The sequence below is a fragment of the Maylandia zebra genome, linkage group LG3, assembly GCF_041146795.1.
Source record: "Maylandia zebra isolate NMK-2024a linkage group LG3, Mzebra_GT3a, whole genome shotgun sequence".
In the NCBI taxonomy this organism is placed as follows: domain Eukaryota; kingdom Metazoa; phylum Chordata; class Actinopteri; order Cichliformes; family Cichlidae; genus Maylandia; species Maylandia zebra.
Genome location: NC_135169.1, coordinates 38,773,309 through 38,898,016, shown reverse-complemented (window position 1 = coordinate 38,898,016; position 124,708 = coordinate 38,773,309). Strand labels below are relative to the sequence as shown.

General features: G+C 40.1%; 4 protein-coding genes, 2 long non-coding RNA genes and 1 pseudogene across 6 annotated transcripts; all 7 read left to right on the top strand.

Annotated features, from left to right (window-relative positions):
• The first annotated feature begins 25,567 nt into the window (after positions 1 to 25,567).
• LOC101472656 (uncharacterized) lies at positions 25,568 to 27,243 on the top strand. The gene is made up of 3 exons (XR_191278.3): positions 25,568 to 25,605; positions 26,816 to 26,864; positions 26,948 to 27,243. It is a non-coding gene; the product is annotated as an uncharacterized LOC101472656 (long non-coding RNA).
• A 1,081-nt stretch (positions 27,244 to 28,324) lies between these two features.
• On the top strand, positions 28,325 to 33,656 carry LOC112430856 (uncharacterized). The gene is made up of 6 exons (XM_076882241.1): positions 28,325 to 28,357; positions 28,404 to 29,542; positions 31,164 to 31,351; positions 31,839 to 31,872; positions 31,993 to 33,503; positions 33,598 to 33,656. The coding sequence occupies exons 1-5, from the start codon at positions 28,325 to 28,327 to the stop codon at positions 33,386 to 33,388; spliced, it is 2,790 nt and encodes a 929-aa protein (XP_076738356.1). The 3' UTR covers positions 33,389 to 33,503; positions 33,598 to 33,656.
• On the top strand, positions 33,654 to 34,738 carry LOC112436676 (uncharacterized). The gene is made up of 3 exons (XR_013096915.1): positions 33,654 to 33,909; positions 34,008 to 34,582; positions 34,677 to 34,738. It is a non-coding gene; the product is annotated as an uncharacterized LOC112436676 (long non-coding RNA).
• A 13,209-nt stretch (positions 34,739 to 47,947) lies between these two features.
• LOC101473038 (uncharacterized) lies at positions 47,948 to 52,696 on the top strand. Its single transcript, XM_076881832.1, has 11 exons — positions 47,948 to 48,072; positions 48,616 to 48,676; positions 48,769 to 49,032; positions 49,132 to 49,338; positions 49,441 to 49,778; positions 50,255 to 50,316; positions 50,409 to 50,557; positions 50,654 to 50,991; positions 51,501 to 51,562; positions 51,681 to 51,829; positions 51,921 to 52,696. Exons 2-11 carry the CDS (start codon positions 48,634 to 48,636, stop codon positions 52,007 to 52,009), a joined length of 1,701 nt encoding a protein of 566 aa, XP_076737947.1. The 5' UTR covers positions 47,948 to 48,072; positions 48,616 to 48,633; the 3' UTR covers positions 52,010 to 52,696.
• A 4,115-nt stretch (positions 52,697 to 56,811) lies between these two features.
• On the top strand, positions 56,812 to 63,144 carry LOC101473338 (uncharacterized). The gene is made up of 8 exons (XM_076882240.1): positions 56,812 to 58,431; positions 60,031 to 60,095; positions 60,186 to 60,334; positions 60,439 to 60,626; positions 60,793 to 60,854; positions 61,009 to 61,196; positions 61,316 to 61,684; positions 61,775 to 63,144. Exons 1-8 carry the CDS (start codon positions 56,812 to 56,814, stop codon positions 61,858 to 61,860), a joined length of 2,727 nt encoding a protein of 908 aa, XP_076738355.1. The 3' UTR covers positions 61,861 to 63,144.
• A 798-nt stretch (positions 63,145 to 63,942) lies between these two features.
• On the top strand, positions 63,943 to 96,226 carry LOC143416738 (uncharacterized; annotated as a pseudogene).
• On the top strand, positions 96,204 to 101,351 carry LOC101477290 (uncharacterized). The gene is made up of 7 exons (XM_014409550.2): positions 96,204 to 96,771; positions 96,860 to 96,924; positions 97,037 to 97,227; positions 98,792 to 99,063; positions 100,418 to 100,479; positions 100,562 to 100,707; positions 100,811 to 101,351. Exons 1-7 carry the CDS (start codon positions 96,241 to 96,243, stop codon positions 100,894 to 100,896), a joined length of 1,353 nt encoding a protein of 450 aa, XP_014265036.2. The 5' UTR covers positions 96,204 to 96,240; the 3' UTR covers positions 100,897 to 101,351.
• The last annotated feature ends 23,357 nt before the right edge of the window (positions 101,352 to 124,708 follow it).

Below are 124,708 nucleotides of genomic sequence, written 5' to 3'. Positions count from 1 at the left end.
AAGATAGCCACTTGTGCATCTGGTTTTCATAACTACTGTGAAAGAACAAAGAAATGAGTGATTTCCAAGGAATGATTTAATTTTAAAATCTATACATTAAATTCCATTCAATTTTATTCATGCCGTCACGGTGGGAAGGAAAAACTTCCATTTAACAAGAAGAACGCCCCGGGATAACCAGTCTCAGGCAGGGCAGCCATCTGCCACTACTGGCTAGAGATGTGAGGAGGGAGAGAGGACAAAAGACACTCATATATTTTACACAGTAATCATGATTTACTGCTATTGAAAAGATAGCAGTAAAAAGAAAGTAGTTACAATTGAGGAGTTCACTTGAATAGAATGCATAAAGAACCTCACTTAGGTGAAATGTGAACTCAAAAATGCAGCTTTATTGCTGAGAAAGGAAAAGGGATACAAAACTGGGAAAAATAACATGAACACAGCACGGGGGACACAGCTGACACAAATTAACATGACACCACAGGGAAAGCAAAACAAGATACGTGAAACATGGAAATACGAGACAATAAAACAGGAAACTGGGGAATGTGACACAGGAGTGGAGGAGAGGCAGACGAGAGGGAGTGAAGCAACACAAAGGAGCATGAGGGAGAGAGAGAGAAGAGACGAGTTAGACATGACGGACTGGGAAAACTGGATAAAAATGGAATAAACCGGAAAGGGAAAACAAGGCACAAGAACTCAGACAAACACACAAACAGAGACGCACAGAGGGAGACGCAGAGGGAATAAAATAATCAAGGAACTAAACAGGGACCATAAGAAACTCAAAACAGGATAACCAAACACTATAATATACTAGGCAAATAAACTTAAGACAAGCAAAGAGAACATATACATAGGTCATAATACAAAATTACCAAAAAACAGGAACGCTAGGTCAAATGACCCAGGACCATGACACACTCTCATTTTTGTTAAACATCTTTGTTTATACACCTTTCTACATTCAATTATTAGTTATTATTAATCTCTGGCTCTCTTCATCTTTGTCCTGTCTTCCTCCCAATATTCTTAAGATTCTGGTTCTGACTTTTAGAGGTCTTCATGGACAAGCACCACCTTACAATCAATATATATATATATATATATATATATATATATATATATATATATATATATATATATATTTATTTATTTATTAGGGGTGCAACGATATTCGTATCGATATTGAACCGTTCGATACAGTGCTTTCGGTTCGGTACGCATATGTATCGAACAATACAACATTTGTAATTTATTTTATCAACTTTCCTTCTGACGATGCTGTCTGTGTGGAGCGCTCAGTGAATCTGCGTTCGACTACTCCGCCTAGGCTGCACTGTCGAGCGCAGATCCACTGAGCGCTCAACACAGACAGCATAGTCAGAAGGAAGAGCGCAGGGCAAGCTAGTGAGACAGAAATTAAGCTCTCCTTGCAACATGGCAAATTGAACCTCATTCAGATCTGGCGTTTGGAATTATTTTGGTTTTCATGTGACGTATGTCCCTGAAGGTAAGCAGTCATGGACCAAAGTAAAACAGTATGTTGGATGTGCCATGCAATGCTCAATTACATGGGTGGGAACTAGTGTGTTAGTGCAGTTAGCTCGTTAACGTGTTGGCCGTCTAGCCCCATGCACGGGGCGATCAGGGGTAGCTCGTTAACGGAGATTTGCCGTGTTGTGGCGTTAAGGTCATTTCAACGAGATTAACCTGAAAGCACTAGTGGGAACACAACGAATATGACTGCACATTTACATCATCCTAGTGCAAAAACAACAAGCATGCATGCTACAAACTTTACCCGAGTCATTTGGACAGCCGTTAGCACATGATTCTCCTTATGGGGACCTGATATGTTTAATATGCTGCTGAGAATATAGCCCAGAAGAAGCGTATAGTATAGCTTTTATTTTGGAAAGAGCCATTTCTCTGTAATAAACTCTCTTTTCCAAAGATGAGTGATTGCTCAATCAGATACAGGGCTCGCAATATCGCTAGCCCGATGTCCCAGGGCTAGCGATTTTTCCAGTTGGGCTACCAAAATCTATCTCTGCCCTGCCCGTCGGGCTATTGTAGGAAAAATATATGTCAATGCTTTTGCATTCTTTCGGAAATGTAGCTGGGTAATTATGTCATTGGCATCGGTGAGCCACTGTCCATATGTGACATATTGAAGTCGCGTTTGAATTTGCGCTTGTTTTTTGCTTTCACTTTGCAATCGCGCGAACTGTGTATAGAGAGCGACAGCACTGATTGGTGAGTGATGATAATTTGCGCACCAATTCCTCTGACATCGTCTTATCAATCGTTAGCTTACTATGCAAACATGACAAGTGAAATCTCCCGCAGCTTAAACATGTAAGAGGATGCAGAGAATCGCTGAGCTTATGTGAGTGCGTGTGTAAAAGCAGCAGGATATATATTTTAGTTCTGCTGAGCCAAATAAGACAGGTCAGGGTGAAGAAGTGACAGCCAAAGAAAAGCTTACCACAATACGGAAAAGTTATGACTAGGGATGGGTATCGTTTAGGTTTTATCTGATACCGGTGCCAAATCGGTACTTTTGAAACGGTGCCGGTGCTCAAACGGTGCTCAAACCGGTGCTTAAAGAATGGAGAACACAAAATTGGTCCAAAAACCTCTCATGTTCAGCTGTTTTTTGTAAAAAGATAACAATGTTAGCCTTTTCTGCAGCTATAGGGCATATATGGTATCACTCTTGGCTGGAAGCAGTGCTTAAACAATGGAAAAAACACGAACTTTGTCCAAAAACCTCTCATGTTTAACTGTTTTCCACTTTTTCTTTGGTCATTTTAGCCTTTTTGGCCAGGGTGAAGGGAGTATCTGCCATCAAACAAGAAGACAGCTGCATGTAGCTACGACGGTGTTTGCTAGTTCACCTTACATGCATTAATGTAATAACGTGGTTAGCCTACTCAACGTAAATTACACACGAACAACATTTAGCTACTCACGCAGAAAAGAACGGCTGCTGCTGCCATCATCATCCGTCATCATTTCTGCTACACTGGCAGGGCTAGGGGCCAGGACTCTCCTCTTCGTGTTTTTGGAGGATGTTGCATAACAGGCAACCCACCCACAGTAGATGCGCTCGGTGTGAGGTCTCGCAGCAAGCTATCAAATACGGCGCATTTCTGGGCTTTTAAAAAAAACGCTATGCGTCGCCAGGTGTTTCATCGGATTTGAGGTGTTACCTCCTTTGCACAGTATCACAGTATCAGCTTAAAGCACTTGTTGCTGCTGAGTTTGCATATTTTGCTGTGAAGTACAGCCAGACTTTTGACCGCTTCGGCTTGGACATTTTTAATCTGTAGCTCTGCTCTAAAAGAACGTACGTACCTGGGCCCGCCTACTATTCTCGGAAACGTAAAAATTATTGGCTAGAAGTGTATCACAGCTCAGGAAAAAAAAAGCACCGAAATAAAGCACCGAAATGTGCGCTGCTTTTCGGTCTGGTTACTACCGTTTATGTCAGAACACACCGGTACCCATCCCTAGTTATGACAAATCAGACTATAAGGCAAAAAGAAAGTGCAGCTTTATGGTTTCATGGACAAAATAATTTCTGTGGCTGCGATATGATGAGCTAAATAACCAGGGCTGCACATAAGTGGTCCGCAGGTGCGTATTCTCTGTCAAAATAAAAAACACGCACAAGGGTTAGGGTTAAATTTAAAAACTGTACTTTTGAGTTAAAATATATATTTATAATTTTAATAAATGAAAAATATCGAACCGTGACACCAAAGTATCGAACCGAATCGTGAATTTTGTGTATCGTTGCACCCCTAATATATATATATATATATATATCTCATGGCATGGCAGCACAAGAACAAGTTCTGAGTACAAGATCCATTGAGGCTGGGGTCTATTACACCAGGCAAGACCCCAGGTGCAGGCTGTGTAAAGATGCCCCAGAGACAATCCAGCACATAACAGCAGGGTGCAAGATGCTAGCAGGCAAGGCATACATGGAACGCCATAACCAAGTGGCCGGCATAGTGTACAGGAACATCTGTGCCGAGTATAACCTGGAAGTCCCGAGGTCAAAATGGGAGATGACCCCAAGGGTGGTGGAGAATGACCGAGCTGAGATCCTGTGGGACTTCCAGATACAGACGGACAAAATGGTGGTGGCTAACCAACCGGACATAGTGGTGGTAGACAAACAGAAGAAGGCGGCCGTAGTGATCGATGTAGCGGTTCCGAATGACAGCAATATCAGGAAGAAGGACTGGGTATGAAAAAGGGACTTTGTTCCCACTGAAAGAAGAGGTAGTTTAGTCTATGATGCAAATGTTGAATGTTGAACTATAAATGTAAAGGCCTTTACACGCTAAGTGTGTTGCCAAAAAATGAGATGACATTCCAAATTTTTTAGATGCAAACAGAAAACACAAGGCATAAGGAGCAAAGCCTCGCCTTGCTTAGCCTTGATAGCATGAACCCTGATTTGAGCTATGTTTATTTACCTGTTTAACTCTGAATTCTTATCCATGAATGAAGTCATTTTAAGCATCTGATCCACTGAAAGAGTAATATCAACTGAGAGCTTGAATACTCATGTGCATTTTTCTACAGAAACTGAACACGGCTGGAAGATGTTTTAATCCAAATAGGAGCAGTTCACTTGCTGTGTGTGGCATGCAGATGTCATCTAGGGAAGGACGGATGTTGTTTTGCTGTGCTGTATTTTAATGTGAAGTGTACTTATTTATATTTTTATATTGCATGTACTGGTTATATTTTGTGCAGTGTTTTATTTAGATTGCATGTTTTGGTTATACCGTCAAATTGTCCTGGAGAGACTCCGCCTTTCCCCATTTTTACTAATTGGACACACCTGAGAGGAAAGGCAGTGTAATTTACAGAGTGCTGAGTGACACATAAGAGGGTTGGAGCTTGGCGTTCGAGGAGGACGGACAGCACCAGCGACGCGGAGCGAACAGGCGGACGGCAGTAGCAACGAGAGCCCAGCTTGTGCACTGCGGGAGAGCAGAGGCGGCGAGACAGCTGGTGCCGATTTGCAGTTTTAAAGAAGCGGCGGGCGGAGTTGAGAGCTCTGCCCACCCGGGGTAAGTCTTCGACTTATCCCCTTTTATTGAATGAAAATTGCCGAAAAGAATAGTGACTGCTGCTCCCTCCCTTTCTTCAGCGTACCAGGACGCGGAATGCGGGGAGGAAGGCGAGGACTCTGCTGGGTTTCCCTTTTACATCACTTCGCTGGACTTTTTTAGTTCTTTGTGACTTTTATATCGTGGCGGATGCCACTGGACTTTTAATGTTGTGTTTTATTGATTTTTATTGTGTTACCCCTTGGCCAAGGTTGTTTTAATTCATTTTACATTTTTAACTATTTAAATATAATAAATTATATTTTAATTATACAGATTTTATTCGTGTGCTTTCCCTTGGCGGCTCCACTGCTCTGTCCGTTTGGAGGAAGGTTTCCTTCCTTTAAAAAAAAAGACACTGTGGAAATAAAATCACTTTTGCTCCGTTACACATAGCCACAGGTTCCACACCCCATCCCCTGCCAGTTCTTCCTCAAACTTCTCTACCATTATAAGCGCACACTCCTTGAACTAACAGTCCCAGCACTTTGATGGTGGCATGTAAAATACTTCTGTAATACTTCTGGTATGAATGATGGTAACTAATGACTGACAAGAGGAATCAGAGAGACATTGTTGTCTGTGGGAGAATTCACAACAAGTGATGAATTTAAAATTATATAGCATTCATTAAGCTCTGGGGGAAGCCAAAGAGACTCATCATACCTGCTAAATTCAAGATTAAATAATAAGCAACAAATCATTACGGTAGCTGTGGTATTTGTGAAACTTTGGGCCCCCTAAACAGTAGTTAGTAATCACAAATTTGACAAATATTACTGTTTATAATAATAATGGATTGGATTTATATAGCGCTTTTCAAGGCACCCAAAGCGCTTTACAATGCCACTATTCATTCACTCTCACATTCACACACTGGTGAAGGCAAACTACAGTTGTAGCAGCCTCATGCATGATTTAACAATATTCCCCCACCTTTGCTTCCATATTATTTCAAATTCCAGATACATTCCACAGAGTATGCATTTTGGCTATATGCTGATATGATCAGTTTAATTTGATCACATTTATTTACCCCTTATTTAATGAGGGATAAAAAAAAAATCTATAGTCAAGAATATACATATTTGTGGAGGCGTCATGACATAAATAGCAGAATATATATGCCTTTTAAAACCAAGGGTAAGCATCTTTGAGCCTTGCTTCACTGATCCCCAGTCCAGTCCTATAAACTGTTACTGTACTTTAACTGAGTTGCAGTATTGTATATATTGACAGAGCTTTTTGACCATAAAGTACTTCAAAGTTAAATATTAACATTGCTCAAACATGGAGAAGAACTAAGAGTTACTCGCTAAAGAAAAACGTTGGGAACAAAATCAGCTGAAACATTAAGTGAGCTTAATATTGCTAGGACATCCTTGCATAATTTGATAATGCGAAAGGCTGAAAGAGATGTCCTTTTTGCCAGAAAACGTCTTTTTGAATCAGCTAATAAGCCTAACCGCTTTCTGGCTTGTCTTGCATGGAATACTCCATCAAGTTCTTTTATCACAGCTATTGTGGATGTGAATGGTGAAAGGCAAGTAGGAAACAGTCAGATTAATAAGTGCTTTAGAGCAGCGGTCCCCAACCCCCGGGCCTCGGACCAGTACCGGTCCGTGAGTCGTTTGGTACCGGGCTGCGAGAGTTGAGGCTCAGGTGTGAAATGTATGGTTTTCAGGGTTTTTATCGGTTTTCAGCGTTATTTTGTTATCGTTTTTATCGTTAACTTGGTTTTCCTGGGTCTTTTCAGGTGTGTTATCAATAAATCTCCTTTTTTTCGGTACCGGTACTAGTTTTATTTTGTTGTATTTATCCGTGACACCTTAAGGCCGGTCCGTGAAAATAATGTCGGGCAAAAAAGGTTGGAGACCACTGCTTTAGAGAATTCTATACAAATTTATACCAGTCTGAGATGGACATAACAAGGCTTAACTCAGGCTTTTTCCTAAATGACTTAGTATTCCCTCAGCTCTCTGAAGATCAGGTTAGCCTGCTGGAGTCACCCATAACATTGATGGAGGTGGATAAAGCTATAGCTGCACTCCAGTCAGGGAAATGTCCTGGGGCAGATGGCTTCCCAGTAGAATTTTTTAAGGTAATGAAAGTGAAGTTAAATAGTTTATTATTAAGGGTTTTTAATAAAGCATTTGAAGAATCGAAACTCCCAGAATCTATGTACCAGGCTAATATAACATTGATAGCTAAAAAAGATAAAAATCCGGAGTCATGCTCATCTTACAGGCCTATTAGCCTTCTTGGTGTTGATAATAAAATACTTTCAAAGACACTGGCTCTTAGGCTAGAAAAAGTAATGTGCTCTATTGTGGATGTTGACCAGACAGGTTTTATTAAGGGGGGGAATTCTTATAACAATACTCGACGCCAATGTTCCCTCTAAATTTTCATGTGTCTGAGCGAACCCACAAACTCCCTGAGTGGTCCCTTGGACCACTGTGAGCAACAGCAGACGTGTGCACTTTGGGCACGCCAACATCGAATCCATCCAAGTTACATGGTTTATTAAAATAATCAAATTACAGCATTTACATTTATGTTAGACTACTTTTAATTAAGTGCTTTAGCCCACATACAATGAAAATTTAAAAAAAAATCTTGTTCATGAACTGTGTAGTATGTTAACACTATTGGAAGTAAAAATAACTTGAACTCCAATTTTGTAAACACAACTTTCTTTCTTTTTATAAAGCTCTGACTTGTATTATGAGTCTGTGGTCTGGGAGAGAGTCCTGTAACTCTCTGTCTGCAAAATACAGTATATAATGATACAATGCTGGGCAATTAATTATATAGTTACTTCTTCAAAAAAGTAACTATATAATTACTTATGCAAGAGTTATGCAAAAAAACCAAAGTTTTTTGCAGCTGTTTACCAAAAAATGCAGCCAAGGCGTTTTTTAAAATAAGCATTTCAAACTACTTACAGAACAATCAGGTGTTCTGCATCAAATTTGATGCCACATAAATTATTTGTGCCACTCCAAAAAATAATTTCTGTCCATGTAACAGTGCGGCCCTTAGCAGCTGGAAACACAGTGAGATGGACCAAGGCAAGTGTAGTGAGAAAGAGTTTGGTGCAGTGAGATGAGTACCTGCTTTCAGTACCAGAAGGGCCAGGTTCGAATCCTGCTCAGGGCAAGTGTAGTGGAACAAAAAAAAGCATTTATTTGCTATACAGCTGTCCTTACAACAATTAATTTGTCAAGCTTCTTCACAGCACAAAAATCCACACTCTAATGACAACTGGCAGCCTTAAATATGTGCAGCTGTCACAGACTTAACCATTATTCCACTCAGGTAAATTCTTAAATCCCAACCTTCCACCACAGTATACAATATATCAATAAGAATAAATAAATACATAAATACATTTTCACATTTACATATTAATAAATATTTCACACTTTAATGATACACCAAACCCAATATTATAAAAACCCAGAAACCCAAGCACAAAAAGATTCACCACACTCTCTTTACCAATGGTCTCTCCCGGAACCTTTAAATGGTGTCTGGACCCCCGGGGAAACATTTGCCCAAACACCTTGAAGAGGACACAGGCAAGAAAGGTGAGTAATCATTATCTTACAAACACCTATTTGCACCACTTTTATCCCTAGATTTCACACACAAATTTGCATTAGTTTTCCTTACTGGTAAACCTTGATCACAACCACCATTCTTCTCTCCTGACAGACAACCACCACATTCCTTGATGAGGAGCAGCTGTGCCGGATCTGAAATAAGGCTACCAACTGATTTTAAAATTCCCAATAAATAGTCAATAAATATTTAAACTTCTTGTGTGTGCAAATCCAAAGTGCCATGCTAAATAAAGTGCTTGATAAGGTGCTTTTAATAAAGTGAAAGGTGTGCTCTAAAGTGCTATACAGATAATATAAATAAATATAGTAAGGGAGTCCTCTTCCTTACAGTCCACTATGAGATAAAGGAGAACATCACAAGCCTGATACCTGCAGGCCTGACAACAGGAGATGTATCACTCAATGAATGCGGCAATATTAATGATAATACTTAAATGTACAGAAATATACAGTTGGTTTAAATAATAATGGATTGCATTCATATAGTGCTTTATGAGACCATCAAAGTGCTTTACAATTCCACTTTATAATTCCCCTCTGGCCATCACCAGTAGATGGTAGGTGAAGTGTCTTGCCCATGGACACAACGACCGAGAGTGTCCGAGCCGTGGCTCGAACCAGCAACCTTCTGATTACAAGGCAAACTGCCAACTTTTGAGCCACGATCGCCCTAAATAACAATAATAATATGTCTGTGAAGGTTCTGAGTCATCCAGGTCATCGTAGTCAAAGGAGCTTGCAAAGAAAAGCGTCTGGACTTCTTTAAGTTGCTTGAAGACATTTCACCTCTCATCCGAGAAGCTTCTTCAGTTCTAAGGTCAAATGGTGGAGAGTCCCAGATATAAACCTAGTGGGAGTAACCCCCCACAGAGGGACAAAAGGACCCCCTGATGATCCTCTAATCGCCTGAGCCAAGGTGTGAAACTGGGTGTGGGTCCCAATCAGCCAGAGTTTCGGGTGTGTTCATTGTGAAACCTGGCCCCACCTTATCATGCGAATTCCTGAGGTCAGATGGCCCAGGATGTGAGTGGGCGTTAAGGCGTCTGGGAAGGGATCTCAAAACTGGATTATAGATGGCAGAGAGTTGGTGTCGTAAACCCCCGCCTCTGTTCAAAGATGGTCGCTCACAGTGGACATAGATGGCTTCTTTCACTCTTTCAAACCATCTGCCCTCTCTGTCCAAAATGTGAACATTGGCATCCTCCAAAGAGTGTCCTTTATCCTTAAGATGCAGATGGACTGCTGAGTCTTGTCCTGTGGAGGTGGCTCTTCTGTGTTGTGCCATGCGCTTGTGAAGTGGCTGTTTGGTCTCTCCAATGTAGAGGTCTGGGCATTCCTCGCTGCACTGTACAGCATACGCCACATTGTTAAGTCTGTGTTTTGGCGTTTTGTCTTTCGGGTGAACCAGTTTTTGTCTGAGCGTGTTGCTGGGTCTGAAATACACCGGGATGTCATGCTTGGAGAAAACTCTCCTGAGTTTTTCTGATACACCGGCTACATAGGGGATGACAATGTTGTTGCGTCTGTCCTTCTTATCCTCCCTTGCTGGTGTCTGGTCTTCTTTTCTGTGCCTCTTTGCTGACTTTAAGAACGCCCATTTAGGATAGCCGCATGTTTTGAGTGCTTCCTTTACATGTGTGTGTTCCTTCTTTTTTCCTTCAGGCTTAGAGGGAACATGTTCTGCCCGGTGGTGTAGGGTCCTAATTACTCCAAGTTTGTGTTCCAAAGGGTGATGGGAGTCAAAGAGGAGGTACTGGTCCGTGTGTGTGGGCTTCCAGTAAACTTCGATGTTGAGTTTTCCGTTCTCTTCAATGTGCACAGTGCTGTCCAGGAAAGGCAAACAGTTGTCCTTTGTGTCTTCCCTGGTGAACTTGATGTTTTTATCCACAGCGTTAATGTGCGCAGTGAAGGATTCCACTTCTTGTGTCTTGATTTTGACCCAGGTGTCATCCACATATCTGTACCAGTGGCTGGGTGCTCTTTCAAAGGAAGAGTACCCAGCCACCAGACAACAATAATAATAATAATTATTATTTGATGTAAAAAAAGTTTATACGAATCATTTTATATATTTTTCCATAGCATTACATTTGAATTTAACAGTTCAATCTTTCAAATAATGGACAAATATTTGTGAAATTATGATGCATTTGTGAATGTATTTTAACAATCTAAATATGCATATGTACAGACAGATACTTTTAAAAAAACAAGAAAATTATGTTTTATTACATTTACAGTGATTTTATGTTAATTTACATTTGACATGTTAAATCACAGTCTATTTATGTGAATTTAATGATATTCTAGAACAGTGGTTTTTAACCTGGGTTCGATCGAACCCTAGGGGTTCGGTGAGTCTGTCTCGGGGGTTCGGCAGAGCTTCCACCGTGACAGGCACGGCTCATTTTGTGCACCAATAAAAAACATATCTATGTCTTGAATTTGAAAAAAATCATATTTTATTTTTCACTAAAGAGGGGTTCAGTGAATGCGCATATGAAACTGGTGGAGTTCGGTACCTCCAACAAGGTTAAGAACTACTGTTCTAGAAGAACAGTACAAAACTGTAAAATACACAGTAAAATACTTTTATATCATGATTTTTTTTTTTTTTACAGTGTGGAACAGTCGAGACAATTGCAGCTAGCACATCATAGGACACCAGGCAGAATTCTTTGTGTGATCTCGTGCACGAGGGAGATGACCGAGATGAGCGCTACCGCTCGAACCCCAGTCACTCTCAGTCAGCGCCCCGTAGCACTGCTCTTTATTGTGGTTACATGAATATGCATAGTCTCATTAACATATGACATCTCAAAAGGAATATACGTGAACAAAGAGTACCAGTCTGTGTATGTATATGTATGTATGTATGTGTGTGTGTGTGTGTGTGTGTGGGGGGGGGGGGGTTATGTGTGTATGTGGGTCAAGATATGACCCTGTGATTGCCTCCTTAAAAAAACGGTGCCAGGAGTCCAGCGGTCCACCTAAAGAAAGGGCTCTTGTACTCAAACAGATACACAGTAGGTGTCCTCCCATACTATATAGGCAAGGCAAGTTTATTTATATATAGCACAATTCAACAAGGTGATTCAAAGTGCTTTACAGAGACATTAAAAAACAAAAACAAATAAAAAGCATGATTTAAAATTGATTAAAAAAACCTTTTTGAAATTTAAGCTTAAAAGTGTGGATTTGGTGTTTTATTCAAATGCAGCTGAGAACAGGTAAGTCTTCAACCTGGGTTTAAATAAACTGTGTGAAACTGAGTGTTTCAGCTGATCTGAGGCTTTCTGAGAGTTTGTTCCAGATATATGGAGCATAAAACCTGAATGCAGCTTCTCCATGTCGGGTTCTGACTCTGGGAACTGATAAAAAACCGGATCCAGATGACCTGAGGGATCTGGAAGGTTCATACTGGGTCAGGAGGTCACTGATGTATTTTGGTCCTAAACCACTCAGTGCTTTATAGACCAGCATCAGAACTTTAAAGTCTATCCTCTGACGGACAGACAGCCAGTGTAAAGACCTCAGAGCTGGACTGATGTGGTCCACTTTTTTGGTCTTAGTGAGACCTTAGTGAGAGTTCTGAATGAGCTGTAGTTGTCTGACTGATTTTTTAGGTAGACCTGTAAAGATGCTGTTACAGTAGTCAAGCCTACTAAAGATGAATGCATGGACTAGTTTTTCCAGGTCCTGTTGAGACATCAGATCTTTTATCCTTGAAATATTCTTGAGGTGATAGTAAGCTGATTTTGTTATTGTCTTAATGCGTTTTTCTAAGTTTAGGTCTGCATCCATCACTACACCCAAATTTCTCACCTGGTTTGTGGTTTTTAGGTGTATAGATTGAAGTTCTCTGGTGACCTGTAATTGTTTTTCTTTGGCACCAAAGACTATTACTTCAGTTTTGTTTTTGTTTAGCTGGAGAAAATTGTGGCACAACCAATCATTAATTTCCTCAATGCATTTACCAAGAGCCTGTACAGGGCCTTGGTCTCCTGGTGACATTGTGATATATATTTGTGTGTCATCTGCATAGCTGTGGTAGTTTATTTTGTTGTTCTTTATAATCTGTGAAAGTGGGAGCATCTAAATGTTAAACAGAAGGGGTCCCAAGATGGAACCTTGGGGAACTCCACATGTGATACTTGTCTGCTCAGATGTGAAGTTACCTATTGATACAAAGTATTTCCTGTTTTCTACGTATGTTTTGAACCAGTTTAGTACAGTTCCTGAAAGACCTGCCCAGTTCTCCAGTCGTTTGAGTAATATGTTGTGGTCAGCTGTATCAAATGCTGCACTGAGATCCAGTAAAACTAAGACTGACATTGTTCCACTGTCTGTATTCAGACATATGTCATTAAACACTTTGGTCAGAGAGGTTTCAGTGCTGTGGTTCTGTCTAAAACCTGACTGGAAGGCACCGTAGCAGTTATTCTGTTTTAAGAAGTAACTGAGCTGTTGAGAAACTGCTTTTTCAATGATCTTACTTAAAAATGGGAGATTTGAGATCGGCCTGTAGTTGTTTATTTGTGTCTTGTCAAGATTGTCCTTTTTCAGTATAGGTTTGATTACAGCAGTTTTTAGTGGTTCTGGAAACACACCTGACATTAAAGAAAAGTTGACGATCTGTAACAGGTCTGACTCCAAAGTCTTTGAGACCTTTTTGAAAAAACTTGTTGGCAGGACATCTAAACAGCAGGAGGAGGAGTTCAGTTGACCTAAGATGTCCTCCAGGTCTTTGCTGTTAATAGGGTAAAACCGTTTGATGGTGTTTAAACAGTTTTTCGGTGGACACAGTACATATCCTGAATCTGCTGTTGATGTACCAATTGCTTGTCTAATCTTTTGGATTTTTTCTGTGAAGAATTTGGCAAAGTCATTGCAGGCCATGGTCGAATGAAGTTCAGCTGCCACTGACACAGGAGGGTTTGTTAGCCTGTCAACTGTAGAAAATAAGACCCGAGCATTATGGCTGTTTTTGGTGATGATGTCAGAGAAGTAGGACCTTCTTGCACTCCTCAGCTGTAAATTATAATTGCGAAGTTTCTCTTTATAAATGTCATAATGAACCTGGAGGTTTGTTTTTCTCTATCTGCGCTCAGCTTTCCTACACTGTCTTTTTTCATTTTTCACTAGTGTGGAGTTTCTCCATGGAGACTTTTTTCTTCCAGAGATAACCTTCACCTTAATGGGAGCAATAGTGTCCATAACATTTAACATTTTAGCATTGAAGATATTGATGAGCTCATTGACTGAACCTCTGGACAGGTCAGGTGTTAATGGAAGACCTGGTTAAAGATCTCACTACAGTATTCAGTTATACACAGTTTTGTGATCACTGCTGTTGATATATTTGTGTGGGCTGAGATTTTACTTTCAAAGAAAACACAGTAATGATCAGACAGGCCCACATCAGACACAGTAACCTTTGAAATGCTCAGGCCCTTGGAAATCAGTAGGTCAAGAGTGTGTCCTCTATTATGTGTGGCCTCTGTTACATGCTGAGTCAGCTCAAAATTGCCCAGAGTGTTACTCAGGTCTTTAGTCCCTTTGCCCTGAGGGTTGTCCACATGGATGTTAAAATCCCCAACAATAATTACACAGTCGAAATCAACACAGATCACAGACAGCAGTTCACTGAGGTCATTAAAAAAGTCTGTGCAGTGTTTGGGAGGCCTGTAAACATTAAGAAACACAACTTTGGATGGGGCCTTCAGCTGTAAAGCCACATATTCAAAAGACTGAAAACTTCCAGGAGATAGCTGCTTACATTGAAATGATTCATTAAATAAGACAGCAACCCCCCCTCCTCTCCTGCTCACCCTGGCCTCACTGATAAAACTGTAGTTAGGAGGGGTCGTCTCGATGAGAACAGCTCCACTGTTACTTTGGTCCAACCAAGTTTCAGTTAAAAACATAAAATCAAGGCTGTGCTCAGTGATTAAATCATTAATTAAAAATGTTTTCCCAGCTAAAGATCTAGGGCAGCACGGTGGCACGGTGGTTAGCACTGTTGCCGCACAGCAAGAAGGTCCTGAGTTCAATTCCAACATCAGGCCGGGGTCTTTCTGTGTGGAGTTTGCATGTTCTCCCCGTGTCTGCGTGGGTTCCCTCCGGGTACTCTGGCTTCCTCCCACCGTCCAAAGACATGCAGCTTGTGGGGATAGGTTAATTGGCTAACCCAAATTGTCACTAGGTGTGAATGTGCAAATGAATGTGAGTGCGAATGGTTGTTTGTCCCTGTGTGTTAGCCTTGCGACAGACTGGCGACCTGTCCAGGGTGTACCCCGCCTCTCGCCCTATGACAGCTGGGATAGGCTCCAGCGCCCCCCGCGACCCTGAAAAGGATAAGCGGAAGTGAATGGATGGATGGACAGCTAAAGATCTAACGTTTAATAAAGCCAGCTTAAGTGTTTTAGAGGTATTATTTGTCCCCTCGTGTTTGGGAGCAGTCTGTGGCACACAAGGTATGTTTACTATGTTTAAAGGTCTTTTAGAGTGCAGCTCTCTGTTTTTTGACCAGGCCACATGTCTCCTTCTGTCACCTAAAAGTACAGAAATTTTAAAACCTTCTAGTAAACAGGGTCCCAGCTTCTCCTGGGAAAAGTCACCACTGCCATAATCACACATCAGACTGCGGAGACAGAGCATGAAGGTGGTAAGGAGGAACTAAGGGGGGCGAGGCTGGGCAATGTGACTTCGATTGCTCTGTTGAGGATGGGGCTCGATGGCAAACCTTTGGCTGCTCGGGTGGGGGGTTTATGGGGGACAAAAAGGGATTGGGCCGGGGGGGAGATCTGATCCCAGCATTGACCCGCTCCATCATCTTCTCAGTGAATTTCAGGTGTGGGGAGGAGGGAGAAAGGGAGGTGGAGGAGGGTGATGGCCTGTCAGGGGTTTGGGGGACTGGGGAAGATCGTGGTCCCTTGTCCTGGTCCTGGTCCTGGTCGTTGGTGTTGTTGAGAGAGTTGGAGGCAAATAGGGAACCCTCTTCTTGCCTCAGATGTCTCTCCTTTCTGAGGCTCTTCCCGGGTGGGGGCAGATGAGGCTCCTCCTCAAGGTTTCTGCAGGGCTTTGTCTGTTCTTGGAGTACTGTTTGTTCCTCTTTATGAGATAACTCCTCATTTATCTCAGTCTTGGCACCAAGCACAGATGGATGACGTATGGAATAAAACAAGTTGGAGGTGAACAGTTTCACCCCTGACTTGTTAAAATTAAATCATTTGCTTTAAACAGATGCCTGCGTTCCCAAAAAATATTAAAATTGTTTATGAAAAATTGAGTGGTCAGTACATGCTGATATAAGGCATTTATTCAGTGCAAACAACCTGCTGAATCTCTCGTCTCCTCCTCTGACGGGCGGTACAGGTCCACTGATGAATACAGCTGCATTCAGAGAGTTTACAGTATTTAATAATCCAGTAAAGTCCCGTCTCAGAACCTCCGACTGTTGTTTGGACACATTGTTTGATCCTGTATGCAGAACAATGTTTGTCACAGTTGGATATTCATCTGCAATTTGAAGAATTCTCTCCTTCAGGTTGTTGACCATATCCTTAGGAAAGCAGAGGACTTTAGTGTTCTTACCGCACATCCTTTGTACATCCTTTACAGCAGAGTCACCCACAATCAGAGTTTCAGGCAGAGCCTTTAGCTTTCCCTGTGGCCTTTTACTTTTCAACAGATATTCAGACCTTACTTTGCTACTTTTAGATGGATGGTTGTCCGATATTTATTTATTTATTTATTTTTTTGTTTCACACATGGTACAGCAGTAATGCATTCCCATACACAACCTTCCTTTCAATTAAAGTAACACTGTTTCCATGCATGAAAAGGAGCAGGAAGAAGAATAAATTCTTATTGATACCTGCCCCCTATCTGTGGTAATACAAGTAGGCAACCAAAATTACACTATGACAATTTTCTGCACATAACAAAACAAAACAAAGCAAACAGAACAATATACTCAACAATGAACAATACCACTAAGTATCAAACTAAAAGGACCATTTTTCTACAATTAAATTCTATTCTTTTCAACTTCTTCATCTTGGTTTATCATTTTATTCTTATAGCAGATTTTAAATTGAGAAACATTTATACAACACTTAAGATGATCACTGAGAGAATTCCAGTTTCTAATGCCTATGACTGTTGGACACATTTGCCTTTGTGTGGTTCGAGCAAACCGGTGCTTAAAATAAAACTTCCTTCTGCCATCCCCATTCTCTGAACACAATACAAATAAACTTTGTAACTTAAGAGGTAGTGTTTTAATTTTTGCCCTAAACATAATAGTTAAAGTCTGTAATTTCACTATGTCTTCTAGTTTTAACAATTTAGATTTTATAAACAAACTATTAGTATGTTCTCTATATTTAACATTATGCATAATTCGAAGCGCTCTCTTCTGTAATAAATATAATGGTTTCATATTAGTCACGTATGTATTCCCCCATACTTCAACACAATAGCTCAGATAGGGTAGAAACAATGAAAAATATAATATTCTCATTGTCTTGTAATCTAATATATGTCTAACATTACCCAGGATATAAATACTTTTAGCCAACTTTTTTTTAACATGTTCAATATGTGATTTCCATGTTAACTTGTCGTCCACTATTACACCCAGAAAACGGAATTCTGTCACTCTTTCAATTAATACTCCCTGTACAGATAATGCTATCTCTTCCTCCTTTACACGGTTTCCGAATATCATAAACTTTGTTTTTTCCAGATTCAGTGATAACTCATTTACATCAAACCATTTTTTAATTTTTTTCATTTCAATAACCATAATTTTAGCCAATTCTTTCAAGTTCTCTCCGGAACAATAAAAATTTGTATCGTCTGCAAACAAAACAAAATTCAACATTTTTGACACATCACAAATGTCATTTATATATAAATTAAAACGTTTTGGTCCTAAAACAGAACCTTGAGGGACCCCACATTCTATTTTCATTCTATCAGATGAATTGCCTAAACACTGCACATACTGAAACCTATTACCGGTATCTAAATAGCTGCTTAACCAGTTCAATACTATTCCTCTCAAACCATAAGTTCTTAACTTAGAAATCAAGATGGAGTGTTGCAGAGTGTCAAAAGCTTTTCTTAAATCAATGAATACCCCTATAGTATATTTATTATGATGTGTTGCTGATGAAATGTCTTCAATAGTATTCATTAATGCTATTGCTGTTGATCTGTTCCGTCGAAATCCGTACTGACTTTCGCTTAACAGTTGATGTTTTTCAATGAAACTATCAAATCTTTGTGCAAAGAGTTTTTCAAGCACTTTAGAAAACTGTGATAGCAATGATATTGGTCTATAATTATTAAAACTATGTCTGTCTCCCGATTTATAAAGAGGGATAACTTTTGCCACTTTCATTCGGTCAGGAAATACACCCGAATAAAATGAGAGATTAAAAATATAACAGAGAGGTCTGGTTATACAATCCAAGGTCTTTTTTACAATGACCATGTCTAACCCATCACAGTCAGTGGATGTCTTGTTTTTAGATTCTGCTACAATAGCTATGATTTCTTTTTCAGTGATTTCCCCTAAAAACATAGACCGTACCACTCTGCTGTCTCCTTTCCATTCCGAATCATCCTGTTTTCTAACTAAGTTTGCCAGGTTAGGCCCAATATTTACAAAAAAAGAATTAAATTCATTTACCACTTCATTCATATCACGTACGACCTTATTTTTCTTATTAAAGTAAGTAGGTACATTTAAAGATGTATTTTTTATTACCCAATACGTTTTTTAAGATATTCCACGTACCCTTAACATTATTTTTGTTTTTGTAAAATAATTTATTATAATACTCTTTCTTAGCCTTTCTGATAATTAATACTAACTTATTTTTATAATCTTTATATTTCATTTCAGCAGGCTTTGTTCTAAGTTTTATATAATCTCTATACAATTTATTTTTCTTTTTACATGCATTTTCTAGTCCTTTTGTCATCCATGGTTTACCAGTAGTTTTCTTTTTCTTTTGCTTATATAATACCAGTGGACAGTGATTTTCATACAAAACCAAATAAGTATTTAAGAATGCCTCGTATGCAGCATTAACGTCATTTACATAAACCTCATTCCAATCTTCTTTCATAAGATCTTGCCTGAACTCATTTATTGCATCATCATTTCTAATTCTTATATATCTGTCCACACACACTTCCTCCTTTTGTGTCATTTTATAATCTAAAGTAACAAAAACAGGTAAATGATCACTTATGTCATTTATGACAAGTCCACTTATAATGTTGCTTTCCAAGCAATTAATGAAAATGTGATCGATTAAAGTAGCTGACTTTTCAGTTATTCTACTAGGTTTAGTAATCAGAGGGTAAAACCCTCTTCCAAATAATAACTCAAAAAAATCTGATGATGCCTTATGATTGGACATTTAAAAAAAATCAATATTATAATCACCGCAAATACATAATGTCTTATTTCCCTTTACCTTGTTCAATAAATCTTCTACTACATCTGTGAATGTTTGTATCAGTGTCCCAGGCCTTCTATACATACAAGTAACAATTATATTACTCTTTCTTTCCCTTTCTATTTCTACTGTCACACACTCCATTAAATCATCAATAGCCACAGACATATATTCAACCTGTTTACATTTCAAATCACTATCAACAAAAAGTGCCACACCTCCTGCCTTCTTATTAGATCTATTTATATGATGTAATTCATACCCATCAATGTGAAAGTCCCAACCCCTTTCCTCATCTATCCATGTTTCTGATAGTGCTATCACTTTAAACTTGCCTTTCAGACTATTCAAAAAATCATAGATCAGAACAAAACTTTTATAGAGACTTCTACAGTTGAAATGAATTAATGAAAATGTATTGCCTAGGTCAACATTATCCCTAAATTGATTCTCAGTATAATACTCGCATGTAACATTAATTGCATTAAGCACATTCCTTTCTGGATCGATATTATTTTCAAAATCATGTAATTTGTAATCCGAATCTTCAGTCATTGTGATTGAGTATTCTTTGAATGTCTGTTATCCTTATGACATACCCAAGTATTTCACAACATATTTTGAAAAACCACTCATAGCTATACAGTTCTTTCCGATCCATACATAACTGCGGCTCAGATCTATATCTCGTCTTCGCACATAATTGTAACACCGTCGGTCCCAGTTCCATATCCACCTGCAGCTTCACAGTAATACTCTTCCAGTCTACTGTCTCATACCTTGCCATTTCCCCCCTCCTACAGTCAGAAATAGTGTCTTTCATTGAATAAGTTCGGCTAGTTGTTAGCAAACACATCATAACAGACCTTCTGCCGTCTGACCGCAACAGTGTAATCATCCCCCGTAGTTGTCCAAATCATGAAGATCCAGGGTCCCTTTATAGTGGAGCAAATCTGTTCTGCAGTTTCACATTCAGTGGTTTTGAGGTTTGTTGTTAACCTTCCTATTCACGGTTGTCCAGTCCTGTTTCCTCTCGTATACAGGGGTAGAAGAGCTTCTCTGTCTCGTAGGAAGTGAAGGCCAGTCGGTTTCAGAGATTTCAGCTCGCTGTGCTCTGCCCGTGATACGTCCTCCCCCTTCCAGGAGACATGATTTATGTCTTGGTTTTGCACCAAGACAGTCCAAGGGGGGATTATCACTTGAGGATTTATAATAATGCACAGAGTCTACTTTCTTGGTCATGTTATCTGTGCTCCTTAGCTGTGTACTAGCTTGCTCATCGCCATTTTTTTGAATCAAAGGCAAGGTTGTTTCATTTCCACACAGTCCATTTACCTCCACGTTTACTTCTAAGCGATGAATTTTTGTCTCCAGTACTACAATCTTCTGCAGGAGGCTGTGGTAGTCATCTGTGGAGAGGGAAGGCATCTTGTTGCTAGTTAGCCTAGTGGTTAGCACCTTTCCAGGCTATTGAGGCTGTTTGGTGCCCAGACGATGTAATCAGGCTTCAGCTGTGTGTAGGCCACAGACACAGGGAGCGCTGACGATAAGGTAACTATAAAAATGTTGCTGTTTCTGTTAAGAACACTTTAGTCCTAGTCCTAGATAGTCAGTCCTTTAGGCTGGGAGGAGGTGCTGGCCGTCAGACTGGGGTCTGGGATGCGGGGCCTCCCTGCTACTGCAGATAAGGAGGTGGTCCGCTTGCCTCCACCCCAGAGAGAAGGGTTACATCTCCTGGGTATAGCTGCGGCTTGCCCCTCTGAGGGCGGGGATACCTGGACCTGGGATATAGAGTATGTTTGGGGAGTGCGACTGTCTGTGCAGTGTCTATTTGTGTCTGTCTACACGTTGGGTGAGTGCCGAGTATTTGGTTGTGCATATGGGGTGGGAATGCACGTCTGTGTCCGCGTGTGCCTGTTCGTCTGTGTCTATATGTCAGGTTGGGTCTTAGACTCAACCTCTCTGGGTACATCTCAGGCCCTCTAAAGTACGGAGGCCTATCTCCCCTCACCACACTCCCTGCCGGTGGCTGATGCCCTCAGACGTTGGTGTGTTGGTGGTCCTTGTCGTCTGGGGCTGGGCGCTCATGTATGTACCAGCTCACTCCTGGCGCCTGTGGCCCGGCTGGGCTCCTTCCGGGGGGTGGGATGCCCTCAGGCCTCTGGCCTCTGGGCCTGAAGCTCGGTCCTCTCTGGCACAGCTGGCTTCCGGCAGAGCTCGCGGGCACGCCACTGCAACCCCCTCTGGCCTCTGCTCCGTAGCTGCCGGGTGACCTCTCCTTTGGGGCTCTACTCAGCTCTTCCCAGGAGGGTGGCACGGTTCCCCCCCCTTTGGTGGTCCTCCTCGGGTCCTTGTACTCTGGGGCCTCTGGATATCTGGGGCCTGGATCTCCTCCATACCTGCTTCATACCCTGGTGGACGGGGCTATGGCTCCCAATACTCCCTAGCAGATCGTTACATGGAGAAACCTTTGGAATACAAGCATGCTGATCCACACAGGTATGCACACAGGTGTACACACGGGTGTTCACAGACGCAGACTACACCTTTCTTGGCTGCTGCCTCAAAGCACATTGTGCGCTGTCTATCTTGCGTGCTGCACAATATCGTTTATTATTTAGTATCTACTGATATCTACTGCTAGCTAGTTTATTGTGATGGTGCTGTTTTTTTATTATGTTGCTCTTTTTTTTGTTTGCTTTCTCTTCAGTTTTTTTTTCTTTTTTTATTATGTTGCTCTTTGTTGTTTGCTTTCTCTTCTGTTTTTTTTCTCCATACAGGTGATCCAGGTGTTTTGTTTGTTTTTCTTTTTCTTTTTCTTTCTTCCCCCCATTTCTCACCGTCTCTTCTCCCCTTTGGTTTTCTTTCTCTCCCTCTCTTTCTTTCATTCTTTCTCCCTGTCCTATCCCCCAGTCATGTCTGTCCCATTTGTAGCAACAGAATATAAAATAAATTCATAATTATAATAAAGGTCAATCAAATGGACAAAAAAAAAAAAAAGAACACTTTAGTCCTAATGATCTATAAGTGTCCAGAAGCTATCGCAGGTAAGCTCATATGGGGAAAATATCAGCATGAAAATCAATAAAAATCAACAAAAGAAGCAAAGCATTTAAAGAGCAAAGAGAGGAAGCGTCCACACTCACAAAACGGGGACGAGCAAAAAATAGAACGAGAAGGTACGACCTCTCTTGGACATTTGTTGTATGCCAGAACACTCTGGAAAGCACACAGAGTGCAGACTACTAAGGATGAGACATTCTATCAATATACAATCGATTATATATTTCTAAGCATTATTGATTATATGTTTCTAAGTACAAATGACAACCATAAAATATCACTATAACATGTGTAGTGATTTATTGAAAGATGTACAAACCTAAAAAGAAATACAGTATATGAGGCAAAAAGATGTACATTGAGCTTGAAAATCAATGTCTGGTATGACAACAACAGAACCTAAATTTCTCTTAGCCGAGTTTTCCGGAAATTTCATTAAGTAGTCTTTAAGTCGTCTTTAGGAATTTTTCTTGAGGTATTTTTCTTGAGATTTTTCTTGAGATATATACAATGGCAAATATAAATTGCGATAAATGTCGAGCCTTTCATTAACAGATTATGAATGAAAATTAAAATATAAGCATCTTGATGACAGACTTAGCAACACAAGTTAACATTGATATAGGTTTATAGAAAAAAGGAATAACAATTTGTTAGTGGCAATTAGTTCAGCCACTGATTTTGTCTAATCCTGATTATTGCCCAGTATGGCCTGGTGGTACAATGGAACAGATTAAGAAATTGCAAATGGTACAAAACAGAGCAGCATGAATGAACTAATATTGTCAGAATGCATACATGTCTTAATTGGTTGATTGTAAAATACAGATTGATTTATTCTTTGTATTTATTAGAAATATTATTATTACAAAGAGTCCAGTCATTTTGTATAAAAAAATAGATTTCAGTATAGATAGATATGAATACTCTACAAGAAGATTTTTATTATCCAAAGCAAGAACCAGTTAAATCAATGAACAGTTTTGTACAGGTCTGTGGAAGAATGGAGCTTACCAAAACAGATAATACAAGATTCCAGTTAAACTGGCTTACAAAAACCCCTTAAAAATATATTTATTTTGTTTCACTTTTGACAACTGTTAAAAATGACAACATGAATTTGAAATATTGTTTGTGTGGCTGTAGTAATGATTTGGTTTTATTTCATAAAACAACAAACCTAATAAACAAAATTTCCATGGTTCTGGTTCATTATGACTCAGCATTTTCAGTTTCTTGATATTTTGATATTATTCTATATGATTTATGCTCTGATTCTCTAGTTGTGCTGTTTTGATTACTACTATTTTATGTTTCAGTTCAATTCTGGTTAAGAGTTTAGTTAGGTAGAGTTAGGTTTTGTTCTTGTGCCCTTGTGTTTAGTGCAGGTTTAGTTCAGTGTCAAGTCTGTGCTTGTCATGTTTCCTGTTTTACTTTGAAAGCCTGTCTCGTTTCAGTGTGTCTAGTTTTGTTTCCCTTGTCTCGTTAGCTCTAATTTCTCCCAGCTGTGTTTCCCTCCTGTCTCCAATTCCCTGCTTACTCCACTGTGTATTTAAGCCCTGCGTTTGCCTTTGCCCTTTATCGTATTGTGCTCTCATTTTGCTGTGTGGTCTTGTTATGGTCCTGGTTGTTTTTTCTAGTTTTTGTTTCTCCAGTCCAGTCAAGTCTAGTTTCGTGTTTGAGGTTTTGTTTTTCTTTTGTGAAATACATTCTTATGTAGGGTGATTTCCAGCAATAAATCTGTGTTTTGAGTTTAAGTCCTGTCTCCAAGAGTCCTGCATTTTGGGTCCACCTCCCTTCTGCCTGCCACACAGCACTCTACATGAAAAATAAACAAAATGTTAAACAATTATGTTAAATAAGGTGCCTAGGATGAATTCTATGATTTCCTGAGCTGAACTGACAGCAGAGTAACAAACACACCGAGAAAGATCAGAATGTAACAGGAGGGTTCAAACTAATAGGGGATGGAAAACAGGGGTACTAACCAGAACCAAGTGAAGCTAGAACTGGGAAAAGCAAGATCCATCCATCCATCCATCCATCCATCCATCCATCCATTCGCTTCCGCTTATCCTTTTCAGGGTCGCGGGGGGCGCTGGAACCTATCCCAGCTGTCATAGGGCGAAAGGCGGGGTACATCCTGGACAGGTCGCCAGTCTGTCGCAGGGCTAACACATAGGGACAGACAACCATTCACACTCACATTCACACCTAGTGGCAATTTGGATTATCCAATTAACCTATCCCCACAAGCTGCATGTCTTTGGACGGTGGGAGGAAGCCGGAGTACCCGGAGGGAACCCACGCAAACACTATAGACTGTCATTTTAGTCTATAGTAAGGTGAATGCCAGGCAATGTGTTGCATTGTAATATATCCAATATATATATATATATATATATATATATATATATATATATATATATATATATATATAAAAATCCTGTTTTGTGTATATAAATGTGATACTATTGTCATCAAATGAAAATGGTATGATGCTTTTATAGGGTGTTCTAGGTGCATAAAATACCTATAGCTCTACATAATGAAGATGCCATCATGTCTGATATGAATAGGAACCTTCCAGGGATAAGATGTAGCTGTTTGAGAGACTTAGATGTTCAGCTCCCAAGGAGGTGAACATGAAGAGAAACAGACAAACATAAAGACAGGGATTTTGTGCATTTCTGGTTTCATTTTTGGCCAGTAGATCTCACATTGATAGTCAGTGGATTGTTTAAAAAGATAACATTGCAATGTGTACTGAATGCATTTTGAAAATACTTGTCTACTGTTCCAAGGTGAAAGCCAAAGATGAAGTTACAAGATAGATATCATCTGCTTGTCTGCTTGTCTTTAATTTAATGAAGCATTCTGTTAAAGATTTGTGGAAATATATACGGTTAACCTCAGAAGTCTTGTTATATATTTTATGCCTTTTCGGATTATTGAGCCAAAATATTTTAATTCAAAGGATCAGAGGTCAGTCTGTGAAAGACATAATGTTATGACATCTGATTAGTTCACGTCAGTGGAAAGGTGACTAACAACGCTGCTGACTGGCTCATGAACCTGACTTAATGCTGTTCGGGAATGTTAAAATTTTTTTTTTTTAATCTTTTCATCTTCAACTGCTGGTTCAAAACGTTTCAATAGAATTGTGCGTACACATCACATACTTGTGAAGCAAATATATAACACCTGAACAAACGGTTGGCAACAGAAGAGATCAGAAAGGCACAGGGGAGGCATAATAAGGATTCTAAGAATTACAGCCCTGGGGTAAGGACATTTTTATGTCTATGATCTATATGTAATGAGTTTGTGCTAGGCATTTTGATTTGAAATTGATTGTGCATTAGTTATTGTCATTTATTTTCATTTATTACATTTAACCTAAAATAATAATGGAAAAAAAGTTCTATTGTGATTTGGGTTTTTTTTTTTTTTTTTTTTACATACAAGCTCACTGCAGGTAGTGTTTTTAAACTTAAACCAAGCCTTAAAAATTTACTTCACTGGCTCCTAATAATGATCTAAATAGTACCTTGTAAAAGTTTAAAAAAATTGCATGATTATTATTTCCAGTTTGTATGACATAGTATATACTACAAAATATATAATATTATTAGAAAAAACAATTTAAATTAACAACAAGTTAAATTAATAAACTGAAGTTGCTTTGTTTTCTGTTATATCACAACTTTTAGAATATAGATTTGTTTTCTGGTCACAAATTTCTGAATTAGAAACTTTCCAACCTTCTTTTTGTGTCCCAGAACACATATTTTCATCAGCCCAGTCTCACTTTAATATCCATGTACACATCCTGATGCATTCTCAATCATCCAGGACAGTAAATCTCCAAAAGTCAGTCATTATGCAAATGTACTGTTTATAAGATTGGGGAAACCTGCAGTCAGCTGAAACTGAAGAAGTCACTTGGATGAGTGACGAAACGTTTCTCCCACAAAACGCTATGTCCAGATGAACAGAATCAACTTTTGGAGATCCATGTACACAATTTTCCACTTTTGGGGGTTGCAGGGGTTAGTGGAGGCAGTGCGTAACAGACAACTACTTCTTATGTAGGCAGATTTATCTAGGAGTATAAATGACTTTGTTACTGTCAAATAATAAATAAATAAATAAAATTTGTTCCATTTTCTTTAATATTCTAAAAATGCCAAAGACAATTTGACTTATGCCTATCCACCTGAGTCCATTTCAGGTGAATGGTGTTTGAGATCATGTCAAAACCTATGAAATTATGAATGCAGAAAAGTACTATCAGATTTTGATCAATCACGCAATACCATCTGCAAAGTGTCTGATTGGCAACAGTTTAATTTTTCACCGTGACACTGATCCCAAACATGCATTGGCAAAGTGCCTGGAAAGAGAAAAATAAACAGCAAGTCCATGAATACACACTTATCAATAATAACAACTTGCAATTTATAACAAATATGCACATTGTCAAATATTTCAGGCCACAATGAGTGCTGGTCGAGGCTTGACTGTTTTGTTAACCATTTTGGGTAAGTAACTGAATACATTACAAAAAATCATAATACAGGTCTCAGAAAGAGGAAAAACGAAATGTTATTGTCCATATGCTCAGTTGCTGTTGCAAAAGCAGAAACTATGGCAACGACAACAGAAACTACGGCAACGACAACAGAAACTGCGGCTCCAACAACTGGTTCAACTGCAGTAACAACAACAGAAACTGCGGCAACAACAACAACAACAGAAACTGCGGCTACAACAACTGGTTCAACTGCATCAATAACAACAGAAACTGCGGCAACAACAACTGGTTCAACTGCAATAACAACAACAGAAACTGCGGCAACAACAACAGAATCTGCAGCAACAACAACAACTGGTTCAACAACACCTGCTTCAACTGCGGCAACAACAACAACTGGTTCAACTGCGGCAGCAACAACAGAAACTGCGGCAACAACAACAACAACAGAAACTGCGGCTACAACAACTGGTTCAACTGCATCAATAACAACAGAAACTGCGGCTCCAACAACTGGTTCAACTGCAGTAACAACAACAGAAACTGCGGCAACAACAACAACAACAGAAACTGCGGCTACAACAACTGGTTCAACTGCATCAATAACAACAGAAACTGCGGCAACAACAACTGGTTCAACTGCAATAACAACAACAGAAACTGCGGCAACAACAACAGAATCTGCAGCAACAATAACAACTGGTTCAACAACACCTGCTTCAACTGCGGCAACAACAACAACTGGTTCAACTGCGGCAGCAACAACAGAAACTGCGGCAACAACAACAACAACAGAAACTGCGGCTACAACAACTGGTTCAACTGCATCAATAACAACAGAAACTGCGGCAACAACAACTGGTTCAACTGCAATAACAACAACAGAAACTGCGGCAACAACAACAGAATCTGCAGCAACAACAACAACTGGTTCAACAACACCTGCTTCAACTGCGGCAACAACAACAACTGGTTCAACTGCGGCAGCAACAACAGAAACTGCGGCAACAACAACAGAATCTGCAGCAACAACAACTGGTTCAACAACACCTGCTTCAACTGCGGCAACGACAACTGGTTCAACTGCAGCAACAACAACAGAAACTGCGGCAACAATAACTGGTTCAACTGCCCCAACAGTAACAGAAACTGCGTCTACAACAACTGGTTCAACTGCATCAATAACAACAGAAACTGCGGCAACAACAACTGGTTCAACTGCAGCAACAGCAACAGAAGCTGCAGCAACAACAACTGGTTCAACAACACCTGCTTCAACAGCAGCAACAACAACTGGTTCAACTGCGGCAGTAACAACACCTGGTTCAACTGCGGCAACAACAACAACTGGTTCAACAACAGTAACAACAACTGGTTCAACTGCAACAACAACACCTGGTTCAACAACAACACCTGGATCAATAACAGCAACAACAACTGGTTCAACAGCAGCAACAATAACACCTAATGCAACAACAACACCTGGATCAACAACAACTGGTTCAACTGCAGAAACGACAACAGAATCTGTGGCAACAACAACAAGTGGTTCAACAATAGTAACAACAACTGGTTCAACTGCGTCAACAACACCAGAAACCGGATCATCAAGAACACCTGGATCAACAACAACTGGTTCAACTGCGGCAACGACAACAGAAACTGCGGCAACAACAACAACTGGTTCAACTGCATCAACAACAATACCAGAAACTGTATCAACAAAAACACCTGGTTCAGCGACAACTGGTTCAACAGCAGCAACAACAACACCTGGTTCAACAAAAACACCTGGATCAACAACAACTGGTTCAACTGCAGCAACACCAACAGAATCTGCGGCAACAACAACTGGGTCAACAGCGGCAACAACAACACCTGGTTCAACAGCAGCAGCAACAACACCTGGTTCAACAACAACACCTGGATCAACAACAACTGGTTCAACAGCGGCAACAACAACACCTGGTTCAACAACAACAACTGGATCAACAACAACTGGTTCAACTCCAAAAAACACAACACTTGTTTCAACAACAACTGGTTCAACACCAGCAACAACAACTGGTTCAACAACAGTAACAACAACTGGTTCAACTGCGGCAACAACAACACCTGCTTCAATAACAACACCTGGATCAACAACTACTGTTTCAACTGCGGAAACGACAACACAATCTGCGGCAACAACAACAAATGGTTCAACAACAGTAACAACAACTGGTTCAATTGCGGCAACAACATCGCCTGTTTCAACAACAACTGGTTCAACTGCTTCAACAACAACGCCTGTTTCAAAAACAACTGGTTCAACAGCAGCAACAACAACTGGTTCAACAACAGCAAAAACAACTGGTTCAACTGCGGCAACAACGCCTGGTTCAACAACAACTGGTTCAACTCCAACAAACACAACACTTGTTTCAACAACAACTGGTTCAACACCAGCAACAACAACTGGTTCAACAACAGTAACAACAACTGGTTCAACAGCGGCAACAACAACACCTGTTTCAACGACAACTGGTTCAACACCAGCAACAACAACACCTGCTTCAATAACAACACCTGGATTAACAACTACTGTTTCAACTGCGGCAACGACAACACAATCTGCGGCAACAACAACAAATGGTTCAACACCAGCAACAACAACTGGTTCAACAGCAGCAGTAACAACAAATGGTTCAACTGTGGCAACAACAGAAAAAACGACGATGACGACGACGACGACGACGACGACGACGACAACAACAACAACAACAACAACAACAACAACAACAACAGCAGCAGCAGTGGCGGTAGTTCGTACACCAGTTGTTGTTCTTGCAGCAGTTTTGGTTAAACCCTTTGTGCCTCAACTCAAAGATAAAACTAGTCCAGAATTTATAGCACTTGCGACAGAAGTGGTAGTAGTGGTGAGTAAAATACTGAGATTCATTTTGAAGTGTTGTTAAGATTCCAGCTGATTTGAATTAATTAATTAATTTCTACTTCTTTGCTCCACACAGTATGAAGTCATCTATAGAGCTCGATATGGTTTGCTTTTCAGCCGTGTTATTGTCATAGCATTCAGGTAAGATTTTTACTTTTGTTCATTTATGACAACACTAATCTTATTAACAGTAATTGCAAATAATTAATGTTAATTTAACATATTTCATTAAGAATTGAGTGTTTTCTTCTTCTTTTTCTTTAGACAAGCTGGGACCAGAACACGAGCATCTGATACTGAAGCAGAAGTGCAGGTTGTGTTTAACAACACAATAACACCTGCACAAATCCCAGAAGCTGAAGCTGTTCAACAAACCTTAGTTGAAGCGGTGTCTAACCCCAACAACACTTTCAACATCAGTATCAATCCAGCATCTGTCGTAGCAACCCAAATAAACAGTGAGTAAACAGAAATCACACATGTGATTCCCAAAGGATTTTTTTTTTAAACAAAGCAATATAGCTATTCATATTTAATATATCACATTCAATTTGATATAGTTTGATATATAGTCTGTGTAGTTATTTATTTCATCATTCTCAGAGAATGATGAAATAAACATAATTATTTAATGTGCTAAACAGCAGAAAGAGTACTTTAAATTAGATTTACCAATGTATAGAAACAAGAGAGCATCATGAAAAATGACTTTGTTTTTAACTGCTTTTTTCTTCCTCTTTGTTTTCTACACCTGTAACAACTGCAACTGCTGAGCCAGTTTTTACAAAGCTGTTGCGGTTCGCATCGGTTGGAGAGACATTTACAGCTGACTTGCTGATCTCATCATCTCCAGCATTTAAAAATAGATCATCACTGATAGTGACAACAGTAAGTTTTCTCTCTTGAAGTCAAAAAGTGGTTAAATGCATGCATTCACTTTAGCATATGGACTCACATATCTTTGATTGTTTGTGTTTCTGCAGCTTGAACCGATCTACAATAAAACATTTTCTTCATACAACTCAATGGAAGTGACTGGATTCCGGTAATTTATTTTTTGTTTGATGACTACATATAATACATAATACACAAAGAATTAATGCAAGTAAAACAATATTTGGCTTGATTTTGCAGAAATGGATCCATCATCACTGACATCTACATTCAGTTTGCATCTACATCAGCGCCAAATAACACTGACATTGAAAATGTTCTGATCAATGCAGCTCCAAACATAACAGCCTTCAACATTACCAATGTTGTTGTCAGTGACCCAGGTAAGCGCTATTTAATATTATCACATTTTAATTCATATTATCTCAGAACTGTTTGTTAAAGCAACACTTTGTTTCCTTTTCTTGGCATTTACAGTGGCTTCAACTACAACAACAATGACTGCACCTACAAACGCAACCACAGCAAACCTTACAAACACCACACCAGGAACAAATACAACTACAGTGTCTACAACAGCTTCAAGTACACCTGTGAACGCTACAACACCAATCATCACTACCCCAACAAACGCAACCACAGTTTCTCCTACAACCACTACAACTGTAACAACTACAATTGTTGAGGCTGTTACAACAAAGCAGTTGCAGTTCAGAGATGTTGGAGCAACATTTACACCTGACTTAGAGAACTCATCATCTTCAGCATTTACAGAAAGAGCCAGACAGACAGTGTTAACAGTAAGTTTTGCTGTTGAAGTCAAGCAATATTTAAATGTTTGCACTCACTTATGCATACACACTCAAAGATCAGTGATTGTGTGTGTTTCTGCAGCTCGAACCTTTCTACAAGACAACATTTCCTTCATTCCGCTCAATGAGAGTGATCAGATTCAGGCAATTTATTTTTTACATACTGATGCAATATACCAAATGTTTTATGATAGTTATAAATATTTGCGATAACTGAATGCAAGTAAACAATGTTTTCTATTTTGCAGAAATGGATCCATCATCAGTGACGTTGATATTGACTTTGCATCTATATCAGTGCCTAATAACACTGAGATTGCAAATGTTTTGATCAATGCAGCTCCAAACATAACGACCTTCAACATTAGCACAGAGTCTGTTATTGTCAGTGACCCAGGTAAGCACTATTTAATATTATCATATTTTTTTAATTCATAATATCTCAGAACTGTTTTGTTCAAGCAACACCTCTTTTCATTTTTTGGCATTTACAGTGGTTTTACCTACAACTGTGAGCACTACAACACCAATGATGACTACCTCTACAAACGCAACCATAGCAAATCTAACAAACACCACACCAGGAACAAATACAAGTACAGTGTCTACAACAGCTTCAACTACACCTGTGAATGCTACAACACCAATGATGACTACCCCTACAAATGCAACCATAGCAAATCTTACAAACACCACACCAGGAACAAATACAACTACAGTGTCTACAACAGCTTCAACTACACCTGTGAATGCTATAACACCAATGATGACTACCCCTACAAACGCAACCACAGCAAATCTTACAAACACCACACCAGGAACAAATACAACTACAGTGTCTACAACAGCTTCAACAACACCTGTGAATGCTACAACACCAATGATGACTACCCCTACAAACGCAACCATAGCAAATCTAACAAACACCACACCAGGAACAAATACAAGTACAGTGTCTACAACAGCTTCAACTACACCTGTGAATGCTACAACACCAATGATGACTACCCCTACAAATGCAACCATAGCAAATCTTACAAACACCACACCAGGAACAAATACAACTACAGTGTCTACAACAGCTTCAACTACACCTGTGAATGCTATAACACCAATGATGACTACCCCTACAAACGCAACCACAGCAAATCTTACAAACACCACACCAGGAACAAATACAACTACAGTGTCTACAACAGCTTCAACAACACCTGTGAATGCTACAACACCAATGATGACTACCCCTACAAACGCAACCATAGCAAATCTTACAAACACCACACCAGGAACAAATACAACTACAGTGTCTACAACAGCTTCAACTACACCTGTGAATGCTACAACACCAATGATGACTACCCCTACAAACGCAACCATAGCAAATCTTACAAACACCACACCAGGAACAAATACAACTACAGTGTCTACAACAGCTTCAACTACACCTGTGAATGCTACAACACCAATGATGACTACCCCTACAAATGCAACCATAGCAAATCTTACAAACACCACACCAGGAACAAATACAACTACAGTGTCTACAACAGCTTCAACTACACCTGTGAATGCTATAACACCAATGATGACTACCCCTACAAACGCAACCACAGCAAATCTTACAAACACCACACCAGGAACAAATACAACTACAGTGTCTACAACAGCTTCAACAACACCTGTGAATGCTACAACACCAATGATGACTACCCCTACAAACGCAACCATAGCAAATCTTACAAACACCACACCAGGAACAAATACAACTACAGTGTCTACAACAGCTTCAACTACACCTGTGAATGCTACAACACCAATCATCACTACCCCAACAAACGCATCCACAGTTACTCCTACAACCACTACAACTGTAACAACTACAACTATTGAGGCTGTTACAACAAAGCAGTTGCAGTTCAGAGATGTTGGAGCAACATTTACACCTGACTTAGAGAACTCATCATCTTCAGCATTTACAGAAAGAGCCAGACAGACAGTGTTAACAGTAAGTTTTGCTGTTGAAGTCAAGCAATATTTAAATGTTTACACTCACTTATGCATACACACTCAAAGATCAGTGATTGTGTGTGTTTCTGCAGCTCGAACCTTTCTACAAGACATTTCCTTCATTCCGCTCAATGAGAGTGATCAGATTCAGGCAATTTATTTTTTACATACTGATGCAATATACCAAATGTTTTATGATAGTTATAAATATTTGCGATAACTGAATGCAAGTAAACAATGTTTTCTATTTTGCAGAAATGGATCCATCATCAGTGACGTTGATATTGACTTTGCATCTATATCAGTGCCTAATAACACTGAGATTGAAAATGTTTTGATCAATGCAGTTTCAAACATAACGACCTTCAACATTAGCACAGAGTCTGTTATTGTCAGTGACCCAGGTAAGCACTATTTAATATTATCATATTTTTTAATTCATAATATCTCAGAACTGTTTTGTTCAAGCAACACCTCTTTTCATTTTTTTTGGCATTTACAGTGGTTTTACCTACAACTGTGAGCACTACAACACCAATGATGACTACCCCTACAAACGCAACCATAGCAAATCTTACAAACACCACACCAGGAACAAATACAACTACAGTGTCTACAACAGCTTCAACTACACCTGTGAATGCTACAACACCAATGATGACTACCCCTACAAATGCAACCATAGCAAATCTTACAAACACCACACCAGGAACAAATACAACTACAGTGTCTACAACAGCTTCAACTACACCTGTGAATGCTACAACACCAATGATGACTACCCCTACAAATGCAACCATAGCAAATCTTACAAACACCACACCAGGAACAAATACAACTACAGTGTCTACAACAGCTTCAACTACACCTGTGAATGCTACAACACCAATCATCACTACCCCAACAAACGCATCCACAGTTACTCCTACAACCACTACAACTGTAAGAACTACAACTATTGAGGCTGTTACAACAAAGCAGTTGCAGTTCAGAGATGTTGGAGCAACATTTACACCTGACTTAGAGAACTCATCATCTTCAGCATTTACAGAAAGAGCCAGACAGACAGTGTTAACAGTAAGTTTTGCTGTTGAAGTCAAGCAATATTTAAATGTTTACACTCACTTATGCATACACACTCAAAGATCAGTGATTGTGTGTGTTTCTGCAGCTCGAACCTTTCTACAAGACAACATTTCCTTCATTCCGCTCAATGAGAGTGATCAGATTCAGGCAATTTATTTTTTACATACTGATGCAATATACCAAATGTTTTATGATAGTTATAAATATTTGCGATAACTGAATGCAAGTAAACAATGTTTTCTATTTTGCAGAAATGGATCCATCATCAGTGACGTTAATATTGACTTTGCATCTATATCAGTGCCTAATAACACTGAGATTGAAAATGTTTTGATCAATGCAGTTTCAAACATAACGACCTTCAACATTAGCAAAGAGTCTGTTATTGTCAGTGACCCAGGTAAGCAATATTTGATATTCTCATATTTTAAAATTCATAATATCCCAGAACTGTTTGTTCAAGCAACACTTCCTTAACTACAGCGACTCCTACAACCACTTTGACTGCAACAACTACAACTACAGCGACTCCTACAACCACTTTGACTGCAACAACTACAACTACAGCGACTCCTACAACCACTACAACTGCAGCAACTACAACTGCAGCAACTGCAACTACAGCAACTCCCACAACCACTAAAGCTGTAACAACTACAACTGCTGAGCCAGTACAAAAAAAGGCAGTGCAATTCAGATCTGTTAATGGGATATTTATAACTGACTTGCTGACATCATCATCCACAGCTTTTAAAGAACGAGCTTCACTGATAGAGACAGCAGTAAGTTTTCTTCTAGTAGTTAAATAATACTTAAGTGTATGTATTGTGAATAATTGCAGAGTATATACTTATATTGTCATATAACAGTATTTTGATACCATTAAAAAAATGTATGGCCATCTTTTCTATCCATACATTTATGAATCCCCTCCTAAAGTCAACAATTTCTCCATTGTTTATAAGATTATACAAATTGAGATAAACAAAAATGATATACACTATATGCAATAAACTATATATCAAAAACATTTCCACCATGATATAAACTGAACTAAAATTCCACAGTAAATACTGTGTTTCTATTTTTTTCCAACTCATTGCCATGCTTTTGCAAGTGTTTAAAGAAAAAAGATAAAACATAAAGGTGACCTGTAACCTGTATTATGCTAGCCATTCAAGAAATGGGTAGCTGGGTGACCAGAACCCCCCCAAACACTATTATGTATATATGTTGCACTATGATATTACATAGTCCTAATAATATGTCCCAATTGACATTGGAGTAAAGAAGCACAATCCCAAAAAGCAAAGCATACATACTTACAGTGTGTTTACTCATTTTTCTGCAGCTTAAACCTTTCTACCTGGCCAGATTTCCTTCATTCCGCTCCATCAATGTGACTGCATTCAGGTAAATTGTTTATGGTATATAATTTTACAAATATTTCAAGTAAATAAAGGAAACAAAACTAAGTTTTCGGTTTTTCCTTTCACAGTAAGGGATCCATTATCAATAACATGGACATTGGATTTGCAATGTCACTGGTCCCTAATGCAAAAGAGATTGCACAAGTTTTGATTGATGCAGCCAAGATAACACCCTTCGACATTGATATCAGTTCTATTCTTGTGGACGGCATATGTAAGATATATTTAATTCAATCATGTCAAACATATTACTATATTACAGAACAGTTTCTGAAAGAAATGCCTTTTTTTCTTTTTCTCAACATTTACAAAAGTGTCACATGGAGTGAGCCACAAGATCAGTCTCCTCACTGCTTCCTGTATGGTGCTGCTGTCATGGCTCCTGTCAGGCCAGCAATAACATCTGCGCTGATGCTCTTGTGAAATAACTTGAGGAAATGTCTCCTGTGACTGGGTATGAAAAAGGACTTTGTTCCAACTGAAAATCCACGAGGAGCTTCTGATGAAGAGCAATCATACCATGATTTAGAAGTAGCTAAAACTGAAATTAACCTTTATGTTATCTATCAATATAAACTTTAACATAATTTCCAACAAAGGTGTCATTGGTTGTCAATTTATAATGTAAGTCCTGTGATAAAGTCATACTGTAAGTTATTAATATCAATGAGATCAAGTTTTAATCCATGAAGCATCTCCTCAGCTTCTGACTCTGAGAGTGAAAAAAAATGAAAGTGATAATCAGGAAATCATCACCTCACCTGGCATTCATGAAATATAAGATGTCTGAAAATGTCCTCTTTGGTCACCTTTACCAGTCAATATTTAAATATATTTCTTGTATATATTGTATTCTATTATTGTATGTATTCTGTTTGTATTGTATTGGATAATTATGGTAAAAATTCTAAGTGATCCTGATACACACATTTAAAATTATTTAAAGAACTGTCCCTATAAAAATAATATAATATTAATATCACCTTTTTCTTTCTGAAGCAGGTTCTTCACAAGTCTATCATGATAAACTAAAGAAGCTTCAATTAAAGACATTGAACAAACCCTGCCTATCTTGATTTTTAAATATACTACTCTAATCAACTACTCTAATTTTTCTTTTCAAAAAATTGATTAGGAAATACTATCATAGCACTCTTAAGACCCCTTCATAGATTTTTGATACAAGTAAAACTAAATCTAATTCTAATAATTCTCTTTTAATTTTAGGTTTACACATTGAATTAGAAGTATTTTTTTGGTGAAAGAATATGGACCTCAGTCTAAAAAACGACCTCTACATATTTTATTTTTCAACCAACATTTTTCAGCATTTTTAATGAGTTCAGTGAGGTAAGTGACATGATATTTTGAGAGCTGTATTAGACCTATACATGTTCAAAAGAGACATTGATCTTGGGCTGAATTTGGATCAAATTACACCAAACAAACACAGCTGAATTTTCATCTACTGGTGTGATGTGATGGTACTGCAGCTTCCTCGCACAAATGCTAGTTTAATTCTAATCTAATCTAAATTCAGGTTTATGTGCCTATCTGTCCACAGTGTACTCCATTTCGGTGGAGATAGGCTCCAGCCGAACTGATGACAATAGCATTAAGAAAACCTTCTAACCTGACCTTGCTGCTTCTTTTTTTTTTACAACACACAATATCTCCACACTCAAATACTGAAATTGCACATAATTTTGCATCCTTTTTAAATTTTTTATTTTCTACAAAGCAACAACAGCACGGGACAAGGACATGCAACAAGGATGGAAAAACAGAAAACACACACATATATACAAAAATATGTACCTGTGCATACAAGGATGCAAAATTATACACTGTCACAAACATATACAAACAGCCATCCATACATGAGAAACAGAAATGAAATGAATGTATGGATACAAATCTCTTGTGTATAGTTGCTTAACTATTGACTGTAAATGAAAGTAAGTAATTTAAGCCAATATTATTAAAAAGCAGATAGGGAATTTGTTAGGAGAATATAAGGACTTCTTAAGGTGGGATAGTCCAAGTCAAGAATTATGTTAGTCTAAGTAAAGCAGTTGGTGACTTCAAAATTGGATAACCCATCATAATTTTTCCATAAACTGTGGTTTGCCAGCTCTGAGTTACCCCCAAACCTTATCTGAGGGAACCAGCTCACAGCATTACCACCATAAAAACACCCTTCAGACAATGGGAAGGTGGCCTGTTTATTTGTTGTATGTGATTGACATAATTAAATAATAACTAATTAGTAATAACTGTGTAATTACTGTAAAATCTAATATTGTGTTTAATTAAAAATATTAAGTAGGCTGAAGTCAATTTTTAATCAATTTGTTATTAGAACTCAATTTAAGTAAGTTACCAGTACTTTTTATGCAAAAACGCTGATCAACTCAATTTATTTGAGTTGTCTTAACTTAGAAAAACTAAGTAAGCCTGAAGTTTTGCTTCTCAGTGCGGAAGGATGAAAGATGTTTTTTGAAAATGCCCCGTCACTACCGTCCTCCTCCCTATCATGGATCAGTCCGCATGTTCATGGTGCCAGCACTTTTTTCTGGAATATGTTGAGCAAACCTGGAAAAGCGTCAGCTCAAGATATTATTGTTGTCATTGCTGTGGATCTTTACCTGATACACTGACTTGGTGAGTAAATGTTTACTCTTATTCAAACAGATTTTTTGGCTTCTCTTAGTTTAGCACCAGGTTTATAATCTTGCTAGCTTGTTAGTGTTAGCCTAGCGTTGCTGCTGCCGCTGGGCTCATGTTACTGAAAAATTAACACCAACGCCTTAAAAACCTTATATAAAAATATAACTGTGAAATTTTCTGTTGATTGTTTGAAATAAAGAAGTGAGATAAGAGCCCTGACAAAATTTTTCGGGAGGTGCAGCCGTTAGGGGTGGGGTGTATTTTCAAACCATAGCCAGTGTTGGGGAGTAACGGAATGCACGATCTGATATCGTCGTGCTGGTGTTGTTCCCAGATCATCATACTAAATGTTGTTCCACACACACACATTCTCACACACACACACACATTCTCACATACACACACACATTCTCACATGCATACAGATGTTTACACATACACACACATAGTGCCTTGTCTTAGAACCATTTGGGGGGTTTTATGGTGGGCGTTGCTTTGCTGTGACGTGTATTGTGTGAACTGTTTTCCCAATAAAAGGCAGCAAGCGAGGCCGTCGTTGGGGTTATTGCGGTAGGATTCAGAGTGCTTTCTGAGACACCGGCTGGGGCCTCCCTTGCTAGCTAGTAAAAGATGTTCGTCTTGCTTTTGTCGTTAACGAGAATAAGTTTCTGAACCAGCGGGGCTTGTGGAAACACAGACCTAACAAAATGAGTATTCAAAAAGGGGATGTTACTCAGCAATGTATTAGCAAGTTCAGCATCATCAAAATTCGGGGCATATACATTTACCAACAAAATCTTTTTCTGCATTAGAGTACCAGCAACAATGATGTATCTACCATTCCTATCAGTGATAACAAAGAGAATTGAACTTTCTTATTAATGAGAATGGCCACTCCTCTAGCTTTTCAATTAAAATTTGAGTGAAAGAGCTGACCCACCCAAGGGCAATATAACCTATAACGATCTTTAATGCGAAGATGAGTCTCCTGTAAAAATGCTATATCAGAATTTTGATGTTTCAAGTGAGTGAAAACCTTAGATCACTTAACAGGGTTACCCATACCTCTAATATTCCAACTAATAAATCTAAGAGGCATGCTTAACTAGGGATGGGTATCGTTTAGGTTTTATCCGATACCAGTACCAAACCGGTACTTTTGAAACGGTGCCGGTGCTTAAAGAATGGAGAACACAAAATTGGTCCAAAAACCTCTCATGTTCAGCTGCTTTTTTTTTGTAAAAAGATAACAATGTTAACCTTTTCTGCAGCTATAGGGGATATGTGGCATCACTCTTGGCTGGAAGCAGTGCTTAAACAATGGAAAAAATAAACTTTGTCCAAAAACCTCTCATATTTAGCTGTTTTCCACTTTTTCTTTGGTCATTTTAGCCTTTTTGGCCAGGGTGAAGGGAGCATTTGCCATCAAACAAGAGGACAGCCGCATGTAGCTATGATGATGTTTGCTAGTTCACCTTACATGCAATAATTTAATAACGAGGTTAGCCTACTCAACGTAAATTACACACGAACAACATTAAGCTACTCACGCAGAGAATAACTGCTGCTGCTGCCATCATCATCCGTCATCATTTCTGCTACACTGGCAGGGCTAGGGGCCAGGACTCTACTCTTCGTGTTTTTGGGGGATGTTGCTAACTCCGGGTCAGATAACAGGCAACCCACCCGCAGTAGATGTGCATGGTGTGAGGTCTCGCTGCAAGCTATCAAATATGGCGCATTTCTCAGCTTTTAACAAAATGCTATACGTCGCCAGGTGTTTCATCAGATTCGAGGAGTTACCTCCTTTGCACAGTATCACCTTAAAGCACTTGTTGCAGGCTGCTGAGTTTGCATCTTTTGCTGTGAAGTACAGCCAGACTTTGACCGCTTCGGCTTTGGGCATTTTTAATCTGTAGCTCTGCTCTAAAAGAACGTACGTACCTGGGCCCACCTACTACGCTCACAAACGTAGAATGATTGGCTGGAATCCAAAGTGTATGACATCTCAGGAAAAAAAAAAAGCACCGAAATGTGCGCTGCTTTTTGGTCTGGTTACTACTGTTTATGCCAGAACCGGTGCCATTATGGCACCGGATACCGGTACCCATCCCTATGCTTGACCCAACAATGCTGGGGTGTATATTGCCATTAGCCATTCATAAAGAAGAATAAATAAACAAAACACAACAACAACTAAAATGCCAGTGGCCGTAAAGAGCCGAAAAGAGACAGCCCCCCCCAATAACCCTGGAAACAAATACACCCTAGGTTGTTATGTGTGGCTGTGTGCAGACAGGAATAGGACCCAAGGTGCAGACTCCGGAGACAGTCGTGAACTCAAAACAGCTTTAATGTAAAACTCAAAATATAACATAACTGGGAAAAAAAAATCAAAATAAACTTAAACCAGAGGACTGACAGAACACACAGCCAAATAAATGGTAGATCGCGACACAGAGAAACACAGGGCTTAAATACACAGAGGAAGAAATCAGGGAATGGGTAACAGGAGGGAAACACAGCTGGGGAAAATCAGGCCTAACGAGACAAGGGGAAGCAAACCAGACACATTAACATCAGACATGGACTTTCAAAGTAAAACAGGAAACCTATAACACAGACTGAACAAAAGACACAGACTCACATGCAGGCACTACAACAGAGGGAACAGAGACGTGGGACCAGGGCAGACACAGACACTGACTGGACACGGGGATATAGCAACTAAGGATACACAGAGACATGAACTAGACAAGGGATACAGCTGACAGGGGAGACAGAGCAACTAGAGAAGACAGAGACATAAACCATAAGACAGAACTCAAAGAAACCAAAAACTAGAAATTATAAATAATATAATAAACTCAAATACCCTGGGTCAACGACCCAGGCATCCTAACAACACCCCCTCCTAAAGGGCTGGCTCCCAAACAAGGGGCCAGAAACAAACAAAAAAAAAAGTGCAAACACCGGAGCCCGGAATGCAACAGAACAAAAAACAGGCTCACGACAAGGGCAGGCGGCCAGGAAAAATTGTTCACAAAAAGTTCAGGGGGCCGGCCTGGAGGCTGAGGCACAACAGTCCAAACCCGGGCAGGTCAGGTGGGCGGCCCAGAGGCTGACGGCCCAAAAGCCCAGAAAACAGTTCAGGGGGCCGGGCAGGCGGGAGGCACCGGCGGCGACGGAGCAGGTCAGGAGGCCGGCCGGGCGGGAGGCACCGGCGTAGTTCAGGGGGCCGTCCATGACGGCAACAACGTCCAGGACGAGCAGGCCAGACAGGACGTGCAGGCCGGACGGGACGTGCAGGCCCGAGCAGGACGAGCAGGCCGGACGGAACGAGCAGGCCGAGCAGGCCCAGACGGCATGGGGACCTCAGGTGCAGACGAAGCTGAACACTCGGAGGCTAGACCGGGCGGAGCTGCAGAGGCTGAGGCTGGACCAGGCGGAGCTGCAGAGGCTGGACCAGGCGGAGCTGCAGAGGCTGGACCAGGCGGGGCTGCAGAGGCTGGACCAGGCGGAGCTGCAGAGGCTGCAGGCGGTGGAGCCGGTGGTGGCTGAATGGCCTCGCCAGAACCATCAGCAGACACTGGGATGTGCTGGCTGGGTCGTCCCGGACCCCCAGCTGACGAGGCAAGAGGCTGAACGGGCCCCTCGGACCCTCCAGCGAAGACAGAAGGCTGAACGGGCCCCTTGGACCCTCCAGCGAAGACAAGAGGCTGAACGGGCCCCTCGGACCCTCCAGCGGAGATAGGAGGCTGAACGGGCCCCTCGGACCCTCCAGCAAAGACAGGAGACGGCTGGAGCGGTTCCTCGGACCCTCCAGCGGGAACAGACGGCTGAAGCGGTCCCTCGGACCCTCCAGCGGAGGCAGGAGGCTGGACGGGCCCCTCGGACGCTCCAGCGGAGGCAGGTTGCTGGACGGATGACCGAGGAGAGGAGCGACGGTGGCGTCGCTTCCTTCTAGACGAGGGACCGGGAACCGGTGGAGAAATGGAGACCTCCTCCTCATCCTCCGACCACACAGCCGCCAGGAAAAAGGCAGGCGAATGGACAGGCGAACAAGGTCCCGGCTGGTGTGGGGAAGGAGAGGAAGCCTGCAGTGGCGATGAGGCAGAGTGTGCGTTGTCCTGGGGCGGCGGTGGGGAAGATGTAGTGAGTGAGAGAGCAAGCTCACCAGCCCTGACTTGCTCTCTCCAGGCAGTTATGGTGTTCCCCAACTCAGTGTCCTTAGCAAACTGGCTAAGCCAGGGGTTATATTGAATAATGGCCTCCACCGCACTCAGCCCAACTGCCATGGTCCTTAAATCCGGGGACTGGGCGATGCGGTCGAGCAGGCTCACCATCCGCTCCATCTCAGTGTTGTACTCCGAGGAAAAAGAGTCTGCGGGGTCCATGTTCTGGTCGCGATCTTCTGTTATGTGTGGCTGTGTGCAGACAGGAATAGGACCCAAGGTGCAGACTCCGGAGACAGTTGTGAACTCAAAACAGCTTTAATGTAAACCTCAAAATATAACATAACTGGGGGGGGAAAAAAAAATCAAAATAAACTTAAACCAGAGGACTGCCAGAACACACAGCTAGGTAAACAGTAGATCACAACACAGACACAGAGAAACACAGGGCTTAAATACACAGAGGGAGCAATCAGGGAATGGGTAACAGGAGGGAAACACAGCTGGGGAAAATCAGGCCTAACGAGACAAGGGGAAGCAAACCAGACACATTAACATCAGACATGGACTTTCAAAGTAAAACAGGAAACCCATAACACAGACTGAACAAAAGACACAGACTCACATGCAGGCACTACAACAGAGGGAACAGAGACGTGGGACCAGGGCAGACACAGACACTGACTGGACACGGGGATATAGCAACTAAGGATACACAGAGACATGAACTAGACAAGGGATACAGCTGACAGGGGAGACAGAGCAACTAGAGAAGACAGAGACATAAACCATAAGACAGAACTCAAAGAAACCAAAGACTAGAAATTATAAATAATATAATAAACTCAAAAACCCTGGGTCAACGACCCGGGCATCCTAACACAGGTCTCCACAGAACAGAACAAAGGAGAAAGCAGTGTACCCCAAAGTAGCAAAAATGATTCACCAAAGTGACTGGACTAACTGGAGCCTGAATAAAAGTAAAAACAAGAGAGAAAAACACTCCCGCCACCTTCCCTACTGTATAACAGTGTGCGCACAACAATAAACATGTACAAAACAAAACAAAACACCCCCGTTGTTGCTGAACATTTAACAAAAAACAACTACAACAGAAGTGCATAAAAAAACAAAACAAAACGAGTCCTGTGCAAATCAATGCAGTAAGCTTAGAAAATATTGTGCTGGACTGATCCGAAGTACATGAGTATAACATAGGATTTAGTCTCATTATATAACAATGAAAATAAAATGAAACAGCAGACCAACAGTACAATAACTAGCGCAACGCCCTAAAAAAATGATGCACAGGAAGCGTTAAACCTAACGAGAGCGTAAACCCTTAGTAGCATTACAGTACCAAACTGAATGGCTATTGAAGCTCACCCAGAGATCAAAGTTTTGACATAATTACTGGCTTCCTCCGCTGAAACAAAGTCCTTCTCAACACCCTTATGTGTGATGAGAAGTCGCACTAGATGAAACAGGCCATACCGAACACCTTCAATGCCATGGAATTGCTGCCTGACCGTGTTGAATGCAGCACAAGCCCGTGCTACCATAGCAGTATAGTCGGGGAAGACTGAGATGGTCAGGTCTCCAACTTTAATCTGTCGGCGTTCTCTAGCATGTCGTAAAATGTCAACACAGTCAGTGTGGTAATGAAGCCTGCATACAATGGCTCGTGGACGGTCGCCAGGCTTAGGTCTGGGTTGGAGGTTCCTGTGGGACCGATCCAAAAGTACCTTCTTCCCCAGATCAAATGCTTCCTTTAGCAAGGAGGCTACGGCAGCATTGGTGCATGTGTCAGGGCCCTCCGGCACTCCCACTATCCTAACATTGTTACACTGCGTCCTAGACTCCAACTCTTCACATTTATTTTCCAGCTTGGCTACGTTAGCTGGGAGGCCCTTCATAGTGTTTTTCATCTCAGCTATATTATCAGAGCAAACAGTAACCGCGTGCTCCATCTCCCTGACCGTACCTTTTAGCTTGGACACGGTAGCGTCATTAGAAGTTTTATCGATTGCCAGCTGTGCTTGCTGGTAAAACTTAATGGTAGACAAAGCATCACCAAGAGTAACCTGAAGTTCTTTTTAAAAAATATTGGTGATATCTTTCCTCAGCGAAGCCAGCAACTCGACCTTGAGAGCTTCAATATCAGGATTAGCTTGGCACAAGGGGGGCTTTACAGGAGACAACGGCTCACTCGAGGATGTGGATGTGGTTTGCAAACTAGACCTTAGTGATGTTTGAATAGTACTGCGAGTTTTAATATTTTTTGCTGCCATTTTACGCAGGCCCAAGTAAAACTTCTCAACACAACAAACTACAGACTAAAACAGGACTAGGATTATGCAAGAATGAATAACAATTTAATCAAAGTTGACGGGAGTTCCCAAACTCGTGTCCTAGTCCATCAAAGCTCAACCGGAAGTCCCAGACACGGAATTTAATCTTAACAAACAACGTACTGTTGACTTGACCGAGAAACATGAATACAAAACAAAAGGCAAAAATGAACAGAGGCAAAACTAAAATTAAAATCTAAACTGGGAAAAGCTAGACAACTATGACAAAAGACATGAATATGATTTTGAGCAGGAGTATGAGAGTAACTATGACAATAACCTCACACAAAAGATCATCTTCTTTGGACACTAGCATTTCTCTTGAACTTTTGATTTGGACTGTCATTTTTATTTTCTTGTCTTGTTTGAGTGGTGCGACACAAACAACCTGCTGCTTAACACCGAGAAGACTAAGGAACTCATCGTGGACTGCCCAGAGCATTGCCGGAACACCACTTCCTGCCATAAAGGACATCTACAGGAAGCGGTGTCTGAAAAGGGCTGGGAAAATCATCAAAGACCCCAGTCTCCCATCACATGGACTCTTCACCCTCCTGCCCTCTGGGAGGCGCTACAGGAGCCTAAGACCACCAGGTACCGGAACAGCTTCTTCCCCACAGATGTCAGACTCCTGAACTCTGCCTCCTGACATCTGACCCACGTTAAACTCATGGACTGGACATACACACACCCACAACCACCTACACACACACACAATGGACAACTGTACCCTCAAACACAAAATAATAACATGGACTGAACCACCACTCACAACCACTAGCACTTTATATAGCCTCTGTAGAAATTATCCACATATCTCACTTATCTTAACTGCTACTGTATAGCTCTGTGTAAATAATCATTCTCTACATACAATAATTTTTAATCCCACAACTGTTTATAACCTGCATAGTTCACATTTCTGTATAACTGTATATCTCAGATTTCTTTTTTTAAATTTCATATTCTGCATAGTTTTTTTTTCATATTTATATCCTGGTCATAGCCTGTACATAGCTTGTACTCACTACAGCCTGTACATACTTATAGTTATAGAATATTCATAACATACTTCATACCGTGTACATTATAACATACCATAATAGACTCATTTCTGTAATATACTTACATATCTGTAATATCTCTAATATATATTGTAATATATCTCTATCATGGCTAAAGCACTTCTGGATGGATGCAAACTGCATTTCATTGCCCTGTACCTGTAACATGTGCAATGACAATAAAGTTGAATTCTATTTTAATTCTATTCTATTCTATTGTTTTCCTGTTCTGTTCTGTTCTGGGGTTTTTTTGGTTTTTTTTGTGTGTGTTTTTTAGTTTTAGTTTTTGTCTTTCTTTTCGTGCTTAGATATCATTGCTTCCTTTGTCTGGTGTGATTTTATGTCTTAAAATCTTATAAATAAACATAAAAAAAAGAATAGTACATGAATGTGACATTATATTAATACAGAAAAATACAAAAAATAAAAAACAACAGAAAACGGTGGGTCACAGACCCAGCCCCTGACAGAATGTGCAAGTGAGTGTGCAATTGATCCAATCTGAGATGATCCGTGAGTTCAACAGGGAGGCAGGCAGGTGAGAATGTAAGTCGAGACCTTACCAGAGCTATGGCTGAGATTGGGCAGGTAGGTCAAGCGACCGGGTTGAAAGGAACTGTGCACTCGTGGAGAGAATGTCAGTGGATAAAACTAGAGACAAGAGAAAGCAAGGTGAGTCTAAGCACAAAGATAGCAAAATACATGAATCGCCTGATGCTAACGCTGGTTAGCTGACGTTCTGGTGAAAGGTAGTTGTCAAAGCTGGATTTAAATGCTGCTGCGTTAATCAGCTCCAGGTGCAGCTCACGAGAGAGAACAAGGACAGCTCTGCACAGAGGAGGAGACATGACACACAGTGGAAAAACCCTGCCACTCCCACGGACCATAACAGGTGACATTCTTAGGAATAGTAAGAGCTGTACAGAGAAAATAAGTAGGTAGACCTTGCACAGATGATAAGCTGACTGAGATATAGAGTTACAGGTACACTGGCATCCAGCAGCTCAAAAAGTGTGAAAGGCGACCTGTAATTTGACTTCAAAAGTGTCTAACTGAGGTGCAGTACCAAATAGTATGCAGGTAAATGTCAGGCATGTTTGGAGTACACAATATACATTTGTTTGATTCACAAACAAATGGAACATCTAAAGTGTAGTCTCCACATCGCCACACGTGGCATTAGTTTTCCACATGTGGCGTCATCTTTTTAAAGTAAATGGCACACCCACCACTGAAATAATAAAATACTACAAGACAAAAAACAAAACAAAACTAATGCACAGTAAACAAGGAGCAAAGAAGGAAAAACCCAAAGGAAACAAAGAAAAAGAAAAGACCAGGTTTGATGTGAATGTCAGTAGACAGTGGGCGTAGCAGAACCACATGAATGTAATGGAAGGAGTAACAAGTTTTGCAGCTTTGCTCCCATAGTGGATTTCAAATCAAAATTCAATTTATGATAGATGTTTACACTCGTCTGTGTGAAAAAGAAAATCACACAATCAAAGAGCAGAACCTGCTCTAACAGATTGAGTTTGAAGAATTGCAGCCCTGCCTGTTCAACCGCTAAGCTAATGACATCTGGTTAAGTCATGTGAAAGGAATGAACCACAGAACTCTGGATTGGCAATGAATCAGTTATTCAGGAAGTAAATGCTTTTGTTTCATATTTCACTGACGTGTCATAAGCTCAGAGGAACAGATATAAAACCTGAATAAATTAGTGGCATCATACAAGAACAGGGAGCAGTCACCCGAAGCAGTTGCTTTCACATTAGACCATTGCTCAGGGTAAGTGCATTGCTTCATATATAGTCCATATACAGGGAGTTCAAGTGTTTCTAATTGTATCTATAAAACAGATTATTGCTATTTATTTATGTTATTTTTGCTCATGATTTTTTCTTTTCTTTTCTTTTTTATGAAATGCAGTTTAAGAAATTGTTTAGTTTTTTTTTTTGTTCTAGTCATGCTACAGAAAAACAGAACCAGTATCTTTAATAGTATTTTAAAAGTGAATAATTATCAGTAACAGGATTAGATTTCATAATCAGGGCAAATAAGTGTAGTGTTATAGTTAATGATAGCAGTTGAGGGTTTTGGTGATGTTAATTCTTTCTTTTTAGCATTGACCAACATAGTCCAAAACAGCAGCACAAATTAGTTTTGATTTTCGAAAAGCAAACTGAATTGCAAATAGCCTAAATAAGGAAAAGGTTAACATGTGCTTAAAACTAATATAAATATATCTATAGATTTGAAAGTACATTAATATGTTTGTTGTTTTGTTGTTGTTTATTGCTGTGTAAATACTTGTACTGTCAAATACTACAGGTTCAAGAGCCAGCCACAATGGGTAACAAACAAATCTTTAAAGCTTTATTGACATTTATAGGTAAGTTACTCCTTTATTAAAAAATAAAATAAAATACAAATACAAAAGAAAGCTTTATAAAAAGCCTTTATTGTTGTGATTTTTGCATACAGTGGTAATAAAGCTTGTGAGCACAGCAGTTACTGCCACAACAACTGGAGTTCCAACAACATCTGGAAATTCGACTACTAGCACTACAACACCAATGATGACTGCATCTACAAACACAAACACAGCAAATGTTACAAACACCACACCTACAACAAACACATCTGCGGTGCCTACAACAGTTTCAACTACACCTGTAAACACTGCAACACCAATGATGACTGCACCTACAAACACAACGACTCCTACAACCACCACACCTGTAATCAGTAAGCAATATTTCATGTTATTGTTCTTGAAAGTCACAATATCTTAACACTGTTTGTTCAAACAGGCTTGTTTTCTTTTTCTTTTTTTGGCATTTACAGTGGTTTCAAACACAACTGTGAGCGCTACAACACCAATGATGACTACAGTTACAAACACAATCACAGCAAATGTTACAAACACCACACCTACAACAAACACATCTGCGGTGCCTACAACAGTTTCAACTACACCTGTAAACACTGCAACACCAATGATGACTGCACCTACAAACACAACGACTCCTACAACAACCACACCTTTAATCAGTAAGCAATATTTCATGTTATTGTTCTTGAAAGTCACAATACCTTAACACTGTTTGTTCAAATAGGCTTGTTTTTTTGTTGTTGTTTTTTTGGCACTTACAGTGGTTTCAAACACAACTGTGAGTGCTACAACACCAATGATGACTACAGTTACAAACACAATCACAGCAAATGTTACAAACATCACACCTATAACAAACACATCTGCGGTGCCTACAACAGCTTCAACTACACCTGTAAACACTGCAACACCAATGATGACTGCACCTACAAACACAAACACAACGACTCCTACAACCACCACACCTGTAACAACTACAACAGCTGAACCAGTAACAGGACTATTGTTGACATTCACCTCAAATGAAAACTTCACACCAGCCTTGGCGGATTCTAACTCTCCACAATTTGCAAGTCGAAGCACGCTTGTAGAGACAGCTGTAAGTATCCTTTTGAAGTTTCATACCCAAACATATGCATGCACATACACACATAACTTTAAAAAAAAAGTAATTTTAGTGTGACATTACATGTACCTCTATATGATTGCATAGAGTAAGCAAGAGACAATTGGAATTATTCACATGATTACAGCAGTATAAACAAATGTGCATGCACATATAACTTTGTATTACTGGATCATGTTTTAAATTTGAATGCTTTTGAAAAGTCCTGCAAATTGGTATGCTTTTATTAGCATTTCTGTGTTGTTGAGTTTTTTCAAAGATTAAAAATATTTAGTTAAAAAAGAAACAGATTCAATATGTAACCAAAGAAACTGAAATTCTATGAATTGTAAACAAACTTGGCAAATGACTTATTGCAGCGTAAATGCAATGTTTGCTTTGGAAAATAAAGAAGCACAAACCCTAAAAATATAGCACATATATTCCGAGATTATTTTGTTTTTCTGCAGCTTACACCTTTTTACAAGGCAACATTTAAATCATTCCGGTCACTGAGAGTGACTTCATTCAGGTAATTCCCTTTTTATATACAGATTAATTTTTAACAGTATGTGTCATACAGTAATGAAAATAAAACAATATTTTTGGTTATTCATTTTGCAGGAGTGGATCAATTATCAGTGACATAAGGATTGAGTTTGGATCTTCAGCTGTGCCGAATACAACTGATATTGCAAATGTTTTGATCAATTCAGCCTCAAATATAACAGCCTTCAACATTACCACAAACTCTGTGGTTGTCCGTGAAATAGGTAAGCAATATTTCATGTTATTATACTTTAAACTCACAATATCTTAAAACTTTTTGTTAAACCATCGGCTTGTTTTCTTTTCTTGGCATTTAACAGTAGCTTCAACTACAACTGTGAGCGCTACAACACCAATGATGACTGCAGTTACAAATGCAATCACAGCAAATGTTACAAACACCACACCTATTACAAATACATCTGCGGTGCCTACAACAGCTTCAACTACACCTGTAAACACTGCAACGACAATGAATACTACAAACACAACCACAACCACAACGACTCCTACAACCACTACACCTGTAACAATTACAACAGCTGAGCCAGTAACAGAAGTAAAGCTTACATTCACCTCAAATGAAACATTCACACAAGACTTGGCGAATTCTACATCTACAGCATTTAGAAATCGAAGCATGCTCATAGAAACAACAGTAAGTATCCATCTTAAAATGTCATACCCAAACATATGCATATTATTAAAAAAAAGAAAACACGAGCTATTATAGTATTGCAGTATATGTGCATAATGATAGATTTCTTTGTATTTTTCATCTTCTTTACAAATATTTAGAATTTTCTTTTGAAATACAAGTGTAGTAAATTTCCCATCATAGTTTGGAACCTGATTGGATAGTGAAAATTAGAAAAATTTGCATGATCTTCACAGTAAAAACAAATGTGCAAACAAATTTAATTTTCTATGTTAAAAAATGTGAGTGCTTCTGACAAGTCCTGTCTGCTTTTATCAGTAAAATGAAAAGGGAAATGGATTCAATATGTGACCAACGAAATGGAAATTGTATGAACAGTTGATAAAATTATATATTATTGCATAAAGTTACATATTGCATTATAATTCAGTGTTTGTTTTGGAAAATAAATAAATGCAAAACCTAACAATATAGCACATGTATTCAGAGAATATTTTGTGTTTTTGCAGCTTACACCGTTTTATATACAACGATTGAACTCATTCCGGTCACTGACAGTGACTTTATTCAGGTAATTCCTGTTTTATATACGGATGGAAATTTACAAATGCAACAATAATAACAACAACAATAATAATATTAATACAATTATGAAAATAACACAATATTTTTATTTATTCATTTTGCAGAAGTGGATCAATTATCAATGAAATGAACATTGGATTTCCATCTTCAGGGGTCCCTAATATAACTGACATTGGAATTGTTTTAATCAATGCTGCCTCAAACATAACAGCCTTCAACATTGACCCTACCAGTGTTGTTGTCAATGGCACAAGTAAGCAATTTTTAATGCAATCATATTAAAAAGGAATTGCAATATCTTAGAACCATTTGTTAAAGACTTTTCTCCCCCTTCCCATTTACAGAGGTAAATAGCGGAGTGATCCACAAGAGCAGTCTACTCACTGCATCCTGTATGGTGCTGCTGTCATGGCTCATGTCAGGCCACCAATAACATGTCCTGATGCTCTTGTGGAATTCCTTTTGGAAATGTCTGCTGTGATTGGCTATGAAAAAGGGACGTTGTTCACATTGAAAATCCAAGAGGACCTTCTGGTAAAGTGCAAAGAATGGCTTCGCAAGAATTAGATACTAAATTGGGTAACACACACAATAATAATGAAGCATATTTTTAAAAATGCATCTACTTCATCATGATTGCATATTTAAGTAGGAGATGGAATCCCATCTATGATGGGAATAACTTTATCCACTGAAAGGGTAATGTGTGTAACGTGTGTCATTAATGAGTAATACCCTATGAAATCGGGAGAAGAATTTGTGATATGTAATCGTCACACTCCTCGTCACCGCACTGCTCCTCCATCAAATGGACAGTTTGACTGACTGTGGCATTCCTGAAACATAAGCTATGTGAATAACGCCCTGTATGATTACCCAATCATGTTTCATATGTTTAAATCGTGTGATAGTGTGTGCAACTTTGCATTTATTTTGTATAATTATAATACAGCATAGTAATAATAAAAAATACAAGTAGGTTACGCAAATTAGGAATAAAAAACCCCCAAAATGTATAGACTACATCAATGTAATAATTCCTTTTTCCTTCTAAAGAAAAAATCTGTCATGATATACTGAAACTGGTTGCATTAAACAAATTGAAGATTTATACAGAGAATTGAGCTCTGTTTCTCTTTATTTAAACTCTACTCAGTACTGTCAGTGTTGTTCAGGATGATAAAGATAAAACATACACCCAAAAGTATTCAGACATGTAATGCTGCTTTGTAGATTACTATTGATTATTGACTTCAGGGCCTTCTATTAGTTGCCTTAAATCGCTTAGTTAAGGGCAACTGTAGAGCAAAAACAAGCACAAACACAAGGCTATCTTTTTTTGGATGGGGCAAGAAGACCACTCATGATATCAAGTGAACTGCAGAGGTATGTTGTAAAAAAGCAAAAAAGGGAAGATTAGTAACTGAGAACAGAGAACTTCGCTCTACAGCGAGGGGGTCAGAAACAGTCATTTTCATTTTATGATGATATGTATATATATTTTTTCCCATTTTTTAAGAGAGAAATGGGACATCTAAATCATGATCAAACTAAAGAAAAGTCAAGAAATGGCATGAAAGACCACTGAAGAGATCAATATGATTTAAAAATTAAACATGCAGATAAACTTAAAGTGTACTTTTTAATGGTGGGAGACAAGTAGTACCAGCAGTATGAAGTCCTTGAGGCAAAAACAACAAGGAACCCAAATGGCATGGGAACACACAAAGGTAACAAACAGACACCTTCATAAACACATAGCACAAAGACAAGGCCCTGACTAAACTGTGTTTCATTACTCTAATTATCCTTCAGTCCCACTGAGAACTCATTAGGGAAATAAATAACAAACTAAAATAGTAAATAAATTACTGGAACACCACAAACTTAACACCAGAGAATAGACTTGAGCAAATCCCTGCATGTGAAGTGCCGTGGCAGGTAGGATTGGACCCAAATGCAGGACACAGCATGGACAGGAATAACTCAAAAGATTCCCTGAAAAACCTTCAGTTAGTCCAAAATGCTGCATTGAGACTACTGACAGTGACTAGAAAGAGAGAGCATATTTCACTGATTCTGGCTTCTTTCACTGGGTCATTGTTAAATCCAGACATGAATTTAAAATTCTTTTTCCTCACATACATCTTAAATAATCACTCGCTATATTATCTTAAAGTCCTCATAGTACCATATCACTCCATTAGAGCACTCTCAGACTGCTGGCTTACTTGTGGTAAGTTATTTAAAATTAGAATGGAAGGCAGAGCCCGGCCTCTCTTCTGTGGTACTAACCCCAAGTTTGGATTAGAGAGAGTGAGGGAGAGAGACACCCTCTACTTTTAAGGTTGGGCTTAAAACTTTCCTTTTTGATAAAGCACATTGTTACAGCTGGATCAGGGGACCCTTCCATTATTTACAATGCTATAGGCCTAGGCTGCTGGGTTTCCCATGATGCACTTTCCTTCTTTTACTTGGTATGTATTTATACAGCTCTTTGCATCTAATTTCTTTGCATTAGTTAATATTAGCCTCTGGCTCTGTACCACAGTGTGTCTTTGTTCTGTGTCACTCCCCTCACCCCCAACTGGTCATGGTAGAGGAGGTTTCTTCCTGTTAAAAGAGGGTTTTTGCTTCCCACTTCCCACCAAGACCTTGCTCACAGGGGGTTTGATTGTTGGAATTTTTGCTGTATTACTGTAGGGTCTGCCTTACAACATGAAGCTCCTTTAAGCTTGAATTAAAATTGTATTGAATGGAATCACTCTTGATCTACTGATCTATTGTGGTGAAAAGAGAGCTGAATGTAAAAGTGACGCTGATGATTTAGTGGTCAGTCTCTGTTCCTACCTTCATCTATACTGATGAGCGCTGGTTGGTGACCAAAAGAATGAGATTGGAAAAACAAGTGGCAGAAATTAGTTCCTTTCTTTTAATGGCTGAGCTCTCCCTAAGAGATGTGGTGAAGACCTAGGCCATTCGAAAAGGCCTAAGACTAGAGAGGTTGTTCCTCTCATCAAAAGGAGCCGTATGAGGTGGTTCAGGCATCTGATTAGGATGCCTCCTAGGTGAGGTCTTCTGGGGACGTCCTACCAAGAGAAGGCACCAGGCAGATTCAGGACTCACAAGAACATCTTTGGGGTCCCCCCCCCACCCCAGATAAGCTGGAAGAGGTTGCTGGGGTGAGGGAAATCTGAGCTTTTCTTCTCAGACTGCTAGTCCTGCCACCCGAACACTGATAACTGGCAAAAAATGGATGGATGGCACTTTGGATCTTTGGATCACTTTGAATCTTTATGCCTCTTACCAGATCAAAGCCTACTGACCTCATTCTTAAGTGGTTTTCTTAAGTCTCCACGAATGAACAAAATCATAAGGTTTACCATTGATATCGCCATGATGTTTGGCCTTAGGTCCTCAGTACTCTTGGGGGCTGCCAATGGCCTGGTTGTCCTGGATACATCTCTGTCTACCCCTGGCTTCTGGGGAGCTTCTTGTGGTTATTGTGTGGTTATTGTGGCTTTCCACCGTCATTTTCAGGTGCACACACATACACCTTTACTCTAAGATGACAATTGATGACTCCACCATTTGTAAGTGTTAGTGATGTATTTTACAGTAACAAAGTTGTGGTAGTTTCTAGTAGTTCAAGACATTATTAGCTAATAAAACATCATCTGTACACAAATATATATGTTAATCCATTTTTGAAAAAGTGGTTCCAGTCACTGTCACAACAACGTCACTGACACCAACTGCCAATTGCACTATGACAACAACTGCTGCCCCTTCAAAACCAGCATCAGTAACTGTGAGAGCTATGACCGCCAATACAATGACAACAGAAAAAACTATTCAAACAACAACTGCAGTAACTGTGACACCTGCTGCTACAACTAATACTTCAGCAACAACTGTACTTGAACCGGCAAATTTTGTGACTACTATGGCACAAGCTTCTACAGCAACCACCATGATGTTATACACACCTACAACAACAATAGTGGAAAATGCAACAAATGCAACACTTCCTTCTTCCTTCTTCTAGTGCAGAAACAACAATCACTGTGAGAACGACAACAACTATCGAAGCACATATATCTGCTCCTTATATGAATATTACGAGTTCATCTGCTTATATTACTATTAAACATGGTTCAATGCAGTTTGCCTTTGTTTTGAAAATGTAAAATGTAAATTGTGATGCTGGTGAAGCAGTTAGTTGTAGTTCTAACATATTACAGTCCTTTTTCTTATGTGATGAACAAAAGATTTAAATTGCACAGTATTTTAAAATTGCTCATTGAAACAAACTTCCTTGAAACGTAATCCAACATTGAAATTGAATTTTAGCAAGCTTCACTACCTGTTGACCCGAAATGGATTCAGTATTTAAATAGATTTGCATGACTTACAAATAACTACTTTGAATAACAGCTCAAGGTTAGAATTATTTATATTTATTATCACTAACAAAGAAGTTCTTTTGTGATACAAAGTTCACCACTGACTCATAGAACAAAAGAAGGGTGTATGGTAATGGACAAAGCCAATATATATTGACAGGCAGTATATTTGTTCTTCATTAAGGTCCTTCAGCTTTTCGATTCAACATATCCATGTGGACTGTTGCATAAGGTAAAAGGGTTGCAATATAGACATATCATAGATAAACATCAGATGCGAATCAGTAACTTTTCAATATATATTCTCATTTCAGGTAAGTAAATTTCTTATTATTTCACATATTTAAGAAAATTACTTATTTAGAGTTGGGCCGCAATCTAGAAACTCCCAAATTTTGCTCTCTTTGCATGAGATTATCAACTGATATTGATGTTTCTATGATACAACTTATATATATTCATATATGTGCAATCCAGCATGAAAGTTTTTGTGTTCTTCGTTTTTGTGATCAAGGATTTCATGTTAAAAGGATTTTATGTGATCTCCTGAGAATAAATGAGCAGCCAGTTTATTAGTATTTATTTTATTTAAATAAATACATTATGTGAGTTATAGATTAAAATTTGATGTGTTGAATTGTTTTCACATGGTGAATAAATGTACTGTTTAATTTTACAGGTTAAATGGAAAGCAGAATGATTGTTAAATGGTTTATATCTATGTTCTTGATTTTAATGGGTAAGATGGCGGCATATACAAACATAGCAACAATCATTCCTGTGATATTCCTGTGATTTTTCATTTACATCTAACACCTATACAGGAACAATGTCCATTTTTACGCCAATGACAATTACAGGAGCTGCAACCACAACCACAGAAGCTCCAACAACAACAGCTTCAACTATCACTGCAGCACCAACAACAACTATAACAGCAGCTCCAACAACAACATCTGCTCCCACAACTACCACCACAGCTACAACTACCACAGTAGTGCCCACAACAACATCTGCTCCAACAACTACCACAGCAGCTCCAACAACAACATCTCCTTCCACAACTACCACCACAGCTACAACTACCACAGTAGGGCCCACAACAACATCTGCTCCAACAACTGCCACAGCAGCTCCAACAACAACATCCGCTCCCACAACTACCGCCACAGCTACAACTACCACAGTAGTACCAACAACAACGTCTGCTCCCACAACTACCACCACAGCTACAACTACCACAGTAGTACCCACAACAACATCTGCTCCAACAACTACCACAGCAGCTCCAACAACAACATCTCCTTCCACAACTACCACCACAGCTACAACTACCACAGTAGTGCCCACAACAACATCTGCTCCAACAACTACCACAGCAGCTCCAACAACAACATCCGCTCCCACAACTACCGCCACAGCTACAACTACCACAGTAGTACCCACAACAACATCTGCTCCAACAACTAACACAGCAGCTCCAACAACAAAATCCGCTCCCACAACTACCGTCACAGCTACAACTACCACAGCAGCTCCAACAACAACATCCGCTCCCACAACTACCGCCACAGCTACAACTACCACAGTAGTGCCCACAACAACATCTGCTCCAACAACTGCCACAGCAGCTCCAACAACAACATCCGCTCCCACAACTACCGCCACAGCTACAACTACCACAGTAGTACCAACAACAACGTCTGCTCCCACAACTACCACCACAGCTACAACTACCACAGTAGTGCCCACAACAACAACTGCTCCAACAACTGCCACAGCAGCTCCAACAACAACATCCGCTCCCACAACTACCGCCACAGCTAAAACTACCACAGTAGTGCCCACAACAACATCTGCTCCAACAACTACCACAGCAGCTCCAACAACAACATCCGCTCCCACAACTACCGCCACAGCTACAACTACCACAGTAGTACCAACAACAACGTCTGCTCCCACAACTACCACAGCAGCTCCAACAACAACATCCGCTTCCACAACTACCGCCACAGCTACAACTACCACAGTAGTGCCCACAACAACATCTGCTCCAACAACTACCACAGCAGCTCCAACAACAACATCCGCTCCCACAACTACCGCCACAGCTACAACTACCACAGTAGTACCAACAACAACATCTGCTCCCACAACTACCACCACAGCTACAACTACTATAGTAGTACCCACAACAACATCTGCTCCAACAACTACCACAGCAGTTCCAACAAATACCACAGCACCTCCAACAACCGCTCTAAGTAGTCCCACACCTGCTCTAACTAACACAACAACAGGAAAAACAACCACATCTGCAGCCACAACCACCGGACCTCTGACAATTAGATATGTTGTTTTCAGATCCATTCAAAGCAATTTTACAGCAGACTTGTTGAATTCATCATCTGAAGTTTTTCAAACTCGATCTTCATCAATAAAGGTGCAGGTAAGTCTTTCTTTTCCCCAAGAATCTATAAAGTTAGTGTACAAGAGTTTATCTGATCATTAAGGTAATGCAAATATTCAAATACATATTTCTTCTCATTTTTTTCACGTGAAGGTGGTAAAAAATTACAACTTAATTTATATAGAATAAGTGCAAAGTCTTAGGAAAAAATGCAAAAATTCCCATGAGAACTAAGTGCCAGGACAACTGTCCTGAATGAATGAATGAATTAGAATTTCAAACTACAGCTACATGACAAATTGATGCAAGGCATCAGGCCACTATATGGTGCTAAAAGTACTTCAATATGCTTTTGAACTGATTGTTCACTGCATTTTTTAAAGGCACATGCAGCTCCAGCAGAAACGTGTTTTAAGTACTTCAAACACAGCTCTCACTGTCAGCTCACACTGAACAAAATTCCCTAATTCATGAGGGTTCACTAAAGGAAGAACAATGCAGAATGGACTTCTAAGCATTTGTCATTGACGTTGAAGGCAAAGTCGTGTTCTTATCTAATAGAAAGAAGAAAGAATTCTGTTTAAAGAATATAGTTTACATTTTTTTTAAACCCTAAATACTCAGACAAGTACAAGAATTTGACTGATTAAGAGCAGGAACAAGTCAAGAGGAGAACTTTTGCTACCAAGGTTATAAAACTTGGAAAACCTTTTTGCCAAGCTTTACACATCCAGGGATGGATAATTCATCCAGCGGTGTTTAGCTCATTTACCTACAGTCTTTTTTACTTGAAGTCAGTATTATTGCTGGATTTTTTTTCTCCTCTCAAAGGAGACAAGCTCTTAAACTTTGTTAAGAGTGGCCTTAAGGCTTGTTCTCACTGAATATGTCTTCATATTTGAACAAAGATTTTCAGTGATGAAGTTTAATGAATCCAGATACAGATTCTCTTTCACTCACCTGTCTACTGTCTTTCGCATCTTCACCTCATGTATTGAACCTGAGTTTATAGCACTTATTCCACCAAACACACTAAATTTATCTCACCGAATAAGGAAGAATCACTGCAAAACTGCACGCAGTAATTTAACTACTTAAATTTAAAATGGTCGCTTGGTGGTAAGCACTGTTATTTCACGGCAAAAAGGTCCTGAGTTTGAATCTTGGGTCTTTCTGTGTGGAAATTGCATGTTTTCTCCATTTTAACATGAGTTTTCTCCAGGTGCTCTGGCATCCTCCCACAGAAAGACATGTTAGTGCAATTAGATTAACTGGTGATTCTTAATTGCCCATACTGTGCATCTTGAAATGATTCACAGCACTTGACTTGTTCCATTTTATTTGTCATTTTACGGCCTTATTCCAAAATGGATTATATTCATTTTCACCTCAAAATTCTACACACATTACAAAACTTTATTGACAGTCTTTGCCATGACATTTGTGAATATGAGCGTGAATGGTTGTCAGTCTCTGTCTGTGTTAGCTCTGTGATCTACCAGAGCTACTCTCTGTAAGGGTCAAGACCTCAGCTTTTTCCTTTAAATAATCTTCTGTTAATGTATTTTAACATATAATATATATCACGTACACAAACAGATAAATGTGATTTTAAGAAAATCTGCTTTGTGTCTGTAGATTGAACCTGCTTACAAAAACTCGTTCCCTTCTTCCTTTGTCTCCTTGGCTGTTGTGAGCTTCAGGTAATTTCAGTATTTTGACATATACTGTTAAGAGCACTGACCTAATGCCCTAAATATTCAAAACTATCCTTTTTGTCTCTGCATTTACAGGCAAGGATCAGTCATCAACACCATAGAACTTAAGTTTGTAAACTCATCTGCTCCAAATTACACTGAAATTAGAAATGTTTTGATCAGTACAGCATCAAACGTGACAGGCTTTGACATCGAAAGGGCCTCCATCACTGTCAGTGCCACATGTGAGTAACATTTTGTGATGTTTGATCAAAAAGTCTCAAAGTTTTTAGAAGGACTTAGTTAAATGTTTTATGTCCATTTTGTCCTCATTTTAAATCTACCACAGTGATCCCAACAACAAACACAACAACATCAGGGACTACAGCTACTCCAACAACTATCACAATTACAAAAGCTCCGACTGCACCTGTCCAAGTTTTTCTGTTTCTACAGTTCCTTGAACCATATGTACCTGAACTCACAGACCCCACCAGCAGTGTATATCAAGATCGCAAAATACGAGTTGAAGAGACGGTGAGTAATATTTCAACTTAATATATCTTTTAATGACTGACACTTTATCTAGAGAACAAATCTGAAATCATACATTTTATTTCATTTGAATAGGCATTTTTAGACAATGTAATTTTTAAGTTGTTTCACCATGTTTAAATTTTCTTTTTGTGTTAATTTTTTGCAGTGTGATAGAATCTACAAATCAAAATTTATTTTCTTCATCCGTGCCATTGTCATTCGGTTCAGGTAAAACATGTTTTTAACAGTGATTAAGTTACTTTCCTCTAAATTATTATTTTAATTTAATTTTGAATGTTAAAAGTGCCATGCACCATAGTTAAACCGTTCAATAATCTGCAATCATTATCTAACATCTGACTCACTTTGTTTCATGGCACAGTCTTGTTAGAGTCCAAACACGAGTGGATAGAACTGAGACACAGGTGGAGCTTGTGTTCAATCAAACAGCACCCAATGCACAAGTCCCAAATAATACTACTATTATTCAAACTATGAAAAAGGCTATTAACAGTTCCAGCAGCAATTTCAGTATTGCCATAGTTCCTGACACTATATCAGTAACTTCTGGTGAGTATTTGAAAATGTAACCAAAAGTTATTTTGACATTCATGAAGGATAAAGATAATAGTTTAGGTTGTACATAGATATATATTAATCTATTTTTGATAAATATTTTATTGTTCCAGTCAGTGTTACACCTGCTACACCAACTCCTAATTGCACTATGACATCAACTGCTACCCCTTCAAAACCAGCATCAATAACTGTGACAACTACGACCATAATTTCTACAACAACAGAAAAAACTATTCAAACAACAACTGCAGTGACCGTGAAATCTGCTACAACTAATACTTCAGCAACAACAGTACTTGAACCAGCCACTTTTGTGGCTACTATGGCACAGGTTCCTACAGCAACCACCATGGTGTCATACACATCTACAACAACAATAGTGGAAAGTGCAAGACTTCCTTCTTCAGCAGCTACTGCAGAAACAACAATCACTGTGAGAACGACAACAACTATTGAAGCACGTATATCTGGAAACACATGTAAGATAGACTAATTGAAATGATAAGTGTTACATTTAAATCAGCTAAATCAGCTAAGATTTTCTCATTGCTTTTTCTCTTCATTTCCAGCTTCAGGAGGATTGAGCCACAAGACAAGTCTCTACACTGCTTCCTGCCTCATGTTGTTGACATGGCTATTTGCAAACCATCAATAGCTAATTTACATTTGAAATACAAGTGCAGGAAAACAATTACATTTATTCCATTGTTATCAAAAATGCAGCATCCTTGAATGGCTTAACTGTTGCGTGAAACATCATGAAAATCTAGCCTTGCATTAACAGACACAGTGGTATATCTGGGGGGCATTTCTGTCTTTTATTCCCGTATTTTAAAATTACCATTACCTATGTTTAAGTGCAGTTCGTCTTTGTTTTGGAAAATGTAAACTGTGATGCTTATGAAACAGACAGTTGTTACTCTAACTAATAAAAGTCCTTCTCTCATTTGATGAACCAAAAGATGATTTAAATTAGACAGCATTCAAAAACGTCGTTATTTTCACCATAAATGCTTAGTTACAGTATATTAAAATTAATGGAGAGTTTTCCCCCAACTGATGTATTAAAAGCTACCATGGGATGACTCTTACGGCACACAAAAATGAAATTTCCTGCTCCTCACTTCATAGAAAAATAATCACCAAAGCAATGGAGGTCTTATCTTTGTAAATTCACGTCTGACAAGTTGTTATCATAGCATAGTGATATTTGACTCCTGTCTGGGCCTTGACTCCCATGTAAAATCTTTGTGTCGTTCCTGTTTCTATCATTTAAGAAACATCTTTAAACTGCGACATGTGGTCTATTCAGCTGAACTGGAAAAACTCATTCATGCATTTGTGTCATCACGCTTAGATTAATGTAAGTCCCTGTTTACTACCTTGGATATCTCTCTCTCGCCTCCAGGCAATACAAAACGCAGCAGCCAGACAAACTCGTTCTATCAAGCGTGTTCACATTACTCCGGTCTTATATTCTTTACATTGGCTTCCAATAGAGTTTAGAATTCGCTTTAAAATTCTTGTTTTAACATACAGAGCACTAAATGGCCAGGCCCCAGATTATTTATCCAAGCTTCTTAAAAAAATAAAGTAAAATAAAAATAAAAATACACTGCTGCTCGTCATCTCCGCTCACAGACTCAGTCTGTTGGTTGTTCCCCGTACACGAATGAAGACAAAAGGGGACAGAGCCTTTCAGTCTGTTGCACCAAGGCTGTGGAATAGTTTACCGCTACAATTATGTTTGCTTGACTCTGTGGATTGTTTTAAAAAGCAGTTAAAAACATTTATGTTCAAACAAGCCTTTTGCTGATCTATGTATTTTATATTCTTTACATTCTTTACATTTGATCTTTTACATTGTGTATAATGTCTATTGATTGTATTGTTTATTTTAATATTTGTGTACAGCACTTTGTGACTGCCTGTCTGTGAAAAGCGCTTAATAAATAAACTTTACTTACTTACTACTTACTTACATAGTATGACTGCTTTTAATGTCGCTCTTTTAATGATCTGTTAATGCATATAATTTACATGTGTGTGTTCACTTGTCTATACTAAATGTCAATTCAATAATGAGGGCTCATCATAATGAACTGAACATTGTTTATTGATAAACAGGTTTTCCACCAATATTTAAATTGCTAAATCAGACAAATATCTTTAAAGTGCAATGTCGCGGGCTCCTTCTCCTAAACTTCCTCCGAACAAATACAGGCGTAGTCGGAAAGCATTCAGTGTGGATAATTTATTTATTTTGCCGGCCTCCCAGGTGCACAAAAAGTTATTTACAAAGAAATAGAACTGACTTAAGTCAGCACAAACAAATATCTATATACAAAACACAGTCTGCATGTTACCCTCTCTGTAACAGCTCACTGGAAAGAAAGCAAAAGCAACAGGTGGGCCCTGACCGCCTTCTCTTATACCCCATAGCCCCTCCCACTAGGCGTAATAGTCATCTCTTTATTATTATCAAACCGTCTTTCCCCCTCAGCTTATTTCCTGCTGTAGTCCTACAATACATATATGTATATACAGACATTTATGGCCACTTCCCGGCAGCCTACAGTGTTTCACAATAACACCAAACAAACCAAAAGAATAATGCAGTTCACGTGACTCTTCAAGCGCGCGCGAACCCACTATTTAAACCCCGGAACCCCATACCATCGGCTTGCATAACCCCCGTATAATTCGGCGATCATAGCGAGTCTCCGCGACCGGCTTTATGGAAGGTAAGTGGGAAAATACGTTGGCCACCTTCTGCGCTGCTCAAACTATACCTCTCACCCCTTTTTGTTTATCTGCCCGGTCGCCGAAAAGCCGCGCAGCCCCGGTAATTGTAAAAACTAATGGTGGTGGTGCGTGTATGCGCCCAGATCAGCTGGGACGGGGTGACTCCGTCACATGCAACCTAACTTTGATTTTGGGTTTTACATGCATTACTACCTGTTTTAGATACATTTACATCATAAGAAATTAATGCTTTGAAAAACAGCTCTTGCTGTGTGCGCTGCCTGTTTGAAGAATGTGCAAGAATTTCAGTCTCTAGATGTGCAAAGCTGGTAGAGACATACCCTAAAAGACTGGCAGCTGTAATTGCAGCAAAAGGTGGTTCTACAAAGTATTGACTCAGGGGGCTGAATAATTACACACACCCCACTTTGCAGTTATTTATTTGTAAAAAAATGTTTGGAATCATGTATGATTTTCATTCCACTTCTCACGTGTACACCACTTTGTATTGGTCTTTCACGTGGAATTCCAATAAAATTGATTCATGTTTGTGGCTGTAATGTGACAAAATGTGGAAACGTTCAAAGGGGCTGAATACTTTTGCAAGCCACTGTATTGTTTATTATGACTGTGGTTTTACGTGGCCTATCAACACAATTTAAAAACTGGTTATATCACCTTGTTGCTTTGTCATCTTAAAGTGGCCGTGTGATTGGCTTACCACAACTACTTTATTCTTCCTCAGTCAAAGGGCATCACTCATGCGATTGTTTTGCACGCTTAGCTTCAGGTGTTGTGCCAAAAAGTGATTGTTTGCCAGAAAGTGATTGCCGCCCGAGGGAGCCCACGCACCTGCTTAAAGCTGTAGCCCCCAGATTACTTACAGCTACTTCCATGCAACTCATACAAGATGCGGTAAACTGACGACAGCTTCAACCGTCTGTTTGTTGAAAAATAGTAACGCGACCATACCGCATTTTGTTGTTAGTAACGGTAACTGCGTTGTAACGATAGAAATAGTAATTAGTTAGATTATTTGTTACTGAAAAAAGTAACGCCATTACTTGTAACGCTGTTATTCCCATCACTGCACAGGGCTAATGCAGAGAGGCACTCACATTCACAATTATGGGTAATTTAGAATCACCAGTTAACCTAACCACGCTAAAAGCATGTCTTTGGATGGTGGGAGGAAGCCAGAGAACTCATGCAACCACCGGGAGAACATGCAAACTCCACAGAGAAAGGCCTCGGCTAGTTGATGGAGTCAAACCCCTCAAGTTCCTTCTTGCTGTGTGACAACAGTGCAAACCACTGCACCACATAGCTGTCAATCCATACTTAAAAAAGAATAGGAAAGCTGTGATTACTAGGCTTGATAAAGAATTATTTTTACATTTTTGTCCTTGTGCCATAGCGTGCACATGGCTTTTTCGCCTCTTATAACCCCAGTGATTCTCCTGTGGTTTGAAACCTCTATTTTCTTGTGATATTGCGAGTCCAGGAAACTCACCACTCTTGCTAGATATTATCACATCATCTCAACAAGAATAAATTAAATTTCATGTAGATCCTACATGATATAATTACGTTTACCACAAAAACATAAAATTATTTTGTTCAAATTACAAGTTAGACTCTTGTAAATGTAACAACCACGCAATTTCACTTTTTTGAGTGTTGTGTACCACGATAAAATCACACTTCCTGCACAGCTCTCTCTCGCTCTCTCCACCCCCATCTGCCTCTGGATCAAGGACTTCCTGACAAATAGACCACAGTCTGTCAGACTCGGCCCCCACCGGTCCAGCACCATCACACTCAGCACCGGGTCTCCACAAGGATGTGTTTTGAGTCCCCTCCTGTTTACGCTCTACACATCTGACTGCTCCCCTACCCATCTCTCAAACACCATCATAAAGTTTGCGGATGACACCACAGTGGTTGGACTCATCTCAAGGGGGGATGAGTCGGACTACAGAGATGAGGTCAACAGACTGACTGAGTGGTGTTCAGTTAACAACCTCCAACTGAACACCACGAAAACTAAAGAACTTATCTTGGACTTCAGGAAGGGCAGAGCAGACCCGGCCCCACTTTACATTTACGGGAGCTGTGTGGAGAGGGTACACTCCATGAGGTTTCTGGGCGTGCAGATATCTGATGACCTCTCCTGGACTGCAAATACTACAGCGGTGGTTAAAAAGGCCCAGCAGCGTCTCCACTTTCTGAGAGTGCTCAGGAGGAACAACCTGGAGGAGAGGCTGCTGGTGACATTTTACAGAGCCACCATAGAGAGCATCCTAACGTACAGCATAACAACATGGTATGCAGGGTGCTCAGCTGCGGACAGGAAAGTACTGCAGAGGGTCATCAACACAGCCCAGAAGATCACTGGCTGCTCTCTGCCCAGCCTGGAGGTCACTGCAAACTCTCGGTACCTCAGCAGAGCTGGCAATATCATTAAGGACCACTCTCACCCCAGCAATCAACTGTTTGAACTATTACCATCAGGCCGACGGTACAGGTCACATAAAACCAGGACAAACAGATTCAGGGATAGCTTCTTTCCCAGAGCTATCACCGTAGTAAATAAGCACAAAAACAATTGAACATGCTTAGCTATACCATACCGTCACTGCCATTACATTATGCTGCTATTCATACTGTCATTATATTAATGCTGCTATCCTGTATATATTGTACATACTATTGTTTGAGTACTTACGATTGTTTTTTTGTACTTTTTATATTTTACATTTATATTTATTATTGAAACTTGCACCAAGGGAGTGGCACTCCAATTTCGTTGTACTCTGTACAATGACAATAAAGGCTATTCTATTCTATTCTATTCTATTCTATTCTATTCTCCCATTGTACTTCAAGAACAGTTTCCCATCTCAAATCTCTGTTTTCTGCATTATTTGCTTGCTTTATACCCACCAGTCTACCGTTGTGTACAGTGCTGTCTGCCGCTGTTTTTTTCGTTTTTTGTTTTTTCAAAAATTACCTGCGACAAGAAAGCCTCACTTCTGCTGTTCAATACCGATGAAATTTAAACTTTTTAAAATTATACCAAATTGCAAAATGCTTAGCTGTGTCTCTAATAAAACCTCTGTAAGATTGCTCTGCTTCACTTCAGCAGTATCAGATAATGTTCATATGTTGATTCATGGTTTTCTTCAGTTTTTGATCTACTGCAGAATATTCTTAAGGGGTTATCTGCTATAAAAAGCCAGGCCTTCATGTTTTTCAGTGTTTTATTCTCAGTCACTTTGAGACAAAGGTACCTGCTGTGATGCTGCCACCTCTGATGAAGTCTCACAACTGTCAGTACTGATAAATGATCAGAATTATAATATTTCTGAAATTTCCCCGATTCAAATTGAATCGAATCGAATTGGGACTTTGTGAATTGGAATTGAATTGATTATAGAAATCAATGATGATACCCAGCCCTGTGGACATTTATTTTCAGGTACATTCAAGTGCTGATACTTACATCATTTAATTTCTGAATATATAACTTTTTACTTGAAGTGCTTGAATAGTTTCTCCCACACTAAAAACACTAATGATAAAATTATTTTAAGATTACCTAATAAGACTTATTCAGGACAGATAATCACTTATTTTACTTTTCTAACAGTCCTTCACAAAGAGGGAACAGTCTGTCTATTCTCCTCATCTCTCAGCTGGTGCTGGCTCTTCCTCCTCATCTTCCTCACACACTGCTGAGTTTGTCCTGGTGCATCATTGATTGATTGATTGAAGCCTTTACTGAATCCTATGGAGATGAAGGCCATTGGTTGATTATGGGTTTGCGCAGTCTCCTGATCTCCAGTGCATAATTTGGATAAAACAATGAAGTGGATAGCCTCAGTGAAATAATTAATAATGGTTAGCACTGTGGTATTAACTAAGTAGGGTAGCAGCCCAGTGACAAAATCCATCCATCCCAAAGTCAATGGAATAATCACCAACACTTCTTCCCTGTAGGAGACTAAAATGCTGTGAGCATCAGCATCAGGATGAGATTCTTTATCAAAAACATTTTTACTTGTTAATGAAATCAGCATAAGTCAAACTACAATTTCTATTTATCATTTATTTATTTTGAACCAGTTTTAAAGCTCTGCCCCGAAGTAGGTTGACAATATGTGCTATCTTGGCATGATCTGACAAATATGTATCAGAGAGCTGTTTAAAAACTAAACAAGCACTGGGTTAAAACACACCGGCTTCATTCAGCTCACTCTGGAACACTTCAGGGACAGAAAGAAGTTGTTCCTGTTGCTCAGCTTCAGTGGGTGGTAGAGGACACAGGGCGAGATTATCCCGTGGCTCCAAAGGTGAAATTATTGTGGGTGAGGGTTTAGTTTGTGATCGCAAAGCTTGCAGCATCCTTCCTATTTCAGCCACTTGTTGTGGTGTTAGGTTGCAATTACTGGTTCAGGTTCAAGAGATTTACTTGCTGCTTTAAGCTCAATATGTGAACTATTACTTAAAATAGATTAGTAAGAGCTTTAAAACTATGTTATCAATGTTCTTTAGCTTAATGATTGTTTACAGGAACAATCCCTGCTAGTTCCTATAAACACCAATCTTGTGTATGGTTTTATATTGTATAAATAAAGTGACAAAAGCTGACTAAATAACTATATAAACCACAGCCGGTGCAAGTCACTTGCTGCTGATTCATCCCTGCATATGACCTTTTAACAAAGGCTGCTTAGTATTAACAGGACAAAAGGGCTTTCAGCTTGTTTGTTCAGGCCTTTATGTAATTAAAGCTTTTATTTACATTGTTTGGTAGTTACTTTTCTTAGGTAAGCACAACTGATGAAATTTAAAGGAATTTTTAGTGTGGAGCCACCTAAAGTCTTGTGACGCCCAGCCCCGCAGGTACTGTAGGTTTTTCATTCTGATGCATCTGATGTTGAAACCACATTTTAAAGAAAGTGTAAAGTAAAATTGGTTTTAAAAATCTGTGTATGTGCACTTATTTACTGGAAGTTTGTAGTGGCAAGGTGCAGACCAGGTTACCGTGTAAAAGCAGAAACCTAAACAGCCAGGATTTTCCACGAAATAGTCCAAAATGTGGCTAATTAGACAGAAACCTCCACTAGGTGTCAGTGACGCCTTCCACTACAGCCAACAATAACAAGGAAGAGTATTGGCCTTGGGAATCGCCTTAAGGAAAAACAATGAGCTGTTGTATGCAACCCCTTTTATACCTTTAAAAAGGTGAAGAAAAGTCTTTGAAAACTCTGATTTCTTTGTAGAGCCAATTTATTGATTAAGAAGACTAAGAAGAAGAATGTGTCTTCTAGAGTTCATTTTAAAATCCTCATGTTTGTTTTTAAATGCCTTCACAGTCTTGACCCGCCTTACGTCTCTGAGCTTCTTCATCCCCACACACCCTGTTGGTCTCTCAGGTCAGCTGACCAGCTGCTCCTGGAGGTACCGAGATCCAGGAGGAAACTCACAGGGGACAGGGCCTTCTCTATCGTGGCTCCTAAATTATGGAATAATCTCACCTTGCACGTTAGAGAGGCCCCTTCACTGTCCACTTTTAAATCACGTCTTTCACCCACTTTTATTCTTTGGCTTTTAATCTCAGTGAGACTTGGTTTCTCTTTTAATTGAAGTAGTTATTTAATTAATTATTTTAGTTTTCTTTTATTTGTTTTTTATTCATATCACATGTAATTTTATTTTACATTTCCAACGTACAGCACTTTGTGTCAGCTGTGGTTGTTTTAAAGTGCTTTATATATAAAGGTGATGATGATGACGAAGAAGCATTTACAGTCATGGTAAATATCAAGTACACTCTCTTCATATTCTAAAGCTTTATTTATCCTGATCATTAGCAGGTCTTAAAATTAGCTTTAAAAAGGCATGTAAAGAGGCATTATTTATTTAAGAAAGGCTAAGCAAAAATGCAGAAGCATTGTGTGAAAAACTAAGTCCAGTCTTACGGAATTAAAAGAGTAAGTGGCAGCCATAACCATCACGTTATCAAATGCACTTGATTAACTGATAATAAGTAAGTGTGACTACCTCTATTAAGAGAGCAATTTGTGGGTTTTACTGGTTTGGAGTATTCAGGTGTGTGTTAATGCAATACCAAAGAAAGAAAAACATCAGCTGTGTAGAGAAGCAAGTCTCGCTGCTCATGAATGAATAATGAATAATCCCAAAGACAGAGAATGCTCAGAGAAACTGCCACAAGCCAGGAGCTACACGCTAGACTCTAGGCTTCAGTTAATTCAGTGTTGCCAGTAATAGTTGATTTAAAATCCAGTAATCCAGGTAAAGTTTGTTTATTTGTGAATCAAAATCAAAAGCACTGTACAATAAGCATGTGGTTACCAAATGTTTTATTTTCCTTCACTGCCACCATCTGAATTGCAAAAGAACATTACACAATATTTGTGGCAAACTGACAACAATGGGCTTTTTGTCCTGAACCGCAGCTGAACCGATAACAATAAAAGAGGAGCTTCTGGAACTTGAAGTTTTCAGGGTGGGGCCACCGTCTTGCTCTTAAAAGCAGACAGTTAGGGTGAAAATTAACAACAGGCCAAAAACCCCCCAAAAAACCAATTATAACCCAGCCTGTATTTTGCTTGGGGACTGGCCTAATTAGTTTCCTAGTGGGGAAGCGGGCTTAGGTGCACTAATACTGTTTCTCACTGAATTGCATCAACAAATGAAGCTTTACGGTTAGTTAATTGATGTGACTACAGGGCTGGAAGGAAATCTTCAGACTTGTGGTTTTCTTTCAGTAAAAAGAGACTTTTATGACTGTGCTCATCATTTCTAGTAGGTAAATTGTATTCTCACAGACTTCACATTTATGTTTATCTGCAGATTAATTTTCGTGCATATCTTGCTGACCTTCTATAGTCTGACTAAAAGACCTATACTCGCAGTTGAGTAGAATAGATTAATCATTTTAATAGTAAAAGGAATTGCTTTGCTAAATGCCAACTGTTAATTAGGGGTTTAGTAAAAATATGAAAACAATGTTGTGGATGTCATTCAGTCTGATAATTGCTGTCTGCTATGAGGGTGTGACACAGTTTTAATCTATTAGTCATATCCATGTGACACCTACGTGAGCACAAACACCTACATGCACACAAACAGACAGACAGACACACACACACACACACACACACACACACACACACACACACACACACACACACACACACACACACACACACACACACACACTCTATTTACAAGTAGGTAAGTAGAGTCTCACATCTACATAAATTATTGTCAGATGAGATTAAATGTAACAGCCAGTGGCACATTAAACCTTAAAATGGTGAGCAGTGTTTTGCTTTTATTCTGGGGATGAATGACCTTTGTGTGACAAAACTATGCATGAATTGGTTCAGGGTAAATTTCTCTCATTTAGTAAGTAGTGGCATGTATATAAACCCTGACATATAAAAATGTAGTTCTAATGTTAATTTCAGCTTTTATGGTGCACTCAGTGAACCATAATTTCCACGGAAATTTTGCTGCCTAATCTTTGATACTGATACTGATCTTTAACACTGTTAGTTTCACTTGGCAGGCACACAGCTTGAAACAATGAGGACATGGATGAAAAATATGTCTTCACCAAATAAAAGACACCACTGTTTGTTTTTCATTGGTGTCTCTTAAAAATGTGTGTCAGGTTCTTCAAGTTACATTCATGAATTATTTTTACTTCTTCCTGTCACAAAAGAACAATAGTGTTTACACACTCAACTAACGTCATTGATGCTAGATGTTACCCGAATCTAACGTGACAATGAATATTTCCCATCAGTAGTTACTTCCTGAGTCAAGATCGAGCTCCAGATCATATGATGTGCTGTGTGTATAATTAGTATAAAAGAACAATGAGGCATCAAAATGTCCTCATGTGATTTTTTTCAGCTTATGTCTTCTCTGATAGATTTATTCGCAGACAAATTCACTGGCCTATGAATTGAACTGCTTTTTGAAAAAAACAGTGCTGTTTAAATCGCCGCTACAACGAGTCTTCAACCTCAGTCTGCGACTGGGGAGAGTGCCCGCCCTATGGAAGACATCCTGCATCGTCCCGGTCCCCAAAAAGAACCGGCCCAATGAGCTGAATGACTTCCGACCGGTGGCACTGACGTCACATCTTATGAAGACTCTAGAGCGGCTCTTCCTCAACCTCCTCTGACCACAGGTACAACATGCCCAGGACCCACTACAGTTTGCATACAAGGCGGGTGTCGGAGTGGAGGATGCCATCCTGTACCTCCTACACAGAGCCCACTCACACCTGGATGGGGGAAAAGGCACGGTCAGGATCCTGTTTCTTGACTTTTCCAGTGCCTTTAATACCATCCGGCCCTGTATGCTTCAGGAAAAACTGAACAGGATGGAGGTGGACCCCTGCCTGGTCGCTTGGATCTCCGACTACCTCACCGACAGACCACAGTACGTCAGGCTGAAGGACATCACGTCTGACACAGTGGTCAGCAGCACAGGAGCACCACAGGGAACTGTGCTGTCCCCTCTTCTCTTCACCCTGTACACCTCTGACTTCGGCTACAACTCTGAATTATGCCACATTCAGAAGTTTGCAGATGACACAGCCATCATGGGGTGTATCTGGGATGATCAGGAAGAGGAGTACAGAAGTCTGGTGAGGAACTTTGTCGCATGGAGTCACACAAACCACCTGCAACTCAACACCTCAAAGACTAAGGAACTGGTTGTGGACTTCGGGAGGTCCAGAGCAGGTCCACTGCCGGTTCAGATAGAGGGGGAGGAGGTGGAGGTGGTCAACAAGTACAAGTACCTCGGGCTGTGGGTGGACAATAAACTGGACTGGTCATGCAACACAGAGCACCTGTATAAAAAAGCCCAAAGCCGACTGTACTTCCTCAGGAGGCTGAGGTCTTTTAACATCTGCAGGAAGCTCCTGAGGATGTTTTACCAGTCGGTGGTTGCTGGAGTACTTTTCTATGCTGTGGTGTGCTGGGGGAGCAGCACAGCAAAGAAGGACTCATCCAGGCTGGAGAAACTGATCAGGAGGGCTAGCTCTGTGGTCGGCATGAAGCTGGACACTCTGGTGACAGTGGCAGAGAAAAGGACATTAAAGAAACTGATGGACATTATGGACAATGCCAGGCATCCTCTGCACACGGCCATTAACAACCAGAAGAGTCTGTTCAGTGACAGGTTGCTTCTCCCAAAGACAAGAACTAACAGACTTAAAAACTCCTTTGTCCCACACGCCATCAGACTGTTTAACTCCTCTCTGGAGGGGAGAGGGAGGGGAAACAGGAGGACAAAGGAGGGGGGAACAACTAAGCTGTAGTGCCTCTTCACCTCACTGTGCAATACCTTTTGTGCAATACTTTTGTAAATAGTCAACAGTGCAATAGACCTCAATACTTGAAATGTGCAATTCACTTGTATTTTTATTTTTTATTCCTATTTATTCTATTTATCCCCTTCGTATATTCTATTTATATTGTCTCTGTATTTATATGTGTGTGTGTGTGTGTGTGTGTGTGTGTGTGTGTGTGTGTGTGTGTGTGTGTGTGTGTGTGTGTATATATAATATTCTGTAACTCTGTAACTTCTGTCGGTGCTGTGCTTTTTTTGGAAATCGAATTTCCCAGAGGAACCCACCCGAGGGATTAATAAAGATCTATCTATCTATCTATCTATCTATCTATCTATCTATCTATCTATCTATCTATCTATCTATCTATCTATCTATCTATCTATCTATCTATCTATCTATCTATCTATCTATCTATCTATCTATCTATCTATCTATCTATCTATCTATCTATCTATCTATCTATATCAAAAAAGCAGTGCTGTTTAAATCCAGTGAATTAAAAGCCCCAATGCAAATGTCATAACAAATTAAACCACTCTTCATTTTCTTCATTTCACTTCATGCCTTATATTGACTGAATTGGCCTAAATGCTGTGCTTAAGATAGCCTGTTTCAGTCTTATCCACATTTTACTTTTAAATATTTTTTCTTTGTAATGCCTATTTTGTAAAACCCTCCAAAATGTTGATTTGTTAGGCCATGTTCTTTTAACCCCTTAAAGCTTTTTAAAGCATTCCCATCACAGAAATCACTGTTTTTTTTTTTTTTAAACTAGAAACAGTTTAATTCTGGCTCTCTTTCTCTGACAAATAAATTCTTCATTAAATCCTTTTAGGCTACTTGTTTGCTGCTTTTAGTCATTCTTTGCCATGAGGTTCCTATCAGCATTGTAAGTCCGCATTCCACTGATGTGAACTGATCAGATGTCATAACATCCCGTATGGAAAAGATATATATATAAATCTTATAAAGTTTGTATCTGTCTTGCGTGAAACTTGTATGAAAAGCATACAAGAGTGCAAATAGATATAAGATCCCTTGAAAAATTATATAACTGAAACTTGTATCTTTTGGATACTTATTAAAACAATATATGAAAGTAATGAGAAAGTGGGCACTTTCATGAGTAAATCATGTAAGCCTTATATGATTCACTATATGAAGTAAGCCAAATCTTATGCAAATCTTTTATAAGTTTTTTCTATTTATTTTCCATATAGGATTATTTAACAAACTGAATACTTTGAATTTAAATACTTTTGATGAATAATGGAAAAATGCATAAAATGTACAACAAGCATTTTGAGAATAAAAGTATATATTTCCACAATTCTTTTATAGCTTTTTTTAATTTCCTCTTTCTAATTTCCTACAGTGATTAACAAAAAATACAGACAAACAGATGACATCTGTCTTGTAAGTTAACCTTTGCCTTTCACTTTGGAAGAGGAACAAAAGAAAAGTATTTTAAAAATGTGATCTGTAGACATTGCAATGTTATCTTTTCAAAAGTTCCAATGTGAGATCTATTTGCCGAAAAGGAAACCGAACATGCACCACAACAAATGGCCCGAAAATATTGTCTTGTAGTACAACAGGTGCCCGAAAAGGAGTGGGAAGAAGTAATACTCATACTCACTGCCCTTCACATATTTATAGCTCAGTTGTGTAGTGAGTGATCTGATTTCAGAATGGTTTCTTGCCACTCTTAACTTTCTCTTCCAGTCATTTCCGTATTCTCAATAAAGCTTTAGTAGTTGCCAAATTTAGTCTATGTAACATGACCCCGAAATTGCCCAAAAATCTAAGCAAAATCATATCAGAAAACATCAGACTGACAGCCTGATGTAATTGAAAAAAGAAAAACATTTTAATATGAATGTGATGGATCTCCTCAGATAAAAAAATAAATAAATCAATCAATAGGTCTAAAATGACTAAGACACATTTCAAGTGGCACTTCATTGTACTTGGAATTTTACTATCACAAACAAAATCTATATCTTTCTGTTGCTCTGTTTCTCCTTTTGTACTTCAGGTACTGAACATATTAATCTCTCAAACAGCTCTATCTTAGCCATTGAAGGTTGTTATTCATATCAGGCATGATGGCATCTTTATTATCTAGAAAATATTTGTATTTGGGAACAAGGAAAAACTGCTCCACACAGCAAGAGAGAAGGGTCGGATGAGCGAAAAAAGGCTGAACTGCATCACTATTTTTGTTGAATAGATTTTTTTTGTCCCATAACTGTGTTCTGGAGGCAGTTTATAACTTTTGCGAAGATCGGGAGATTATTCCATTGCACTGCATTAATGACGTCTGCATTCGGGTGCTCTCATGTTCGCTCTGTTTACGTAGTTCTGTTAGCTTGGTAATTTAGACAATAGGCTGTTGACAGAGTAACGTTAACATTTGGTTTAAAAGGTTAAAACAATTCTTGTGTAGTTGTGTCGAATTGTATGCACTTGTGGGAGTTATACAGTATGGTATATTTAAGTTACTGTGTCTTTTGCAGACAGCAAGATGTAGATTATAGGCTAGTTAACCTTAGCATAGTTTCCCGTCACTTATGGATTAGGGCAATCAAATAGAAAAGAGTGTTGCTGCTGCTGAGCCATCTCTTGATCCTAAATGAGACAAAAAACTTGATCAAGTTCAGTCTGGAAGCATTTTACCGTCGGTGCTGCAGATGAAACCAAAGTGATATGTAATGTGTGCAAAGGTCAAATCAGCAGAGGCACACATATTAAACGTGTCAACATCTGCTATACACAATCACAGGCACTTAAAGCATCCTCTCCTGGTACTGTCTGCCAACTCCCCCCACCAGCACCAATTCATCATCACAACCATGTTCTGCCTCTGCAAGTCAGTTTCGTTGTCTGTTCAGCGTCCTCCAAGAAGCTAGAGTGGTGGTGGAGTTCATTATGTTCACAATGGTATTTTATTAGTTGTTGGTTTGGATGATGCAATGGCTGTTATGTTATTTTCTTTTCAATGACCTTTTTTGTTACATGTTCATTGCTGGATCTATGGAAAAACATCAACTAATATTGCATGTCCACAATTACTGTAATGGATATAATTAAAGAATACTTAATATTAATTAGAAGTGTAATGCAAATAAAAAAGGATTTTTAAGCCTATTTTGAATTTTACTTGACAACGAATACAAATACAAATACTTTTCCCCCCTCAACAAATACAAATACAGATACAAATACCGGCTGCTTTGCACATCTCTAATATTTATATGATGTGTATCTGTCTGTCTGTCTGTCTGTCTGTCTGTCTGTCTGTCTATCTGTCTATCTATCTATCTATCTATCTATCTATCTATCTATCTATCTATCTATCTATCTATCTATCTATCTATCTATCTATCTATCTATCTATATGAAATAGACTGTAGAAATGTAATTTTGTTTTAATGATTCATGCTTTTTAACTTCCCAGTTACTGTTTGAATAAATTCACTAACTTTGACTTGCACTATTTAGTTAGAATTTTGTGATTTCACTTACTTTCATAATTTCAGATTATTTTAGATATTTCTTTAATTGTATATGTAATTTTAATTTTCTAATTCCAATCTGATAATTAATTACTATCTAATAATTTTTAAATTATGACTATATGAGTTAAAAGAAAATATAGCTTGTTATAAGAACATAGTATCATTATAATTTTTGAAATCTAATTATTTCAAATGTATATATTTAAAAGCTGTTTGACTTTAAGAAAGATACTTACTATTGCAACTATCAGATTTACTTGTTGTTTAAATGCAAATAAGCAGCAAATCGCTTGTAAATGTCTCATGAGTTTTAAATGACACTTAAACTTCTGTTTTTGTCACACAATTAGGGCAACAATAACAACAACAAGTGGAAGCTGGAGGTGAAGTTCCTAATGTTCTTCGACTTACAGTCATGGTAACTTGAGTTGTAGTTGTCCCTGTTGTAGTTGAAACGGGAGTTGTTGTTGATCCAGTTGTAGTTGACCCAGCGGTTGTTATTGTCCCTGTTGTAGTTGACCCAGGAGCTGTTGTTGACCCACTTGTAGTTGACTGAGCAGCTTTAGGTGACCCAGTTGTAGTTGGCCCAGTATTTATAGTTGTCACAGTCATAGTTGACTCAGAAGTCATCTTTGACCCAGCAGTTGTTGTTGACCCTGGTGTAGTTGACTGAGTGGATCCAGCATTTGGATCCAGGACACATAACCCTAGTGACGGGGCTGCATCAAGGGGCTCTTTTATCGCGTCCATTTTTAGCATTTCAGCCAATTCTTTTTAAACAATTTTCTCAGATACAGTGGGGCAAAAAAGTATTTAGTCAGCCACCGATTGTGCAAGTTCCCCCACTTAAAATGATGACAGAGGTCAGTAATTTGCACCAGAGGTACACTTCAACTGTGAGAGACAGAATGTGGAAAAAAAAAAATCCATGAATCCACATGGTAGGATTTGTAAAGAATTTATTCGTAAATCAGGGTGGAAAATAAGTATTTGGTCAATAACAAAAATACAACTCAATACTTTGTAACATAACCTTTGTTGGCAATAACAGAGGTCAAACGTTTACTATAGGTCTTTACCAGGTTTGCACACACAGTAGCTGGTATTTTGGCCCATTCCTCCATGCAGATCTTCTCGAGAGCAGTGATGTTTTGGGGCTGTCGCCGAGCAACACGGACTTTCAACTCCTGCCACAGATTTTCTATGGGGTTGAGGTCTGGAGACTGGCTAGGCCACTCCAGGACTTTCAAATGCTTCTTACGGAGCCACTCCTTTGTTGCCCGGGCGGTGTGTTTTGGATCATTGTCATGTTGGAAGACCCAGCCTCGTTTCATCTTCAAAGTTCTCACTGATGGAAGGAGGTTTTGGCTCAAAATCTCACGATACATGGCCCCATTCGTTCTGTCCTTAACACGGATCAGTCGTCCTGTCCCCTTGGCAGAAAAACAGCCCCATAGCATGATGTTTCCACCCCCATGCTTCACAGTAGGTATGGTGTTCTTGGGATGCAACTCAGTATTCTTCTTCCTCCAAACACGACGAGTTGAGTTTATACCAAAAAGTTCTACTTTGGTTTCATCTGACCACATGACATTCTCCCAATCCTCTGCTGTATCATCCATGTGCTCTCTGGCAAACTTCAGACGGGCCTGGACATGCACTGGCTTCAGCAGCGGAACACGTCTGGCACTGCGGGATTTGATTCCCTGCCGTTGTAGTGTGTTACTGATGGTGACCTTTGTTACTTTGGTCCCAGCTCTCTGCAGGTCATTCACCAGGTCCCCCCGTGTGGTTCTGGGATCTTTGCTCACCGTTCTCATGATCATTTTGACCCCACGGGATGAGATCTTGCGTGGAGCCCCAGATCGAAGGAGATTATCAGTGGTCTTGTATGTCTTCCATTTTCTGATGATTGCTCCCACAGTTGATTTTTTCACACCAAGCTGCTTGCCTATTGTAGATTCACTCTTCCCAGTCTGGTGCAGGTCTACAATACTTTACAGAGATACAGAGATACAGAATACAGAGATTTTCCTTGTTTGAGGTGACCAAATACTTATTTTCCACCCTAATTTACGTATAAATTCTTTACAAATCCTACCATGTGGATTCATGGATTTTTTTTCACATTCTGTCTCTCACAGTTGACGTGTACCTCTGGTGCAAATTACTGACCTCTGTCATCATTTTGAGTGGGGGAACTTGCAGAATCGGTGGCTGACTAAATACTTTTTTGCCCCACTGTAACCTGTAACGTCATGCACCTTCACATAAGGCCACCTTTCAAATAGTGTTCTATGAGATTAGTAGGAACGGTCAGCTGGAAGAACACATCTGCAAAACAACATTGGAATGCAGAAACATTCACTCTGTGGGCCTGTGTGAGATGATCATCACAATGGAGTGAGGGGTTAATGATGAAATTTTGAACCTCTGGCCAAACTCATCTCTCTCCTTCACCAGACTCACCAGAGAAGTGATTTCAGCCTCTCTCTATGCTTTGAGGAGGTCAAGGTGATACACCTGGTTGACTGCTCCCGTGTCCAACTGTGCCACTTCATAGTTAAGGTATTTGTAATGTAGCAGCCTGACTTCTGTGTCATTATCAGGAAGTACAGAATGAATTGTTGTTGAACAGGACTGCATTATCACTGATCAACAGAAAAGATTCCCATGAGCCTGTAACTAAACATGGTTCCTTATCTTTTCTTTTTTTTTTCCGTACCAGCACAAAAGTTAGGCGCACCCAAATTTTTCAACTGCTTAACGCCGCAGTTTTGCATGTTCACTTTTTTGGGGGGAAATTGCTGTACATACAGACAATATTGATTTGTAAATGATTAACAACCTTTTTTTTTAACACAAAGTTCTTTATTTGGAGCACAGTTCTACAAGAAAGATAAGTTAACCATCTTCACTTCCTGCTTGCTCTTGGGGCATTTTCCCTTCATTTTGTCTTCAGCAAGTGAAATGTACACTCAATTGGATTCCGGTCAGGTGATTGACTTGGCCATTGCAAAACAGTCCACTTCTTTACCTTCAAAAACTCTTTGGTTGCTTTTGCAGTATGCTTTGGGTCATTGTCATCTGCACTGTGAAACCCCATCCAATGAGTTCTGAAGCATTTGGCTGAATATGAGCAGATAATATTGCCTGAAACCATTCAGAATTTATCGTGCTGCTTTTGTCGGTAGTCACACATCAATAAATAGAAGAGAACCTGTTCCACTGGCAGCCATATATGCTCACGCCATTACACTTCCACCACAATGCTTCACTGATGAGGTGGTATGCTTAGGATCATGAGCAGTTCCTTTCCTTCTCCATACTCTTCTCTTCCCATCATTCTGGTACAAGTTTATCTTGGTCTCATCTGTCCATAGTATGTTGTTCCAGAACTGTGAAGGCTTTTTTAGATGTCGTTTGGCAAACTCTAATCTGGTCTTCCTGTTTTGGGGGCTCACCAATGGTTTACATCTTGTGGTGAACCCTCTGTATTCACACTGGTGGAGTCTTCTCTTGATTATTGACTGACACACACACACACACCTACCTCCTGGAGAGTGTTCTTGATCTGGCCAACTTTTGTGAACTGTGTTTTCTTCACCAGGGAAAGGATTTTTCAGTCACCCACCACAGTTGTTTTCCGTTGTCTTCCGGGTCTTTTGGTGTTGCTGAACTCACCGGTGTGTTCCCTCTTTTCGAGAATGTTCCAAACAGTTGTTTTGCCACGCATAATGTTTTTGCTATCTCTCTGATGGGTTTGTTTTGTTTTTTCAACGTAATGATGGCTTGCTTCACTGATAGTGAGAGCTCTTTGGATCTCATCTTGTCAGCTGACAGCAACAGATTCCAAATGCAAATAGCACACTTGAAATGAACTCTGGACCTTTTATATGGTCATTGTAATTGGGATAATGAGGGGAATACTACACACCTGGCATCGGACAGCTGAGAAGCCAATTGTCCCATTACTTTTGGTCCCTTAACAAGTGGGAGGCACATATACAAACTGTTTTAATTCCTACACCTTTCACCTGATTTGCATGTAAATACCCTCAAATAAGAGCTGACAGTCTGCAGTTAAAGCACATCGTTTAATTTGAAATCCATTGTGGTGGTAGAGTCAAAAATGTTAGAATTGTGTCGATGTCCCAATATTTATGGACCTGACTGTATATATATATATATAAACACCCAGCACGCCCCTGCGGGCGGTTTATCCTTCAAGCTCGGGTCCTCTACCAGAGGCATGGGAGCTTGAGGGTCCTGCGCAGTATCTTAGCTGTTCCCAGGACTGCGCTCTTCTGGACAGAGATCTCCGATGTTGTTCCCGGGATCTGCTGGAGCCACTCGCCTAGCTTGGGAGTCACCGCACCTAGTGCTCCGATTACCACGGGGACCACTGTTACCTTCACCCTCCACATCCTCTCATGCTCTTCTCTGAGCCCTTGGTATTTCTCCAGCTTCTCGTGTTCCTTCTTCCTGATATTGCTGTCATTCGGAACTGCTACATCGATCACTACGGCCGTCTTCTTCTGTTTGTCTACCACCACTATGTTGGTTAGCCACCACCATTTTGTCCGTCTGTATCTGGAAGTCCCACAGGATCTTAGCTTGGTATCGGCAGCAGAAACCCAAGAAAGAGGACGGAGACGAGGAACCATCATGGAAGACCCTGCACGGTATGTACCACCGGCAGATAGAGGTGGTGGCTGATATCCAGAAATCCTACCAGTGGCTGGACAAAGCTGGACTGAAAGACAGCTCAGAGGCACTAATCATGGAAGCACAAGAACAAGCTCTGAGATATATATATATATATATATATATATATATATATATAGGTATATATATATATATATATATATATATATATATATATATATATAGGTGTATATATATATATATATATATATATATATATATATATATATATATATATATATATATATATATATATATAGGTATATATATTAGGGGTGCAACGATGCACAAAATTCACGGTTCGGTTCGGTTCGATACTTTGGTGTCACGGTTCGATATTTTTTCGATACAAAAAAAATGTTCATGCCTTTTTAATTTGTCATTTATTAAATTTTCATGGCACATTCTGCACCACATCTCTGTGCGTTCATCATTTGTTTGAAGCCAGCTCACCTCCTGCAACTACTTTTCCGAGAATACGCGCTTCTTTTGTGGTTCGGACTCCTTCTGACATTTCTTTGGAGGTGGAGGAACACCAAAGTAATTGCTTAAAGGAGCTTCTTCGACATCTTTAAGAGTTCTAAACAAATGTCTGTCCTCCTGAAAATCTTATGTACGCAAACACGCGTTGCAACTTCTTATCTTGTGCGCATTTTTTATTTTGACAGCGAATGCGCACCTGCGGACCACTTATGTGCAGCCCTGGTTATTTAGCTCGTCATATTGCAGCCACAAGAAATTCTTTTGTCCATGAAACCATAAAGCTGCACTTTCTTTTTGCCTTATAGTCTGATTTGTCATAACTTTTCCGTTTTGTGGTAAGCTTTTCTTTGGCTGTCACTTCTTCACCCTGACCTGTCTTATTTGGCTCAGCAGAACTAAAATATATATCCTGCTGTTTTTACACACACACTCACATAATGCTCAGCGATCCTCTCACATGTGAGATCAACCTCTCACATGTTTAAGCTGCGGTAGATTTCACATGTCATGTTTGCATAGTAAGCTAACGATTGATAAGACGATGTCAGAGGAATTGGTGCACAAATTATCATCACTCACAGATCAGTGCTGTCGCTCTCTATACACAGTTCGCGCGATTGCAAAGTGAAAGCAAAAAACAAGCGCAAATTCAAACGCGATTTCAATATGTCACATATTGACAGTGGCTCACCGATGCCAATGACATAATTACCCAGCTACATTTCCGAAAGAATGTAAAAGCATTGACATATATTTTTCCTTCCTGCGATAGCCCGATGGGCAGGGCAGAGATAGATTTTGGTAGCCCGACTGGAAAAATTTTGCGAGCCCTGTATCTGATTGAGGAATCACTCATCTTTGGAAAAGAGAGTTTATTACAGAGAAATGGCTCTTTCCAAAATAAAAGCTATACTATACGCTTCTTCTGGGCTATATTCTCAGCAGCATTTTAAACATATCAGGTCCCCATAAGGATAATCATGTGCTAACGGCTGTCCAAATGACTCGGGTAAAGTTTGTAGCATGCATGCTTGTTGTTTTTGTTGTTCAATATCGACACGGTTCAATATCGATACGAATATCGTTCGATACAGTGCTTTCCGTTCGGTAAGCAAATGTATCGAACAATACAAAATTTTTAATTAATTTTATCACCTTTCCTTCTGACGATGCTGTCTGTTTTGAGCACTCAGAGGATCTGCGCTCGACAGTGCAGCCTAGGCGGAGTAGTCGAACGCAGATTCACTGAGTGCAGGGCAAGCTAGCAAGACAGAAGTTAAGCTGTCGTTGCAACATGGCAAATTGAACCTCCCCCACCCTCATTCAGATGTGGCGTTTGGAACTATTTTGGTTTTCATGTGACATATGACCCTGAAGGTAAGCGCGTCATGGACAAAAGTAAAACAGTATGTTGGATGTGCCATGCAATGCTCAATTACGTTGGTGGGAGCTAGTGTGTTAGCGCAGTTAGCTCATTAACGTGTTGGCTGTCCAGCCCCACGCACGGGGCGATCCGCGGTAGCTCGTTAACGGAGATTTGCCGTGTTGTGGCGTTAATCATCCATCACATGCATATTAAAATGTTTTTTCTTTTTTTCGATTACATCAGGCTGTCACTCTGATGTTTTCTGATATGATTTTGCTTAGATTTTTGGCCAATTTCTTGGTCAAGTTTCATAGGGTAAATTTAGCAACTACTAAAGCTTTATTGAGAATACTGAAATGATTGAAAGAAAAACACAGGATTGGCAAAAAACAGATTGTTGGGAAAAGCGTTCTGAAATCAGATCAGGTGGAAATCATGCAAATAATAATACAAAGCTGCACAACTACACAACTGAGCTTTAAATATGTGAAGGGCGGTTAGTATATAAGTACTACTTCTTCCCACTCCTTTTCGAGCACCTGTTATAGTAGAAGACAATGTTTTTTTTTTTCATGTATATCACTCAATCAATCAATACATGTCTTGTCACTCCGTGTGGACTTGCTGTTGTAGCTGTATGGAAAATTTGGTACAATACAACCTCAAGCGGAATAAATGTGACTTCCTGGAAAGACATTTTAAGCTTTATTTACCCTGAGTGGCACACAAATACTCCTTAAAACTTGTCACTGTGCATTTGTGGTTTCATTTTGAGCAAATAGATCTCACATTGAAAGTCAGTGGATTGTATGAAAAGATAACATTGCAATGAATACATTTTTTAAATACTTGTCTTTTGTTACTCTTCCAAAGTGAAAGCCAACAAGACAGACATCATCTGGTTGTCTGTATTTTTTGTCACAGTGGGAAAGTAGGAAGAGGATATTAAAAACATCTATTGAAGATTTATGGAAATATATATAGTTAATCTCAAAATGCTTGTTATGTATTTTATGCATTTTCAGATTATTCATCATAAGTATTTGAATTCAAAGTATACAGCTTGTTAGATAATATTTTGACATCTGATTTGTTCACATCAGTGGAATGCTGACTAACAATGCTGATGACTGGACCATGAAACTGACTTAAAAGTTGTTCAGGAATGTTGTTGTTTTCTTTTTTTTAAAAATCTTTTTATCTTTGCATCTTCAACTGGCAGTTCAAAACATTTCAATAGAATTGTGTGTGGGCATCACATACTTGTGAAGCAAGTATATAATGCCCGAACAAACTGGTGGCATCACAAGAGAACAGACAAGCACAAGGGAGGCTGAATAAGGATTCTGTCAATTACGGCTCTAGGGTGAGGGTCTTTGGTCTATATGTAAATTTAGTGTTTGAGTTTGTGCTAGGCGTTTTGTATTACAATTTATTGTGTAATGGTTATTGTCATTTATTACACTTAACCTGAAGCTATGATGAAAAATAATATTCTATTGTGATATTTTTTCACACCGTAGAAAACTTTTTTCTCTGCAGACAGTACATTTAACCCTAAATGTTTTCAACTTTAGCTGTTGCCTAAAAGTGATGAAAAAAAATGTATCAAGGTAAAAAAAAAGAAAAAAGCATGATTATTACTTCTACTGTCTATGTTATAGTAGTGTATCCAGTAAAAATGGCTATATTGTTAGAAAATCGGAAAAAGCACAGTAAATTCATAAACTGAAGTTGTTCTGTTACAACTTTTAGAATACAGATTTGCTTTTTTGGACACTATTTTTTTTCTTGTCTCTGCAATATAAACTTTCCATTCTTGTTTTTGTGTCCCTGAAGACACATTCTTTATCAGTCTGGTCTCACATTAGTATCAATGTACTTTTTTTTCACTTTTAAGAGTGAAAAGTCAACTTTTTCGAAGTATTTCAAATTATCCCCGGGCAAGATATTGAATTCAAGCTTGCCAAAAGTGTATTTACATAAGTCTTTGTGAAACAGTGCTTGGGTAGGTATAGATTTGTGATGGCATGAATAAGGCTTGCAGCAAGTAGTTTTGGAACTAAACTATATATATATTAGGGGTGCAACGATATTCGTATCGATATTGAACCGTTCGATACAGTGCTTTCGGTTCGGTACGCATATGTATCGAACAATACAACATTTGTAATTTATTTTATCAATTTTCCTTCTGACGATGCTGTCTGTGTTGAGCGCTCAGTGAATCTGTGTTCGACTACTCCGCCTAGGCTGCACTGTCGAGCGCAGATCCACTGAGCGCTCAACACAGACAGCATCGTCAGAAGGAAGAGGGCAGGGCAAGCTAGCGAGACAGAAGTTAAGCTCTCCTTGCAACAGGCAAATTGAACGTCATTCAGATTTGGAATTATTTTGGTTTTCATGTGACGTATGACCCTGAAGGTAAGCGAGTCATGGACTAAAGTAAAACAGTATGTTGAATGTGCCATGCAATGCTCAATTACATTGGTGTGAACTAGTGTGTTAGCGCAGTTAGCTCGTTAACGTGTTGGCCGTCTAGCCCCATGCACGGAGTGATCGGCGGTAGCTCGTTAACGGAGATTTGCCGTGTTGTGGCGTTAAGGTAATTTCAACGAGATTAACCTGAAAGCACTAGCGGGAACACAACGAATATGACTGCACATTTACGCCGACATCATCGTAGTGCAATTGATAATTGCATTATTACATTGTTATTAATTAAGTGAATAAATTAATTAATATTTGTAAATGGACCGATATATATGTTCATGCTTTTTTAATTTGTCATTAATTAAGATTATAAATATATATTTTAACTCAAACGTACAGTTTTTAAATTTAATGTTGCTGAAACAACAAAGGGATAAAATAATAAATCTATCTATCGAGAAATCACTCATCTTTGGAAAAGAGAGTTTATTACAGAGAAATTGCTCTCTCCAAAATAAAAGCTATACTATACGCTTCTTCTGGGCTATATTCTCAGCAGCATATTAAACATATCAGGTCCCCATAAGGAGAATCATGTGCTAAAAGTAAAACAGTATGTCGGATGTGCCACACAATGCTCAATTACATTGGTGGGAACTAGTGTGTTATCAATTACAAAAATAATTAAGTACCATTAAGTACTTTTTAAAAAAAATGAATCTACTAATGGTGGCAAAGATAATTTTAATTGTACTTTTGAACAAAAAAAGTGATTTCCAAAGAGCATCGTATGACGTGTGTTCTTTAAACATTTGGAAAAAAAATGGAGGACAAAAGTATAGGTTACAGGCCTAAAAAAAGACATGCTTCAAAAACAACAACAACAACAAAAAAAAAAAACGCTTAGGGGCTGTGGTGTTTTAGATCAATGTGAAGAGCATTTGACTGGAAACAACTTCAACTTTCAGCATGATGATGATTCCAAACATGCAGTGGGAGTGTGTCTGAAGAGGGAGAGAGTATAAATAAAAGCTATGTCAATGCATAAATACTTCCACATCAATTTATAACAAACATTCATATTCTCAAATATTTCAGGTACATGAGGCTGTAATGGGGGCTTGTCGAACATTGACCGTTTTGTTAACCATTCTGGGTAAGTAACTGATTATTTTACAAAAATTAGAATGCAGCTCTTAAAAAAATAAAATAAAATAAAAATACATACATACACAATATGCCACACTTTTCAGTTATTAGCTTTTCAGATTTTAATTTGTCATATTTTAGTAACATCTGAACATATTGTGTAGTAACATGCTTTCATATCATGTCGATTAACAGCTTCTTTTAAGTGTTTTTCTTCTTCTTGATCAGTTTGGCGTATGGTAGCATGATCTATTATCTATTATAGATTATCTATCTATCTATCTATCTATCTATCTATCTATCTATCTATCTATCTATCTATCTATCTATCTATCTATCTATCTATCTATCTATCTATCTATCTATCTATCTATCTATCTAAATGTATTCATAAATATCTATATATACATACATATGCATGTGTTTTCAGTAGCATGTGTGTTAAGTGTAATCATCTGTCTACTTTTCACAAATAGTGGCAATTGAGCTTGCTACTACACCAACTGTTGCACAAAACTGTGGTTCTGAAGGTTCAACTGCAACTACATTATCTGAAGAAACTACATCAACATCAACTGAATGTTCAACTTCAACTACAGAAACAACAGCAACTGGAGGTTTAACTGCAACTACAGCATCTGAAGAAACTACAGCATCAACAACAACTGTCATTACGGCACAAACAACAACTGAAGGTTCAACTGGAACTACAGAAACAACAGCATCAACAACTACTGAAGGTATAACTGAAACTACAGAAGCAACTGCAACTACAGCATCAACAACTGAAAGTACAACTGAAACTACAGAGACAACAGCAACTACAGCATTAACAACAACTGAAGGTTCAACTGCAATTACAGAAACAACAGCAACCACAGCCTTAACAACAACTGAAGGTACAACGGCAACCACAGCCTTAACAACAACTGAAGACACAACAGCAACTACACCATCAACAACTACTGAAGGTTCAACTGCAACTGCAGAAAAAACAGTAACTACAGATTCAACAACAACTGAAGGTTCAACTACAACTACAGAAATGGGAGCATCATCAACAACTGAAGGTTCAACAGCAAATACAGAAACAACAGCAACTACAGCATCAACAACAGGTGAAGGTAAAACTCCAACTACAGTATGTGAAGAAACTACAACATCAACAATTGAAGATACAACAGTCATTACGGCACAAACAACAACTGAAGGTTCAACTGCAACTACAGAAACAACAGCATCGACAACTACTGAAGGTACAACTGAAACTGCAGAAACAACAATCATTACGGCACAAACAGCAACTGAAGGTTCAACTAGAACTACAGAAACAACAGCATCGACAACTACTGAAGGTACAACTGAAACTGCAGAAACAACAGTCATTACGGCACAAACAACAACTGAAGGTTCAACTGCAACTACAGAAACAACAGCATCGACAACTACTGAAGGTACAACTGAAACTGCAGAAACAACAGCAACTACAGCATCAACAACTGAAGTTTCAACTGCAACTACAGAAACAACAGCAACTACAGCATCAACAACAACTGAAGGTACAACTCCAACTACAGTATCTGAAGAAACTACAGAATCAACAACAACTGAAGGTACAACAGTCATTACGGCACAAACAACAACTGAAGGTTCAACTGACATTACAGAAACGGGAGCATCAATAACAACTGAGGGTTCAACTGCAACTAAAGAAACAACAGCAACTACAGCATCAACAACAACTGAAGGTTCAACTGCAACTACAGAAACAACAGCAACAACAGCATCAACAACAACTGAAGGTACAACTCCAACTACAGTATCTGAAGAAACTACAGAATCAATAACAACTGAAGGTACAACAGTCATTACGGCACAAACAACAACTGAAGGTTCAACTGCAACTACAGAAACAACAGCAACTACAGCATCAACAACAACTGAAGGTACAACTCCAACTACAGTATCTGAAGAAACTACAGAATCAACAACAACTGAAGGTACAACAGTCATTACAGCACAAACAACAACTGAAGGTTCAACTGCAACTACAGAGACAACAGCAACTACAGCATTAACAACAACTGAAGGTTCAACTGCAATTACAGAAACAACAGCAACCACAGCCTTAACAACAACTGAAGGTACAACAGCAACCACAGCCTTAACAACAACTGAAGGCACAACAGCAACTACACCATCAACAACTACTGAAGGTACAACTGAAACTACAGAAAAAACAGTAACTACAGATTCAACAACAACTGAGGTTTCAACTACAACTACAGAAACGGGAGCATCAACAACAACTGAGGGTTCAAGTGCAACTACAGAAACAACAGCAACTACAGCATCAACAACAACTGAAGGTTCAACAGCAAATACAGAAACAACAGCAACTACAGCATCAACAACTGAAGGTACAACAGTCATTACGGCACAAACAGCAACTGAAGGTTCAACTGCAACTACAGAAACAACAGCAACTACAGCATTAACAACAACTGAAGGTTCAACTGCAACTACAGAAACAACAGCAACTACAGCATCAACAACAACTGAAGGTTCAACTGCAACTACAGAAACAACAGCAACTACAGCATCAACAACAACTGAAGGTTCAACTGCAACTACAGAAACAACAGCAACTACAGCATCAACAACAACTGAAGGTACAACTCCAACTACAGTATCTGAAGAAACTACAGAATCAATAACAACTGAAGGTACAACAGTCATTACGGCACAAACAACAACTGAAGGTTCAACTGCAACTACAGAGACAACAGCAACTACAGCATTAACAACAACTGAAGGTTCAACTGCAACTACAGAAACAACAGCAACTACAGCATCAACAACAACTGAAGGTACAACTCCAACTACAGTATCTGAAGAAACTACAGAATCAACAACAACTGAAGGTACAACAGTCATTACAGCACAAACAACAACTGAAGGTTCAACTGCAACTACAGAGACAACAGCAACTACAGCATTAACAACAACTGAAGGTTCAACTGCAATTACAGAAACAACAGCAACCACAGCCTTAACAACAACTGAAGGTACAACAGCAACCACAGCCTTAACAACAACTGAAGGCACAACAGCAACTACACCATCAACAACTACTGAAGGTACAACTGAAACTACAGAAAAAACAGTAACTACAGATTCAACAACAACTGAGGGTTCAACTACAACTACAGAAACGGGAGCATCAACAACAACTGAGGGTTCAAGTGCAACTACAGAAACAACAGCAACTACAGCATCAACAACAACTGGAGGTTCAACAGCAAATACAGAAACAACAGCAACTACAGCATCAACAACTGAAGGTACAACAGTCATTACGGCACAAACAACAACTGAAGGTTCAACTGCAACTACAGAAACAACAGCAACTACAGCATCAACAACAACTGAAGGTACAACTCCAACTACAGTATCTGAAGAAACTACAGAATCAACAACAACTGAAGGTACAACAGTCATTACGGCACAAACAACAACTGAAGGTTCAACTGCAACTACAGAGACAACAGCAACTACAGCATTAACAACAACTGAAGGTTCAACTGCAATTACAGAAACAACAGCAACTAGAGCATCAACAACAACTGAAGGCACAACAGCAACTACACCATCAACAACTACTGAAGGTACAACTGAAACTACAGAAAAAACAGTAACTACAGATTCAACAACAACTGAGGTTTCAACTACAACTACAGAAACGGGAGCATCAACAACAACTGAGGGTTCAAGTGCAACTACAGAAACAACAGCAACTACAGCATCAACAACAACTGAAGGTTCAACAGCAAATACAGAAACAACAGCAACTACAGCATCAACAACTGAAGGTACAACAGTCATTACGGCACAAACAACAACTGAAGGTTCAACTAGAACTACAGAAACAACAGCATCGACAACTACTGAAGGTACAACTGAATCTGCAGAAACAACAGCAACTACAGCATCAACAAAACCTGAAGTTTCAACTGCAACTACAGAAACAACAGCAACTACAGCATCAACAACAGCTGAAGGTTCAACTGCAACTACAGAAACAACAGCAACTGAAGGTACATCAGCAACCACAGCATCAACAACAACTGAAGGTACAACTCCAACTACAGTATCTGAAGAAACTACAGAATCAACAACAACTGAAGGTACAACAGTCATTACGGCACAAACAACAACTGAAGGTTCAACTGCAATTACAGAAACAACAGCAACCGCAGCCTTAACAACAACTGAAGGCCCAACAGCAACTACACCATCAACAACTACTGAAGGTACAACTGAAAGTAGAGAAACAACAGCAACTTCAGCATCCACAACAACTGAAGGTTCAACTAGAACTACAGAAAAAACAGTAACTACAGATTCAACGACAACTGAAGGTTCAACTCCAACTACAGAAACGGGAGCATCAACAACAACTGAGGGTTCAAGTGCAACTACAGAAACAACAGCAACTACAGCATCAACAACAACTGAAGGTTCAACTGCAACTACAGAAACAACAGCAACTAGAGCGTCAACAACAACTGAAGTTACAATGGCAACCACAGCCTTTACAACAACTGAAGGCACAACAGCGACTACGCCATCAACAACTACTGAAAGTACAACTGAAACTTCAGAAACAAAAGAAACTTCAGCATCAACAACAACTGAAGGTTCAACTTCAACAACAGCAGCTACAGCATCAGCCAAAACTGAAGGTACAACAGCAACCACAGCCTTAACAACAACTGAAGTTAAAACAGCAAATACACCATCAACAACTACTGAAGGTACAACTGCAAGAACAGAATCAATAACAACTGAAGGTTTGACTGGAACTATAGAAACAAAAGCAACAACAGTTTCTGAAGCAACTACAGCTTCAACAACTACTGAAGGTACAACTACAGCTACAGATTCAACAACAACTGTAGGATCAACTTCAACTACGGAAACAACAGCAACCACAGCATCAACAACCACTGAAGGTTCAACTGGAACTACAACCTCAACAGCAACTGAAGGTTCAACTGGAACTACAGAATTAAGAGCATCAACAACAACTGAAGGTACAACAACAAGTACAACATCAACAACAACTGAAGGTTCAACTGCAACTACAGAAACTACAGCAACTACAGATTCAACAACAACTGAAGGTTTAACTGCAGCTATCACCACAACTGACACAGTAACAGGAACAAAGTCAACAACAATAGCAACAAAAACAACAACAACAAATACAACGACAACAGCAGCAACAACAATAAAGCCAACAACGACAGCAGCAACAACAACACAGCCAAAAAACACAGCAACAACAACAACAACACAGCCAACAACAACAACAATAACAAAGCCAACAACAACAGCAGCAACAACAACAAAGCCAACAACAACAGCAACAACAACAGCAATAACAACAACAACAACAACAAAGCCAACAACGACAGCAGCAACAACAACTACACAGCCAACAACAACAGCAACAACAACAGCACAGCCAACAACAACAGCAACAAACACAACAAAGCCAACAACAGCAGCAACAACAACAAAGCCAACTACAACAGCAGCAACAACAACACAGCCAACAACAACAGCAGCAACAACAACAAAGCCAACGACAACGGCGGAATCAACAACAAAGCCAACAACAAAGGCGACAACAACAACAAAGCCAACAACAACAGCAGCAACAACAACAACAAAGCCAACAACAACAACAGCAGCAACAACAACACAGCCAACAACAACAGCAACAACAACAACAAAGCCAACAACAACAGCAGCAACAACAACAACAAAGCCAACAACAACAGCAGCAACAACAACACAGCCAACAACAACAGCAGCAACAACAACACAGCCAACAACAACAGCAACAACAACAATAACAAAGCCAACAACAACAGCAGCAACAACAACAACAACACAGCCAACAACAAAGCCAACAACAACAGCAGCAACAACAACAACAACAAGAACAGCATTAACAACAACAAAGCCAACAACAACAGCAACAACAACAACACAGCCAACAACAACACCAACAACAAAGCCAACAACAACAGCAGCAACAACAACAGCAGCAACAACAACAACAGCAACAACAACAACAAAGCCAACAACAACAGCAGCAACAACAACAGCAACAACAACAACAAAGCCAACAACAACAGCGGCAACAACAACAAAGCCAACAACAACAATAACAACAACAACAACAACAACAAAGCCAACAACAACAACAGCAGCAACAACAACAACAACAACAAGAGCAGCATTAACAACAACAAAGCCAACAACAACACCAACAACAACAACAACAACAAAGCCAACAACAACAGCAGCAACAACAGCAGTGCCGGTAGTTCGTGCACCAGTTGTTGTTCTTACAGCAGTTTTGGTTACACCCTATGTGCCTCAACTCGAAGATAAAACCAGTCCACAATTTCAGGCACTTGCAGTGCAAGTGGTTGTAGTGGTGGGTAAAATACTAAGAATGATTTTCAAGTGCTTTAAAAATTCCAGCTGATTATAACTACATTTGAATTAATTAATTAATTTCTACTTTGCTTTGCACAGTATAAATACTGAGTTAAATACTGAGATGTATTCACAAGTTTTGTTAAATTTCCAGCTGATTACAACGACATCTGAATTAATTAATTTTCTACTTGTTTGTTTTGCACAGTATGAAATCATCTATAGAGCTCGATATGGTTTACTCTTCAGCCATGTTATTGTCATAGCATTCAGGTAAGGTATTTACTTTTGTTCATTTATATCAACACTAATCTTATTATCAATAATGACTAAAAATAGTGTTAATTTAGGATATTTAATAAAAAATTTACGTTTTTTTCTTTCTTTTTTTCATTCAGACAAGCTGGGACCAGAACACGAGCATCTGATACTGAAGCAGAAGTCGAGGTTGTGTTTAACAACACCATAACACCTGCAGAAATCCCAGAGGCTAAAGATGTTGAACAAACGTTAGTCACAGCTGTGTCTAATCCCAACAACACTTTCAATCTCTCTGTTGATACAACATTTGTCGTAGCAACTCAAGTAAACAGTGAGTAAACAGAAGTCACACTTGTCACTCCTGAAAGATTGTTTTTGAAACAAGTCAATACAACTATTTATATTTAACATCATCATGTGTGTGCCCCCCCCCCCCCCCCCCCAATCCCCGACCCCCACTTAATTTTTTAATGTGCTACTCATAAGAAAGGCTACCTTTGACGGGATTTACAATGTATATATATATAAAAAGCATTGTGTGTTTATGAAAATTACTTTGTTGTCAATTGCTTGCTCTTTGTTTTCTACACTTGTAACAACTACAACTGCTGAGCCAGTTATAACAAAGCAGTTGAAGTTCACATCAATTGGAGAGGCATTTACAGACAACTTGCTGAACTCATCATCTCCAGCGTTTACAGAAAGATCCTCCATGACAGTGACAACAGTAAGTTTTGATCTTCAAGTCAAGCAATGGTTAATTGCATGGATTCGTACTGACAGATCTTTGATTGTGTGTGTTTCTGTAGCTTGAACCTATCTATAAGACAACGTTTCCTTCATACCTCTCAATGATAGTGACTGGATTCCGGTAATTTATTTTTTGTTTGCAGATTCCATATAATATATAATACATAATAAATTAATGCAAGTAAAACGATGTTTGGTTTATTCATTCTGCAGAAACGGATCCATCATCACTGATATTGACATTCGGTTTGCATCTAGAGCAGTGCCTAATAACACTGACATTGCAAATGTTTTGATTAATGCAGCTCCAAACATAACGGTCTTCAACATTACCAATGTTACTGTCAGTGACCCTGGTAAGTAATACTGAATATTATCATATTTTAAATTCACAATATGTCAGAACTGTGACATTTAAGTGACACCTGTTTCCTTTTCTTTACATTTACAGTGGTTTCAACTACAACTGTGAGCACTACAACATCAATGATTACAGATACAAATGCAACCACAGCAAATCTTACAAACACCACACCTGTAACAAACACAACTACAGTGTCTACAACAGCTTCAACTACACCTGTGAACACTACAACGTCAATGCTGACAGGAGCTACAAACGCAACCACAACAAATCTTACAAATACAAATACAGTGTCTACAACAGCTTCAACTACACCTGTGAAAACTACAACATCAATGCTGACTGCAGCTACAAACGCAACCACAACAAATCTTACAAATACAAATACAGTGTCTACAACAGCTTCAACTACACCTGTGAACACTACAACATCAATGCTGACTGCAGCTACAAACGCAGCCACAACAAATCTTACAAACACCACACCTGTAACAAATACAACTACAGGGCTTACAACAGCTTCAACTACAACTGTGAACACTACAACATCAATGCTGACGGCAGCTACAAACGCAACCACAACAAATCTTACAAACACCACACCTGTAACAAATACAACTACAGTGTCTACAACAGCTTCAACTACACCTGTGAACGCTACAATACCAATGATCACTACCCCTACAAACGCAACCACAACAAATCTTACAAATACAACTACAAGGCCTACAACATCTTCAACTACACCTGTGAACACTACAACATCAATGCTGACAGCAGCTACAAACGCAACCACAACAAATCTTACAAACACCACACCTGTAACAAATACAACTACAGTGTCTACAACAGCTTCAACTACACCTGTGAACGCTACAACACCAATGATCACTACCCCTACAAACGCAAAGACAACAAATCTTACAAATACAACTACAGGGCTTACAACAGCTTCAACTACACCTGTGAACACTACAACATCAATGCTGACAGGAGCTACAAACGCAACCACAACAAATCTTACAAACACCACACCTGTAACAAATACAACTACAGTGTCTACAACAGCTTCAACTACACCTGTGAATACTACAACATCAATGCTGACGACAGCTACAAATGCAACCACAACAAATCTTACAAACACCACACCTGTAACAACTACAACTACAGGGCTTACAACAGCTTCAACTACACCTGTGAACACTACACCATCAATGCTGACAGGAGCTACAAACGCAATCACAAAAAATCTTACAAACACCACACCTGTAACAACTACAACTACAGGGCTTACAACAGCTTCAACTACACCTGTGAACACTACACCATCAATGCTGACAGGAGCTACAAACGCAATCACAAAAAATCTTACAAACACCACACCTGTAACAAATACAACTACAGTGTCTACAACAGCTTCAACTACACCTGTGAACGCTACAACACCAATGATCACTAGCCCTACAAACGCAACCACAACAAATCTTACAAACACCACAACTGTAACAAATACAACTACAAGGCCTACAACAGTTTCAACTACACCTGTGAACACTTCAACACCAATGCTGACTACACCTACAAATGCAACCACAACAAATCTTACAAACACCAACCCAACAAGTACAACAACAGCAACAACAGCAATGCCAACAACAACAACAACAAAGCCAACAACAATAACAACAACGCCAACAACAACAACGAAGTCAACAACAACAACAACAACGACAGCAACAATGGCAGTGGTCCGTGGACCAGTTTTTATTCTAGTAGCCGTTTTGGTTACACCCTTTGAAGATGCACTCACTAATACAACCAGTCCACAATTTAAGGCACTTGAGGCACAAGTGGTAGTAATGGTGAGTTAAATACTGAGATGTATTCACAAGTTTTGTTAAAACAACGACATCTGAATTAATTAATTTTCTACTTGTTTGTTTTGCACAGTATAAATTCATCTATAGAGCTCGATATGGTTTACTCTTCAGCCATGTTATTGTCATAGCATTTAGGTAAGATTTTCACTTTTGTTCATTCTTAACAACACTAATCTTATTATCGACAATGACTAAAAATAGTGTTCATTTAGGATATTAAATTTTAAAAAAATTTTTCTTCATTTAGACAAGCTGGGACCAGAACACGAGCATCTAATACTGAAGCAGAAGTGGAAGTTGTGTTTAACAACACGATAACACCTGCAGAAATCCCACAGGCTGCAGATGTTGCAAAAACCTTAGTAGAAGCTGTGTCTAAGCCCAACAACTTCACATTAACTATTAATGCCACATCTGTCGTAGCAACCCAAGTAAACAGTAAGTAAACAGAAGTCACACATGTCACTCCTGAAGGATTCATTTTGAACAAGGCAATACACAGATTCATTTCTCACATCATATACATAATTAATTCATCGCTCCCACCTATCTCCCCTAAACTGTCTTATGGAGATTAGATCATGGCTCTCATCCAATTTTCTCAAACTTAACAGTAATAAAACAGAAGTTTTCCTCGTTGGCATAACCTCTATCTTAATCAAATCTCACAGTCTCTCCAATAATATTGAAAATTCCCCAATCCTTCCTTCCCCGCAGGTAAAGAGTTTGGGTGTCATATTCGACAGTACTCTCTCATTTCAGTCTCACATTAATTACGTAACCCGGTCTGCATACTTTCACTTACGTAACATTAACCGACTTCATCCCTTCCTTACTCCCCATGCTGCTGCCATCCTTGTCCATAGTCTTATTACTTCCCGGATCGATTACTCTCAGATCTCTGTGATCTGCTTCATATCATCACTGTTTCCTGCTCTCTCAGATCTTCATCTGCCACTCCTCTTGTTGTTCCATCTGCTCGTCTTATCACTATGGGGAACAGAGCTTTCAGTCACTCTGGTCTTTGGCTCTGGAACTCACTTCCTTCAGTCTTAAGAAATATAGATTACCTTCTCTTATTTAAGTCACAGTTGAAAACCCACATGTTTAAACCGGCTTACTCGCTTTAATACATATCTTAATTGCTGTCAAATCTTGTTTTTTCTTTTTATTTGTTGTTTTTTGTATTTTAATTTATTTTAATCTATTTTAATCTACTGTTTTATTGATATATTTTTCTCTTTGTAAGGTGACCTTGGGTTTTAGAAAGGTGCCCTCATATAAAATATATTGTTATTATTATTATTATTATACATAATAATAATAATAACAATATATTTTCTATATTATTATTATTATTATTAATATACAGTCAGCACAGTGGCACGGTGGTTAGCACTGTTGCCGCACAGCAAGAAGGTCCTGAGTTCAATTCCACCATCAGGCCGGGGTCTTTCTGTGTGGAGTTTGCATGTTCTCCCCGTGTTTGTGTGGGTTCCCTCCGGGTACTCCGGCTTCCTCCCACGGTCCAAATACATGCAGCTTGTGGGGATAGGTTAACTGGAAAATCCAAATTTTCACTAGGTGTGAATGTGAGTGCGAATGGTTGTCTGTCTCTGTGTGTTGGCCCTGCGACAGACTGGCGACCTGTCCAGGGTGTACCCCACCTCTCGCCCTATGACAGCTGGGATAGGCTCCAGCGCCCCCCGCGACCCTAAAAAGGAGAAGTGGATGGATGGATGGATGGATAGATTATTATACAGTTTTGTTTGTGACATAAAAACCCATGTAGTTATTTATATAATAATTTTCTCAAAAAACTCAAAGATAACAATTTCATGCGATACACTTTAAATGAGATTTAATATGTATAAAAAACAACAGACCGTTCAGTCAGTGATTTAGGTAAACAATATTTGATAAGATCATATTTAAAACTCATGATGTCTCAGAACTGTTTGTTAAAGCAACACCTTGTTTCCTTTATTGGCATTTACAACAGCTTCAACTACAACTACAGTGAGCACCACAACATCAGTGACTACACCTACAAATGCAACCACAACAAATCTTACAATCACCACATCTGTAACAAATACAACTACAGCTTCAACTACAACTGTGAACCCTACAACCACTACAACTGTAACAACTGCTGAGCCAGTCAAAATACTGGCGGTGAAATTCAGATCTGTTAAAGGGATATTTACGACTGAGTTGCTGACTTCATCATCCACAGCGTTTAAACAACGAGCTACACTGATAAGGACAGCAGTAAGTTTGTTTTCTTCAAGTTGAACAATGCCTGTATTCTAATTAATTGCATAATTTTTAGATAAAGTCACATAACAGTATTTCTGTGGCATACCTTAAAAAAGCAAACAAATGATATGCTAGTCCTTTTTCTATCCCTACGTTCAGGTTAGGGGTGGGTTTTTATAATCGATTTATCGATTAAAATCGATTCTGGCTTGGATAACGTAAAATCGATTCATTAAAATTCTGAATTGATTTTTTAATATAAATTTATTTTGCCCGAAATGCCAGAATCTCAGGTGAAATCTCACAAAATTTCAACAACCACCAAACAGCTAAGACAGTAAATGAGAGCAGGAACACGGATTCTGCACAAAGACTTAAACACACAGCGCGACCCGCGGATCAGAATCAGTTAGATGTCGCCTTTCTCACGGTCGGGGCTGAAAGCCGACAGCTTGCTGATTCTGATCTGTCGGCGCTGATTCTAAAGCTGTTAGTTTGACCGAACCAGCAGCAAAAGAAGATCCATCATCATCATCATGAATTCACTCTTACTTTCACTATTTTGCTTCGACCACGATGCACAGCATGTGTTGATTAATGGTTTTCTTTCATTTCTGATGTACTGCAGAATATTTTTATAAAATCCCAGGCCAGGAAAACCACCTTCATGTTTTTCTGTGTTTTATCTTCAGCTACTTTGACACAAAGGCATCTGCTGTGATGCTCACACCTTTGATAAAGTCTTGCGTGTGTCAGCTTCCTTTTTATAGATACAAAAATATGTAAATGTACTGATCTGAATTATAATATTTCTGTCAAAATTTCCCAGATTCAAATTGAATAGAATCGAATTAAATCGAATTGTGGATCGAATCGATTCGGGACCTTGTGAATCGGAATTGAATCGATTCTAGAAATCAGTGACGATACCCAGCCCTAGTTCAGGTCTCCTTTCTAAAGTCAACAATTTTTCCGTTGTTACTAATATTATACAGACTGAGCTAAAAAAAAAAATCATATACATTATATCCAATAAACAATGTGGAAAAATATTTGCACCATATAACTGAGCTAAAACTCCACAGTAAATACTGCTGGGGTTTCTATTTTTACCAACTGAATGCCATGATTTCTAAGAGATCAAAGAAAAAAGATAAAGCATAAATGTGACCTGTGACATATTCATTATGTGCTAACCATTCAAAAAATGGGCAGCTGGATGAACAGAAAGAAAATATGAAATATTAATTGCACTATGATATTACATAGTGCAAATAACATATCACAAATGACATGGAAGTGAAGGAGCACAAGCCCAAAAAGCAATGCATACATACTTACAGTGTGTTTATTTATATTTCTGCAGCTTGAACCTTTCTACCAGGAAAGATTTCCTTCATTCCGCTTCATCACTGTGACTGCATTCAGGTATATTGTTTATGGTATACGATTTCACAAATATTTAAACTAAATAAAGTTTAAAAAAAGTTTGGGGTTATTTCTTTTGCAGTAATGGGTCCATTGTCAATGACATGGACATTGGATTTGCATTGTCACTGGTCCCTAATGCAAATGAGATTGCGCAAGTTTTGATTGATGCAGCCAAGATAACACCCTTCGACATTGAAACCAGTTCTATATTTGTGAACGGCACACGTAAGATATATTTAATACAATCATGTCAAACATGTTTCTATATTTTAGAACAGTTTCTGAAAGCAATGCATTTTTTTTCTCTTTTTGTCAACATTTACAAAAGTGTCACATGGAGTGAGCCACAAGATCAGTCTCCTCACTGCCTCCTGTATGGTGCTGCTGTCATGGCTTCTGTCAGGCCAGCAATAACATCTGCGCTGATGCTTTTGTGAAATAACTTGAGGAAATGTCTCCTGTGACTGGGTATGAAAAATGATTTTTACAACAGAAAATCCACGAGGAACTTCTGATGAAGAGCACTCATAGTATGATTTAGAAGTAACTAAAGCTAAAATGAACCTTTATGTAATCAATCAGTATAGGTTTGAACATAATTTCTGACGAAGGTCATTGGGTGTCAATTTATAATGTAAGAGATAAAGTCATAATATAAGTTAGACATATCAGTGAGACAAAGTTTTTTTTTTTTTATCCATAAAGCATCTCCTCAGCTTAAGAATCTGACTGTGAAAGAAAAGAAGTGATACTCAACATAGCATCACCTCACCTGGCATACTGGAAATATAAGATGTGTGAAAATATCCTGTATGATTACCAGTCACTTTTACCAGTCAATATTTAAATATATTTGTTGTATGTATCTTATTCTTGTATTGTATGTATTATGTTTGTGTTGTATTGGATAATTCAGATAAAAATCTAAGTCTAAGTGATTCTGATATTTAAAATGATTTAAAATACTATTGTTATTAAAAAATAACATTAATATCACCTTTTTCCTTCTGAAGCAAGTTCTTTTGAAGTCTATCATGATAAACTGAGGAAGCTTCAATTAAAGACTCTTAATTTTTAAACACACTTTAATCCGCTATTCTCTCTCTCTCTCTCTCTCTCTCTCTTTTAAATCAGGAAAAACAAATAGGAAATACTATCATGGGACTTTTAGGTTCCCATCAAAGATTTTTGATACACATATAATTAAATCAAATTCTTAGTTTTACATGTTACTTACATCTTACTTTTTAACCAACATCATTTCTTTTCAGCATTGTCAGTGTTTCAGTGAGGGGGTATGATGTAGCATAACTTAAGCAGCAAGGAAGGTGATAAGTAAATAGAATTAGCAGACAATTGAAGTTCTTTTTAAGCATACTTTATTGCTGGCATCTCCCTTTTACCATAAAACAATCACTCAGGCATGCAAAAATCCCACTGGCTTTATACAAGACTTTGCCCACACCTGACCTCGTTAGTCCCTACCATTGAAACAAAATAGGTCAAACCAAATAATAAAATTCTAAACAAAGAACAGGAATAAAGTCATGCATGAAACTGACAAACTCATTTACTCAACTAAATAGTTTGTAAAGTAAAACACTGCATGCAATATAACTCAAAAGGCTACTTTAAAGAAAACAAACAATACTATACAAAATGAAAAACCCTCCATTTGGTTGCACCCAGTGATGCAATCATTGACCTCATGACCCTATATAAACAGGAAGTAGTGGGCGGCCCTTCCCATACACCTGTCTCACATATAGGACCTGAATGCACAACATGGACACTATGGTAAGTATAACCAAAGCAACATAAAGAAACATAATTTACCAGACATGTGCCTGTAAACAGAAGAAAATTCAGATGATCTGATGGTTAGTAGTGTTTGCTTTAAAACACATGCATGGATGTAAAGGATGTAACTACTGCTACCACAAACAAAACCCGGGATATTGTGTGTTAAGAGAAGTTACACCAGCAATGTCTAAATTAAAGCATTATGGCTGACTGTAAAATAACAGAACACAAAATAACAATATACGCAAGTGACAAATGGCAAATGAATTCTGTCCTAGCCACTTTGTCACAGGGGGCCTGTTTGTTGCGTAACTGGTGTAATTAAATAATAACTCATTGGTAATGGCATATTTATTTACAATTGTATATGACTAATGTTGTGTGTAGAAGTCAGTCAGTGACCTGGTGACATGGCTATGTTGTACACCTCCTGGAACTACCAAGAAGAGATATCCCAACTTACTTTGTAGGACTGTAATATCAACATTAAAATAAATAAATAAATAAATAATAATGATAATAAATAAAATGTCATAAATAATAGGAAAAAAGAAAAAATTAAGGATGAATAAAGAATACACAAAAATAAAAACTGAAAAAATTAGTAATACCATTTCAGCAACCTTCTATGCCACTTTAAATACACATGTCTACATACAGACATATAAATAAACCAACACATGCATTTCTTATATAGAATAGAATAATCCTTTAATTGTCCCACAAGGGGAAATTTGGTTGTAACAGCAGCCAGAAAGACACATATATAACAAACAGTACACAGGACACAGAACAGAAACATACACAATTTTTCTTACATATTTACATTAAGGACAGTGGTTACTATATACAGAGAGTACTGTACAGTTATTAAATAAAAATAACTTCAGATAAGAGGCAAACCAGGTTGTAGTGCGAATCAGTTGATTAAATTATTGCAGTTACAGCGCAGATGCAAACATCTATGATTGTTGGGAGCAGTTTTGATTGTACAGTCTGACAGCTGCAGGGAGGAAGAACCTACAGAAACGCTCCTTCATGCATCTAGGATGTAGCAGTCTGTCACTGAAGGAGCTCTGCAGTTCAGCAACATTTACATGCATGGGGTGGGAGACTCTGTCCATCAGAGATGTTATTTTGGCCAGAGTCCTTCTGTCTCCCACCACCTGCACTGGGTCCAGGGTGCATCCCAGAACAGAGCTGGCCTTCCTGATGAGTTTATCCAACCTCTTCCTCTCAGCTGCCGATAAACTGCTGCTCCAACATACAACACTGTAAAAAATGACGGATGCCACCACAGAGTCATAGAAGGTCTTTAAAAGCGCTCCCTGTACTCCAAATGACCTCAGCCGCCTCAGCAGGTAGAGTCTGCTCTGATCCTTCCTGTAAAGAGCATCAGTGTTGTGGCTCCAGTTCAGTTTATTATTCAGATGAACACCCAGGTTGCCCTTTCTCTTGTCTGGCCAGGCTCAGGAATGGGCCGCGGCTCTCTACTACAATAAATCGGCAGCTTGCAATGACTATGCCCTGTTTGTGGAGGAATTAAAGAAGACGTTTGTTCCCCCGAGCAGCGAAGTGGAGTCACAGCTGCTTCATCTACGCCAGGGCAGCCGACCCGTCTGTCACTTTGCCTCTCAATTCCGCACCCTGGCCGCTAAGCTACAGTGGGGAGACGCTTCTCTGCGCTCTATTTTTCTGGAGGGACTGGCTGACTACATCCGAGACGAGATGACCGGCCGTGAGGCCCCTAAAACCCTGGATGAGGCCGTGGACCTCGCACTGAAGATTGACCAACGTGTGATGTCGCGGCCTCGCCATACCCCTCGGGCCTCCAAACCCTTCCAGCCTCAGAGGACCACGTCTTCGTGACCTCCTCCCCCCTCTGATGGAGCCACAGCTAGCCCAAGCAGCACATCCAGCGAGGAGCCCATGCAGCTGGGTGGACTCCCCAAAGAGGAGAAAGAGAGACGCTGGCGTGAGGGCCTCTGCGCCTACTGTGGATCAGCTCGACACCGTCGTCCCCAGTGCCCGCTACGGCCAGGAAACGATGACGCCAGGTAGACTGGCCCTTCCCACTCCTCTGACCCCTCTCGTTTTTTGTTACCGGTAACTTTTCACCTGAAACACCAACGGCTCTCATCTGAAGCCCTCCTGGACACCGGAGCCGCTGAGAACTTCATCGATCAGAAACTGGCCTCTCGGCTTCGCATTCCGTTGACTTCCGTCGACCGATTCCTCCTGGTGACCTCAGTAGACGGGCGACCACTCCAACCCTACCCGATCCAGTTCCAGACCCAGCCAGTCCGCATGTCTGTCGGGGATCATCAGGAGGAGATCCGGTTTTTAGTAGTCTCGGCCACTTCCTCTCCTCTCATCCTCGGCTACCCCTGGTTCCGTCAACATGACCCCCACGTCTCCTGGTCTCCCTGCCGGATCCTGGACTGGGGTCCCCAGTGTTCACGCCGCTGCCTTCTCTTCCGGACTGGAAAGGACTCAAAGTCAGAAGAGGCGTCACCCCCGGAGCCCATTGATCTGGATAAGATCCCTCTGGCTTACCACGACCTATCTGAGGTCTTCAGTAAGAGGCGAGCCTCTGCTCTCCCTCCTTATCGCTCCTACGACATGGCCATCGAGCTCCTCCCGGGAGCGGTCCCTCCTTGTGGTCGCCTCTTCTCGCTGTCACCCGCAGAGAACAAAGCCATGGAGGAGTACGTCGCTGAGGCTCTCCAACAGGGCTTCATTCGCCCTTCTACCTCCCCTGCAGCTGCGGGATTCTTCTTTGTCAAGAAGAAAGACGGCGGGCTTCGCCCCTGTATAGACTACCGGGGCTTGAATAAAATCACTGTTAAGAACCGCCATCCTCTTCCTCTGCTATCCACCGCACTCGATTCCCTCTCCCAGGCCTGCATCTTCACCAAACTAGACCTACGCAGCACCTACAATTTGGTGCGGATTAGGGAAGGGGACGAATGGCAGACGGCCTTCATCACCCCTAACGGACACTGGGAGTATCTGGTGATGCCCTTCGGCCTCTGCAACAGCCCTGCTGTCTTCCAACATCTGATCAACGATGTCTTGCGGGACATGCTGGGCCGATGGGTGTTTGCCTATCTGGATGACATCTTGATCTACTCCCGCACCGAAGTGGACCATATTCGCCATGTGCGGGCCGTGCTGAGCAGGCTGCTCGAGTACCAGCTGTTCTGCAAACTGGAGAAGTGTGCCTTCCATCAGCGGTCCACTACCTTCCTGGGCTTCACCATCTCCTCCAATGGCCTGACCATGGACCCGCAAAAGGTCCAAGCCGTGACCCAGTGGCCTCAGCCCTCCAGCCTTAAGCAGCTACAGAGCTTCCTGGGCTTTGCCAATTTCTATCGGCGCTTTATCCGCAATTTCAGCACCATTGTCGCCCCACTGACATCCCTCACCAAACCAGCTAACCTGCCCAAGCCCTTCTGCCTCCCCCCTGGTGCGAAACAGGCATTCCGAGACCTTATACGCCGGTTTGCTACAGCTCCCGTCCTGCTCCACCCTGATCCTGCCAGAGATTTTGTGGTGGAGGTGGATGCCTCCGATGTTGGCGCTGGCGCCGTCCTCTCTCAACACGGCCCGGATGGGAAACTTCACCCGTGCTGCTATTTCTCGAGGAAATTCTCTGACACGCAGCGACGGTACGGTGTCGGCGACCGGGAACTCCTGGCCATCAAGTGGGCCTTGGAAGAGTGGCGGCATTGGCTCCTGGGAGCGAAAGAACCGTTTCTGATCTGGACTGATCACCAGAACCTGATCCATATTCGTTCTGCCAAGCAGCTCAACCCAAGGCAGGCCCGTTGGGCCTTATTCTTCGAACCTTACAACTTCCACCTCGCCTACCGCCCTGGCTCCAAGAACACCAAGGCAGACGCTCTCTCCAGGCAGTTCGCCCAGGACGGCCTCACGTCAGACCCTGGACCTATCCTACCGTCTCATTGTTTCGCTGCCCCCCTTCGGTGGCCCTTGGAGGACTCTATCCGGGATGCCCTGACCGCCGAACCGCCTCCGCCTGACACCCCGGCTGGGAGGCTCTATGTACCATCCTGGTGCCGTCAGGAGGCCTTGCTCTGGGCTCACTCCTCCCCGCTCTCTGGTCACCCAGGGCCCGACAGGACCCTCCAGCTCCTCCGTCGTGCCTTCTGGTGGCCCTCCATGACTCGGGACGTCCATGACTTCGTTTCCGCCTGTGACACCTGTGCTCGGGCCAAGTCCTCCACCCAGCCGCCCGCTGGCGACCTTCGCCCTCTCCCTGTGCCGAGACGTCCCTGGTCCCATGTCGGTCTTGACTTTGTTACCGGCCTCCCATCTGTGGACGGTCTTGACACCATCCTCACCTTTGTGGACCGGTTTTCTAAGGCGGTGCACCTGGTTGCCCTGGCCGGCCTCCCCTCCGCCAAACGGACGGCCGAGCTCCTCCTGGACCATGTCGTCCGGCTTCACGGATTCCCCAAGGACATAGTCTCCGATCGGGGGCCCCAGTTCACCGCCAGGTTCTGGAAAGCCTTTTGCCGCCTGATTGGAGCGTCTCCCAGCCTCTCGTCCGGCTATCACCCTCAGACCAATGGGCAGGTTGAACGGACCAATCAACAGTTGGGGCGCTTCTTACGGTGCTTCGTCTCTGCCCAACCGTCGCTTTGGCCTTGTTACCTGGTGTGGGCTGAGTTGTCTCATAACCTTCACGTCTCTTCCGCCACCGGTCTCTCGCCCTTTGAGGTCTGTCATGGTTTTCATCCTCCTATCTTCAGCCATCAGGAAGCGGAGGTCGACGTGCCTGCTGCTGAACGGATGGTCCGCCGCTGTCGTCAGGCCTGGATCAAGGCGCGGGCTCTATAAACCCTATAAACCTTGAGTGGGCAAACAATAGAAATTAAACTCTTTAAATAAAAAATAAATAGTTTTAAAGACGGAGACTCTACAGTACGCAGCGGTAGCATCTCTTCCACAATATAGGCTGCAATCATGTTTTTAAGCTCGCCTTCAGACGCTTTCTGTGCTGCTGAAGTAAAATCAGGTTTTGCCTGCTTAGCAGGAGTTGCCGTGGTGTTATCCATGGATGATGAACAAGGATCACTCAGAAGTGTTCGTCTATGCTCTCATGTCAGGCGCTTCAGTAGATTACTCATGCTATTAACAGCAGCCGATAGTTTTTTCTCCCCAGGACATAGGTTACATATTACTGTAATATTCTTGTCTGCTTGTTTCAGAAAAGTGAAGACACGGGAATATGTCCATTTCATAAAACAGCCACTCGCTTCATCCGAGTCCGACATCTTTCGAATACGACTATGCAGCAAACTGGCGCAAAATGACGTGCACCTGCACTACAGCGATGTTAAAGCGGCAGAGTTTACTTCTAGGTTTAGAAGACAAATTATTGAAATTAAATAATGATATTCAGTGAGTTTAATTATTTTACAATGTAACGCAAGTACATTGTAAGTAACTGTAATGAAAATACCTAAAAATGAATAGTAATTAGTTACTCTACTTTTTCAGTGGAAAAGTAATTTAATTACAGTAACGCACTACTTAGTAACGCATTACACCCAACACTGATTATCTGACAACAGATAATGAAAGTGTCATTAACCATAGCTTTTGGAAAGCTTATTTCCACTTCAACAAACACACCCTGAATACTGGCAGAACTTTTGAATGAGGGAATCACTGAAACAGACTTGTCTGACAAAGTGAAGCTGGCTAAGAGATCTCAAAAAGCAACACATCATGCCACTATCTAAAAAAACACCTGTGAAACAAAGTCACTGCCATCTGTCAGTATGGAAAGGGTTACAAAGCCAGTTCTCAGGCTTTGGGCTTCGACGGCCGTTTAGGACGGAAGTGAGTGGCTGTGAAATTGGACAGCCTTCTACCCTTCGTTCAAGTCTGCCCTTACTTCGGGTTGCTGTTTTTCCGGTTGCTATCGCCACAGCGTGAAAACTTTAAAATGGACCCAGAAATGTCGCTCCATTTTTTTTTGTACATTTTTAATTCTCATGGAGCTAGTAAAAGGTAATCATCGTCGCTGGCATGTTTTGTACCTTAGACTCATCAGAGACAATCTTATCCAGGTAAAATACGTTTCTTTAATCTACACGCATTAAGGAATTACTTAGCTACACTCAACAAAAATATAAACGCAAGACCTTTGTTACTGCTCCCATTCCCCATGGGATGGACGTAGAGACCTAAAATTCATTCCAGATACACAATATAACCATCCCTCCCAAACAGTGGTCACAAATCAGTCCAAATGTGTGGTAGTGGGCACATCTGCTATATTGAGACAATCCATCCCACCTCACAGGTGTGCCACATCAGGATGCTGATCTGACATCATGAGTAGTGCACAGGTGTACCTCAGACTGCCCACAACAAAAGGCCACCCTGGAATGTGCAGTTTTTTGCGCTATTGGGGGTCTGGGGACCCAGAACCGGTCAGTATCTGGTGTGACCACCATTTGCCTCATGCAGTGCAACACATCGTCGCATGGAGTCTATCAGATTGTCAATTGTGGCCTGTGGAATGTTGGTCCACTCCACTTCAATGGCTGTGCGAGGTTGTTGGATATTTGTGGGAACTGGTACACGCTGTCGTATACACCGGTCAAGCACATCCCGAACATGCTCAATGGGTGACATGTCCGGTGAGTATGCTGGCCATGCAAGAACTGGGACATTCTCAGCTGCCATCTGCCCTGAACAATGTGAACCATGATTCATCCGTGAAGCGCACACCTCTCCAACGTGCCAGACGCCATCGAATGTGAGCATTTGCCCACACAAGTCTGTTACGGCGACGAGCTGGAGTCAGGTCAAGACCCCGATGAGGACGACGGGCATGCAGTTGAGCGTCCCTGAGACGGTTTCTGACAGTTTGTGCAGAAATTGTTTGGTTGTGCAAACCAATTGTTCCAGCAGCTGTCTGGGTGGCTGGTCTCAGACGATCTTGGAGGTGAACCTGCTGGATGTGGAGGTCCTGGGCTGGTGTGGTTACACGAGGTCTGCGGTTGTGAGGCGGGTTGGATGTGCTGCCATATTCTCTGAAACGCCTGTGGAGACGGCTTATGGTTGAGAAATGAACATTCAATGCACGGGCGACAGATCTGGTTGACATTCCTGCTGTCAGCATGCCAATTGCACGCTCCCTCATTGCTTGTGGCATCTGTGGCATTTTGCTGTGAGACAAAACTGCACATTCCAGGGTGGCCTTTTGTTGTGGGCAGTCTGAGGTACACCTGTGCACTACTCATGATGTCAGATCAGCATCCTGATGTGGCACACCTGTGAGGTGGGATGGATTATCTCAATATAGCAGATGTGCCCACTACCACACATTTGGACTGATTTGTGACCACTGTTTGGGAGGGATGGTTATATTGTGTATCTGGAATGAATTTTAGGTCTCTACGTCCATCCCATGGGGAATGGGAGCAGTAACAAAGGTCTTGCGTTTATATTTTTGTTGAGTGTAGTTTCATGGATAATTTCAGTGACTGAATTATTGCCGGTCATTCGTACACATGTACTGTATTATATAAAAAATATAAACTAAATGTCTTTGAAACTTATAGAATCTAATCTTGTGGTTTCTTTTTTTTTACATAGCATTTTATCAAACTGTTGTCTGTTACTGTCTTAGAGTATTATACTAATCTTAGTGGTGTGGCAGCTGACGATTGAGCCAGCACTGCAAAACTTGTGGATGGGCGATTCAGTGAACAGTGGGAGGAAGCATCCTATAGCTCTCTTTGCAGTGTGATTCTCCACTCCCTGACCAGAAAAGACAAACCGCATGCACATGCGCTACCCCATCCACGTCTATGGGGTTTTACAGCCTTAGAACATCTATAATAATTGTAAAAAATATAGCTAGCTACTTTGCAGATTTCACTTATCGCGGGTTATTTTTTAGAATGTAACTCCTGCAATAAATGAGGGACCACTGTAAACACAATAAATACAACAAAAATATTTTAATTTGTAATTAAAGTAATTTTTAGGAATTGTTAGGTGATGGCATCATTAAAGATTAAAAGTCAAATCTGAGACCTGGAGCCCCTTGCATAAGAATTGCTGCTGGAGGAATTTCCCTCAGTCCAGTTGCAAACATATGGACAGATTTCCACTTTTTTCTGAGGATGGAAAAGGAGGAAAAAAAAGTTATTTCTAATGAGAATAAACTGAAAAAAAGTCCCATTACACTATGCTGACATAAATATACACATTACTACAGTTTCAACCAAATTTAATACTTTCTACGGAAAGCAGGTAGTCTTGCCAGTGGCTTAGTACTCTCGACTGACGCCTGGTGCTGCCAGGTGGATGGAAGATGTTTTCTAGAACATCAGCTGTCAGCCTGGTCTTGGTGTAGCACATGGATGAGAAGAAGAGTGAAGGATGCTGTTCCAGGGCGTTAACAAAATCCAGTGTTGCTAGAGCTTGTCTGAAACTACAAAACAGTATCATTTTTAAATAATTGATTCATGTTATTTCTCAAGGTTGTGGTGCCTTACCTACAGCATAATCTGCATCTCAACAAGCAAGCAGAGTTAACATGTGTTACGGATTCAAATATTGGGGATGGATACAAGAGGAAAAACCAAAAGAACAACACTGGGCCGGTGTTCTGACAAACCATCCTACTTTGGCAAAACGTCCTACCCGTAGGAAAATTTTACGGTGTCCCCTGACAAACAGTCCTACTTTGGCAAACCGTCCTACCAGTAGGATAATTTTACGCTGCCATATGACAAACTGCCCTACTTTGGCAAAATGTCCTACTGTATGTAATTTATGCACATTTCTGCTGCCAAACAATAATTCCAGCACAAATTTAAGTAGATATGACTGTTTGCCACTTAACTTTGCCCATCAGAGTATGTTTGTAGCTGATATTCATAAAGGCAGTTCGGTTTGACACTTCTTTTTACCCATTAAAGTGTGCTTGTAGGTCACATTCACAAAGGTAGCATGTTTTGGCACGCAATTCTTCCTGTCAGAATTATGCTTCTTGCTCTTATTAACAAAGGTAGCATGTTTTGGCACGTAATTCTTCCCGTCAGAATTATGCTTCTTGCTCTTATTAACAAAGGTAGCATGTTTTGGCACGCAATTCTTCCTGTCAGAATTATGCTTCTTGCTCTTATTAACAAAGGTAGCATGTTTTGGCACGTAATTCTTCCCGTCAGAATTATGCTTCTTGCTCTTATTAACAAAGGTAGCATGTTTTGGCACGTAATTCTTCCCATCAGAATTATGCTTCTAGTTTATAATAACAACAGTAGCATGGTTTGGCACTTGTTTGTAGAAGCAGTCTGCATGCCAAGGTGCTTAAGTTATACAGCTGTCACCACTGAAGTGATTGGAACACCTGACTATATAAACTATGACAATGAACTCACTCCATTATAGTTACAGTATATATTTACTGAATATATTTACAGATACATATATTTGACATTTATAGATCCAACAGAACACAGGGAGAAAGAACTGAAAAAGAAACAGTGTACAAATTATGCACATTTGTCGCACAGGTACTTGACCAGGCTGCTGTCATATTGAGCACATCCAAAATGTACCCATCTGGAACAAAACTCGCACTGCACCTGAAGAGGGAGAAGGGGGGGGGGGGGGGGGGTGTAAGTGTGTTAACCAACATTATGAATTTGATGAGAAAATTATTACTACAGTGGCTTGCAAAAGTATTCGGCCCCTGTGAACTTTTCCACATTTTGTCAGATTGCATTCACAAACATGAATCAATTTTATTGGAATTCCACGTGAAAGACCAATGTCTCTACCAGTCTCTAGCTGGTAGAGACATACCCTAAAAGACTGGCAGCTGTAATTGCAGATAAAGGTGGTTCTACAAAATATTGACTCAGGGGGCTGAATAATTACACACACCCCACTTTTCAGTTATTCATTTGTAAAAATTGTTTGGAATCATGTATGATTGTTGTTCCACTTCTCACGTGTACACCACTTTGTATTGGTCTTTCACGTGGAATTCCAATTAAAATTGATTTGTGTTTGTGGCTGTAATGTGACAAAATGTGGAAAAGTTCAAGGGGGCCGAATACTATTGCAAGCCACTGTATATTGCATTTGTGGTTTATTTGTTTTACCATTTCAATCATACTGGACTCAGGATCGGCTTCCAGCATGGAACAAACCACACAGTAGTCATCAGCATTACCTAGAAACACACTGACATTCAACCTAACAGTTTTAAACAAAACTGAAAGTGCTATTGCAATACAAAAGCACATGACTCAACTTACTTTGTTGTTCTAGCAGTCCGCAAGCAATTTCAGTGCGGTGCAGCCCAATGGCTTCTGGAGTGGTCAGCACCCTAGTAACCTCTCCACTCAGAAGGTAGTGTTCAGCAAACTGTAAAATATGCTACAGTAATTGCAATTGATTAACTTAATTCTAGTTAAATACATTAAATACAATTGGTTATTAAATACCTTCAACACTAAAACTCCACAACTGCTGGAGTCCATGTGCTTGTTGTGTGGCAGAGTCTCCATTTTCCAATCCACTCGGGACTCTTCCTTTCCTTTCATCTTCAGAAAATTCCTAATAAAAACAAAACAAGTTTTTAAAATTTAGCCAGCATTTTGCTCTAAATAAAAAGAAAAAAAAACCCCACAACCTAAAACAGATAATTAATGAATGATGAATACCTCCAGTTACGCATAACTTTCCTTTCATAACAACCTTCATTTCCAAGAGGGTCTAACAGCAGTATAGATTGTGAGGAGATTTTGACAACCTAAAATTAAAATTGTATTTAGTAGAATATGCGTATTACACTCACTTAAGTAAACATAATCAATTGTAAGCATTTTCAAAATAAGAATATGCTGCTAAAAAGAACAGTAAAACAAAAAAGAGAAAAAACACATGAGGTGTGAACATGTACCACAAGGATCCAGTGTGCACCAGAGTTCAGTAGGCACAACCAAATGTCCTCAGCCGGAAACAACATCTGTGGAATATTTTTACGTTTATAAAGGTTTAGATTTATTTACATAACATACACTATATAACCAATATAACCTCTACATTACCTTGCTGACACAGTTAAACTTCCCAGAAAACAGAGAGGTTGCAACAACGCAAGAAAACTGATACACGGGTTTCTGAAAAATGCAAGATTTTTTTTTTTTTTAAAAAGATTACAAAATTGTATAAAATACCTTTGTGAAATAACCGGCATACGTTCTTACTTGCCTTTTGTTTCCTAATGAGGCAGTGCAGGTATGCATCAATGACCTGTTTGGATTAAAAGAAGATTATTTTTACAGACCACCACTAGGACCAAAAATGATTATTTCACTTACCTCATCAGAAAGCCACCCACTGTCCTCCAGTGTGCGAAAAGAAGAGTCATACAATTTGTATGGCCCAACGACTGCCTCCACACGCCCGGTGTCTTTTGCAGCCCAAAGCCACTTCACTAAAAAACAAAATATGATAAGTTTCTTTAGTAATAACAGTTGCCATTTGAAAATCACGGTCAATGGCCAACGGGCGACAAGCAGACAAGGGCCAACGGGCCACAAGCAGACAAGGGCCAACGGGCCAACAACATAAACATGCCAGAGGGGAGTAGCTTTATGTAAATCAGAAATTAGCCAAAATTGGACCAACAGGTCAAAATTAGCAAGAGGGGAGAAAAAAATAAAACATTCTATCCATTTGACTAGCCAAACAGGCAACAATTGACCAACCGGTCAGAATGAGATTTTTAGCTATGCCACCTTTTTCTTGCGTGCTGGGTTTCTGGGGGGTCACTGGTACAAGCTCTTCTGGTGCTTGGACTGATTTTACTTGAGCTATTTTTGGTGCAAACTGAATGACAGAGGATCTGTTATTTTGCAGCGCTTCATGTTGATGCTGAGGACTGCAAGGCCACATCTCAGAAGATGGGCTACTCTCAACAGATTCAGTTGGAGTTGAGACTTGGACAGGGTGGCTTCTTCTATAGGGTTTAATGTGGTCAATACTGTATAGACTTTTTAAAGTATTTCCCTCAGCGTTTTTCAGTCTAACACATTTTCCACTGAAGTCATCAATTGTGTAGGGACCTGAAAAATCCGGTTCAAGTCTTCCTCCTTTTCGCCCACGTTTCCTCATATTTAGAAGCAGAATTTGATCCCCTACATTGTACACAACATTTTTGTACTTTTTCAGGGCCCGCTTGGCGTATGCAACCTTTTGCTTGTCTTGTGACTTCGCAATGTTTTCTTGTGCAGTTTCTTTAACTGCATGTTGTGCTTCACTTTCAGACTGTACATAGTCACTGTACCTTTTGTCGTCTGGCAGATCTGTCAGTGCGTCCCAGGGTGGCTGTGGCTACAATGTAGCTTGCCATCACCAGTGTGTGAATGTGTGTGTGAATGGGTGGATGACTGGATATGTAAAGCACTTTGGGGTCCTTAGGGACTAGTAAAGCGCTATATAAATACAGGCCATTTACCATTTACCAATGATGTTGGAAATCTAAAATTTTGTAGATATTAGCAATTAAAACAAGATGATATCATATTCATAAAGACATTACTGGGTTTTTTTCTTAAATGGTTTCAATTCTTAGTTCTAACATAGAAAGAATTTGACAAACACTCACCGGCACTTGAGCAGGCACTTCTGATGGAAATACTGCCTCTCTTCCATACATCAGAAAAAAAGGTGTGTATTTTGTTGTGGTATGTACTTTTGACCGAAGTGAAAACAGGGTGGGCTCTAGATACAGATCCCAGTTATTCTGCTGGTCATTCACCAGTTTTCGGAGGGCTCTAAATGCAGGCATAGAAATATGTAAACACAGTAAGTAAGACAGAAAGTTTAATTAGAAGTAAAGAAATTAATAAATTATTAAGTAACAATTAAGTTTGAATAACATAAGTAATGTTATTAAAAACTGATAGATAAAAATTAGGCATACCTTTTTATGTTGTCATTGGTCTTTTCATCTAGACCATTGGTCTGTGGATGGTATGGTGCTGTGACACTTCTTTCAATTTGCAATAACTTGCAAAGATCAGAGTTGAGCTTCAACAGATAAGGACAAGGTTATACTTCTTATACAAGCACACAAGAAAAAATCTTTGACCCCAGTGAAGTAAAGTTAACAAATGTAACTGAAAATTATTTAACACTTACTTCATTCACAAACTCTCTGCCTTGGTCTGACAAAATCCTTTTGGGGCAGCCATGTCTATATATAATGGAGCACAAGTGCTGGGCTACCTCAGATGCAGATTTCGTTTTTAATGGGAAAGCTTCAACCCATTTTGAAAAGTAGTCAGTTGCAGTAAGTATATACTGGAAGCCGCTTGAAGTTTTAGGAAGAGGTCCAGTAAGATCTATACCAATAAGTTCCCACACTTCAGACACCTATCAAGGACAAATTAATAATTTGAATAACAATTTGTATAATGTACACATTAACATTGATGGTTAAAATTAGTTGGCAAACCCTCCTGCCTTTATGAATATGAGCTACAAGCATAGTTTGATGGGTAAACGGGGCATAATATTTACCTGAATACACTGCAACGGTTGCACAGCAGTTAGTGGTTTCCCAACTTTTTGACACTGGTCACATTCCAGAATCTTTAAGGTAAAAATATTTATGGAGTTCACGTAAATGTTCAACATTCTCATTTGTAAAAAACAAAAACACTTAATGACATATTCTCTAATGAACAAACTATTTAGCAACAATAGTTTGTGTGCGCGTCTTCAAATCTCTGCCAGGCCTACAGGTTCACTACAATATCACTAATTGACCATATTTATTTATATTTTGCAAGTGTACAGTTTCTCTTTTAACTGATATCAAAAAATTTGCTTATTTTAAACACTATTTAACAACAGTACAAACAGTTAATACATACCCATGTTTTAATGTCAACTGTCATACCAAACCAGTAAAATCTGGAACACACTGCATTTAGCGTTTTGTGTGTGCCAGTGTGTCCTCCAATTGGAGATGAATGAAACTCATGAAATATCTTCCTGGCATCATCCATGGTTTTTACTACTCTTCTGGTTCCAACAAAGAGTTCTCCACCTGCAAATTTCAAATTCAAATTCAAATTCAAATTCAAATTTTATTTGTCACGTACACAGTCATACACAGTACGATATGTAGTGAAATGCTTGGACAACTGCTCGTGACCTAAAGAAAACAAAAAAGGAAAAGGCTATGAATAAGATAGGAAATAAATATGAAAAATTAAAAAGGGTAAATTTAACTAGGAAGGAATAAAATATAAATTAAGGTTAAAAATGAAATAACTGTACAACACAAATTAGAATGAAGGGTAAATTTAACTGGGAAGAATAAGATAAAATATATAAATTAAAGTTGAAAATAAAATAACTGTACAACAAAATACACAATACACAATATAGAACTATATAAGAATGTATGAAGAAATCTAAATATAAATAAATATATACACAATAACAGCAGCTGTACAAGTATTAACTGGAAATGAAGAATATAGTGACCAGTGTTGTGCAAAAACAATGTCCAGAAAGTCCAGTGTGTGTGTAAGAACCATATGTGTGGGTCAGTACTGTGTGGTGGTGTGATTGAGAGACCGTATCGCCTGCGGGAAGAAGCTCCTCCTCAGTCTCTCTGTGTTGGTCTTCAGGGAGCGGAATCGCTTTCCTGACCTCAACAGAGAGAACAGTCTGTTGTTGGGATGGCTGAGGTCCTTCACGATCTTCCTGGCCTTGGTCCAGCACCGCCTGCTGTAGATTGAGTGCAGGTCAGGGAGCTCGGAGCGGACGGTGCGCTCAGCTGACCGCACAACCCTCTGTAGAGCTCGTCTGTCCTGCATGGTGCTGTTCCCGAACCAGGTTAAGATGTTTCCCGCCAGGATGCTCTCTATGGTGCACGAGTAAAAGTTCCTGAGCACCTTGGAGGGCAGTTGGAAGTCTCTCAAGCGTCTGAGGTGGTAGAGACGCTGTCGGGCCTTTTTCACCACGGTGTTGATGTGACAGGACCATGACAGGTCCTGCGTGATGTGAACTCCGAGGTATTTGAAGCTGTCCACTCTCTCCACTGGGCACTCGTTGATGACGGGGGTCTGGTAGTTCCTCTCCTGCTTAGTGCTGAAGTCCACTATCAGCTCCTTTGTCTTACTGACGTTTAGAAGGAGGTTGTTCCTCTGGCACCAGTTCTCCAGATTCCTAATCTCCTTCACGTAGGCCGTCTCGTTGTTATCAGAGATCAGGCCCACCACGACGGTGTCGTCAGCAAACTTGATGATGGTGGTGGAGCTGGTAGTGGCCACACAGTCATATGTGTACAAAGAGTACAGCAGGGGGCTCAGAACACACCCCTGGGGGGCTCCAGTGCTGAGAGTGGTGGAGGCTGAGACATGTCCGCCCATCCTTACTGCTTGTGGTCTGCCAGTTAGGAAGTTGGAGATCCACTGACACATAGATGAGCTGAGTCCCAGATGCTCCAGCTTGGTGGTGAGTGTGGAGGGAATTATGGTATTAAATGCAGAGCTGTAGTCTATGAAGAGCATTTTAACATAATTCCCCCTTCTAGTGTCCAAGTGAGTGAGTGATGTGTGGAGGAGATGAGAGATGGCATCGTCTGTGGAACGATTTGGACGGTAAGCGAACTGTAGTGGGTCCAGTGTGTCTGGTAGTGAAGAAATGATGAAGTCTCTGACCAGGCGTTCAAAGCACTTCATCACTACTGAGGTGAGGGCTACAGGGCGATAGTCATTGAGAGAAGCAGGGTGGGGTTTCTTCGGGACAGGAACAATGATGGACTCTTTGAAGCATGTGGGGATCACCGACTGAGATAAAGAGATGTTGAATATCTCAGTGAACACAGGAGCTAGCTGGTATGCGCAGTCTCTTAGGATACGACCTGGGATGCCGTCTGGTCCTGCTGCTTTCCTGGTGTTCACTCTCTTGAAGGCTCTCCTTACTTCATGCTCGGAGATGACGAGCACGTTTCCGGTGCTGGCAGTATCTTCCTGTCTGCAGCCGTTAGCGCCGCTAACACTAGCATTGTTGGAGACCTTAGCTGCAGCCTCGAAGCGAGCATAGAAAGTGTTCAGCTCGTCTGCCAAAGTCACGGCCGCGTTCGTCATACCGGTTGTTGGTGCTTTATAGTCCGTTATTGTCCTTAGTCCCCGCCACAGGCTCCTAGAGTCACTCTGTTGGAGTTGTGACTCTAGTTTCCTCCCGTAGCGCTGCTTCGCCTCTTTCACCGCCCTCCGCACGTTATATGACGCGGCTTTGTACGGGTCCATGTCCCCCGTCATGAGTCCCGTGTTGTAGGCAGCAGTGCGGGATCTCAGAGCGTCGCGGATGGTTTTATCCACCCACGGCTTCTGGTTGGGAAACGTTGTGATAGTCTTTGTCTCCACGGTATCATCCGCTAGTTTCCCGATGAATCCCACAACCGCTTCCGTAAACACGTTGACGTCATCGTCGGAGCTGTTTCTGAACATGCCCCAGTCTGCGTCATCGAGTGCGTCCTGTAACGTGGCCACCGATTGATCCGTCCAGCGCGCGACCTTCCTCTGAACCGGAACTTCCTGTTTCAGCCTTTGTTTGTATTTTGGCATGAAGATGGCGGCGTGATCAGATTTGCCAAACGGGGGGCGGGATTGTGCCTTGTAGCCGTCCTTGACCGTAGTGTAGCAGTGGTCCAGTGTCCTTTCACCCCTGGTGGGGCAGGTGATGTGTTGATAAAAGTTCGGCGCTGCGCGTTTGAGGTTGGCGCTATTAAAGTCCCCCGTCACAATAAGCGCAGCGTCCCGGTGTTGTGTCTGGTGCTGTGTGAGTGCCTCATGCAGCTCGCATAAGGCGGTGACCGTGTCCGCTTGTGGTGGAATATAAACGGCACTTACAATGACCGATGTAAATTCCCGAGGTAGATAAAAAGGACGACACATGATGGACAGTAGTTCCAGATTTGGTGTGCAGGAGCGTGTGAGAGGAACAACGTTCGCACTGTTGCACCAGTTGTTGTTCACCATTAAACACACGCCGCCTCCCCTTGACGTCCCCGAGTCCCGTGTCCTGTCCATGCGGTGAACCGAGAAGAACTCGGCCGGCTGGATGGCGTGGTCCGGCACCGCTGGGTTCAGCCATGTCTCGGTGAAGCAGAGGAGATTGCAGTCCCGAATGTCTCTCTGGAACTTTATCCTGGCCCTGAGGTCGTCAAGCTTGTTCTCCAGTGACTGGACGTTGGCGAGCAGGATGCTAGGCAGAGGTGTGCGGTGTGCACGAGCTCTCAGCCTGTTCCTGACGCCGGCTCGCTTCCCTCTAGGCCGCCGCCGCTTCCCTTTGTTCTCCCTCGAGATCTCACTCGGCCAGCTCGGATCCGGAGTTAAAAACTTCGAATTGTGAGTACATTGTATACCAATAGAAACAAGAGTGTCACTGTCATACCTAATGTACCCAATGGTGATGATTTTGCCGATTTAGAAACGCTGAAAACTAACTTAAAAAACAAAGACAAAGAAAAAGTGGTCGGAGCAGTCGTGACGGCAGCCGACCTCACCGGCGCCATCTTAATCAGTAAAACAATATATATTTAGAAATTAATTTAACCACATATATGAGTTGTTAGTATTAACAATAAATTACTGACCCTTTTGTTTGAATTTTGAGGCATATCTTCTGAGGTTTTGCCTCTGAGCCTTGTCATATCCTGAAGGGTAGGAGCCCGCAGAAATGAACGCGTAAATCTCTTCCCACTTCTTCTCCATATCTACGAATGTCAGTAAACATTTTCTTATGAGCTTCAATATGTGCAGTTGACAATGCAAATAATTTAACTTATTAAATAACGACATTACCGAAACAGCCTTAAAACACTGAAGCTGCGGACTCAAAAGTGTTGTGCAAATACCACGTGTCCAGTAACTTGACAGCAGACTTCACTGAATCTGCAAATTCGACAGTTTTGTGTAGAAAGCAGATAGTGACTTCACTTTAATATTGACAAACAATCACAAAGGCTTAAAAAATCAAGTATCAACGTCAATAGAAAGTACTAATACTTACTACTTACCTATTCTCCTGCAAATATGACAATGGAGTAGCGTGAAATCACAGCCGGATGCGCTTAGCTTCCCTTTTTGTGTTGTGCGCATGCGCGCACATGCTCAGGAACAACGGGTAGGACGGTTTACGGGGTAGGAGAAATTCCCAGAACACCTGCCGGGTTGAGTCAAACAATGATTTTAATGATCACACGCGTGGGAGATGGACACTGTACGCAGACAGCCTCAGATCTCAAAATGGTGGAGCATTGATCAAACTCTTATAGCCTCTAGTGGCCTCCACCTTATCATAAAAGCTTAAACATTCACATGCTTTCTCTCACACGGCGCCTAAGCTACGACCTTGGCTCCCCGTTTATCTGCTCCTGCTGAGATGGGGCAGAAAACTCCAGTATATTCTGTTCTCTTCTAATCAGACAAATAAGGCGATGACTTTCTGCGAACAGTATTTCTTATAACTCAGCAGTATAATGCATCATAAAACAATATCATTCATTCACAATAAATCAGCAGTCTAATGTAATGCAAATCAGTTTAACAAATGCAATAGTTACCACCTTCTTCTAATTCAGGAGAATAATGCAAACTAAGACTACATAATAATTCACAATCTTTAATTAGGGGTCTAACACGGCATAAAATAATATTATAATCTCACACTCCCCCTGATGAGCTCTTTAGAATAAAGAGCTCTTTAGAATAAAGAGCTCACCTACACCCTGTAATCCAGTGTGGCTGAGTTTATTTCTTCTCACTCCTGAGGCCCTTTGTCCCCCTGTTGGGCGAACCATATGTGAGATGACCTCTGTGTTTGCGCAGTTCAGATGCAAGAAAAACTATTATTACAACAATAGCAGGTACAGATGACACTCCCCAGTTCTCCCACAGCTTTATTTTGGTGCTACCTTATACCCTTCAGACGTACTCAGACTAGAACCTCTGTCCAAGGAGCTTTTAGCCTTTATTTTATTGCTGCAGCTACCAGTGCCTTCCAGTTGGATGATCCTCTGCTCTTCTTTCTTCAACCTCAGGGGTTAGACAACCCTTAAGTCGTTGCACAGATCAAGGGATTATTCTGCCCCGATTTCAAACAACGATCTGTGTATCCTCGGGTTCTGTGTTTCCTATGTATCCCCCAGAAAAAGGAACAGGAACGTGTCCCCCTTTTGCCCAAGAGCCTCTCGAACCTCGTTGATCTGGTGTTCCTGGATTTCCGCCAACCCCTTCATGGTTATTGCTGTGTTTATGGGATCCATCCTTTTGAGGTGACTAATCGGAGCCCAAATGCCATGACACTTGAACCCAGTTGGTGTCTCGGCAGTCACTGCGTCTGTCTCTGCTGCGAAGGATCCTCGTATATCTGTGACCTCGTCTGGTGTCCGTTCGTTTCTCTGTAAGAGACAGAAAACCAAAACACCTCTCTTCCTAGCTCTAATAATCTAATGTTGTTATCTACTGACCTTGTGGTGATTCAGAATTGGTTTAGAATATTCAGAATGTCCCAGGGACTTATTCTAATCATCTCCTATGTGTGTGTAAGCGTGTTTGCATTTAGCCCTCTGCACTCAAGGCATTTCCTGCAATATCCCAGTCCGGACCATCACGCCGAACAAAGCTTATGACCTTCAAAAGACCAAGTGCCAACTCATTATAAGCACATTTGCAAGGTGTGTCTGAAAATTATTAAAACCACTCATTTTAACAAAAGACATCAAAAACAAATTAGCCATTTTTAATCCTAACATTTGCCCCCCAAAAATCATGTGTTTGCTTCCGCCTACTGTCCCACGGTTTCCACTCCAGTGTGGTACTCAGCTTCTCATGAACACAGGCATTTTATCTTCTAAACGCTATTCAGTTCATTTCAATGATTAATGCTTAAACATGGAAATAATGATTTATGCTTCTCACTGGATCTCTAAAAAAGTCCGGAAACCTCTTGGGTCACTATTAGCTTAAGCTTCACCATACCCAAGTTATTAAAACACAAATGAAGTCATAAAAATGTTCATATAACCCTTGTTTGATGTTAAAACTCAACTTCCCCCCCTTTTTTGACACATTCCCATGTGTCAAATCAATGGAGCTAGAAAATTAAAAGAAAAGGTTAGTGACCTCATATCTTAGAAAGTATGAGACCTTCTCCTATCCAGTGTCGTTGCTCCAGTCCTGTCATCCTGTGTTAGGGAATGAAATCAATTTAATTGTCATGTTAGATCTGTTCAACTCCCGGCTCCGCTCAGAGCCTGCATCCGCAGAATTGCCAAGAAACAAAACCTGTAATAATACGAACTTCACTTCAATATGGACCTGTTGACTACTTCTGAGACAGCAAAGGAAGATTCTCTCCTCCTCGAGGACAGGCACTGACTCCCACCTATCTCCTGGAGCCAACTGTCCCTTATGGAGACACAACAATGCAGCTACAAGGTTTTCCAGATTGTTAAGTTGATCTGTGTGTAATGCTCTGAATCAAGTATGAAATATTAAATGAATGTCGTTTAATTAACTGCCACTACTTAAAACTCAGCAAAAGATATAACTGAATAAAAGATCACAAAGAAAAGCATGATATCAGTGTCATGTAAGTGCGTGCGGCCTTCTATGCTCGAAGTCACTCCAGTCCATAGATCAGCCAAACATCGCGTTGACTGTAGCTTTTAACCCTTATTAACTTGAGCACAACTCTATAATAAGCAACAAACTGCAATATGTATAAAAATGATCATGGTTACACCTGCAATGAAAGATCATATGATTATCCTGACACCCGTAAATAGAAGATTAACCTGAGGTTATAACAATCACTGGAACACAAATGTTAGTATAATGTCAAAAGCTTCAATAAATGATCAATGCAATGCTTGTTATATGATTCTGATGTAACAATAATGCTGATGCTGAAATAACAGTAAAACACCCCTTTTATCCTGTTTATAAACTTGACACATAAACGTTTATAAATGCCTCTTTTAAATTTTATTTCCCCCTGCTTTTCCCTCACTGACCACAGCAGGGGAATCTTTGTCTTGATTCAATCAAAGCTTTATTCGTCACATGCAGGTTGCCCTGCAGTGAAATGGGACACCCCGACCTTACACATATAGCACAAACATTACATGGGGATACAGGTCGGAGATTGGTAGAATCAGAGAAAAAAAACATTGAAATGTACACTACAATGGGGAAAGTACAAGAGGAAAAAAGAGACCCCTACTCATGCTGTGCTTCCATGGTAGGACAGCATCAGAACAGGAAACAGAAAAACTCCTCTGCACAAAAAAGCACATAAATGACCACAGCACAACATTGTGAAGACATGACAAGCCACAGGGGTGGGTGGGGGGTGAGGAGTAATCCGAAGCGAACACAGCAGCCGCCCTGCACAGCGCTACCATTCCAGCGCGGCACACAGACCCGCCGTGTTCCCTCACAGGAAACAAGCATCGAAGGTGTTGGAAAGGGAGGGGGGATGAGTGAGTGCCTATCAGTGTAAGTGTATGTGTGTGCGTGTCCATAGTTCAGCTGAGACAGTGTCCTTCGGCCTATCAGGCTAAGTAAACAGTCCTCCAGCCAATCCAGGTGTCCTTGCATGGGATGGGAAGAATAGCCGTAACACAGTCGTTATCAGGGAGTGATTGTTCAGCTCCAGCCTTGGGCGTGCAGCTGGCGCCGTGATGGGGATCCGCAATGTTCATGTTGATTTTGTTAATTTCCATGCGAGCAGCCCAGGAGAATTTTCAGCCATGAATCCGGCTCACCTGATTCATCACTGAGCCCCACCGTGACTGGCATCTGACAGGGTGGCGCTGCATACTCTTCCTTTAATGTCTCTATGTTCAATCTGTTAATTAGAGTGCTTAAACATGAAGTAGACTGCGTCCACAACAAGTCAATACAGTTGTAAATGTGGCCAATTATCAATGTATTACCAATCAATAACGAAAAATAGCTTTTATTTTATGCATGCTTTCAGTCAACCACTCACCCAGAGGATCTTCAATCCCAGGAAATTCCTTCTCCCCATTTAATGAGTCTGTCCTCCTTCCATGCCCTGGTAACTGGTCCATCCAGAGCCATATGATCTTGAAATATACATACAACAAGCCAAACCACACCTTGGTCACACCAACCCTTTTCCGCCCTGAAGATGTCCAACATGGCGTCGGACATCTTAGTCTGGACTGTCAAAGGTGACTTTAACGCTGACTGTTCCGACAATCCATTTTATAACATTTTCTGGTCAGATTTGCCAATCTCTGCACCAGGGTTTTAATAGTTTTGCAATTTTCATTAGTTTTTATTTTTATTTAGCT

What these genes read in the sequence shown, in the direction of transcription:
- LOC112430856 (XM_076882241.1), top strand. Translation starts at nt 28,325, where the DNA reads ATGCAACAACAACACCTGGATCAACAACAACTG. An exon ending in AGCAGCAGTAACAACAAATG is followed by an intron (nt 29,543 to 31,163) that starts GTTCAACTGTGG and finishes TGGCATTTACAG; the next exon opens with TGGCTTCAACTACAACAACA. An exon ending in ACCTTCAACATTAGCACAGA is followed by an intron (nt 31,873 to 31,992) that starts GTCTGTTATTGT and finishes TGGCATTTACAG; the next exon opens with TGGTTTTACCTACAACTGTG.
- LOC101473338 (XM_076882240.1), top strand. Translation starts at nt 56,812, where the DNA reads ATGTCCATTTTTACGCCAATGACAATTACAGGAGCTGCAACCACAACC. An exon ending in GCCATTGTCATTCGGTTCAG is followed by an intron (nt 60,855 to 61,008) that starts GTAAAACATGTT and finishes TTCATGGCACAG; the next exon opens with TCTTGTTAGAGTCCAAACAC. An exon ending in CACTATATCAGTAACTTCTG is followed by an intron (nt 61,197 to 61,315) that starts GTGAGTATTTGA and finishes TTATTGTTCCAG; the next exon opens with TCAGTGTTACACCTGCTACA.
- LOC101477290 (XM_014409550.2), top strand. Translation starts at nt 96,241, where the DNA reads ATGCTGACAGGAGCTACAAACGCAATCACAAAAAATCTTACAAACACC. An exon ending in AGGCACAAGTGGTAGTAATG is followed by an intron (nt 96,772 to 96,859) that starts GTGAGTTAAATA and finishes TGTTTTGCACAG; the next exon opens with TATAAATTCATCTATAGAGC. An exon ending in CTACACTGATAAGGACAGCA is followed by an intron (nt 99,064 to 100,417) that starts GTAAGTTTGTTT and finishes ATATTTCTGCAG; the next exon opens with CTTGAACCTTTCTACCAGGA.
- LOC101473038 (XM_076881832.1), top strand. Translation starts at nt 48,634, where the DNA reads ATGGGTAACAAACAAATCTTTAAAGCTTTATTGACATTTATAG. An exon ending in CTGACAGTGACTTTATTCAG is followed by an intron (nt 51,563 to 51,680) that starts GTAATTCCTGTT and finishes TTCATTTTGCAG; the next exon opens with AAGTGGATCAATTATCAATG. An exon ending in TGTTGTTGTCAATGGCACAA is followed by an intron (nt 51,830 to 51,920) that starts GTAAGCAATTTT and finishes TCCCATTTACAG; the next exon opens with AGGTAAATAGCGGAGTGATC.